General features: G+C 44.0%; 4 protein-coding genes across 4 annotated transcripts; all 4 read right to left on the bottom strand.

The window, feature by feature from the left end:
• Positions 1-3586: 3586 nt before the first annotated feature.
• Positions 3587-4522, bottom strand: LOC309552387 (olfactory receptor 5AR1-like; the record flags this gene model as incomplete). The annotated part of the gene is made up of 1 exon (XM_082253330.1): positions 3587-4522. One exon carries the CDS (start codon positions 4520-4522, stop codon positions 3587-3589), a length of 936 nt encoding a protein of 311 aa, XP_082109456.1.
• Positions 4523-27207: 22685 nt separating this feature from the next.
• On the bottom strand, positions 27208-118673 carry LOC309553017 (olfactory receptor 5AR1-like; the record flags this gene model as incomplete). The annotated part of the gene is made up of 2 exons (XM_082253919.1): positions 27208-27689; positions 118178-118673. 2 exons carry the CDS (start codon positions 118671-118673, stop codon positions 27208-27210), a joined length of 978 nt encoding a protein of 325 aa, XP_082110045.1.
• LOC309554778 (olfactory receptor 5G9-like) lies at positions 46238-47167 on the bottom strand (the record flags this gene model as incomplete). The annotated part of the gene is made up of 1 exon (XM_082256478.1): positions 46238-47167. The coding sequence occupies one exon, from the start codon at positions 47165-47167 to the stop codon at positions 46238-46240; it is 930 nt and encodes a 309-aa protein (XP_082112604.1).
• On the bottom strand, positions 75761-76690 carry LOC309554775 (olfactory receptor 5F1-like; the record flags this gene model as incomplete). Its single annotated transcript, XM_082256476.1, has 1 exon — positions 75761-76690. The coding sequence occupies one exon, from the start codon at positions 76688-76690 to the stop codon at positions 75761-75763; it is 930 nt and encodes a 309-aa protein (XP_082112602.1).
• Positions 118674-131542: the final 12869 nt, after the last annotated feature.

The following is a 131542-nucleotide window of genomic DNA, read 5'->3' as shown; positions in this document are numbered from 1 at the left end:
AGAATATCAATAAGGTGATTAAGGTGCAAAGTGCCCGGAAATTCAATAATAAATTCAGGTGAAATCAATGGGTGAGATCAAGCTTCCAATCACAGCAAGGTGGATGTGCACCGGTGAGCTCGCAATCCAACGCTAAGTGAAATGGCCGCTCACCTCTGTTAATTTCATGTTAGGTTCAAATGTTAAGTTTGAGCCATGAAATAATCTACGCCAATCAGGTTTGCATCTGTTCAGGTAAGCTTTACTGAGATTACATGCGCACGGACCACATCTCATACAGAAATAGAGAATGTGATGCCATATACATTTTTGATACATCCTTTTATAGAGAGTTTATCACATTAAAGCCAATGGCGGGCATAGACCCAAAGACATAGTCATACAAGATTACACAATATTTCAATAACAGCCATAATACAGCCTTTGTTGATCATTTAGCAAAGTCTTGGTCATCTTGCTCCAGGAGCATGACAATTAAAAATGATGGATAATATGCAATTAATGGCCGGTTACTGGAACTATCATTATCTAAGCTAATATATATTTGTTTATCTGTTATTCCGGAAAGTTAGGGAAGTTCTCTTGGCCGGACATCTCATGTTAAGGTTGACACATATTCATAATAAAGACAACATAACAAACAGACTCAGACTGAAATCCTAAAACGTATTATTTTGAAAGTATATTCAAGGATTAAGAGGGGACTCTAGACTGCCATACTGAATATGGATATATAAACATATAATATAAAAGTCTTTAAGAGTCCTCAATATATTTTCATCTTGACACCTCCATAACACTCAAAAAGAGCGTTTAACCCTGTGATCCAAGCTCTTCTCAGACCTCTCAATCTTCGGAAATAAGCTTGTTTTGTTTCCGCTGATTATGGCTTGGTAGTTCAGGATAAAGACTGGTCCCAATATGGATATGTGTAGATCTCCCTCAATCCGTCTATCAGATACTCAGACAAGAGAGGCTCTCTTGGTGCAGTACATCAGGGTATATGTTTATTATATATAAGAAACAAATTACTTACTAGAAGGAAGTTAATACAGCGCAGTTCAATCTCCAATACAACCGCCGATGCGATGAGCTCCGAGGCTTTCGGTCTCGGCCGGAGACCGGAAGTGACGTCAATACGGCTTGTCTCTGACGCGTTGCGCTACAAACACACGTAGCTTTTTCAAAGGGGTAAGCCGTCAGTTGATCGTCTCCGGATATATATCAGGTATTGGTTGCCGAGGAAACCAAATAGGACGCTGTCAGTGCTTAACCCATCACAATTACTTCCGGTATAGCGGGGTTTTCTGCTTGTTAACTTTTGTGCTTCCTCATAGTGATTATCAATAAAATCTAAGGCTAAAAATAACGGTTAACCCACTGCCCTCAAAGTCCGGGGCCTTCATAAGAATATATGATAAAACTATTTAAAAATGATAATGAATAAAACGGAGGGGTTAAAACAAAGACAGTGTGCTAAGTCCTGAAGCTCTCTTATAGAGAGTATGAGAATATCCGTCCATGGAAGGACACTCTCTGACATTTAATACAATGTAGCATGTATTCAATTAAAATCAGTATAAAAATGCAATATAAAAGCGTGTGGTTAAAACAATATAGAATGTGTCGGCAGATAAGAACCATTTGGCCCATCTAGTCTGCCCAATATATCTGAATCCTATGAATAGTCCCTGGCCCTATCTTATATGAAGGATAGCCTTATGCCTATCCCATGCATGCTTAAACTCCTTCACTGTATTTGCAGCTACCACTTCTGCAGGAAGGTTATTCCATGCATCCACTACTCTCTCAGTAAAGTAATACTTCCTCATATTACTTTTAAACCTTTGACCCTCTAATTTAAAACTGTGTCCTCTTGTGGTAGTTTTTCTTCTTTTTAAATATGCTCTCCTCCTTTACCGAGTTGATTCCCTTTATGTATTTAAAAGTTTCTATCATATCCCCTCTGTCTCTTCTTTCTTCCAAGCTATACATGTTAAGGTCCTTTAACCTTTCCTGGTAAGTTTTTTCCTGCAATCCATGTACTAGTTTAGTAGCTCTTCTCTGAACTCTCTCTAGAGTATCTATATCCTTCTGGAGATATGGCCTCCAGTACTGCGCACAATACTCCAAGTGAGGTCTCACCAGTGTTCTGTACAGCGGCATAAGCACTTCTCTCTTTCTACTGCTTATACCTCTCCCTATACATAGATGGGAGAAGAAGACCTGAAAATTTCCCAAACAGACGCTGGAGAATAAAATACCCAAGGTGGACATGAGTAATAATTCAAAACCAAATCCAATGCATGAGAGAGGGAATGATCCATGATATGTTAAAAACACTCAATCCGTCAAACAACGATATCAGCTAAAATCAACTAAAAAAAATAAAAAAAAGAGGCCTACTTTGTCTGCAGGAATCTATATGCTAACATGATCCCTCTTCATACAAGATATGGGATTTCACAGGAGGCCTCAAGGTGGCAGTGTATATACTAAGTAAAAAGTGAAGTGAATAGGGATCCTGCCCACAACAATCAGACAACATACAATGTGTAAGATATGTTGGACTATATGGCTTCCCAGAAAACATCAAAGTGGCCGTGCACATCTATATCTTAATCAATATTAAAATGAATGAGGATCCTGCCCAACAACAATAGAAACAGAGATTAAAAAATCCTGTAGGTTGTTATAAACGTAAAAGCAGTAAAGAGATATTAGTAATTAGAAATAAAGCAATTCAGGTCGAACTCTATGTTCAAACCTGACGGCGTGAGGGTCTGGAGTTCAAATATCCAACGGGATTCCGCTTGGCTCAATGTTCTCACTTTGTTACTTCCTCTCCAATGAGGTTTATATTTCTCAATGCCTACAAATTGGAGGGATGAGGGGTCCTTGTGGTGTACCTCAGCAAAATGCCTAGATACACTATGCTTAGGGTACCCCTTTTGAATATTTTGAACATGCTCACGTAATCTTTTCCAAAGTGGTCTTTTAGTTCGTCCCACATGTTGAATGCGGCACGGACATTCTAAAACATAAACGACTCCTTCCGTGTTGCATGTTATGAATTCATTTAATTTATAGCTTTTTCCCGTTTTGGTTGAATAAAAACCTTCCTTTTTCTTTTTACTAAAATTTGTCCTTTTACATGAATAACATCGTTTGCACGGATAAAAACCTTTTAATTGAAAGTAATTAACTTCATTTTTCTTAGGTGGATCAATAATATTTTTTGCGATCAGATTACGTAATGTTGGTGCTCTTCTATATGTAAAATTCGGAAGAGGTGGTAAAAATTCAGCTAAAACCTTATCTGCTAAAATAATTTTCCAATATTTTCTTATAATCATTTCTATTTTTTTATGTTGGACATTAAAATTCAAAATGAGCGAAGAATTTGAATAGGCAGACTCTGTTTTTTTTATTTATTTATTCTGCTTATACAATTATTGTGATACGTGGGGACACTATCAAATCAGCTGCTTGCTCGGAGGGTTTCCACGTTTCATTTTATTTTAGAGATTCCAGGGTGTCGCTTACCTCATTTTAGCGCATAAGTTAACCATTTCAAATATCTATATCAAAAAGATTTTTGGATTGCTTGGACAAGGAGTCTCTTTATTTCTTGGTTCCTCAGGCTGTAGATAAGAGGATTTAGCATTGGAGTCACTGCTGTATAGAAAACAGAGGTCACCTTGTCTTGTATGTTAAAGCTCCCTGAGTAAGGACGCAGATATGTGAAGAAAACAGCTATAATGTAGGTCGAGACACAAATAATATGCGAGGAACATGTACTAAAGGCCTTCTGCCTGCTCTTTGTAGTTGTCATCCTAAAAATTAAAATAAATATGAAAATGTATGAGAGGAAGATTGTTGTCAATGTATATGTTCCAAAAATTGCTATAAGGACACCACTGACCATATCACAATGAAAGGTATGAGAACAAGATAGACTAATAAGTGGTGGGATGTCACAGCAGAAATGGTCGATAAGGTTTGATCCACAGAATGGAAGACTGAACACACAAGCGGTCTGCACAATTGACTGCAAGAAACTAATGGAGGAGGAATAAAGGACCAAGCCAAAACATTTTTTCTTGGTCATTATCAAGTTGTAGTGGAGAGGGTGGCAGATAGCCACATAACGATCATAAGACATGGATGATAGTAGAATAGCCTCAGTGCACCCTAGAGCACAAAAGAAATAAAGTTGGACAGCGCAACCAACAAATGAAATAGACTTCTTAGGGGAAAGGAAGTGAGACAACATATTTGGAGTGGTAACTGAAGAGTACAAAAGGTCCACCATAGAGAGACTACTCAGGAAATAGTACATTGGGGTGTGAAGGCTGGGAAATACACGGATGAGGGCTATGATCCCCACGTTTCCTATAATGGTCATCACATAAACCAAAAACATTAACATGAAAAGAAATGGGGCAAGTTCTTTATTATCAGTTAATCCGGAAAACTCAAACATGGTCACTAGTGTTTTGTTTATGATATCCATTGGCATCTCTTTTTATAATGATGAAATAAAACATCTCATGGATTCAAACATCAGACTGTCTCCAAATCCTGGTAAAACAAGAAATCACTATGTGAACTAAAAAAATTAACAGCTTGCACCAAGGATAGTGCAGATGTTAACATGTAATAAATACCCTTTAAAATGTAATCAGGCTGAAACAATAAATTGTAAATAAAGAGTATCTTCTAGAACCCACTTTTATTAAATAAACTGAAAATTCACATGCACTTTAGTTGTCTACTCATAATCCAAACAATGGAAATGGAGAGCCACCTGGCTCACTTGTTGGCAGCACCCTGCTCCTCTTACCAGTCCCTCTGACTGTGTTGACCAGCTCTCCTGGATCTATTTGGCTCTCTTAGTCTTTAGTCGTGGCATCCTGCTGCTTTGCCCACTCCTGGCCTATAGATTTGAGTTCTCCTAACTCCCTGAAAGAAGCTGACCTGACTCCTGGAATGAGACCTTCTGTCTCTTGGCTTCTGGCTGGGGCCCTCAGAACCCTTGGTGAGACCCTCTGTCTCTTGGCTTCTGGCTGTGGTTCCTCTTACCTCTCGGTAAGACCCTCTGTCTCTAGACTTTTGGGTGGGGCTCCTCTTACCTCTCGGTAAGACCCTCTGTCTCTAGACTTTTGGCTGGGGCCCTCTGACCCCAGTTTGAGACCTTCAATCTTCCACCACACTGGTAGATGCTTCAACTGGGGGCACTGAGCTATCCTTAGACCTGAGTATATAATGACCCTGAAAGAAGCTGACTTGACTCCTGAAATGAGACCTCCTGTCTCTTGGCTTCTGGCTGGGGCCCTCAGAACCCTTGGTGAGACCCTCTGTCTCTTGGCTTCTGGCTGGGACTCCTCTTACCTCTCGGTAAGACGCTCTGTCTCTAGACTTTTGGCTGGGGCCCTCTGACCCCAGTTTGAGACCTTCAATCTTCCACCACACTGGTAGATGCTTCAACTGGGGGCACTGAGCTATCCTTAGACCTGAGTATATAATGACCCTGAAAGAAGCTGACTTGACTCCTGAAATGAGACCTCCTGTCTCTTGGCTTCTGGCTGGGGCCCTCAGAACCCTTGGTGAGACCCTCTGTCTCTTGGCTTCTGGCTGGGACTCCTCTTACCTCTCGGTAAGACGCTCTGTCTCTAGACTTTTGGCTGGGGCCCTCTGACCCCAGTTTGAGACCTTCAATCTTCCACACTGGGAGATGCTTCAACTGGGGGCACTGAGCTATCCTTACACCTGAGTATATAATGACCCTGCACCCTGAAAGAAGCTGACTTGACTCCTGAAATGAGACCTCCTGTCTCTTGGCTTTTGGCTGGGGCCCTCAGACCCTTGGTGAGACTCTCTGTCTCTTGGCTTCTGTCTGGGGCTCCTCTTACCTCTTGGTGAGACCCTCTGGTCTCTAGACTTTTGGCTGGGGCCCTCTGATCCCAGTTTGAGACCTTCAATCTTCCACTCTTGGAGATGCTCCAACTGGGGGCACTGAGCTATCCTTAGACCTGAGTATATCATGACCCTGCACCCTGAAAGAAGCTGACTTGACTCCTGAAATGAGACCTCCTGTCTCTTGGCTTCTGTCTGGGGCTCCTCTTACCTCTTGGTGAGACCCTCTGTCTCTAGACTTTTGGCTGGGGCCCTCTGACCCCTGGTTGAGACCTTCAGTCTCCCACACTGGGAGATGCTCCAACTGGGAGCTCTGAGCTATCCTTAGACCTGAGTAAATAATGACCTGTATAATCACACAGATTGCTGGCACCTGGTAAAACCCAGACACAAGACTGAAAGTTACGATCCAGAACTACCAAATCCAGAAAGAGACAAACACAGTTTTCTTTGCTCAAAAACCATACTCTGGAACTCTGCATTAACCGTCAACACGAATCTTGTGCCACATTTTCCTTTATTCTTACAGTGACAGGGCCTCTCCTTCCCACATAACACAAAGAATAATCCATCAGGGTATGCAAACCAGCTAACGCATTTCACTTGGTCAGGACTCCTTTGGCATTTCGGCATAGACTGTGCTGATGGCTGGTGATGACTATGAGAACAGGGTCCTGGTGTCGGTGGTAGCCCAAGTTCCTTGTGCCTGTGAGAAACACTTTTTCTTACTGATTGGTTAGTTCTGGGGTTTCTCAGGACCTAAAAATTATTTAACCACTTACCTACTGGGCACTTTCACCACCTTCCTGCCCAGGCCAATTTTCAGCTTCCATTGCTGTTGCACTTTGAATGACATTTGCACGGTCATGCAACACTTTACCCAAACTAAATTTTGAAAAATGTTTAATTTTGAGACAGATAGAGATTTATTTTGGTGGTATTTAATCACCACTGGGTTTTTTGTTAAACAAACCAAAAAAAAAAAAGACTGAAAATTTTGAAAAAAAAAAAGTTTTTCTTAGTTTGTTATAACATTTTGTAAATAAGTTAATTTTCTCCTTCACTGATGTAATGTGTGCTGATAGGCTGCACTGATGGGCGCTGATAGGTGCCACTGATGGGCACTGATGGGGCTGCACTGATGGGCACTGATAGGTGGCACTGATGGGCACTGATGGGCACTTATAGGCAGCACTGATGGGCATTGATGAGGCAACACTGATGGGCACTGGTGGTGAGGCACTAATGGATACTGATAGGCGGCACTGATGGGCACTGATAGGCAGCAATGATAGGCGGCACTAATAGGCATCACTGATGGGCACTGATTGGCAGCAGTGGTGGGCATTGTTGGGGCTGCACTGATAATCAGGACACTGATGATCAATGCCCTGATTATCAGTGCAGATGTCCCACGTGAGGATTTGCCAGTTTTTTCGGCTCTCTTCTCCTCACGTGCTGTCCTCACGGGGAGGGATTGCAGATAACCAGCAATACCTGTTTACATTGTTATCGCTATGATTGGACAAAAGTGATCATGTGGTAAGGAGCCTCCATTATTGGCTCTTTACCCTGATCTGTGATCACTGCCGATGTGCTTCGCAGGCATGGGAAGACCTCATATGATGGCCTCCTGACAAAGTTTATTTTGTTATTCAGCTATAGCGAGGTCGTGAAGGGGTTAAGGGCTCCTCTGTGGTAATAAGGTTGAGAAAGACTTCTTTAGATGCGGGTAGTGTATTTCTAATTCCAAGAACAGAAATGTAATCAATTGCAACTTAACCCTACTTACATGTGGTAGCTGCATTATGATTTTTGTTCCATAGATTTAGTGAGCTAACTTACTAGTAATGAAGGATGTTCCATGTCATGCAGGCAACTGGATATTGGAGAAATCACTGCCGTGCTGCCCTGTCCTCTTCCTGTGGCTGAACTTCTGGCAGGCAGCATGGTAATAGCTTCAGGTCGAGCTGCTGAATTAGACCTGGATCTGCCCCGTCCTACCTCCTCTTCCATTGAGAACAGTCCATTAATTGCCTTTACTTCTTCTACCATGATCTCTGAATGATGAAGAGAAGTTCAACCACAGGAGGAGGACCAGACATCCCTGGAGATAGGATTTCTACAGGAGCAAGTTTCTTACACAACGTGGGGCATTGTTCATTACTGGTGGAGCAAAAAAAAAAAAAAAAAATAGCTAATCTTCAACTTTCAGTTTCATAACATTTTCTGCAAGTACAGTAAATATCTGTTGATCCTGCTGAAAATCCCGTGTCTTTATAACTTCCTGTACAATGAACTGAAATATCAAATGGAGAGTGCAGTCAGGGCAACAACACTGCTCCTCCATAGATAAGTAAAACGGTAGCTCAGACGCCTGTTTTTACTACCCCCCAGGCCGCCCATGTGAAATAGCCCTAAGAAAATTAATTCAGCCACCAGTGATGGGACAAGGTCATCAAGAGCCCAAGCCAAACATGCCAAATTGTGCCCCTCCCCCCCAAACATGTATGAGCATTATGTGTCAACAAAACCCCACCCCCAAAAAATAAAATGAGCAATAATCTACATGCTTAGCTCAAATACTGTCACGGTTCTGGCCGTGCCATACAGACGCCCAGGCATAGCCACCATTGAGTACCTAACAGGGGATTTGAATCTGGGTACTTTGATGTTCTGTCCTGTTGTCCTGCCTCTGAGCCACACTTCATTGTGTATGGATCCAGTCTTGTTTATCTGGCATTGCCTGCAGCACTAGGGGGCTGGACTTTACCTAAGTATGCTCCTGTCTCTCATTGTCCACCTGAAGCTAATTGCTCATTTAAGTAAGGTATAAAACGCTGCCTCTCCCTGAGAGCAGTGTCAGTTCATTGTTCCTGCTTGACAGATTTTGTTCCTGTGTTCTTTTCTCCTGAGCTTGTTTTCCAGACTGACTCCGGCTTCAGACCTTACCTCCGCTCCACGTTTATCCTGACTTGTGGCATCCATTGACTATGGTTATTCCTGGACTATATTCCTGCCGGTACTGCTAATTGGAGTATTTTTCCTGCCAAGCCCCCCATGCACAGATTCACAGCCCAGGTGGCTTCCTTACCTGGTCACCTTGGACTGTGGATATCTGCAAGGGCGAGAGTACATCTCTACGCTACAGACTCCAACCAAGGTAAACCCTGACAAATACTCTCATTCTCCATATGCTCCCAGCCAAATTCCCCCCCCCCCAATAAAAAAATTCCCCTTTCCTAGCAAAAATCCTCTACCTCTCAAATTTCCCCTTCGAGCACCAAAACTCCAATCCCCCACTCCAAATCTACCATCCCAGCACAAATACCCCCTCCCAGTTTCCCCTCCTAGCACAAATGTTCCTCAATAATCCGTACTAGCAGAAATCCCCTTCCCAAGAAAACAAAAATACCCCCCAAATCACCACTCCTGGCACACCTGGAGTGTTTTTGTATGGACATATCTTCAGCTGCAGATTTACACATAAAAACATCTCAACAAGTTATAACTGAGCTTTAAAACAATATCAATCTCTCATTTGCTGCAGAATATATTTGTTTTATCTCAATAAAGCAATCTCCCTTTTATACTAAACCCAGAGATCGCAGAGAGCAATTATGTGCACTCCGGGGTAATCAATATGATCAGAGAGGGCCCAACCAGGGAATTTTTCCATGTGATGTAATCCACTGAAAATAGATTGATGAATATTGTTGTTTAATATAATTAAAATTAATATATACCACGTATAATATAATGAATAATCAGTAATATTTATTATAAAATAATATATAATTACTAGAAAGAGAGACACTTCCTAGTTTCCTATAAGCAGCAGTGGAGGGTTCTGGCACACATCTAGTGGGCATGCTATATATTATTATATATTAAAATTATCATATAATACATTTAATAAAATGAATAATCAATACTATTTAATATAAACTAATATACAATTACTAGAAAGAGAGACACTTCCTAGTTTCATGTGAGCAGCACTGGAGGGTTCTGGCACACACCTAGTGGGTATGTTATATAATATACATATATATAATATATTTTGAGATTCCCAGAAGATCTGAAAGAATTTTGCAGCAAGTTGAGCCTATCACCTCCATCCCTCCCGGGATGGTAAGAGATCTTAGATACAGCAATGTTAAGGGATAAACGATGGTCTCCGGTTGAGGGAGGAAGGGGAGGTGGGATGGAAGAGTAGAAAAGTGAGGGAGAGGTGAGGGGAGGGGAGGAGAGGAAGAGGGAGGGGGAGGGGGAAGAGAAAGGAGGAGAGAGAAGGAGAAAGAAAGGAAGAAAAGGAAAAAGAAAAGAAAGAGGGAATACAATGACATTTGGTATTAAGAGACTCCTGCAGATCCCCCTCTTTGCCTTCTCGTTAACCTTCTTTCCTCTACAGGTGGGGTCTGGAGGGGGGCTGGTATAGTGGGAGATGAGATAGGTTGCGGTTAAAAAGAAAGGAACTGTGATGGTGGTGGTGGGGGGGATTGGAAGGTTTGTTGTTCCAGTGGTTGGGGATGGGTCAAAGTGTCAGCATGGTTGCCCCCTGAGAAGGGATGGACAGGAGGTGGCATCTGGACAATTGTTGAGCCCTCCGAGGGGCTAACTTCCTTGGGAAGGGTGATGGGATGGGGCCTTTTTTTTCTTTTCCCTTTTCTCCTCTGGCAGTACTTCACATATACAAAAACATATGACAGCTGTTCCTTTGGTCATCCATGGCCCTGATAAATCTAGTGTCATATAACGTTAGAGGCTTGAAAACCCCCAGCAAAAGATATAAGGTAAATAAAGAACTATGTACACCACTATGGGGCTGGTGTGGTATGTTTAGAAGAGATACATATCACACATTCCTCAGGGGTCAGATTGTCATCTCACCTTTTCCCTACGTGGTTTTATGGGGACTCAACCTCGAGTCACTCATAGGGAGTGGGTATTGAATTTGGCAGTAGCACTGTGTTTATACTAAAGGAGCAGCTGGCAGATCCTAAAGGGGAGGTTTTTGTTTATTAAGGGTAGACTATTTAACCACTTAAGCCCCGGAAGATTTTACCCCCATTCCGACCAGGGGGTATTTTGCGATTCGGCACTGCGTGACTTTAACGGAGAATTGCGCGGTCGTGCGACGCTGTACCTAAACGAATTTGGCATCCTTTTTTTCCCACAAACAGAGCTTTCTTTTGGCGGTATTTGATCACCTGTGCGATTTTTTGATCACGCGCTATAAACAAAAAAAGAGCGTCCATTTTGCAAAAATAGCAATATTTTTCCCTTTTTTTTATATGAAATTCCCCCAAAAAAAAATGTAAAAATCAAAATTTTTTAAAATTTTCGGCCAATTTGTTTTATGCTACCTATGTTTGGTAAAAAAAATCGCAAAAAGCGTATTTTGATTGGTTTGCGCAAAAGTTATTGCGTTTACTAACTAAGGGAAAGATTTTTGTCATTTTTGTTGTTTTTTTTTTTAACGCGTAATGGCGGCGATCTGCGATTTTTTTTGCGGTACTGCGACATTGCGGCGGACAGATCGGACCCTTGACTGACATTTTTGACACTTTTGGGGTTACCAGTGACATTTCTACAGTAATCAGTGCTATACATATGCACTGTTACTGTAAAAATACACTGGTAGTGAAGGGGTTAACTTTATTTGAGAGGGAGGGGCTGTGTGTGTCCCTAGGGGCGTGATTCTAACTGTGATTGGCTGGGGCTTCAGCTGTATGCAGAGTGATCAACGGATCTACATAGTAGATCCAGATGATCAGCTCTCATACAGCGAGGAGAATGACAGGCAGCTTGTTTACACAAGCTGCCTGACTTTCTCCCTCTCCCCCGCCGATCGCAGAGTGGCCGGCGGACATCGGGTCCGCCGGTCACACGCGCGGGGGGGTCCGTGACCACTCGGGAGCGGGAGCGCGCCTCCGGGGGCGCGCGCTCGCTCCCTAGACCCTCACAAGCTAGTGACGTAGACCTACGTCACTTTGCCTGTGAGGGGCTGACCGCCGACGTAGATAGTCGTGCGGCGGTCGGCAAGTGGTTAACATTGAGTGTACCTTTGCAAACATTTACTCCCCAAATAGAGAGCCAAATAAGTTCTTGAGGAAAAGCTTGAAAAGACTGATGACATTTAAAGAAGGCAGGCTTTTAATAGCGGGAGACTTTAATGTGGGTGGATTCATTGAGGGGCTCTTCCCGTCTCCCACTACAGAACGAAATTAAGAGGCTACTGGGAGAGTATCAGCTAGTGGATGTTGGAGGATTAGACATCCGGAGATTTGAGACTATACCTGTTACTCCTCAGTACTTGGGTTTTATTCAAGGATTGATTATATCTTAATAGAACATCAACTACTAGCCTCCCTTAAAGACGCGACTGTTAAGACCATTACACTTTTTGACTATGCTCCAGTAGCAGTTCAATTAGAATAAGTGTCAGTGGCACCCAGGGAAATGGCCTGGAACCTGAATGACTCACTCATTCAGGACCCCAAGGTAGACGCGAAGGTTGAACAGGAGCTGGAGAGTTTTTTTCTATTAATGATACACCATAGATCTTGTGAGCTACCCTGTGGGAGTCGCATAAGGCCTATGTTAGGGGGATAATAATATCCATAGGGACACAAAAAAATAGGGAAAAGGAGAGAATGATTTAATCACTTAGGGAGATCCACACGCTGGAACAACGGACTAGACCCAAAGGTATCCCAGAGAAGCGAGAGCTAATTGAGAAGAGAGCTAATGGCGCTAATGGAACAAGAGATAAAAAGTGAGTTCCACATAGTCATGAAAGAAATATCAATGGGGTAACAAATCCGGGAAATGGCTGGCAAAAGCAGTGAGGGGAAAAATGCATCTTTTATCCCCAAAATTCAAAACGAGTAAGGGGAAATAGTGCATTCATCCTCAAAATTGTTGCGGTATTCCACTCATTCCACGCCAGCTTTTTAATGTTAGACAGAAAAGAGGCTAGGGAGAGAGGAAAGGAGGACCTTGCCATGCAGGAATACCTGTGGGGACTCAACCTCCCAAGGAAACCCAGAGATGAGTTAGAAGATTTGGAGGCACTGATCACACATGAAGAGGTGTGGAGAGCAAAAAAGAATATGGCCCTGGGGAAGAACCCGGGTCCTGATGGTTACTAGATTCTGTATTGAAAAAGGTTCCAAAAAATTTTAGTTCCCAAATTATGCAAATATTTCAACACACTTGGAGAAGGGGAGAATTTAAGAGGGCTTGTCTACATAACCCTTATTTTGAAGGAAGGGAAGGACCCTACAGCATGACGAGTTATAGACCGATTTCTCTTTTAAATAAAGATATAAAAATCTTCGCTAAAATATTAGCAGAAAGATTAAAACCTTTACTGCCAAGATGGATCCATAATGATCAGGTAGGTTTCGTAACTGGTCGGGAGGGGAGGAACAACTGCCTTAAGTCCTTACTCTTGATTCACGAAGTGAAAAAGAAGGGAGCCCCAATCGTATTACTTTTGATAGATGCCAAAAAGGCCTTTGACAGGGTGGATTGGGGCTTCGTGTTAGAAACTTTGAGACACCTAGGTATTGGCGATAAGGGGTTGGGACTTTAAATGAGGCAATGGTTAGCAGCTAATGAAATGTGTAAAAATAATATTTAATTAATAATCTGATAAAGACAAGAAAACCATAGCGTTTACAGAAGAAAACTACATGTTGAAAAAATAAGCCAGTGTAAATAAAATACATGAACAGCAGAACAGCAGGTAAATACAAAACATCATTCCAAAAAATGACACCATATCATACATAGAAACAAAGTACTTCATGTAGTAGTAGGGCTGCATCAATGGACACTCGACGCGTTTCATGCGTTAAATGCATTTCCTCAGGAGTGGATGCAGGACATAGGTCTGCAAAAAAGTGTATGCATGAGTTTCTATTGAAATTATCCCAAAACTCTGGGAAGACAGGAAAAAAATATAATGTCTTATAATGTCCCCCTCCCCCCCCCTATATAGTGCACTGCACAGCAATACCAAAAAAATGGCAGCCCTTTAAAGGACTTTTGTGGACATTAACAGAGCGATTTGTGTCACTGCTGCTGATCTCTAACTGCCCCTAAAGCACAGACTGGATACCTGTCCCTAACCTGAGAAGATACTAGTAGACGTATACCAAAATACCAGCCCTGAAAAGGACTTTTGTGGATCTTCACAGAGCTATTTGTGTCTGGCAATCTCTCCCTCGTGAACACAGCAGACCTCTCCCTATGCTGGCAGAAAGCGGAATGTGAAATGGCCGACAGCTCAGGTCTATTTATAGGGTAGGGGACTGTCCATGTGCTGGAATGTTTCAATTGGCTGTCCCGTTCCACCTGACGGCTGTGTCATGGGTCAAAGTTCTTCTGAATGAAAAAGAAAATGGCGGCGTGGACATATTCGCGAACAAGCAAAAGTCTGACTTTTTGCGAATTTGCGAACAAGCAAAATTCGCCGCAAACCGACCGCTAGGCGAACTGCAAGGCCATCTCTACCAAAGAGAGAACAGCAGGCAATACAGCCTAAATTCCCATTCATATGGTGTAAAGAGGAATTGGGATTCTTGGGAATAAAATTAACTACTAGGACCAATTTATATTTCAATTCTCTATAGGGTTAAGGAACAGCTGAACTCCCTGAGACATAAAATTGACTATACTACCCAAGCTTATATATATATATTACAAATTATTCCAAATACCCTTCCCCAGGCTTATTTTAGGAAATTGAGAGCTATGGTATTAAAATATACCGTATATGGGTACATAAACATCCCAGAATTTCTTATGCAGTATTGGCAAAGGGAAAAAGAGTAGGGGGTTAGCTGCATGGGATTTTAAAAAATGATTTGATACCAAGCCCGATACCAAGACTCTGGCGATCAACAGATGTCCCGACTTGTAAAGGTGGAATGGGTGAGATCCATGGAGGAAACAATGTTTACAGTAGAGGACTCCCTTGGGAAATATTTTGATATCTGGGGGGACTGGTTTTCTCCACACATACCGCTTAGAATTAAGGCCAAAAAGTTCTATTTTGGTCTCATCAGACCAGAGAATCTTATTTCTCACCATCTTGGAGTCCTTCAGGTGTTTTTTTAGCAAACTTCATGCGGGCTTTCATGTGTCTTACACTGAGGAGAGGCTTCCGTCGGGCCACTCTGCCATAAAGCTCCGACTGGTGGAGGGCTGCAGCGATGGTTGACTTTCTACAACTTTCTCCCATCTCCTGACTGCATCTCTGGAGCTCAGCCACAGTGATCTTTGGGTTCTTCTTTACCTCTCTCACCAAGGCTCTTCTCCCCTGATAGCTCAGTTTGGCCGGACGGCCAGCCCTAGGAAGGGTTCTGGTCGTCCCAAACGTCTTCCATTTGAGGATTATGGAGGCCACTGTGCTCTTAGGAACCTTAAGTGCAGCAGAAATCTTTTTGTAACCTTGGCCAGATCTGTGCCTTGAGCTCTTCAGGCAGTTCCTTTGACCTCATGATTCTCATTTGCTCTGACATGCATTGTGATCTGGAAGGTCTTATATAGACAGGTGTGTGGCTTTCCTAATCAAGTCCAATCAGTATAATCAAACACAGCTGGACTCAAATGAAGGTGTAGAACCATCTCAAGGATGATCAGAAGAAATGGAAAGCACCTGAGTTAAATATATGAGTGTCACAGCAAAGGGTCTGAATACTTAGGACCATGTGATATTTCAGTTTTTCTTTTTTAATAAATCTGCAACAATGTCAACAATTCTGTGTTTTTATGTCAGTATGGGGTGCTATGTGTACATTCATGAGGAAGAAGAATGAACTTAAATGATTTTAGCAAATGGCTGCAATATAACAAAGAGTGAAAAATGTAAGGAAGGGGGTCTGAATACTTTCCGTACCCACTGTATATATATATATATATATATATATATATATATATATATGTATATATATAATTTAGTTTGATATAATGAATTATCAATACTATTTAATAAAAAATAATATATAATTACTAGAAAGAGACATTTCCTAGTTTCCTGTAAACAGCACTGGAGAGTTCTGGCACACATCTAGTGGGCATGCTATATATTATTATACATTAGAATGAAAATACAATACATTTGATAAAATAAATAATCAATAATATTTATTATAAAATAAGACACTTCATAGTTTCCTGTGAACAGTACTGGAGGGTAGAGATGAGTACAAAGGAAAAATATATTTAACTTTGTTTTGTTATATTCGTAATGTTAGAATGATTCCTTTTCGGAATTTGTTCTGTATATTCCAATTTGTTCCGTATAGTTGTTCTGAATCAATTACCATTTTCGTAAGTTCTGTTATTTTTTGGGCTATGTCCCTGCAAGTCCAACCCACAAAGAGAAATTAAATAAGCTGATTGGACGATATCGACTAGAGTCACATACATTTGAAAGTAACGAATGGAACAAAATACATTTTGGATTCAAACGTTATGCTATGATTCGGAGATTCAGATGGATCCGCCACCATCCAACCCAAACACAGTAAGTAGGAATCACTTTTTTACCTTAAAAAGGGGGGGGGGTATGGATATGGCCTTTTGGCTTGGTTCACCCACCTAGTACTTTGCCAGTGTAAGTACACCAGTCCCTGTCAGCAGCCTTGCGCCCCGGGGGATCAGGGTCAGGGTCCTTCCTCTTTCGGGAGGAGGACCATGTGTACACCCTGTGTACTTTTTTATGCACCCCCCGGGTGATAGTCTGAGTGTGTTCACACACCACGGGCTTATAAAAAAAAAACGGCTGGTGGTCCTGGTTTTTGTGGCGTGCCGACAAACCTTTTCCACATTTCATACATGCTAACCCTGCTCTCTGAGGTGCCGGCGGTGCCCTGGGTGCGTTGGGGACCTACTCCTCCTCCTCCTCTGCCTTTGCCTTGTGCTTTCAATGTGCTCCTGCTGTCATGTGGGAATGTCACCAGCATCGCTTCTCAACCTTTTGGCTAAGATCAAGTGTAGTATCAGTTATTATAAGTTATACAGTGGGGGCGCTGTATATTCTGCCTGACCATGATTGGGTGGCGGCTATGGAAACCTGCTGGAGTGATGGGGGCTTGGAAGGTTTGATGTGTGGCCCTCAGGTTCCTTCCTCCTGGGAGCACCCCTGACCTAGTATTCGAGGTGGCTTCAGCTACCATGAAGAACGGGGTTCTGCCAGGCCTTCTGGCTAGGTAGATCATGGAAACCCTATGTCCCCGTCAGGAGACTTGCCAACCAGTAATCAGCACAAGTTAGAATGTGGGCAACTTGGCGGTCGTTGCGCAGACATTGCAGCATGTAATCGCTCATGTGTGCCAGGCTGCCCAGAGGCAACAAAAGGCTGCCCTCTGTGGAAGGTGTATCGTTTGTGTCCTCTGTATCCCCCCAGCCACGCACCAGTGATGGCCACGAGCTGGCCTGGGTGCCACCCTGCTGTGAACATGGTTCCTCCTCCTCATCCTCATCCATCATCCAGCAATTTTTCAAAAAGATATACAAGTGGGATAGTAACACTGAGAACTGCGCCATAGGCACTGTCCATGTTGGTGGAGTACTCAAAACAGCGCAACAAGGCACACAGGTCTCGCATAGAAGCCCAGTTATTGGTGAAGTGGTGCTGTTCTGCAGAGCGACTCACGTGTGTGTGCTGCAGCTGAACCTCCGCTATGGCCTGCTGCTGCTCGCACAGTCTTGCCAGCATGTGCAGGGTGGAGTTCCACCTTGTGGGCACGTCACATATGAGGCGGTGAGCGGGAAGGCCGAAGTTACGCTGCAGCGCTGACAGGCGAGCAGAAGCAGGGTGAGAACGCCAAAAGTGCGCACAGATGGCCCGCACTTTCTGCAGCAGCTCTGACATATCGGGGTAATTTTTAAGGAACCTCTGCACCACCAAATTCATCACATGCGCCAGGCAAGGGATGTGCGTCAAACCAGCTAGGGCCAGAGCTGCTATGAGATTTCGCCCATTATCGCACACCACCAGGCCAGGCTTGAGGCTCGCTGGCACCAACAACTCATCGGTCTGCTGTTCCATGCTCCTCCACAACTCCTGCGCGGTGTGGGATTTTTCACCCAAACAGGCAAGTTTTAAAACTGCCTGCTGTCGTTTACCCCTGGCTGTGCTGAAGTTTGTGGTGAAGGTGTAACGCTGACCGGATGAGGAGGCGGTAGAGGATGAGGAAGAGGAATAGGAGGAGTTAGGAACAGGAGGCAAACTGAAGCACCCTGCAATCCTCGGCGGTGAAAGGAGATGCGCCAAACAAATTTAAAAGGTGTATCTCACACGTACTGATACAGACTATGCCACAATTTAATTTTTTTCACCCCAAAAGGGTGTATATTGAATAGCAGAATAGAAAAAAATATATAAAACGGTGTATCTCACACGTACAAACACAGACTAGGCCCCCGATTACAATTTTTTGTACCCTAAAGGGAGGATGAGGATGAGGAAGAGGAGTAGGAGGAGTTTGGAACAGGAGGCAAACTGAAGCGCCCTGCAATCATCGGCGGTGGAAGGAGATGCGCCAAACAAATTTAAAAGGTGTATCTCACACATACCGATACATGCCGCAATTACATTTTTTTCACCCCCAAAAGGGTGTATATTGAATAGCGGAATAGAAAAAAGTATATAAAATTGGTGATTTTTCAATAGCAGATATGAACACAGCAGTGTCTTATGTTTTATGTCACGGTCAGCAGCAGGCTATGAAGGAAAAAAAAAAATTCCCCTTTAAATTTGTAATTTTTAAATAGCAGATTACAACAGCACTGTTTAGTAAAATATAGCTGAACGTTGCACACAACAGACTGATAAAAATATATTTTTTTCTCCCTCCTCCTCCTCAGTGGGCTCAAGTGAGGGTAAAAAGATTGTTCACTGCACCACCCCCCACACAGCAAAATCGATGTAGATCGCTAACGGACGATTGTTCTGTCCTGTGTCTCCTAATCTTTCCCTGCCTACTCTCTCCAGCCTGTCCCTAAAATGCTTTTCTATCTTTCCCTGCCTACACTCCGACCTGTCCCTACATTCTTTTCAGCCACAATGTTTTTTTTCCTGTCTCTGTCCCTAATCAGCAGCAGCCAGCACCGTTATGTGTGCTCTCTCCCTACACTACAGCAGACTGACGCACACCGTGCTGTGTCTCTAGCTTATAAAGACCTGGGTCACATGCTTCAGCTGGCCAATCACAGCCATGCCATTAGTATGCACACCAGTTAAACGCTTGTTGATTGGCTGTTGAAACCGCGCCATTAAAACCGCGCCATTACATACAAAACAGGAAATAAAATTACCGAACACTGATTTTAAACCCGAATATACAGTAAAGTTTTCGGGTCCGTGTTCGGGTAACAAAAATCCAATTATCCGGTACGGACCCGAATAATACAGTCCGTGTTCGCTCAACCCTAATTACAATATGTTTCCATTTCATACATAGTGCATTTTTTATAACACCGAAAAATGTTAATGCAAAAATAATTGGCTGATTATCCAAGAGTCAGAGACCAAATTATTAAGTTTTCATTTATTATGTTATTAGGTTTAATCCAGTCCCCCTTTTCCTCTTTGCTGGGCCGCTCACATATAAACTAAATGAATGGTCTCTCAAGTTCAACCCCAATACAAAAAGAATCCTATTAGAATATCCATGCTATTCTCACTAGAATAAAATCAAATTGATCCAAATCAATTCTGATCATTATTTCGGAGGCTTCAAACATTAACAAAAGGTTCAAATGATTGCATCATGTCATCCGAATGGAAATTAATGAATACAAATGAATTCATAGCTTTCAATATTATAATTTATTTTGAATAATTTAAATTCATTACTATTGTGATTTGGATACATCCGAATCTTTTTATAATGCAAATTCCATCCGAATTTCGATTTGTAAGGAAGGGAATCGTAAAAATTTGCTGGAGGGCTCTTGCAAACACCTAGTGAGCATGCTCCATCTCCCTCTCTACTTTCTTCTCAGCATTGCACATCCCAGTCGTTCTCTAAGGAAGAGGGTACATCCTCGAAATGCGTCAACATCTGCAGGCCCTTGTGCTATCTTCCTAGCCCATCTGGAGGGAACGTACAGTGTTTCTTGTCATTTCTTCCTTGATATTTCTAATAAGCCTTTTTTAACCACTTCAACCCTGGAAGGTTTTTTTCCCCCTTAATGACCAAGCCATTTTTTGCAATGCGGCACTGCGTTACTTTAACTGACAATTGCGCGGTCGTACGACACTGTACCCAAATAAATGTATGTCCTTTTTTCCCCATACATAGAACTTTCTTTTGGTGGTACTTGATCATGTCTGTGGTTTTTATTTTTTGAGCTATATACAAAAAAAGCCTAACTGTTTTGCAAAAAAAAAAAAAACAATATTTTTTACTTTCTGCTGTAAAACATCCAAATAAAAAATGTAAAAAATCAAATGTCTTTATCAATTTTTGCCAATATGTATTCTTCTTTACATTTGTTTGGAAAAAAAAAAAAATCCCAATAAGTGTATATTGATGGGTTTGCTCAAAAGTTATAGCGTCTAAAAACTATGGGGTATATTTATGGAGTTTTTTTTTTTTACTAGTAGTGGTGGCGATCAGTGATTTTTAGCAAGACTGCAACAAATCTGACACTAAATTACACTTTTTGGGGACTAGTGACATCAATATACAGTAGTGAACAGTGCTAGAAAATGCACTGTCACTGTACTAATAATACTGGCAGGGAAGGGCTTAACATCAGGGGCAATCAAAGTGTTAAGTGTGCTCCTAGGGAGTGCTTTCTAACTGTGTGGGGATGGCCTAATTGGAGGAAAACAGAGATTTGTGTTCCTGCATGCACTGTCACTGTACTAATAACACTGGCAGAGAATGGGTTAACATCAGGGGCAATCAAAGGGTTAAGTGTGCTCCTAGGGAGTGCTTTCTAACTGTGTGGGGGATGGCCTAATTGGAGGAAAACAGACATTCGTGTTCCTGCATGCACTGTCACTGTACTAATAACACTGGCAGGGAAGGGGTTAACATCAGGGGCAATCAAAGTGTTAAGCATGCGCCTAGGGAGTGCTTTCTAACTGTTTGAGGGATGGCCTAATTGGAGGAAAACCGAGATCCGTGTTCCTGCTCCTCCATCTTCCTCTGTGACAGAACGTCAGTCTGCCTTGTTTACATAGGCAGACCGCCGTTCTGCCTCTCTTCCAAACGATCGGCGGGTCCCGGCGGACATCCCATCCGCCGTACCCGCTGATTGGCTCCTGCTGTGTCCAGTCACAGCGGGAGCGGGTCGCCCCACTATGGATACATCGGTTCCTGCAGGAGGGCCGCCCTGCGGCAGTTAATCTGCGTGGGGCGGTCCTCAAGTGGTTAATGTCTGTTTGTGGGTATAGCCACCAACTTTTATCTTTTGAATAAATGGTGCCTTGGGGAACACAGTAGGCTGGTGCGCCCTTTTTTGTCTTCCTGAATGCAGGACCTTTGGATTGCCCCTATCCAGGTCCGCTGATAAGGGGGCAGCACCAATCCTCCTGTATGACGCCCAGGCCAGCTCTGATGGTGTATCTGTGTGGCCTTCAGGGATTTTTTCAAGGTGATTTTTGAAGAACCTTAGTTCGTTTGGTGTGAGTTGTTGATATTTTATTGATAACAATATTAACTATTGACAATATTACATATTTTTTGTTGTATAGTCTTTTCTCTTTTTGCTGTAGGTACCCCTACTACTATATACCAATCGGAATGGGTTAGGGAGATGTGGCAAAGAAAGTGCTTAGAATGTTTTTTTGTACAGTGAGTTGTTATTACATGCCTAGAAATTAGGGGTATGCATTCTTTGGATGCCCATCATTAAACCAGAGAACCCATGTGAATATGTTTTTATTGAGTGATTTTATAAATATAATGTTTGTACAGTAAAAAGTAATTTCTTTATACATATGGTTGCGATTTTGGCTGTACTAACCACTTGCCGACCACCTTGACTGCGGAATGTCGGCTCCCCTGCGTAAAATCCTGTACCTTTAGGCTACGCTCACATGTTAGCGTAGCGGACCGCGGGCAGAATCTCCGTGGTTCTGCCCGCGATCCGGAAATCATTGCAAATCGCGGGACGCCTGTGCGTTGCCATTGATTTGCAATATCACCCCAAACGCTGTGCGATGTTGCCGCGGTTTCCACCTGCCGAATTGCGGTAACATCGCGCAAACAAAATTGCGGGTCGAATGACGCCCAAAAAAGGTACAAGAGCTTCTTTGGGGCGTCATGCGACCCGCGATTTTGTTTTGCGCGATGTAACCGCGATTCGGCAGGCGGAAATCGCGGCAACATCGCACAGCGTTTGGGGTGCCATTGCAAATCAATGGCAACGCACGGGCGTCCCGCAATTTGCAATGATTTCCGGATCGCAGGCAGAATCGCGGGGATTCTGCCTGTGGTCCGCTACGCTAACATGTGAACGTAGCCTTATGTAATTTCGTGCAGAGGCTCCAGGGGGCATGCGCCCGCCGTCGTAGAAGCGATCACACATTGATTGGCTAGAGGGGGAGCCAATCAGCGGGTTTGGTGGACCCGATGTCCACCGACCACCTGCGACCACTCCCGAGAGACACGGAACAGTGGTCTGCCTATGTCAACAAGGCAGATCGCCGTTCTGACAGGGAGGAAGACAGAAATCTTGTGTTTTTGCTAAGCAAAAATGTCAAAATTGACCCTGCTTTTTTGTTTATAGTGCAAAAAATAAAAACTGCAGAGGTGATCAAATACCACCAAAAGAAAGCTCTATTTGTGGGGAAAAAAAGAACATACATCTTATTTGGGTACAGTGTACAGCGCAAAATTGCAAGTTAAGTAACCCAGTGCCGTTTCGCAAAAAATGACCTGGTCAATAAAACCTTCCGGGGCTGGGGTAGTTAAAGACCCATTGGAGACAATTTCCTTTATGAAGAGAGTAGATGGAGTTTTATTGGACCATCTGACTATGTTCAAGCTTTATAAACTGCATGATCCAATGTCAGATATTTATATAGCAATAACTTTTTTAAAGAGTACAATTTTGTGACACTACAAAAAAAGTACAAGCAAATGTAGTGAAACCGTATCAAGATAAGAAAGAAACAACATATATCTATAATTAGAGCACATTGACAAAAGATCGATCTTAAAGGCAGTGGATTGTAATCAATATGAGTGACAGGCTCAAGTGACCGCTTGAACGGTATCAACAAGGAAGTTGAAATCAGCGTGGTCACACCAATAGTGACATATATTTTAGGTTGGTCTCTTAAAAATTTTCCAGAACTATGTATTGTAAAGTATAATGGCCATGGAACATTATTCTAGGCCTGAATCAATGACGATTGGAGGCCACTTTTTTCATTATTAATATTTTAAAGGCGTAGGAAAAGAGAAAGAAAGACAAAAGAGGGAAAACAGAAAAATTTGGATAGGAGGGGAGGGCGAAGTATAAAGGTGAGGTGTACGGCAGAGAGAGGGCGCTCGAGTAAGGTAAAATAAACTAATGCTGAGTATCAAAATTTTAGGCGATGTAGAGAATTCCATCCATATATACTACAGTTCGTTAATTTTGGTGGAGTTGTCATTAGCAAGTAGCTCCTCCATTCTCATAAGGTGGTTTAATTCAGTGACCCATTCTCTAATTGAAGGGACTTTAGAAGTTTTCCAAAATCTGGGAATCAAGGTTTGGTCAGCTAAAATGAAAAATCGGAAGAGACCCTTTTAATATGTTTGAGAGACTCAGGTATCATGGAGAGAAGAGCTACCTCTGGTTGTCCAGGCCATTGTTCACTTTGTAATAAGGTGGATTAATTTAAAGTGGTTGTAAAGGCTGAAGCTGTTTTACCTTCATGCGTTCATTGTATGAAGGTAAAAACCTTTTGTGTGCAGCAGTGCCACCAGCCTCCCATCTTGATCCAGCGATGTGCACGAGAGCCTCGGCTCTCCCAGGGCTCTCCCTCCCCATTTGCTGAGATGGCAACAGTAGCCATTGGCTCCCACTATTGTCATTCACAGCTAGTCAGCCAATGAGGAGATAGTAGGTGCAGGGCCTGAGCCACACACAGAGCAGTGGCTTGGAAGCGAGCCGGCTTGGATGTCCCTATAGCAATCTGCTTGCTATGGGGGCACTAGGCAAGAGGGAGGGGCCAGGAGTTCCGGTGGGGGGACCCATGAAGTGGAGAATCGGGGCTGCTCTGTGCAAAACCATTACACAGAGCAGATAAGTATGACATGTTTGTTATTTAAAATAAATAAATAAATAGAAACCACCTGGATCTCTGCATCATTTCCAGCATTGGTAAGGGATGGAGGGATCTATTTTATGAAGGAGTGATGGGGCTCACTACCACCTAGTTAATAACTTGTAGTTTCTCTCCTGAGTGTGGGAAGCTATAGACAATCTAAATGTAAGTAGGAAGGCTTTATTCCAGTCATTAGCAGAAGGTGTATGTCCCAGTTCCCTCTCCCAGTCTCAGTTATAAAAATGGCCCTCACACCATTGGATCTAAATATTGAGTTTGATCTCAATTGTTTTATTTCAGATTATTAATTTTTCCCTTTTTTATTATTTTAAAATATGACATTTTTTATTTTAATTTTTTTTTGAGAATTTTAAATATTCCTTGCAAGATCGGCTGTTTTAGATATGTTTATCATTTGATTCTTATTTATTTTGGATAATATTTTATTATTTCATATTATAATATTTATGTTAACTTTTTATTTGAAAGAATTCATAATTATTGCATTTTATTAAGTACTCTTTGAGTTATCACATTGGTGAGATGATCTTTATAATGAGTTTCCCATTGTATTGCATCGGTGTGATGATCTCTATATTGAGTCCCCCATTATATTGCCGCTGGTTTGTTAATGTTCATTGTTTTAATGGTTAACTGGGGGAGTATTGGTCTTCATTATGCAGTTCCTATGGTAACCGCTGTGTTATTTATTCCCGGTGAGCATCACCTAGTCTCCAACCCTTGAGAAAGTCATGTGTTTGAGACGCAACGCGCCGGGAGGAGTCGGGTGACGTTTGGAAATTCTCTACGCTGTGTTATCCGGGGACCCTTCGTTCCTATCTTGAAATTCCACCTGCATTCATGTGCCACTTTGTAAGTCACTACCTTTTGTTAATAAACCTTGTTTTTTTTATATGCTACACTATGGAGATGCCTATTTGTTTTTCATGAGCTGGTCACTATTTGACATGCAGGAAATTCTTACAACTGGATTGCCTTATATGAATGCGCATATTACCTTGTTATTAAGGTGAGCGGCCATTGCACCCATTGGTGGATAGTGCTTGTTTGGGACTCTGCACTGGTGACACCCTTATCACTGGATACTACTACCCATTATTAGTGGACATATATATATATATATATATATATATATATATATATATATATATATTTATTTATTTATTTATTGATTCATTTTTTTATTTATTTTTTATTCACTTTGCTACACATTTTTACACATTTTATATGGACTATTTATTCTATAATATTTTATTTCCATTATTGTTCTTTTCACTTGTATTAATTGCATGACTACACGTGGACTTAATTATTCACTTTTGCTTTTAATTAATATCTTATACACTCTATATATATTGGTTATGCACTTTATATATACTTGAATATTTGTGCTGATTTGATGGTCCTCATTTGGTGCATGTTATATGTTGCTTAATGCGTTAATGCCGATTTGATCTTATATGATTATTATAAAATTGGGGCGTTCACGGAAAGTGGTCAAAAGCAATGTATTGTTAACGCAAAATATCCATGCTAGATATGTATACAAAGAAGCAATCACAAATGATAAGTAGGCTGTTAGCATGGGCTGATAGGCAAACCACCCAAAACAATCAATATATACATGGTGCAGTGCTATCAAAAAATGATTAAATGTAACATAAATGAATGTGACAATATATAAGTGACATAATATAAGCTCCAGTTAATCAAATAAGTCCACAGGAATTCAAAAATAAAGTGAAAAAACAAAACAAAAAAACAAATATAAATTAGGAATAAATTCCAGCGTAGAATGTATTGGCTTTCAAATGAATGAAAAAGCCAAATGCGCTGTAGGGAAAAACCTTCCCAAACACAACCATAAAGGTACTGGCAATCCTGGCATGCTCCAAATCAGGGTCTCTACTAGGATGTCATGTGGCATGGAAGTCACATTTGGATCTTACAGTTTTAGAAAATAATCGCAGCTGCATATTGAAATGGAGAGACTCTGATTCGGAGCAACACGACCTTTATGGTTGTGTTTGGGAATTTTTTTCCTACAGCACATTTGGCTTTTCCATTATATAGTTACATAGTTACATAGTAGTTGAGGTTGACAATAGTCCATCCGGTGCAACCTGTGTTGGTGTGTGTGGACGCATTCATTTCCCATGCCCCTGAATGTTTTGATCTTTGAGATGTAAGTCCAAGAGTCTTCTAAAAGTAGCCATACTCCCCGCAGCTACCACCATTTGTGGTAGAGAATTCCACAGTCTTGTAGCCCTTACTGTAAAAAAAACCCCTGCGCAGCCTGAGGTTAAAACGCTTCTCCTCTAATCGCATTGTATGGCCTCGTGTCCTCATCCATTCCTTGCGACTGAACAGTTTTTTGTTTTCTATGTTGAGTTCACCATTGAGATATTTGTAAATCACTATCATGTCCCCTTTCAGGCATCTCCTCTCCAGGGAGAATAAATCGAGCGCTTGTAAGCGCTCTTCATAATTAAGGTCCTCCAATCCCATAAATTAATTTGGAAGCCAACGCATTCTGGTAAGCTGCTATCTTTTACATTGCTGGTGTCCCACATGAAGGATCTGGGGAAGCTGGCTCTTCTATGCATGCATTCATCTGTTTTTTTCTTTTTTGTGGAATACACTCTTCTGGGACACTGGAATTTATTCCAAATTTCTATTTGTTTTTTGTTTTTTTGTTCACTTTATTTTTGGATTCCTATTGACTTTTATTTGATGAATTGGAGCTTAAATGATGTCTCTTACTGTATATGTTGTCACATTCATTTATGTTACATTTATCATTTTTTGATAGTGCTCCACCATGTATATATTGAAAAACAATGTATCATAAACTTTCGAGATGGCATGGGTACTGCCAGAACCAGGGAGACATAGTCTTTATACCCATAATCTATACCTTACCGCAATTGTCTAATGTTCGCTCCTTACACAGGAGATGTGTTATCTATATATCAGAAGTATTTTAGCATTGCTTGGGAAAGAACCCGCTTCACCTCCTGGTTCCTCAGGCTGTAGATAAGAGGATTCAGCATCGGAGTCATTATTGTATAGAAGACAGAGGCTGCCTTGTCTTGTTTGTCAAAGGTCCCTGAATGAGGACGCAGATAGACAAAGAAAACAGCCGTCATAAAGATGGAGACACAAATAATATGTGAGGAGCACGTACTGAAGGCCTTCTGCCTGCCCTTATTGGATGTTATCTTAAAGATTGAAAAAAATATAAAAGTGTATGAGAGGAAGATTGTAACTAGTGTATACATTCCACAGACTGCTACAAGGATGCCAGTTACCACATTACAGTGGAAAGTGCTGGAACAGGACAATTTGAGCAATGGTGGGATGTCACAGTAGAAATGGTCAATAAGGTTCGATCCACAAAATGGAAGGCTGAACACACAACTGGTCTGCGCAACCGACTGTAAGAAGCTAGCAACTGAAGAATAAAAGACCAAATTAAAACATTTCTTCTTGGTCATTATTAAAGTGTAGTGTAGAGGGTGGCAGATAGCCACATAGCGGTCATAGGACATGGAGGAGAGAAGAAGAGTCTCAGTGCTTACCAATGAGCAAAAGAAGTAAAACTGGAGGGTGCAACCAAGAAATGAGATTGACTTCCCTGAGGAAAGCAAGTGAGATAACATATTTGGAGTGATAACTGAGGAGTACAAAATATCCACCATGGATAGACTACTCAGCAAGAAGTACATTGGGGTGTGAAGGCTGGAGAAGACACAGACAAGGGCCATCATCCCAACATTTCCTACTAGGGTCACCATGTAAACCAGAAAAAAGAAGATGAAGAGAACTGGAACTAGTTCTTTGCTATCAGTTAGTCCAGAAAACTCAAACATGGTTACTTGTGACTTGTTTATTATATCCATTAGCTTCTTTAATAATGTTTAAATTACGGTTTCAAATATAAAGCAGATGAAATTTTCCTTGTGAAACAACTAATTAATACGTGAAATAAAAGTAAACAAAAATAATCCATGAATTGTGGGTAGTAGGGATATTTTACGAGCATTGCACGTCCCAACTCTCAAATATGTCAAGCAGAAAGTAGGATTTCAGAGTTTCTGCATTTTTCTTAAGACTCTAACATGACTTTCCCAGCATGACCCTGAAGTATGATTGTAGGAAGAATGCCGACCAACAGTATCATGCTTTTTCTTGTCTTCGTAACTGATAAATGTAATCACATTGAAAAAAAAATGTATAAGTAACTTATAAAAAAAGTTTGTAAAGCATGCAGCTCACTGAATGTCACCTCCAAAAGTGTATAATGAATTTGGGAAGGCAGGAAGCTTATCTGAGAGTGACAGGTGGTGGGCAGGCACATTGGGTGGTGACAGATAGTTAGTAGGCACATTAGGCGGTGACAGGTGGTAGATAGGCTCATCGGGTTGTGACAGGTGGTGGGTAGGTACATTGGGTGGTGACAGATGGTTAGTAGGCACAATGGGTGGTGACAGGTGGTGGGTAGGCACATTGCGTGGTGACAGGGATGGGTAGGCACATTGGGTGGTGACAGGTGGTGCGTGAGTACAACAGTCTATAATTCTTTAATGCTGTAATAGCTTACGGCTATTGTGAGTATGCACGCATTACTTTTCCTTTTCCAATAAAGTTGTATCTGGCAATGCAGTAGGCCTTTGTGCCCTTTCTCCTTTGTAGGTTTGCTTTCAAGATTTCCAGGTGTCAAGAGCAGCACTGGCACAGCTTACCAGGATGTGATTTGAAGTTGAATTTGAATGGTTTACACTACAGCTCTATGGTGATATTTGGAGATACATGTAGGCAGGTAGTGATCTTTGCTGCTCAGCAGGAAGTCAGAGGTTAACTGCACTCCCGGGTTTTTCTTGCATGTGGCCCTCCAGTCCTGTGTGCTATAAAAGGGACAAAGGCTCAGATACAGGAGGGAGGATCTCTCCCTACAGAGAGAGAGAGAGAGGGGAGACTTACATGCACATCTGTATGGAAGGAAAGACACAGACAGCCAGCAAGAGACACAGACAGCCAGCAAGATGTAGGGTGGCTGGAACCCGCCGTCCTTCCTGAAGATACCTTTCCTGGACTCTGTCAAGTATGGACTCTGCCAAAGATGGACTCTTTTCTTGTGCAGGTATGCTGGGGCAGCCACAAGTGTGAAGTTAGGGACTAGGGATGATAGGGAAATGCCTTCACTTTATTCCAAACTCTCTTCCTTGGGATTTCCATCATGTTAAATTATTCCTTAAGTAAAGCTACAAAGAGTTAATACTGTGTGAAGCTCGAAGTTGTTATCAAGGGTAACAAAGTTTTCTCTAGCAGTCTGTCATTAAGCGTGTGCATGTGACAGGTGAGATGGCCTTTTGCAGCAAGGGAGATGTTGTCTACACTCCTTTGCCTGCGATCTATCTCCCATAGTAATGGGAGCAGATCTGCAAGGCAGGACCCCATACTGTTACTAGTAATGAGGTAGCGTGTCCCTTCTAAATGCACAAGTAACCGTTGTGATTCTTATTATCGCAAGAGAGTTTACTAGAGTTTGTTCATGTTTGTCATCTACCGGTTCATGAGCATGGCTCAAGTAAAGGTACCCCATGTGAATGTATGTATTATACCCTGTACAAACTGCCTAGCATAGCCCAGAAGAACCCACACTGGGGTAGGCCTCTTATGTGACCCTTGCTTGACGCCCAATGAGAAGGGAAACATGGAAGACCTGACTACTACCCCACGACATTACCCCCCTTCCATACATTTATGTTGGAGAATTACCAGGTAGTGATCAACAGGTAGTGGATGGGTAGGATAATCCCCATGTCACCTTCTCTAGAGTGATGTTAGCTAGATTGAGCTTTTCCATGCAACGCAGCATGAAGCTGTGTCAGCTTAGCCTTTTCACTCTTGCCATTTATATGAATGTGGTTGGGTGAACAGGAAGTGGTATGTTTTGAGCAGTGAACTTCTTCTGCTGAAGAAGGGGATGGCAATAAGTATAGCCCAAAAGTTGTGGTAGGCAGTGAATTTCAGCTAAGGTGAAGAAGGTAGTGAAATTAAGTTTAATAAGGTGAAGGCCAATGAATTTGAGCTGAAGAATGTGAACCTATGCTGAAAAATGTGGTGGGTAGAGAATTTTAGCTGAAATAGGTAATTAACACTCAATCTGAGTTAAAGAAAATGATGGAAAGTAAAGAAGGTGTGGAGCTGTAAATTTAACCTGAAGAAGGTGGCAGGGAGTGAAATTAAGTTTGAATATGGTAAATGGCAGTGCATTTGAGCTGAAGAAGGTGGTTGATAGTGAAATTGAGTTGAACAAGATGAAGGGCAGTGAATTTGAGCTGAAAAAGGTGGTTGATAGTGAAATCGAGTTGAACCAGTTGAAGGGCAGTGAATTTGAGCTGAAGAAGGTGGTTGATAGTGAAATTGAGTTGAACAAGGTGAAGGGCAGTGAATTTGACCTGAAATAGGTAATTTACAGTCAATCTGAGTTAAAGAAAATGATAGGATGTAAATTTGAGCTGAAAACGGTGGTGACCAGTACATTTGTGCTGTAGAAGGTATCGAGCAGTGATTTTGTGCTAAGGAAGGTGTTGAGCTGTAAATTTAAGCTGAAGAAGGTGATTGGTAGTGAAACAGAGTTTAATAAGGTGAATGTTAATGAATTTAGGCTAAAGATGGTGATTGATAGTGAAATTGAGTTGAACAAGGTGAAGGGCGGTGAATTTGAGCTGAAGAAGGTGGTTGATAGTGAAATTGAGTTGAACGAGGTGAAGGGCAGTAGATTTGAGCTGAAGAAGGTGGTGGGTAGTGAAATTTAATTGAAGAAGGTGAAGGGCTTGGAATTTAGGCTAAAGAAGGTGGTTGATAGTAAAATTGAGTTGAGCAAGTTGAAGGGCAGTGAATTTAAGCTGAAGAAGGTGGTGGGTAGTGAAATTGAGTTGAAAAAAATGAAGGGCAGTGGATTTGAGCTGAAGAAGGTGATGGGTAGTGAAATTTAGTTGAACAAGGTGAAGGGCAGTGAATTTAAGCTAAAGAGGCTGGTTTGTAGTAAAATTGAGTTGAACCAGTTGAAGGGCAGTGAATTTGACCTGAAGAAAGTGGTTGATAGTGAAATGTAGTTGAGCAAGGGAAAGGGCAGTGAATTAGAGGTGAAGAAGGTGGTTGGTAGTGAAATTGAGTTGAAAAAGGTGAAGGGCAGTGGATTTGAGCTGAAGAAGGTGGTGGGTTGTGAAATTTAGTTGAACAAGGTGAAGGGCAGGGAATTTAGGCTAAAGAAGGTAGTTGGTAGAAAAATTGAGTTGAACAAGTTGAAGGGCAGTACATTTGAGCTGAAGAAGATGGTTGGTGGTGAATTTTAGCCAAAATTAGGTAGTAGACACTGAATCTGAGCTGTAGAAAATAATGGGCAGGAAATTTGAGCTGAAGAAGGCGGTGAACAGTAAATTTGAGCTGAAGAAGGTATCGGGCAGTGATTTTGTGCTGAAGAAAGTGTTGAGCTGTGAATTTAGGCTGAAGAAGGTGGTAGGGAGTGAACAATGTTATTTTCAGTGTTCCTAAATTAAAATAATAGTTAGTAAAAATGATTACCTAAAATATTACCATTTATACTGTATAAAAGTTTGGCCCGCAGATAAAGGTGAGAATACATTTGTAACCTGTTTCTAGACTTGAATTTGACATGGCTATCCTAGAACAAATTTGGAACAATATTACAGGAACCAAAATAATTAAGATTGTGTATCCTGATGTTCCTATGGTGTTACAAACCATAAGATCAAATAATAAAATCTACCTTACCACAAGCAATTCACACAAACTATTTTTTTATCCTTGTGTGCATCACAATGTGGTCTCGAATGGAGACTAAAGCTTTTATAAAGTAAAATGCAAACCCTTACTTTGAGCTTTACCATTCCACTGTGTTACATGATAATCACACTTACACAATATCATTTTAATTAGCCAACTTTGTCAGTTATATTTTTGTGCTAAATATCAGTGGTTTTCAAATTATGCAAATGTTACATTGAGGAAATTTAGAGGAAAATAAAATTTTTTCATATTTTTTAATATTTTTTATTTCTTCCCAACAAAAGCCAAATAAATAAAAATTTCAGTATATACAATTCTATCTATCTATCTATCTATCTATCTATCTATCTATCTATCTATCTATCTATCTATCTATCTATCTATCTATCTATCTATCTGAAAAAAAAATGCTGGGGGACTCAAGGAATTAAGGTAGAAAAAGGTCCTGAGAATCAAGTGGTTAACTTAATAACAGAGTGGCTTTTACTCTGATTTAATTACGGTATATAGTAAAGCTTAAATCTCTGACTGTCTTCCATACACCACTGGGTTTCTTCTTCTCTCGGAAGCACACCTGTTGTTATCGTAGAGGGGATTTACATTCAAGGGTGAAATCTATTGTTTAACATTGAAAAGAGATTTTAATGTCATGGTTAAAATATTTCTTCGACCCAACTAGCCATAGAAGCTTGTATACAAACAATAAAAAAAGTCCTTCCCTAAAAGCCGACCGGCCAGGCAGAAAATTTGCTGCCTGGGATAACATTTCAGTATGAGAATCAAGAGTCTTAGGAGTAAAATTCTGTAAGTAAAAAAATAAATAAAACAAATAAAAATATCACTAAACACATAATTGGTCATTTCTTTTTGTTCCTGACTTATTTGTTTGATACAGAAAAATTATTGTAGGGATCGGTCTTCAGCTGTAAAATTATAAAAAATTAAGAAATATGACAATTGTGTCTTGTAAAGCAATATTATTCTCTTACCTGCTGGAAGCATAATTGGTCTATGTTTGTAAAGTAACATCAGCTTTATAATAAAGCCAAAGATCTTGAAGAGTATTTCTGGGCACCCCAGGGATTAAAACATCATTTAAATTTAGAACCAAATCAGCCAGGGAATTATTCCCGGTAATGTATTTCTGCTAAGAGAGTTTAACAGCAAACAATCCACATCAATATCTGCTCTAGAGGAGCTTACACACTATTTTTTATTATTATACATGTATATACATATTTATAGCTCTGACATATACCGCAGTGCTGTACAGAAAACACTAAACCACTCACATCAGTCTGCACCAGAGGAGCTTATACTCTAATACCCCACCACAGTCACACTCCGCTCCAAAGAAGTCCTTTCAGATGTGGAAAGTGTTAAAATGTTTACTTATATAGCACCCTCCTAGTGTAGTTTAGGCTGCCTCCTCTGTAATTAGTCGAGCAGCGGTAGATTTGTTAGCGTTTCATAGGCTGCTGCTCTGTTGCTTCCCCCAGTCTTCTAGATGATTCTAGAACTATAGTGGGAGGAAGAACAGAGTAGGCAGCTTAAATATTTATGGGACTACAGCCAGTCCCGGGGGTTGGTGTGTACAGTAGGTGTTGGGAGAGCCCATAAGTAAAGTCTGAGGCCTGAGGCAGAAGTGTTCCTGGGTCCAGCCCTACCGGAGAAGAACCACGTGGAAGGGGCTCTGACCCTGGGGCAGGAGTGCTATGGAAGCCCTTGTGAAGACATTGAGGTCCAAGCTAAGCTTACTGGGGAGGGGGGGGGCTATTCGCAAGTTCAAGTCCAGAGATCAATTCGGGTCTTGGGAAGCTCAATGGAGAGAGCTGGGAGGTTGCTGGGAAAGAGTCCGGCTGTTCTATGATGGTGTGAGTCTGAGTTCTATCTTTGATACAATTTATTTACGAATCAGTATACTATTGTTCCCAATTGAAGCAATATTATTTTATGGTTAAGTGGACACTCTGAACTCCGCAAATGTTTTTTTTAAAGACAAAACTACTCGTTCTTATCCTGTGAAATCACCAGGTTCATGTACAATTGAATACAATGACCTGGATATAGAATTTGTACAAGCAAATAAGCTCCTGAAGAAGCAAAATTCACGAAACATGTAGAGCTACTAGTCAATTTACTTCATATTCCACTCTGTGACAGGATATGTTTCAGGATTTATTATGTTACTGTCTCTGACTTTATTGTCAGAACTCGGTGACTCCACATATCTCTATGTTGTATACATTGTAATCGTATCATGTATACAAAGTGTTTATCCAAATTGTTATCAATAAAATGTGAATCTTTTTAATAATTGTGCTTTTAAAGTTCATGTTTCCCAACTTCTACGTATATACCTAATCATTAGGACGTGGCACGGGTTCCTACCTTCTATACACCCACAGCACCACCCTGTGTTGGTGTACATTTTTTTTTTACTCTACATAAGACCACATGAGCCATTTTTATATTGTTACAATAAGGTACTCATAGGAAGTTAATACCAAGCCACAACATTTAGGTTTCTTCTCTATTTTTATGTGTTTTGTTGGAAATTTAGGCTAGATTTTTAAACCATATCTTCGCCATTTTGAGTTCAAATATTTAACTTTTCAATGATTTCAAATGTTTAAGGGATTCAAAATATACAGTATATGCATTGTTGTTCTATCCTTTACCCATGAACAAGGAGATGCACTAGACATCTGGAATGTATTGGCATTTTTTTTCCATGAGCATCATTATTTATTAAAAAATTAAGTCTTATGATTTTTTGTACAATGTGCTCCTTACCCACCACATACCGAGTCAACATTATTGGTGAACCAGCACTCCAGCTGGCTCTGCCAGTAGTTGAGAAAGCTAAGTCCAACTAATGGACCCTACACACGTAAAAACAGAAAACAGGGAGGGGGGAGAGAGAGCACTACTGTCTAAGCTTCATAGTATTATGAAAATCAATTAAAAAAACTGGATGATGAGTATTACACTCACATACACATGGATAAAACACAGCATATCAATATGTGCGGTGGATATATCATGTCCTCCATGTTTCCTTCCTTGTTGGGTGCCAAGCAAGGGTCACATGAGAGGCCTACCCCACGTGGGTTTTTCTGGGCAACGTTAGACACTTTTACAGGGTTGCTTTACCACACATACATGGGGTACCTTTGTTTTGTGTCATATTCATTAATTCCCTGGGACAAGGCTAAGGTTGCATGGGGAAATACTCAACCTTAAGGTGGACTTCTACTCTTAGAGATGAATGCACACCATGTAGACTTTCACTGCAACTGTTCCCAAGTTAATTCTCAGTTCTCTTTGACAGTGTACACCCTCTCTACAGTGTTTATTTAGGAAGGGCATGCTGAGCTAATGTCCACATCCACCTGTCTATCATTTTCCACTACTACTCCCCAGTGGCAGAGTGGGCCCCGTAGTACACTCTGCATGGGCTCCACACGTGCACTTACGTAACTCTTGAATCTCCTTACCTCTGTACAGGATGGGAACCTCTGCTGTGAAATCCGCCCCCATTTCAATGGGAGACAGACCGTTAGCAGAAGGAATGCCAACAACATCTCCCTCGCTGCTGGAGGCCGTTCCTCCTAAAACAGGTACACGCTATTGATAGGCTGCTTGTTAAACTTCCGTAACTCTTGGCAGCTACTTGTGTCGTCACATTACTTCATTCCACCCCAATGTCTTCATACCCCAATGTGTTAAGACCCACTCGGTGAACTATGTGTGCTGGGTTATCTGCAATGCGCCTCTTTATTAACTTGAGACCAGGGCAAAGTTTCAATACTTTACTTAAAGCGGAGTTCCACCCAAAAGTGGAACTTCCGCTTTAGGGAGTCCTGACCCCCCGACATGCCACATTTGGCATGTCATTTTTTTGGGGGGGGAGCGGGTACCTAGTTTTGACAGGTACCCGCTCCCACTTCCGCTCGGAGCGCCGCGGCGCCCTGAGCGGAAGTTCTCCTCTCCCCCTCCCTCCCTGCAATCTTCTGGGACACGTCAGAGGTCCCAGAAGATTGCCGGCCAATCACGGCGCGCAGCGCAACTCGCGCATGCGCAGTGGGTACCCGGCTGTGAAGCCGCAAACTGTAACAGCCGGGTGCCCACAGCAGTGATGCCGGCGCCGAGGGAGAGGATCGAGGCTTCCGGCGGCCGCATCGCTGGACCGTTGGACAGGTGAGTAAATGGCTGGAACTCCGCTTTAAGAAAGGTACAAAACAGATACTTCATAGTCCAACAGGCAAGGCATTATTCATTCCTTATTCCCTAACCATAACTACAGGCTGAGTGCTGTCCCGGCATACCTGCTAAAGTGTAATCCAGGAATTACAGTCCTTCAGAGGCACTCAAACATGGGTGCAGATCCTTCAGAGGCATGCTCCAGTACTGGTATCTTCAGGACAATCCCCAAATTATATGTCTGTACATGCTGGCAGTTGTGAAGGACATCCTTCTGCTGCCCCATGTCTCATCCTCCGTCTCAATCCCCTACGGGTCTCAGAACCCATCCCTGTGCTAGAACTCTCTCCCACTGCTCTGCTCTGTGGGAGGAATCTGTCCTTGTGTCCTTGAACTGAACTTCCTAAGCATTCTCTTTCCCCCAATTAACTCTGGAGGCTGACTCTAGCACCAGACCCATTTTTAACAAACCAATGACAGCGTCCTAATGTAGCACTGCCCCCGTAGAGGTCGCTGAGTATAAATTTCCCTGGGTTTCCCTATGATTATCCTGCAGCCAGGTGCTTGGGTATTTTCACTCGTCCAGGTATACACTCATCCACTAGTTATCCAATGACCAGCCTAGGGGATTTTTTTTATTTTTTTATTGGTAGAACTTGGATAGGAGAAGGGATTAGTGGGATACTCCATCTTAAACTATGCACAGAGGAGGATGACTCTCACTTGATTGAACTGAATAGCAGACCCTCTGCCGAACCATACTGCATTTGTATGGAAGAATAAGTCCTTTGCTCGCTCTGGCAGCAGACTCAATGAACACTGACTCATCAGGACACTAACCAGTACCTTCTTTAGCTGCCACCTGTCCACTGACTTCACTAGCTTGAAGGGATGGCCCTCAACTGAACAGGCCCCTAGACATAGAGCTGTACTCACAGTAAACATCCTTCCAGGTATATCCCCCCTCTGTCAGCTCTGCAGGACATCTGGGTTGCAGCTTCTGTAACTCTAGCCCTCAGGTCGACCACCTGAGGTCACATGGCAGCCTGTACAAAGGAGGGGCAGCAACAACCCTTCTTTTTGTTCTCCTCCTTCTTTTGGTTCTCCTTCAGGACCCTGCTCTCATGCCAAAGATCCTTACTTAAATTCAAATGTGTATAAGTAACTGTGCACAAGGAATACCTGTGTAATATAATACAATAAATTCCTGGTGCTCTGCAAAAGTGTTTGTGATGTAACATTAACGGAAAAAAATGCAGCAATATCTGTGCTAAATGCTCCAATAAATATAAAGTGCAGACAATTAACGGAAAAATGCAACAATATCTGTGCTAGATACTGCAATATATAAATTGCAGACAATCACTGTCTGTGCTATTATGCTCAAATAAATGTAAAGTGCACCTGTGTTATATACTAAATTAAATACAATGACAACAATTATATGCAACAGTGAATAAATTACATAATCATCAAATCCAGTGAATACAAAAATAAAGTGCCAAGTGCTGGTGCAGATCATTAGTTAATTGCTCCTCCTCCTGTTAAATAGTCCTTTAGTGATACAGTTCATGGATATAGTGACCAGTGTCCCCTGTGCAAACAAGCCACACTCGTGATCTCTCACTGTGCCCAAAACCGTGCTCCCCTCTCTCCTCCCTACTCACCAGAGGTAGGTAGGGTATGAGCCTTACAAATCCCCACTAGCGGTTTGCACTGCACCAGGGATGTCGGTCACTCCACTGTATCTTCCTATACTTCTGGGTTATCTCCTCCTCATATCCATATCCCAGCCGCCATATGAAAAGAAAATACTCCCATAGTGTAGTATATTTGTAAACTTTTATTAAATAAAAAAATAATAAGGTTGAAACTACAGATTATCCGTACAACAAAGCGTTACTTCCTAGTGTGGTGGACGCCGTAACCAGCATGCGGTCCAACCACCGGAAACGGATAGGACGTCAGACGCACAGCTCGAAGATTGACCAGTTTCGCCCCTCCCACAGGGCGTCCTCTGAAGCTCCTGACTAAATTGATATTGGTGCTTATATACTGTGCTGCTCAGAAAAAAACAGCTTTATTAGAAAATGATATTGCACATGCTCACTGTGCTAAATAAAATAAATTAAGTACTATGTTGCTTAAATTAGTAAACACCAGTGCTGTGTGATACCCCACTTCCCGGGGGGGGGGGGGGTATTGTGATAAATTATAATGAGTGCAAATAGTGCATACCAAGTATTAGCATAGAGAAATGATGGCAAAATCTCTAGTGCTTAGTGCTAGACAGTGGGGTGTCCAGTTACTCCCAGTGATAAAACAACCGGGTACTGTGCAGGTGTTCCAGTGTGTTTACCCGTGGCCCCCGACTAGGTATTGCACTCACTACACGGAACTCCCCTTTCAAAAGGGGTGCATATATATACTCAGTTTCTGGTCCCGCATGCAAAGGGTCCCTTCTTGGATGTCCGGGGTGTCTTTTGCCTCAGTAGCTATAAGTCCCCCTCCTGGGCATCCGCTGGGTCTGCCAGGCTCTAAATCATCAGCATTGCTCAGACTGCCCAGTAAAGTCCTTCCTCCAGTATATGTTGTTGAGGATTTGGGCCCTGAGCACTATTTGCACCATTTTGACATCCAATCGCTGTCCAAATCTTGCCACCTTAACTTCTGCAACATCTCCAAAATACGCCCCTTTCTAACCAAAGACACAACAAAGCTCCTAGTTCACTCCCTGGTCATCTCGACTACTGCAATTCCCTGCTCTTTGGCTTACCTCTACACAGGCTATCCCCACTTCAATCCATCATTGATCATTATCATGAATGCTGCCGCCAGACTCATTCACCTTACCAATCGCTCAGTGTCCGCCGCCCCTCTCTGTCAAGCCCTCCACTGGCTCCCTCTCACCCAACAAATTAAATTCAAAATACTAACAACATCTTACAAAGCCATCCACAGCTTAGCCCCCAACTACATCACTAGCCTAGTTTCAAAGTACCAACCTAATCGCTCTTCTTGTTCCTCTCAAAACCTCCTGCTCTCTAGCTCCCTTGTCACCTCCTCCCATGCTCGCCTCCAGGACTTTACCAGAGCCTCTCCAATCCTGTGGAACTCCTTACCCTTATCTGTCCGATTATCTCCTACTCTATTAGCTTTTAGGCAATCTCTGAAAACCCTCCTTTTCAGAGAAGCCTATCCTACCCACACCTAACAACTGTACCTCCATTTTCTCCATCTGCCCATCCCCCCATTTACCACGTGATCGGACCGTGCAATGAGAGATGATCTCATATGTAAACATATGAGATCATCTCTCATCGCCAGCTCTCCTTCCTCACACAGAGACTGCGTGTGAGGAAGGAGCAGAGCCGATCAGCGCTTAGGGGACAAAGAAAAATGTAATTAGGGCACTGATCACCAGTGCCTTGATTACAAAAGAGGTAAATAAAATAACACAAGTGCCCACCATCAGTGCCCACAGTGCCCGCCATCAGTGCCCCCTATCAGTGCCCACAATCAGTGCCCATAGTGCTGCCAGTCAGTGCCCATCAGTGCCTGCTTATCTAGGCACTGATGGGCACTGACTAGCAGCACTATGGGCACTGAATGTGGGCACTGATGGTGCTGCCCATCAGTGCTCATCAGTGCCACCCGTCAGTTTCCATCAGTGCCACCCATCAGTGTCCAGCAGTGCCGCCTCTCAGTGCCCATCAGTGCCGCCTCTCAGTGCCCAGCAGTGCCACCTCTCAGTGCCCATCAGTGCCGACTATTAGTGTTCATCAGTGCCGCCTATCAGTGCTCATCAGTGCCGCCTATCAGTGCCACCTATCAGTGCTCATCAGTGCCGCCTATCAGTGCCACCTATCAGTGCTCATCAGTGCGGCATATTAGTACCTCCTCATCAGTGCCACCTCATCAGTGCCCATAAGTGCCACCTCATCAGTGACCATCAGTGCAGCCTATCAGTGCCCATCAGTGCCGCCTCATCAGCGCACATCAGTGAAGGAGAAAAATGTATTTATTTTCAAAATTTACTCGCAGAAAATAAGAAAAACTTTTTTTTCTAAATTTTCTGTCTTTTTTCTTTTTTTTTGTAAGAAATAAAAAACCCAGAGATGATTAAATACCACCAAAAGAAAGCTCTATTTGTGTGAAAAAAATTATAAAAATTTAATATGGGTACAGTGTAGCATAGTTACATAGTTACATACATAGTAGGTGAGGTTGAATAAAGACAATAGTCCATCCAGTTCAACCTGTGTAGGCATGTGTGGCTGTAATCATCTCCCATACCCCTGAATGTTCTGATCCTTGAGATGTAAGTCTAAGAGTCTTTTGAAAGCCACCATACTACCCGCAGAAACCACCTCTTGTGGTAGAGAATTCCACAATCTTGTTGCCCTAACAGTAAAGAACCCCCCGCGTTGCCTGAGGTTAAAACGCTTCTCCTCTAATCGCATTGTATGCCCTCGAGTCCTCATGCAATCCCTTCGAATGAACAGCTTTTTTTCTAAGCTGGGATCCCCATTAAGATATTTATAAATTGCTATCATGTCCCCCCTCAGACGTCTCTTCTCCAGGGAGAATAAATCGAGCGATTGTAGACGCTCTTCATAGTCAAGGTCCTCCAATCCCCTAATTAGTTTAGTTGCCCTTCTCATGACCGCGCAATTGTCATTCAAAGCGTGAGAGCACTGGAAGCTGAAAATTGGCCTGGGCAGGAAGGGGGTGAAAGTGCCCGGTAGGCAAGTGGATAATAATAATAATTATAATTTATCACAATACCCCCCGGGAAGTGGGGTATCACCCAGCATTGGTGTTTACTAATTTAAGCAACAGAGTATTTAATTTATTTAAGCACAGTGAGCACGTGCAATATAATTTTCTAATAAAGCTGTTTTTCTGAGCAGCACAGTATATGAGCACCAATATCAATTTTGTTATAAGTTGAGCAGCAGCACTTGCACAAAGCACGAAGCACTTTCATAGGGGTGTAAACAGACACCCAGCAAGCTAACACTTACTCTTCACTTAGCACGGTGCACTTTTATACAATTTTATATAATTTTGTATTAATGCTTATGTTTACTACAATATGGTGATTGTGTTTTGTGGACAATTACGTTTTTAAACAATCTCAGCTTATACATACACACAATCTGTGCACCAAGTCCCTTTACTCCTATTCCCCTTAAGCAGGTAGCGCCACATACCAACACCTCATTGCATTGAGCTGCATTTTTGCCACCCCCAAACCACTCTCTTTTAACCGCTTGCCGACTGCCGCATGACTATTTACTGCAGCGGTCAGCCCCTCGCAGGCAGAGCGACATAGTACTACATCGCTAGCCTGTGAGGGTCTAGGGAGCGAGCGCACACCCCCGGAGGCGCGCTCCCGCACGGTCACGGACCCCCCCCCGCTCGTGTGACCGGTGGACCCGATGTCCACCGGTCACTCTGCGATCGTCGGTGCAGAGGGAGAAAGGCAGGCGGCTTATGTAAACAAGCCGCCTGTCATTCTCCCCTGTGTAGGAATAGTGATTATACGGTTCTACTATGTAGGACCGTTGATCACTGTTCCTACACCTCAAGCCACAGCCAATCACAATTAGAATCACGCCCCTAGGGACACACATAACCCCTCCCTCTCAAATAAAGTTAACCCCTTCACTGCCAGTGTCATTTTACAGTAACAGTGCATATGTATAGCACTGATTACTGTAGAAATGTCACTGGTAACCCCAAAAGTGTCAAAAATGTCAGTCAAGGGTCCGATCTGTCCGCCGCAATGTCGCAGTCCCGAAAAAAAAAACGCAGATCGCCGCCATTACGCGTTAAAAAAAAAACAACAAAAATGACAAAAATCTTTCCCTTTGTTAGTAAACACGATAACTTTTGCGCAAACCAATCAAAATACGCTTTTTGCGATTTTTTTTACCAAACATATGTAGCATAAAACAAATTGGCTAAAAATGTTAAAAAAATTAGATTTTTACATTTTTTTTGGGGGGAATTTCATATAAAAAAATGTGAAAAATATTGTTATTTTTTGCAAAATTGGCGCTCTTTCTTTGTTTATAGCGCATGATCAAAAAATCGCACAGGTGATCAAATACCACCAAAAGAAAGCTCTGTTTGTGAGGAAAAAAGGACGTCAAATTGGTTTAGGTACAGCGTCGCACGACCGCGCAATTGTCTGTTAAAATCACGCAGTGCCGAATCGCAAAAAAACCCTGGTCGTAATGGGGGTAAAATCTTCCGGGGCTTAAGTGGTTAAGAAACTTTAACCCCAGCCTTCCAATTAAGTCCGTCTGTTTTTCCTGTGGACTTGATGGAAAGCTCCGTTTAGTTCTGGGGAGTCCAGATGTAAATGGGCTTGAGTCTGTATACACCCACCTACCTCTGTGTCCATTCAGGTCCAAAAATGTTTTTCAAAGGTCTGTGTCCTAAATGCGACATATCAGAGTTAGCCTGATACAAATGGACACAAGACCATTAACATCTTGCCACCCATAAAGCCACCACAAGTCCGTGCTGTATGCGGACACACACTGACCATGGAATGGACATCAAAACACTGACATCTGTCCCATTCAGCTCCAATTATTATTGGTGGGGCGATGTGACAGCTTACTGCCAGGATAGTTACGGGGGGTTCAGACTAGGGTCCGAACACACCTGAGCGCATCCCATCTAATTAGTTGTTGTAAAAAAGTTCTAAAATAAGACATCTCTGCTGCTTTATATTACAGTGGTGATCGAAAGTTTGGGCACCCCAGGTAAAAATATGTATTAATGTGCATAAAGAAGCTAAGGAAAGATGGAAAAAAATCTCCAAAAGGCACCAAATTACAGATTAGACATTCTTATAATATGTCAACAAAAGTTAGATTTTATTTGCTGTCTGAAAACGCTTTGCTATCTTCTTATAGCCTTCTCCAGCTTTGTGAGCGTCAACTATTTTCAGTTTCAGTTTTTCTAGACAACTGCTTAGAAGAGCCCATGGTGCTGATTGTTGGGGCGAGGTCAGATGAGTCTGGGCATTTAAAACCTTTGAGATTGACATCACCTGGTCTTCCCAGACGATGATTGAGAACAATCCATGACACTGGCAGGTCTCAGCCTTGCAAAGGGGGCAGTGCATGCTATAAATTCTGCAGGGTGCCCAAACTTTTGCAGACGCCATTTTTTTGTTTTCTGTTATTTTGAAAGTGTAAATTATGGGAATAAAATCTAACTTTTGTTGACATACTATAAGAATGTCTAATCTGTAATTTGATGCTTTTTGGAGATTTTTCCATCTTTCCTTGGTTTCTTTATGCACATTAATACAAATTTTTACCTGGGGTGTCCAAACTTTTGATCACCACTGTATGTGTAATACGTTTAGAATAAAAATTATTATCAAACGATAAGTTCACCATTTGGAGCATGTTACATTGTTTGGGATATGTACAGTAACATGCCCCAGCCATCAGTTTCCTGGATGTACCCCCCCCCCCCCCCCGGTGACAGCATGGGGTCACGGGTGGGGTCGAGTGCGGGATGGAGGGGGGCCCCTGTCAGGTAGGCTGTACAGGACCCCATGATTTCTAACAGCAGCCCCCCCCCCCCCTGTAATCATTACAAGTTGGCTATTTTCAACTTTTATGTCTGCTGCTTTTAACATACTACACCATGAGGATACCTTCTGTTGCATGAGTTTACCCACAATGTCGAGACCGCGGATTTAAAGGGCCATACACCCTGACCTGCGAAATAGCCTGTGACATCTAGGAGTAAAACGGAGGAGTGCAGAGAAGCCTGTTTTTTGCACCCCAGGATGGGGAAAGCGTGATTTGACCAGGGCTTGACAGGTCAAACGCGGAGGTGAGCGCAACTTTTAAATTATGGTGGAAGTCACTGATATCACTTTTTAAAGATTGGCACAAAGTGCGGAATATACCAGTATATGAACTATATCATTGTTTGTAGTGAAAAGGATATTTGAAAAGTGTTTTTTTTTTTTTGTTTTGAAGTGATTATTATAAAATCATATAGAGTATCTCACAAAAGTGAGTACACCCCTCACATTTTTGTAAATATCTTATATATTTTCATGTGACAACACTGAAGAAATGACACTTTGCTACAGTGTAAAGTAGTGAGTGTACAGCTTGTATAACAGTGTAAATTTGCTGTCCTTTCAAAGTAACTCAACACACAGACATTAATGTCTAAACCACTGGCAACAAAAGTGAGTACACCCCTAAGTGAAAATGTCTAAATTGGGCCCAATTAGCCATTTTCCCTTCCCGGTGTCATGTGACTCGTTAGTGTTACAAGGTCTCAGGTGTGAATGGGGAGCAGGTATGTTAAATTTGGTGTTATCGCTCTCACTCTCTCATACTGGTCAATGGAAGTTCAACATGGCACCTCATGGCAAAGAACTCCCTGAAGATCTGAAAAAAGAATTGTTGCTCTACATAAAGATGGCCTAGGCTATAAGAAGAATGCCAAGACCCTGAAACTGAGCTGCAGCACCGTGGCAATGACCATACAGCAGTTTAACAGGACATTTTCCACTCAGAACAGGCCTCGCCATGGTCGACCAAAGAAGTTGAGTGCACTTGTTCAGCATCATATCCAGAGGTTGTCTTTGGGAAATAGATGCATGAGTGCTGCCAGCATTACTGCAGAGGTTGACGGTGTGGGGGACCAGCCTGTCAGTGCTCAGACCATACACTGCACACTGCATCAAATTGGTCTGCATGGCTGTCGTCCCAGAAGGAAGCCTCTTCTAAAGATGATGCACAAGAAAACCCACAAACAGTTTGCTGAAGACAAGCAGACTATGGACATGGATTACTGGAACCATGTTCTGTGGTCTGATGAGACCAAGATAAACTTACTTGGTTCAGATGGTGTCAAGCGTGTGTGTGGCAGCAACCAGGTGAGGAGTACAAAGACAAGTGTGTCTTGCCTACAGTCAAGCATGGTGGTGGGAGTGTAATGGTCTGGGGCTGCTTGAGAGCTGCTGGTACTGGGGAGCTACAGTTCATCAAGGGAACCATGAATGCCAACATGTACTGTGACATACTGAAGCAGAGCATGATCCCCTCCCTTTAGAGACTGGGCCGCAGGGCAGTATTCCAACATGATAAAGACCCCAAACACACCTCCAAGACGACCACTGCCTTGCTAAAGAAGCTGTGGGTAATGGTGATGGATTGGCCAAGCATGTCCCTAGACCTAAACCCTATTAAGCATCTGTGGGACATCCTCAAATGGAAGGTGGAGGAGCGCAAGGTCTCCAACATCCACCAGCTCTGTGATGTCATCATGGAGGAGTGGAAGAGAACTCCAGTGAAAACCTGTGAAGCTCTGGTGAACTCCATGCCCAAGAGGGTTAAGGCAGTGCTGGAAAATAATGTTGGCCACACAAAATATTGACACTTTGGGCCCAATTTGGACATTCACACTTAGGGGTGTACTCACTTTTGTTGCCAGCGGTTTAGACATTAATGGCTGTGTGTTGAGTTATTTTGAGAGGGCAGCAAATTGACACTGTTATACAAGCTGTACACTCACTACTTTACATTGTAGCAAAGTGTCATTTCTTCAGTGTTGTCACATGAAAAGATAAAATAAAATATTTACAAAAATATGAGGGGTGCACTCATATTTATGAGATACAGTATATATATTGTAAAGGACACAAAGAAGGATTGGAACATTTTATTTGAGGTACTTTATGCTAATAGATGGGTATTTATTTATATCACAGAAAGATTTCATATAGATGCACATATAAAGGGGTAGGCGCAGTAATATTTATTTGTTTATTTAATATACAATAGCCAAACACATAACATTAAAAAATAACACACACCAATAAGGAGTTAATATGAGTAGTCCATTCTTAGGATTTGCATATACTTTAATTTGCAGAAAGGTGTTATAAGAACTTTGCAGGGGAGATACATATTATCTTCATCAACTTGATTTTCGCATTGATCGGACAAGAACTTGCTTCACCTCTTGGTTCCTCAGGCTGTAAATAAGAGGATTCAGCATTGGAGTCAATATTGTACAGAACACAGATATCACTTTGTCTTGTATCTCAAAGGCTCCTGAATGAGGGCAGAGGTAGATAAAGAACACAGCTGTGAAGAAGGTGGAGACACAAATAATATGTGAGGAACACGTTCTGAAAGCCTTCTGCCTGCCCTTAGTGGATGTCATTTTTAAAATGGAAAAAATTATACAAGTGTAGGAAAGAATGATTGTAAGCACTGTATATGTTCCAAAGGCTGCTACAAAGACAGCAGTTACCATATCACAATGAAGAATATCAGAACAGGATAGACTGATCAGTGGTGGGATGTCGCAGTAGAAATGGTCAATAAGGTTCGATCCACAGAATGGAAGACTGAACACACAACTGGTCTGCACAACCGACTGCAAGAAACTAACAGAGGAAGAATAAACGACCAAACTGAAACATTTCTTCTTGGTCATTATCATGGTGTAATGGAGAGGGTGGCAGATCGCCACATAGCGGTCATAGGACATGGTGGAGAGAAGGATAGCCTCAGTGCTTACCAGCGAGCAAAAGAAGTAAAACTGGAGGGCACAACCAAGAAATGAAATTGACTTCTTTGTGAAAAGGAAGTGAGACAACATATTTGGAGTAATAACTGAGGAGTACAAAATATCCACCAGAGAGAGACTACTCAGGAAGAAGTACATTGGGGTGTGAAGAATGGAGGAAGTATAGACAAGGACTATCATCCCCATATTTCCAACTAGGGTCACCATGTAGACCAGAAAAAAGAAGACGAAGAGGAATGGGAAAAGTTCTTTGTCATCAGTCAGTCCAGAAAACTCAAACATGGTCACTCGTGTCTCATTCTCCATACCCATTGACCTCTCTATTTGAAGTTATGAAATTACACATCCCATGGTTTCAAATGTCAGGCCCCAATTTGCTAGTGAAGCTAGAAATCACCACCTGAAAAAAAAAAAAAATAGTGAGAACCAGAACAAGAGGTGAGGGTAAGTCTCCCAATGGGGACACCAATTCTCTTAACTTTGTAGAGATTTTCTTCCTGATCTGTCTCGAGGGCAGGGAGTAAAGGGTTTTGTGTAGTAGTTGAGCGCAACTGCTCTTGAACCCATTCTTGCCTGGACTCAAAGGACTTAAAGGTATAGAAGATTTATGCTCCTGCGCTTAAAGTGGAGTTCCGGCCACAAAAAAATGTTTTCAATGAAAATACCCCCGGGACAGTCAGGGCTAGTACATTCCACAATGGCTAGCCTCTGATCTGTCCCGGGTTCGCACTTACCTGCAAGAAGAAATACTCACTTTTAAAATTTCTTCTCCAGCGTTGCCATCTCTGTTGTGGGCAGATGAAGCCAGCGCGATCCTCTTCTGTGTCCTCTTCCGTGTCTTCTTCTCCCAGAATGCGCCTGCACCGGTCCCTCTCGTCACTTCGGTGCGGCGCCGCATTCCTCCACAGCTTCTGGGCATGCCCAGAAGCTGTTTAGCAGGGAATGTGGCGTCGCATCGGAAGTGACGAGCGGGGCCGGTGCCGTCGCATTGATTCCTGGGAGAGATGACGTTCAGCTCCCAGGAATCATTGCAAACCGGAAGTGACGGCGCCGGCCGCCGAGGGAGGAAGTGGAAGAAAGGTGAGTATTTCTTTCTACAATAACAAGGTAAGTAAAAAAAATAAAAAATCGCAACTATCCATTTCCTTTTCAGGTGAAGATAAGCAAGCAGATGGCCACAAAATCGATGATGTCGATTTTGTGGCCGGAAATCCGCTTTAATGTGACTTGATCTTTTAGAAATATGACTCCGCTGGTTTAGTCGCCATTTTGGCTGTGCTGAGACACCCAACAGGTCAGGGAAACCCAGATAGAACTCTAAAGGAAAAAATACAGAGGGCGCACCAGCCTAACGCATTACCTTTGCAACAATTTATTTTTATAAAAGCATATACATCATACTCACAAAGGAGATGAAATAACAGGCAAAATAAAAGTGTAAGTCCATCGGAGGTCTCCACTTAGCATAGTCCGCTAGTACAAACAGTAGCCGGATATAAACCTCCAAATGCAGCTCCATTTGGAGTTTTACATACCATTACTGTTTGTACTAGAGGACTATGCTAAGTGGTGAATCCGGGTGGTCTTTAAAGTATAACCTGGGCATACAATAGGCATAGGCACCTTTTCTAAAAAGTGTACCATGGGCATGGGGCTCCCTAGGAAAACTATCCTGTTCTCCCTTGCATGTGAGAACATCTGTGGGTAGGCCCTTCGTCGCCTAACTAGTACCTCTTGACAGTCCTCTGCACACCTACTTTAGGTTTTACACCAACTGACCCCACTTTCCTCCTTGGGCACAGGATTTGTTTTGAGGAGACATCCCCATGTAGAGGTTAGGAGAAAGAGGATTCCACTTTAGGAATGCAATTCAATGCCAACCCCAGAGGGATATGAGTAGTCCCAGAAAATGCTTACAGCTTCATGCTGCACCAGGCTTTCCCCTAATGGGAAGCTAAGTGAACGATGCCCAGCTGTCCACATGTGGATCTGATATGGTTCATCCCAAAAAACAAAACACAAATCATTCCCCTTGTGGAAGCCAATCCAGGAAGCTCTCTGCCTTCCTAATATACCCTTACACAGGATGCACCTCTCTAAGCCGGGGCATAGCTGGAGCTTATGCAAAACAAAACCAGAGAAACTCCCTTCCCAAATTAACGACCAGCCAACAGACAACCGAATTATCCTGCCTAACAGTATGCGTTAAAAAACAGGGGCTTAGTCCGCACACATTTGCAAATATATGCGTAAACTACAGAATCTCGTCAATGCACCCCAGAATTTTCTGTAGCCCCCAACTCAAAAATTTGAGAGCCTCCACAGTGGATGCACATGCACTATAATAGGTAGAGGGCAGGTGATCCTGGAGGGAGATCACCCCCCCCCCCCCTTAATGGCACAGGAACGCACTGGGCACCCAGCACATGGAACAGTACAATGGCAGCAAAGGTGTACAGTGCATCCCCATGTACTACTATTGTAGAGACTCTCAAAATTTAGAGTCTACAGAATATGCTGGGGTGCCTTGATGGGGCTCTGTAGCTTATGCATGTATTTGCAAATATGTGCTGCAAATGTTGTGTTTTTAACATAAACTGTTAGACAGGATAATTCGGATATTTGAAGGCTGGTCAGTAATTTAAGCTGAGAATGTCTCTGATTTTGTTTTGCATGCGCTGCCCTTCCATGTGCTCCTTGCTGCAAAGGCCAGTTATAGGTGAGGGCAGTGGGCAATTGTTTGTATAGCTGGAACCTAACCCAAGCAGCTCATGAGTCTTTGATGATTGAGTGTGTTAAATGGAAGCCCTTTATTGCTCTATCCAAATACAAAAACCAACATTGGGCTCTACCTAAGCCTACAGCCACTAGGCAGGTCTCTTTTATATATACTGTTTTTTATTTACTGTGTGTATATATATATATATATATATATATATATATATATATATATATATATATATATATATATATGTATGTATATGTATATGTATATATAAATCATTGATAAGGACTGGGCAGAGTTTACATATTTGGCAAATGGTACTCTGTCCTCCATCTCCCAAGTCCATGGGCTTAGCTTTTAATTTGTATGCAGTCAGGCATTCTCTTGTACGACATAGTTGAAGGTGAATCTAAAAGAAATTGTACAAGAAAATTGTATAATGTATGGCCAGCTTTAGGTGTGCCAATGCCTCAATCATTTGCACGTCCATCAGGAATCATCCCTTTGTTCTGTCTAATATGTTTATTTCTATGATTTTGAGCACCATCTAGTGGCCATAAAAATACAAAATATGGGGAAAAATTATTTTTGTAAGAAAAAAAGATATTACAGTCCTGTTTTACTTATATTTCTTTGCAAAACTAAAGGGGCCTCTTTAACCACTTGCCTACAGCGCAATTTCACCCCCTTCCTGCCCAGACTGATTTTCAGCTTTCAGCGCTCTCACACTTTGAATGACAATTACTCAGTCATGCAACACTGTACCCATAAAAAATTTGCGTCCTTTTTTTCACACAAATAGAGCTTTCTTTTGATGGTATTTAATCACTACTGGGTTTTTTATTTTTTGTGCTTTAAATAAAAAAAGACTGAAAATATTGTGAAAAAACACATTTTTCTTTGTTTCTGTCATAAAATCTAGCAAATGAGTAATTTTTCTTCACAAATTTTGGCCAAAATTTATACTGCTACTTATCTTTGGTAAAAATAACCCAAATAAGTGTATATTATTTGGTCTTTGTGAAAGTTATAGAGTCCACAAGTTATGGTGCTAATCATTGAAAATTGATCACACTTGACCACACCTGATGTACTGAAGGCCTATCTCATTTCTTGAGACACTAAAAAGTGTACAAATACCCCCCAAATGACCCCTTTTTGGAAAGTAGACATTCCAAGGTATTTAATAAGGGGCATGGTGAGTTTTTTGAAGTTGTCATTTTTTCCCACAACTCTTTGCAAAATGAAGATTTTTTTTTTTTTTTTTTTACAAATTGACGTATTAACAGGTTATTTCTCTCACACAGCATATGTATACTTGCAACTACACCCCAAAACACATTCTACTACTCCTCCTAAGTATGGCGATACCACATGTGTGAGACTTTTTCACAGCCTGGCCACATACAGAGGCCTAACATCCAAGTAGTACCGTCCGGCATTCTAGGAGCACAAATTACACATATCATTTCCTGACAACCTATCGTACTTTTGAAGGCCCTGGAGCACCAGGACAATGGAAACCCCCATAAAATGACCCCATTTTGGAAAGCAAACAGCCCAACGTATAATTTTTGAGGCATAATGAGTCTTTTGAATATGTCATTTTTTTCCACAAGTTTTTGGAAAATGTGGAAAGAAAATGAAAACACATTTTTTTTACACAAAGCTGTTCATTTATGCAATATTTCTAACACATAGCATGTACATAGCAAAAATTGCACCTCAAAATACATTCTGCTATTCCTCCTGAGTATGGCGATACCACGTGTAACACTTTTTCACAGCCTGGCCACATACATAGGCCTAACATCCAAGTAGCGCTTTACACAAAGTTGTCCATTTATCCACTTTAAGACTGGGCCTATTTTTGACACTTGGTGTTTACAAGCTAAAATCATTTTTTTTGCTAGAAAACTACTTGGAACCCCCAAACATTATATATATTTTTTTTTTAGCAGGGACCCTAGAGAATAAAATGGAGATCGTTGCAATATTTTTTATCACACCATATTTGCGCAGCAGTCTTCCAAATGCGATTTTTTTGAAAAAAATTCACTTTTTTAACTAAAAAATAAGAAAACAGTAAATTTAGCCCAATTTTTTTCCATAGTGTGAAAGATAATGTTACGCCGAGTAATTAGATACCCAACATGTCATGCTTCAAAATTGCGCATGCTCACAGAATGGCGCCAAACATTGGTACTTAAAAATCCCCATAGGCAACATTTTAAAAATTTCTGCAGGTTACTAGCTTAGAGTTACAGAGGAGGTCTAGGGCTCAAATTATTGCTCTCACTCTAATGATCGCGGCGATACCTCACATGTATGGTTTGAACACCGTTTACATATGTGGGCGGGACTTGCGTATGCGTTTGCTTCTGCGCGCGAGCTAACGGGGACAGGGCGCTTTAATTTTTTTTTTCCTATTTATTTTATTTATTATTTTTTTATTTTTACACAGATTAAAAAAAAAATGTTTTGATCACTTTTAATTCCTATTGCAAGGAATGTAAACATCCCTTGTAATAGAAATAGTCATGACAGGTCCTCTTTATTGTGAGATCTGGGGTCAAAAAGACCTCACACCTCACAACTACACTAAAAAAGAAAAAAAAAAATTGTTGAAAGAGGAAAAAAAAAAAAAGAAAAAAAAAAAAGCGGCCCTTTAAACCGGTTGCTAGGCAACGTCTTTTGACGTAGCTCCGGTACTCCAAGACCATAGAGTCGAGTGAGGGTCATCTTGCCCTCACTCGACTTCCTGTCTCTGAGGATCCGGGACCGGATAGTTTTCCCCGCTGCCGGCGGGTCCGGTAAGCTGGGAAAACGTCTGGGACGTGGCAGGATGATTGATGAGGTGACAAGTGACGATGATTGATGGGGTGACAGATGACAATCACTGACGGGGTGACATGTGACGATGATTGATGGGGTGACAAGTGACGATGATTGATAGGGTGACAGATGACAATGACTGATGGGGTGACAGGTGACGGTGATTGATGGGGTGACAGGTGACGGGCGATGGTCACTGATGGGTGACAGGTGACGGGCGATGGTGCACGGCGGTACTGATGGCAGTCTCTGGTGACCGGTGAACTTTAGGCTACGTTCACATGTGAGCGTAGCGATCGCGGGCAGATTCACTGCTATTCCGCCCGCGATCCAGAAATCATTGCAAATCGCGGAACGCCTGTGCGTTGCCCGTGATTTGCAATAGCACCCCAAACGCTGTGCGATGTTGCTGCGATTTCCGCCTGCCGAATCGAGGTAACATCACGCAAACAACGCATGACGCCCCAAAGAAGCTCTTGTACCTTTTTTGGGCGTCATGCGTTGTTTGCGCGATGTTACCGCGATTCGGCAGGCGGAAATCGCAGCAACATCGCACAGCGTTTGGGGTGCTATTTCAAATCACGGGCAACGCACAGGCGTCCCGCAATTTGCAATGATTTCCGGATCGCGGCAGAATCGCTGTGATTCTGCCTGCGATCGCTGCGCTCACATGTGAACGTTATGGGTGTCAATTTCTGGGCACTGATGAGGTGACTGTTGGGTGACAGGTGACATTGGGGGGGCTGAGGACTGTGTGGGGACCTTTATTAGTGTGATTTTACATTTGACATGTGTACAGAGCAGTAACTCACTATTTCTAGCTCTTCTCCCCTCATACTGAAAACTGTGTGAGGAGAGAAGAGCTAGTAACAGTCAGTTACTGCTCTTTGTTTACATTTTGTGATCGGCTGTGAATGGATTCACAGCCGATCACATAGTAAACAGTCACTGTCAGTGACTGTTTACTACCGCTGGTGACAGCTGTGTTCCTACGGAACACAGTGCCACCGACATGACAGTGCTGTGCGCTCCCGATCGCGCATGCGCGGTCTTCTGCCGGCATCTACTGTTGTGATCGGCTATGTCATTGCAACATAGCCGATCACGTGGGAAACAGCCATGCCTATTGGCTGTTTCCCCCCTGCCGGTGACCGGCTGTGTCCCGGGGACACGCCGACACCGGCAGTGCACGGCGGCGCGCCCGCGATCGCGCGCCTACCCTGCATTTCCTGCGGACGTCATATGACGTCCACCCAGGATAATAGCCGCACCGTCCCGCTGTCATATGGCGGGCGGTAAGTGGTTAAAAAAAAATGCAGAACTATTTATTCTGTGAAACTGATTGTACATTCTGTTCTGTTCTAATGGGTTCAAAAATGAATGTTACTAGGTTATTTTCTCTCCTGGTCAAATGTTATTCATTCATACAGAAAAGAGTGAATCAGGAAAATACCATAATATGGCCACTTGGTGAAGCTGAAATCACACAAAATAAATATTTAATTACATATTTTATTTGTGAATAATAATAGCACATTTATTATGATAAATAATACCACATTATAATTAATTAATACCACATTATGACCAGTAGATTGAGCTGATAATCATAGGAAAAAGTTTTTCTTTGTTTTATTTGGGACAAATAATGACACATTTATTGTGATATATATAATACCACATCATGGCCACTAGATGGAACCGATATACAGTCAGGTCCATTAATATTGGGACATCAACAAAATTTGAATCTTTTTGGCTCTATACACCACCAAAATGGATTTGAAATGAAACAAACAAGATGTGCTTTAACTGCAGACTTTCAGCTTTAATTTGAGGGTATTTACATCCAAATCAGGTGAAAGGTGTAGGAATTACAACAGTTTGTATATTTGCCTCCCACTTTTTAAGGGACCCAAAGTAATGGGACAGATTAACAATCATAAATCAAACTTTCACTTTTTAATACTTGGTTGCAAATCCTTTGCAGACAATTACAGCCTGAAGTCTGGAATGATTAGACATCCCCAGACGCTGGGTTTCATCCCTGGTGATGCTCTGCCAGGCCTCTACTGCAACTGTCTTCAGTTCCTGCTTGTTCTTGGGGCATTTTCCCTTCAGTTTTGTCTTCAGCAAGTGAAATGGATGCTCAATCAGATTCAGGTCAGGTGATTGACTTGGCCATTGCATAACATTCCACTTCTTCCCCTTAAAAAACTCTTTGGTTGCTTTCGCAGTATGCTTCGGGTCATTGTCCATCTGCACTGTGAAGCGCCGTCCAATGAGTTCTGAATTATTTGGCTGAATATGAGCAGATAATATTGCCCGAAACACTTCAGAATTCATCCTGCTGCTTTTGTCAGCAGTCACATCATCAATAAATACAAGAGAACCAGTTCCATTGGCAGCCATACATGCCCACGCCATGACACTACCACCACCATGCTTCACTGATGAGGTGGTATGCTTTGGATCATGAGCAGTTCCTTTCCTTCTCCATACTCTTCTCTTCCCATCACTCTGGTACAAGTTGATCTTGGTCTCATCTGTCCATAGGATGTTGTTCCAGAACTGTGAAGGCTTTTTTAGATGTTGTTTGGCAAACTCTAATCTGGCCTTCCTGTTTTTGAGACTCACCAATGGTTTACATCTTGTGGTGAACCCTCTGTATTCACTCTGGTGAAGTCTTCTCTTGATTGTTGACTTTGACACACATACACCTACCTCCTGGAGAGTGATCTTGATCTGGCACACATACACCTACCTCCTGGAGAGTGTTCTTGATCTGGCCAACTGTTGTGAAGGGTGTTTTCTTCACCAGGGAAAGAATTATTTGGTCATCCACCACAGTTGTTTTCCGTGGTCTTCTGGGTCTTTTGGTGTTGCTGAGCTCACCGGTGCGTTCTTTCTTTTTAAGGATGTTCCAAACAGTTGATTTGGCCACACCTAATGTTTTTGCTATCTCTCTGATGGGTTTGTTTTGTTTTTCAGCCTAATGATTGCTTGCTTCACTGATAGTGACAGCTCCTTGGATCTCATATTGAGAGTTGACAGCAAGAGATTCCAAATGTAAATAGCACACTTGAAATTAACTCTGGACCTTTTATCTGCTCCTTGTAAATGGGATAATGAGGGAATAACACACACCTGGCCATGGAACAGCTGAGCAGCCAACTGTCCCATTACTTTTGGTCCCTTAAAAAGTGGGAGGCACATATACAAACTGTTGTAATTCCTACACCGTTCACCTGATTTGGATGTAAATACCCTCAAATAAAGCTGAAAGTCTGCAGTTAAAGCACAGCTTGTTTGTCTCATTTTAAATCCATTGCGGTGGTGTATAGAGCCAGAAAGATTAGAATTGTGTCAATGTCCCAATATTTATAGACCTGACTGTACATAGGACATTAATACTTATTTGCCTCTTTTATTTGTGATAAATGATATCCCATGTATTATGATAAATAATACCACATTAAAATTAATACCACATTATGCTCATTAGATGTAACTGATAACCATGGGAAAAATATGTATTTATTTTATTTGTGACAAATAATACCACATTTATTATAAATAATGCCACATTATGGCCACTAGATGAAACTGATTATTATAGGAAATAAATATGTATTTACTTGTTATATTTGTGATAAAGAATACCACATTTCTTTTGATAAATAATACCACTTTGGAATTCATTTCACATTATAACCATTAGCTGGTGCTGACATTTATTTGAAACTAATACTTTATTTACCTATTTTATGTATTTACTTGTTTTATTTTGATTGCGTGTCTTACTTTGTGAGAGTTTAGTTCTACTTTGAGGGGAGTCAATGGTAATTTACATATTTATTCTTTATTGTTTTTGTTCAGGACTAAAATAATATATTTTTTTAACTGTCTTTTAGCTAAATAGGAAATATATACTAAATAATTATATATAATTCATATTTACTGCACAGACCAGTAGGTGGAGCTGCTGACTGCAGGTTTTCTGCACTGTTTACAGCTATGCAGTGAAGATTCTAAATAATCCGATTTCTTTTGTCCTTCAACTATTGGGACTTCTAAAAAAACACAGATTTACGAATGCATCTGAGAAGGGACACACCTGCATATATGACCGAAAATGGATTTGTAATTTGGATAGAGAAATATAGAATGAATGAGACCTAATGTTGTGCTTTCTTCCAGCATGCTGTGCAATAATAATAATCATATTATAGTTATTATTATTATTATTATTATTATTATTATTAATAATAATAATAATAATACTAATAATAATAGTAATATAAATAGTTGTAGTAATATTAATAACAATAATAATAATAATAATAATAATAATAATAATAATAATAATAATATAAATAGTTGTAGTAATATTAATAATAATAATAATAATAATAATAATAATAATAATAATAATTTTTACAAAAACAAAAAAGCTAAAAAAAAAAAAAAAAATAGGATCTATTTGTGAACATTAAAAAATAAATAAATAAATGGAACTAAGTCAGAAAATTATGGAAAATTCAAAATTTTAGAGGAATCACCACAACAAGAGAGGAGTTGAATACTTCTACTGGGGAGATCTTTTCCGGTGGCAACTGTCTAAGAGCTTTCACTTTGTAGAGATGCCCTCTCACCTGTTGCATTGCTGGGACAGGAACTGAAGGGAAATGTTGCCAGTGGGGCACAGACAGGTGGATTTAACAGTTTTATGCTGTATTATTTAAAAAAATATATATATTGACTATATACTTTAAAGGACTACGTCTCCTCTGGTGAGGTTTGGCTCTAATAAATCCCTTCCACCTTCCTCAGTGTAGTCTGGCCAGAAATCCTCCAGCCAGCTCCCCTTTTTGTTTTTTATTTTTTCCCTGCAATTATTTGTATTCGTTTTTAGATATTTCCTTTACAATACCAACAATCTCCCAGTTACAAATAAATGTCAATATAATTATAAGCCCCCATTCACACTGGGGCGACGCTACTTCGCACCGCGACCTCCGAGGTCGCGGTGCGAGCAGCGCGCCGCTACCTCGGAGCGGCCGCCACGGACTTCGTAACATTGAAGTCTATGGCGGTCGCCTCCTGGTCGCCCCAAAGAAGCTCCGGACCCTTTTTCTGAGTCGGAGCGACTTGTGTCGCTCCTATCAGAACGGGTCCGCAGCTTCCCTATGGGAGGCGACGTGCGGCGACCTGTGAGGCGACCAGGTCGCCTCACAGGTCGCCCCAGTGTGAACCGAGGCTTAACCTTTCAGAAATGTAATTATCCAAAAAACAACCAAATAACATCTTAAATCATTCTTATACAAGAAGAAAAAAAAATCCAGTATTAAATATAATAAACACTTCCATCTCCTCTTAACATGGCGCATACCTGGCATGGCTACATTTATTGCTTTTGGATGGCTGTACTCCAAAGGTGTCTGAAAATGTTCTTTAAAGATAATTGTTGGGTTGACCCGCTTACGAAAATGCTAGTTGCTTGACTGTTGATACTTTCGGAGACACTGACCCAGAACAAGCATGAAGATTCAAAATTTCAGAGTAAAGTAATCAATTCCAATCTGCAAAGGCAAGACGACATTTATGCTTTATAAAGGGATATTTTTCTCTTACCTGTTAGACATATAACTATATAACACACTCTATGTTCTCTCTTTATAAAGCAGAATTGATTTTATAATCAATCCAGAGATCCCAGAGAGTCATTCTGAGCACTCCAAGGATTATATCATTATTTCCATTTAGAGCCAAACCAGTCGGGGGAATTGTTCAGTGGGATTTAATTGTGTTAAAATAGATTATTATGAGCTTAAATTCTGACACTAAACTGTTCACATTGTTATCTATAGCATTTATATCGCTCTGACATATTCTGCAGTGCTGTAAAGAGAACACCAAGCCAGTGACATCAGTCTCTGTTCCAGAGGAGCTTCTCCACTAGGTGGTGCTGTTCTGCAAGGTGCTACTGGCTCACTATGCTTTGGTCTCAGCTGGGAGAAATATCAAGCCTGGGGGCTGTCCTACAGGCTTCTTCTCATGAAGCAGGCTGGAGAAGACAAAGGTGGAGGCTCTCCAGAGGAACTGAGGCCTACACCACATGCTCAAGCTGCAATGGATCCTAGGCTTGTCCCTATGCAAGGATAGACCTTACCTGCCTTCCAGGACAGAGTGGTAAATAGACTTTGCTGCATAACTAAGGAGGAACAGGAGCCCCGGTCTCAGATTGGAGAAACATCAAGCCTGGGGGCTGTCCTACAGGCTTCTTCTCATGAAGCAGATCAAAAAAACGAAGAGATTTCCAGTTACAACTTACCAACCAGCCAGCGACCAACCGAATTGACCTGTCTAACAGTATGCTTTAAAAACATGAAGCAGGCTGGGGAAGACGAAGGTGGAGGCTCTCCAGAGGAACTGAGGCCTACACCACATGCTCAAGCTGCAATGGATCCTAAGCTTGCCCCTATGCAAGGGGAGTCCTTACCTGCCTTCCAGGACAGAGTGGTAAATAGACTTTGCCGTATAACTAAGGAGGAACAGAAGCCTACCGTCCTGAAAGCAGATTTCAGGAAAAGTCATCTCTGCATGGCAAGACCAGGAGCAGTAAGAGGGAAGACTCCAAGCTGAAGTCTCTGGAGGAAGCATTGAAAAAAAAAGGAGAAGTTGGTCGCCTCTTTAAAGGAAAGCAGCAGTATGTTCAAGAAAAAATATGAGAATGAGTAAAGATTCACACAGATGAAGGAAAGTGTCTGTTCGAGTACCAGCCAGAGGGTAGATGCTGGAGCAAAGGCGATAGTACGGATGAGGTGTAAGGAAGTGGTTTCATGTGGTTGCCCCAGTACTACCCCTGACTCAGGATATGTCACATCTGAGTCAGTATCTGCCCCCTCCCTCCCCAGCATCCTGGGTCATCTCAGGAGGAGGTTAGGGAAAATGGCAGATTGCTGCAGGCCATTTCGGAAATGGAATATCCCTTTATCTTCAGATGAAGATGACGAGGAGGATATTTCCCTCAGCCTGTAAGGGAGAAAGTTGTGCAGAAGTTTTTGTTTGTGAAGTCTGATCAAGATGGCGGCAGTGCTACAGTGTCTGCTGATGGAGGACATGCTGGAACTGTTTCAGTTCAGGAAAATTCTGGTAAAGAAGTGCCTATGGAGAATCTCTCTCAGTGTGTAGAAGCCTTTCTTGTGATTGCTACTACAGAGAAAGAGATGAATCTGCCAACAGATGCAATTGGCAAGGAATGCAGGAGGAGATGGTGGGAAGCCAGAAGTTCCTGCTGACTGTGAGAACAAGAAGCAGGAGTCCCACGTGGACACTAAGACTGCAAAGCAGGAGTGCCACATGGACACTAAGAGTGTGGAGCAGGATTTCCCGCATGGACACTAAGACAGCTGATGTTTTTTCTAAACAGAAGACTTTAATTAATAACGAGACTGTTGGTAATTGTGGTCCTTCTGGGTGGGACTGCTGTTCTGGAGGGGAGGTAATTTGCCAAACCTGATATCAGAGGTTCCTATGCAGCTAGTAAATGTGCCTATATGTATAAATTCTGTGTCATCTGCACTGGGTAGGAGCTATTCTAGAGGTGTGTCGGGACAAAGTCATGCTGCTGGTGGAAGGGAGCCAGTTGTGGGACTTTCACCTAATGCATCCTCTTCTTTAAACGCAGGAATGTGGTACAGCTCAGGTGGGAAGGAGGAGGTAGTTCAGCTATCAGGAGGGTGATTGTGGATAGGATTCTAGCCATGGGATTTAGGTGGGGGGATATTTTAGCTCTTATCAGTCTGGCAGGTTCCTATAAATATGATTTGTCTTTTGTGTGTCCAGAAGCACTGGATCTGCTTTGGGGACAGTATAAGCACTTGTATAGGGGCCACCTGGACTGAAAAGGGCTTGTCCCCAAGCTTATCTCACGACAACCCTTGATAAAAATGTGACTTTCCTGAATAGGAGTTAGTCTATACCCCCAGGGGATTTATGGATCTGGCTAAGGAGGTTTGGTGAAACGTTGTGCCCCCTCAAAAAGACGGACGATGAGAAGGTGAGTCAATCTTTTGGGGATTTTTTTTTAAGGCACAGGTATTGATCATGGACTTTTGCAGCAGTAAGTTGGAGTGGTGGAAGCTTACAAAACAAAGGATCATTGGATTTTTCAATCCCATAGGAAGAAATAAACAGCTGGATAAGTATGTCACCTATCAGCATCCGTGGAGGATGCTTGATAGGCTTATCTTGAATAATAGAGATCAAGGGATGATCTCTGAGGTGAAATTCTTGCTCAGGAAGTGTCAATATGACAGGCATGCCTCTTTGTTTCTGGAGAGGGATTATGGGAAATATCACTTGCCCAACCCTTACCAGAATTACAAACAAGGTAGAGCAGTTAAGTCAGTTGTAGGCCTGGTTGACAGTATGGGTTCCTTGACAAAGTCCAAGTCAGGGATCCTGGAAACCGCCAGGGACATTGATTGAGTAGGCATGTCAAGTTTTCTGGATTCTACTCTGAGACTGGGAAATTGCAGCTCTCTGGTGAGTTTTTTTTTACAGAAACTCAAAACCTCGAATACATCAAGCAAACAATCAAACATTGTCCGTAAATGCATTAATAAGTCAAGCGGGTAATACCAACGTAGAGGGAAGGTATTGAGGGAGATGGGGTTGGGGGGGGGGGGGTAGGATAGTCATATGAATATACTAGTACATCCTTGTGATTGTCTGATTGCCAGTGAACACGCCCCCTCACGATGTGGGAATTGGAAATTTTCCGGGCTGGAACCACGAAAGAGTATAAGTAGAGACAGAGGAGCAAGTCGGGGGGGGGGGGTGAGTAGGCGGGAGAAGGAGCGGTGGGGAAAGAGAAAAGGGGGGGGGTAAAGTCCGAGTGAGCAAAGACTGAAGGAAATAAAGACAAAAACAAATCTTTAAATGCAAGATGAGTACATGTCATAGCACAATTTTTCATAGAGTAGATCGCTATTGCTAGAGGGAGTAATTAGTTAGGTGGAACGAGGAAGGGGGGGATTTTTCTCCCGACCGTGTTGTCTGGGCAATTTCCATTTGGGCTACGGGAGAGATGAGTATTGTAGAGTTCCGCATATGCAGTCCATTTCCTCCAAAACGTAGCCAAGCCGGCTTTGTTCAAGGCCAGGTCCAATTGCTCTTTAAGTAGGAGGGCAGTGAGGTCAGATTTGACTTCCCCCACCTTGGGCGGGGTGGGGGACACCCAATGGCGGAGGATAACTCTCCTAGAGACCATGAAGCAAGTGACCAGCCAGGGTTTGTGTTTCCGTCAAATATCGCTGCTTGATGTCCAACCCTGGATCAGGCTTAGGTTTCCCATCCAAGTAGCCAAACAAAAGGGGGAGAGGATCCCTGGTGGGTTGGAGGGTGGTGACCCTAAGGGTCAAAAGTTCTATTTGGTTCTATTTGGTCCCAGAACTTTGATATATGTGGGCATGGCCACAGCTTATGCAGCAGTGTGGGACGAGGGGATAGACACCAGGAACAAGCCTGGTAGGGGAAGTCCAGCCGGGAGGAGGAGAAGGGAGCATAGACATGATGAAGTATCTTGAGTTGTTGCTCTCTCCAGAAGGCATTGCAGACGTATGTGCAGGTGGTGTTGAATCCCGCCAACAGGAGAGGTTTTATGGCTGTGAGTGAAAGAGCCTTGTCCAAGGAGGAAGTGTTATAGTTTTTAGATTTGGATTCGAGTTCAGATTGGAGGGGGTGGTAGAGCTGTGATAGCTTCAATGGGGGTCGCAGGTTAAGAGAGTCCAGTGGATCAAGGGCAAAACGTCCATTTGGTTTAGAACAAAGAGAGTTCACAAAAGCATGTAATTGGTGCACGTAGAGGTATTGAATTGAGGGTATTCCAAAGGATGACCGAAGGGTATTGAAAGAGAGTAGAGATCCGGAGACAGGGTCGTAGAGTTGAAACAGAAATTTTAAACCACGGGTTGCCCAGAGGGGATAAATCTGTTCCAGATTGAGATGTAAGTCTGGTGAGTTTAACATAAGACTTCACAGCAGATGAAGTGGTTAAGGCTATTGATAAGCTTGTCATTAAGAGGTTTTTATTAGCTGTCTGAGAGAGGGTTCACTCTCTCCCTCCATGCGACAATCTGTGGTGATTCTTCTGTCAAAGGGTAAAGATTCTTTGAGAATTGGTGGCCAATGTTGATAGGAAGATACTGGCAAAAATTGTTTTGTAGCGTTTATCATCTGTAGCGGGCAATGTCATTTCTTACCACCAGCACTGTTCAGTTCAGGGCAGAAGCACTTTTTCAGCAGTGTTAGCTGTCCAGGAGGCCCTGGAACGTTGCAGGGCTAAAGGCTGGTGAAAGTACCCGCTGGCATTGGATCAGGATATAGCTTTAGATCAGGTCAATCATCAGTACCTATGGCTGCTTCTTGGCAAGTATAGCCTGGGGTTGGGCTTTATCGATGAAAACTTCATGCTTGTGAATGATTGGATCGGACAGCCTTTTGTTGTTTTTTCAGGTGTGCATCAGGGGTGTCCTTTGAGTCCTCTGCTATATGCATTCGCAATTGATCCCTTCACCAGGAGATTAGAGAGCGTACCATTATGTGGAGTGCCTCTGGGCATTGCTGGTTAGCTTCCTCTGAGGGTTGTGGCCTATGCTGATGATGCATCTGTTTTCATCTCTGGGACAGAGGAGGTGGAGGAGGTGGTCTCAATGATGAGGCAGTATGCTGAGGCATCTGGCTCAAAGATCAATCAGGATAAGAGTAAGGTTTTCTGCATGGGAAAGGAAGGCAAAGGCTTTGAGCTTCTGGACGCCTACCCAGATCCCCAGCAGGAAATTAAAGTTTGAGCCATCAAATCTGGTAATGGTGATTATGGCCTTGCAAATTAGGTAACCAGGCTACAAGATGCCCATGCCAAGGTTGCCAGCTGGAAGGATTGGAAACTCTTTCAGGGAAAGGATTGACCTGATTAAAACGTACCTGATCCTGGTATTTCTGTATGTCAGCTTTATCTGTGTTTTGCACATTTTAATATTCCCTCACAGTCAGAGCAGCAAATGGTGGCTTCATCACTGGCCCAGTGGTTCTTCTATAGGTTTCACTGCTAGTCCTGAGGCCTCTTCTGGGTCCTGTTGTTTCCTGTTTTGTTTTACCTGGATGACATACCTGGCATACCTGCAGGCTATTTACATAGTTAAATAGTTACATGGCATACCTGCAGGCTATTTATGCCCTTGGGAGCACTGTGGGCTAGGGGAGTGTACACAGTCCTTGACCTGCAGGTCTTGGAGGACACAGAGAGCATAGACTCCAGAACAACATTTTAAAATAGGCGCTGGGCACTTTTGGACTTGTATGTGTAGTCAGATGAAAGAAAAATTAAAACAAGCACAATAGGTCTGACAAGGTGGCTCCCACACTGCAAGGCTTCCTTTGTTGGGCACCCATCTGTAACTTAAGACATTGAAACACAGGCAGGAATTCCAAACAAATACTAGATAAAACAGTACAAAATAACTTTTAATTGTTGGTAAAAAAAAGTCAAAATAAAAACAGCCAACACATTTCAGGGGCTCCCTCCCTAAACCTACCTATTGGTATAAATGGCTACCTGTGTTCCTATTTGGTGGGGTGTCTGGCAGCAAGGAGGTGCTCTAAAAGCCACTAAATAATTTTATGTATATGGTGTCCTTTCAGAACATGAGGCAGCTCTGATGTGAGATAAAGCTCTTAGCAGTTTGGGAAGTGGTATTTAGGCTTGTGTATAAGGAATAGACCACCCCAAGCCAACTCCCTTTGCAATATGACCCCTCAAGGACTTGACCAGTTAACAATAACATTCCTTTGGTATATGGTAAAGCTATGCTTAACTCCTTATATCGCTCCTTGGCCAGGATTTGGAGGCCTAGAATGCATTAGTGAGACACTTTATTAAAAAGGAAATATGTAATATTCAATTTCACCAACAATCCCTTTTGCTTTTCACTTACCCCATTTTCACGACCATATTTAGGGATTTAAGGCAGTGGAAAGTGACACTATTTCCTCCCCCAAACTTACTCATCCATGTCTTTTTGGATCTTGCTTTGTTCAATGGTGCGGGGTCATGTTCGAATAGGAGGGGCCATCCCCAAACTGTTCCCACAAAGTTGGGAACATGAAATTGTCGAAAATGTCTTGGTAAACTGACGCCTTAAGGGTTCCCTTCACTGGAACTAAGAGGCCAAATTCAACCCCTGAAATACAACCCCACACTATAAGCCCCCCTCCACCAAATGATTTGGACCAGTGCAAAGCAAGGCCCATAAAGACATGGATGAGCGAGTTTGAGGTTGAGGAACTCGACTGGCCTTCACAGAGCCCTGACCCCAACACGATAGAACACCTTTGGAATGAATCAGAGCAACTTTAGTACCTGTCCTCACAATTGTGCTTCTGGAAGAATGGTCAAGCATTCCCATATACACACTCTTAAACCTTGTGGACAGCCTTCCCAGAAGAGTTGAAGATTTTATAGCTGCAAAGCCCTACAGGCAAAGACTATGAAACCATTAAAGTTCATGTGCGTGTAAAGGCAGGCATCAATACTTTTGGTAATATAGTATTATACTATCATATATGTATAGTTTCTTTTTTAGCAATCACCCATAGCTCCCACATCCCGCAAACCCCTGAGGAAGCTAGAACATCAAAACCCTTTGGGATTGAGACATTCCTCCCCCCTCTTCTTTATGATACGGTATATGTGATGATGTTTTTTGTATATGTTATTATTTCGGGGAGGACCTCTTTTCTCGGGGGTTGCACTAGCTAATAGGATGTGCTTAATTTTCTGTATTACTTTTTAGGGGATGATTACTCCATGTTAATCATTTTAATGGATTTATAACAAAAATATGTTTTTATATAGAGTACATTCTGTGGTGAATTATTTTAAATGAAGGTCTCAACATCTTTTAAAGTCCTGTTTTTCTTTCTAAAATGTTTTAGTTCATGTTAATTAGGATGTGGTGTTGACTCTACAAATGTAACAAATTTTTGGTATTCTTACATTTCGGAGGCAATACCACTCTCCCTTCATCAGGGAGTAGCAAAAAATAGTCATAATAATAAAAAATTATGTCCAGATATGCATATTTTGACATAATTTTTCATAATTATTACTATGTTTTTGTTTATCCCGCAGCCCTGATGAAGGGGAGTAGTGTTGCCCCCGAAACACGGCTGATTTTATATGATTTTCTTTTTTTTACTAACAATCAAGGGTCCTTTCCCACGGGCTTTACAATCAGGTCAGCCTGTCAGTTTTTCAGGTGGACCTGATCGGACCCTGTAGTCCTCTATGGAGCGGCCACTGACACCCGCCGCCATCCCATTCGATCCTGCCCACTAAAACCAGACAGATAATGGTCCTATTTTCCATATGTCTGGCGGATCAGATAAGATCAGATGGAAACGAACAGACAGTCTGTTTCCATACGATTTCCCCATAGAGAAGAGCGAAACTGTGCCCATGTCTGCTCTGCAGTGAGCAGACACAGACCTGTCATCTGCCTGCTCAGCAGGGGTCATTGAAGTGATTCCCCGCAAAGCAAGCAGAACCCACAAGACAGACAGAGGTGCCCGTGTGAAAGGGGCCTAAAACTATCTTGGGTTTTTTAATCCGATTATGGTCTGGCACACCTTACTGAGATCATAGAGTCCATCTGCATGTTGTAACATTTGTTAATCTTGTTAGTGTGAAGTTGTTATGAGTGTCTGAGAAGCTCTTATTGTGCACCTTGCTTTAACTGATTTTACTTTCAACTTCTACTCTGATATTACATTTGGTTTTGATTTACCAACTACTAATTATGGTGGTTTAGGTCAGCCTTTTTCAACCAGGGTGCCCAGGCACCCTGGGGTGCCTTAAGGGTTCTTCAGGGGTACCTTGGCAAAATGCCTAAAAATGGCCCAAAAATTGTATACAAGCCGGCGTGTGGATGAAGACTTAAGTTACACTAAGAGTCGGTTCACACTAATCCGACTTGTCAAGCGACTTGGTTGCCTGACAAGTAGCGTTCCATGCTGTGCAATGGAACCGTTCTAATCAGAGCGACTCAAGTCGCTCAGACTTAGAAAAAGGTTTCTGCACTATTTTTTGGCGAAGATGGAGAGACTTGCATTGACTTATATAATGAGAAGTCGTTTGCAAGCCGCGATTAAGTCGTGCTGCACGGGCGACTTCAAAGTCGCCCAAAGTCGGGGTGACTTTGAGTCAGATTAGTGGTAACCGGCTCTTAGACACGTTTTCATTGTGCAGCATTACAAGCTTATAGTTGCCAGTGTCCTAACAACTTAAGGCAGTGATGGTGAACCTTGGCACGGTGGCACCCCAGATGTTTTGGAACTACATTTCCCATGAAGCTCAACTACACTGCAGAGTGCATGAGCATCATGGGAAATGTAGTTCAAAAACATCTGGGGTGCCAAGGTTCACCATCACTGACCTAAGGCATCATCAGTTGATAAGGAGAATGTCAGTCGTCTGCATAGCACCCTTGTTTGACCCTCCCCTGCCCTTCTCTATTGGGGTCACATTAGCTGAGTGATGGAGAAAAGCTGAGGGAGAAGGGAAACATTGGAATACTAGTCAGAACCAGGTTGCAAAAGTGTATTTGCTTTGGAATAATAAATCACCTATAATGTGGGGTGTTCTACTTGGACTTGGACTTGAATAGTTTTTACATTTTAGAATGAGGTGCCTCAAGACTGTCCATAATTTTGAAAGGGTGCGTCGAGATTGTCAATAATTCTTAAAGGGTGCCTCAAGACTGTCCATCATCTTTAAAGGGTGCCTTGACTGAAAAAAGGTTGCGAAACACTGCTTTAGATAAAAGAAAAAGATTAACTGGTTGATTAGGGATAAGCGGACCTGGCTGGGTTCAGTTTGAGCCAAGTTTGCTAAAACCAATGGGAAGTCCACAAACCCTGAACTTAGTCCCAAACCTCACTGAAATCTATAAAAGGTGAAACATGCTATTTTTCTGGACATTATTGAATTTACTATGTAAGATATTGTTCAAAGGAGAATGGGGAACCAATGGAAGAAAAAAATACTTTCCTGACAGACTCCATGGCAGCATACGTTTGGGTAGTCCCGCCTCCACTCCTACCCTATAGGACCCCACTCCCATAAATCCTTGCTCCCTTTCAGCATTCGTGTTCTTTTTTTGTCCTCCTCCATGCACCTGTTTGGTGCCGAATTCCTACAAGTATGGTCGTTTTAAATGACGCAGGGTCATTGAGAGTCGGCAGGACCTGGTTTCCCAATAAGCCCTTGCTGCTGCGGGGTATGGGATGGGCAAGTTGAAGAGGAGCCGAGAAAATGCCTGGCAAAGCAGGCTAATTAAGGCATGGCCGATGACCCAGCTGCGGTAGGGGGCCTCATTGTATTGCCCCAACGCTGGATTGGATGTCCTAGTGTCTGGCTCTAAATGTGTCCCTGGTGTCTAGTGGGAAGGGTAAGTGCGTTTTTCCTTTCCTTATTGTTCTTTTATGTACCTGGTGGTCTAGCGTTCCATGGTGGTCCAGTGTGCGGCTCTCCGTTGCGTCCATACTCTTCCTGGTGGTCCGGGAGGCTCTGTGGACGCAGTGGAACGCTCTGCGTTCCATCTTCGGCGTCCTCGGTCGCTCTGCGCATGCGCGCCGGCTGACCGAGAACGAGGCTTGGCTCGCGCATGCGCAGTAGCGGCGATTGCCGATACTCGCGCATGCGCGGTACGCCGCGGCCGTGACGTCACGGCCGGCGCCGAATTTAAACGGCTGTCAGTTCCACAGGCGGTGGAACTGACTGTAGTATATGGCGGTCCCAAGAGCTGGCACTTCTTTCACAAGGTATGTGGGTCTCCTTCTTGGGGGCTTTCTCCTAATGCATTACTGCTTGCTGTACCTATTCTAAGCACTGTATTGCCTTTTCTAGTGGTCATTGCTGCTTCCCTATGGATGCGTCACCGCTCCCCTGTGACCAGCCCCCCTCTCTTAGCTAAGTGTAGGGCTGCATTGAAGGGGGGGAGCGGGACGTACGGATGGGGGTCCGCATTACTTTATTGCTTATGTGTTTCCTTTGCAGCTCCTCCTCTAGGTCAGAACAGCCTAAGGGCACGCGGGAAGACCACCATGCTAACCCCCAGCATCACCGTTCTTCCTCCAAACACGGCTCTTCATCTAAGTCCAGATACCGTAGTAAAGACCGGTCACCTCCCAGGTCTTCACGCCAATCCAGCGAGACTAAGTGCTGGGGCTGTGGTATCCGTCTACTGGATGGTAGATCGCTGTGCGACTCCTGTTATTCCCGGGCAGCGGGTGAAAGGGGAAGCTCTGACCAACATCTTGAGTCCATGGTCAAACGCATAGTCAAGGACTCCCTGGCTGATTTCAATAGACGGCAATCCCCAGCGCCAGAGCCATCTGTATCTCCAGTTAGAGAGACCACTAGCGGAAGAGCCCTTGAATCCTCTGAGCCTAGCCATCCCTCGGTATTCGAGTCTGATAGCGATTCGGATCAGGATGAACCAAGTTTAGGATTCTCTTTCAATTTGGTTCCACCTTTAGTAAAGGCCGTCAGAGAAACTTTGAACTGGGAAGATCCAGTAGTCTCGGCTCCAAAGCAGAGGAAACTCTTTAAACAGCTGAGCAAGGAGCGGCTGAATTTCCCGTTTATTCCTGAATTAGGAGAAATTATAACGGAAGAATGGAGTAAGGTGGAGAAAAAGAATTCTATGATCTCAAAATTGGCCAAGCTCTATCCATTCAAGGAAGAGGAAGTCAGACATCTGGAAACTCCTCCTCTGGTAGATGCGGCTGTCATGAGACTAGTGAAGCATGTAACTTTACCTCTTGAGGATACTGTTTCCTTCAAAGACCCGCTTGACAGGAAAATCGACACGGATTTGAAGCGTGTCTATCTTTCGGTGGGTGCTGCCTGTAAACCGGTTTTGGCCCTGGCTTCTCTGTCCAAAGCCATGGAAGTGTGGGTGGACAACGTGGATGATTCCCTCAGAAGCTTCTCCGAGGATGCAGCTAAGAATTCTCCTATCCAGGAGTTGAAACTGGCCTCAGCTTTTCTGGGGGAGGCGTCTATTGACGTTATTCGCCTGTTAGCCCGGGGAATGCTATCATCCGTTACGGCGAAGCGTGCACTTTGGTTGCGCCCTTGGTTGGCTGATCCTGCTTCTAAGCAGGTGTGGTGCCGTATTCCCTTTGAGGGTTCGTCCCTCTTTGGGAATAAGTTAGATAGCGCCATTTCCAAGGCTACTGGCGGTAAGTCAGGCTTTCTCCCCCAGGATAGGCGTCTTCTGGGTCAAAAAAGGCCACCTCTTAGAAGACAAAATTCTGATCGTGCCAGGGAGGCACGCAGTTATAGGCCAGGGAGGGAGTTTGGAAGAAACTGGAAATCCAGGCAGTCTTCCTTTCGGAAAGGCCCCAAGACCAATTCGTCTGGGGATAGAGACACGACAAAGTCCTTTTGAGATTGGGCCCGCTCAGGCCGGTCGGGTGGGAGGTCGTCTCCTTCACTTTCGGCAGGTCTGGGCGGCCTCAATCCGGGATACTTGGGTCGTCAACACGGTCTCTGCAGGTCATTCTTGGACCTTCACCAGTATTCCCGGAGACAGATTTTTTCCTACCTCCCTTCCTCGGTCAGGCGACAAAAGAGAGATTCTCTTGTCCTACGTAGACTCGCTAGTCACTCAAGGAGCAGTGGTTCCAGTGCCAGAGTCCGAAAGAAGACTCGGAGTGTACTCTCCTCTGTTCATGGTGCGCAAGAAGAGCGGCGCCTGGAGACCAGTGATAGATCTGACGCATCTGAATCGCTTCATCAAAGGCGAAAAATTCAAGATGGAGACTCTATTCTCCATTCAGCAAGCCGTTCAACCAGGAGATTGGATGGTCTCGGTAGACCTGAAGGATGCATACTTCCACGTACCAGTGTCAACAGAGTTTCAACGATATCTGAGATTCTCGGTCGGCCAGCGTCATCTACAATTTGTATGTCTCCCCTTCGGGCTTTCCACGTCGCCTCGTACCTTTTCGAAGGTCTTATTAGCGGTGGTAGCCTTGATAAGACTGAGAGAGGTCCGTCTTTATCACTACCTGGACGACCTCCTTCTTCTGGCCCAAGACAAGTCTGTCATCCTGGAACATCTAGCTCTGGTCATCTCGTCTCTAGAGAGGTTTGGCTGGATCCTGAACAGGGAGAAGAGCCATCTGATTCCCACTCAGTCCCTGGTCTTTTTGGGTGCGCTGTTCAACACCAAGAACAGTACCATCTCTCTGCCAGAAGAAAAGATTCCGGTAATCAGGGACAGAGTGTCTCTAGCTTTGTCAGCATCCCGTCTCACAGCAAAACAATGCCTAAGGGTAATTGGCACCATGGTGTCGGCAGCCCCTATGGTGAAGTGGGCTCTCTGGAGGATGAGACCTTTTCAGAGGGGTTTCCTTCAGCAGTGGAACGGAGTCAGCAATTCCCAATGAATTGTGATAACCACAACAATGAAGAGTTGGCTTCCGTGGTGGCTACAGCTGAAGAATTTGAGCAATTGTCACTCCATAACCCCCATATCTTGGGTGTTAGTGACATCAGACGCCAGCAACACCGGATGGGGCGGTCATTGCGGAACAGAGATGGCACAAGGGAAATGGGACTTTCGGTCTCGCCAGACAGTGTCCAACATCTTGGAACTACGAGCGGCCTTTCAAGTGCTACTAGCCTTCAGCCACCTCATTCGGGGCACCTCAGTCATGCTGAGGTTAGACAACACGACTGCAGTAGCCTATGTGAGGAAACAAGGTGGAACTCGCAGTGCATCCCTGCTTCGGGAAGTAGAGCCAATAATGACCTGGGCTCAGGAAAACCTGGTCAATCTGTCGGCAGTTTACATACCAGGGGCTCAGAACACTCAAGCAGATTTCCTCTCGAGAACACAACTCAGCAACAACGAGTGGTCCCTCCACGAGGATGTCTTCAGCTGGATCCTGTCCTTGGAGTTCATCCCAGAGGTGGATCTATTTGCCTCCTTCAACAACAGGAAGTTGCAGAAGTTTTACTCGAGGGACAGAGATCCCAGAGCATTCGGGGTGGATGCCCTGACAGATTGCTGGAGGTTTCACAAGGCCTATGCCTTTCCCCCAGTACCAGTCATCTTTCAATTCCTGCGGAGAGTACAGATGGAATTAGTCAAAGTGGTTGCAGTAATCCCGTTCTGGCCCAACAGACCGTGGTTTCCCCTACTGTTTCAACTGAGCTACAGCGACCCAGTCCCTCTTCCTCTCAGGACGGATCTGCTGTCCCAGGGCTCCATCCTTCACCCATGCCCAGCCCGTCTGCACCTTCGGGTCTGGTTTTTGAAAGGGGAAGGCTGGAAGCGTTAGGATGTCCGGAAGTAGCCATACCAACGCTTTTGAGTGCTAGAAGACAAAGCACGAATAAGACCTATGAAAGGATTTGGGCTAGGTTTACTTCTTTCCTAGAGTCCAAAGGAAAGTCCTGGTCATCTCCGTCCGTGCAAGATATCCTTTCTTTTCTTCAGTCGGGATTGGAGTTGCCTCTTTCAGTGAGCGCTTTGCGAGTCCAAGTATCAGCCATGTCCGCCTTCACAGGCATTTCCTGGGCTGCACATCCTTTGATCAGGCAATTTTTCAAAGGGGCAGTAAGACTAAGGCCACAGAAGAAGTTGAGATTCCCCAAGTGGGACATGCCTTTGGTCCTGGATTTCTTATCCTCAGTTGGCTCAAGTCTTGAAGATTCTATATCTATGAAACCTCTCACCCTCAAGACGGTCTTTCTGGTGGCCATCACATCTGCAAAAAGGGTGTCAGAGATCCAAAGTCTAGGAAGTAAGGAACCCTTTCTGACTTTTTTCCCGGACAGAGTTGTCCTCATTCCAATGCTGGGAGCAAGGCCTAAAGTCACGTCGGTTTTTCATGAGAACCAGGAAATTGTTCTTCCTACTTTCAATTCGTCGGCCGAACCTCCGGAAGTCCATCCTCTGGATGTGGGCAACACTCTCAAACAGTACTTGGAAGCTACAGCATCTTTCCGGAAGACGGATTATCTATTTGTCTTGTTGTCTGGGAAGAACAAAGGTATGCGTGCCTCTTCAAGATCAATTGCCTCCTGGATAGTAGAGACGATTCAGTGGGCTTATAGAGAGAAGGGCTTGGTTCCTCCTAAAGCGGTGACTGCGCATTCTACTCGTGGTGTCGCTACTTCATGGGCAGCTTCAAGACATGTCGCTCTGGATGTGGTCTGCAGAGCAGCGTCTTGGTCGTCCATTCACACATTTATGTCACATTATTGTGTTGAGCCGGCGGCTCTTTCTTCTGTTGGTTTTGGTACTCAAGTGTTATCTGTTGCAGGTGTTAATTAAATTTATCAGCATCTGCCCACCCAATTGTGTTTTGGCGAGTTATTTCCCAAACGTATGCTGCCATGGAGTCTGTCAGGAAAACGGAAAATTTATATCAAATACTTACCGTAATTTTCCTTTCCTGATGGACTCCATGGCAGCAGGAGTCCCCTCCCAGTTCCTGAGTAGGCTAGTTACAGAACACGAATGCTGAAAGGGAGCAAGGATTTATGGGAGTGGGGTCCTATAGGGTAGGAGTGGAGGCGGGACTACCCAAACGTATGCTGCCATGGAGTCCATCAGGAAAGGAAAATTACGGTAAGTATTTGATATAAATTTTCCGTTATTCTGCGAGAAGAGGGTCTTCGAAGCCTAAAGAGAAACACTGAAACTACAAAAATCATGGTGTTAGGAAACTGAATATGAGTGGGAGCCAGTGTTGGAAACCCAGAAGGAAGGAAAGACACACAGAGAGCTGAGATTGCAATGTAGTGTAAACCACTAAAGGACCCAGCTTTTTTCTGACATTTTATGTTTACAAGTAAAAATCAGTATTAAAATGACTTAGAACCCCCAAACATTACATATTTTTTTTTTAGCAGAGACCCTAAAGAATAAAATGTCACACATTTTTTTGCGCAACTGTTTTTCAAACGCAATTTTTTTTTGGGAAAAATACACTTTAATGAATAAAAAAAAAAACATAATATACACTCCTTTTTTTTTGTATAATATGAAAAATGATGTTACGCTGAGTATATAGATAACTAACATGTCATGTTTTAAAATTGCGCGTGCTCGTGGAATGGCGCCAAACTACGGTACTTAAAAATCTCTATAAGCGATGCTTTAAAAAAGTCTACAGGTTACCAGTTTAGAGTTACAGCGGAGTGCTAGAATTATTGCTCTTGCTCAGACGTTCGTAGAAATACCTCACATGTGTGGTGCAAACACCGTTTACATATGTGGGCGTGCTAGGCATGCGGGGACAGGGGCACTTTACATTTTTATTTATTTATTTATTACATTTTTTACATTTTCACACAGTCCCTCTAAAAAATGTTTTTTTTTTTTTTATATCACTGTTATTGCTATTGCAAGGAATGTAATCCCTTGCGATAACAATACAGCATGACAGGTCCTCTTTATGGAGAGATGTGGGGTCTAAAAGACTCCAAATCTCTCCATATCCCTTAAAAGCAAAAGATTAAAAAAAAAAATCATCCTTTGCTTTAAGAAAGAAAAAAAACATGGCCTGAGAGCCAGAAGTGACATATGAGGTCGCTCCCGTCCTCCAAGGGCATAGAAAAACACTGCCAACACCAGATGGTTCCCGGGATCACTGATCAGTATTGTAAGCCCGGGAACCACCGGAAAGTGGCGGGGGGGGGTGGTTTGGGGGGTAAACCTCTCCTGCCGTTTCTAAAAGTGGTCCCTTAATCATTTTTAAGGGAGAAAATTATACCAGGGCTATGGCATCTAGCCGCAGCCATAACTCCGGTAACTTCAAATTCATGGTGTAAATTTCCAGTTAGGCGGTCAGCAAGTGAAGATTCCAACAACACAGTACAGAGTATAGGTGGAACATTAACAGTGAGCTATGCAGCCCTTACGGAGAGCAACCTTTGCATGCTGACAGCACCTGGCAGAGGAGAAGACTTGCCGGCAGTACAAGGAGAAGGGTTCCATACTGATGAACTGGAACCTTTTTCTATGCCAGGCAAACTCTCCCTGACCAGTGGGTTCCTGTCCCAACCACAACCATTTAAAACTCCCATCTTGCTGCTAGCTTCTAGGAGAGTTAAATGAACGTCCTGTGTGGGGCTTTATCTAGGAAAGCCTAATTTGTTGGTGTATAACCTCTTTAACCACTTAAGCCCCGGAAGATTTTACCCCCTTCCTGACCAGGGTTTTTTTTGCGATTTTTTACTGCGTGATTTTAACGGACAATTGCGCGGTCGTGCGACACTGTACCTAAACGAATTTCACGTCCTTTTTTTCCCACAAACAGAGCTTTCTTTTGGTGGTATTTGATCACCTGTGCGATTTTTTGATCATGTGCTATAAACAAAAAAAGAGCGTAATTTTTGCAAAAATAACAATATTTTTCACTTTTTTTTATATGAAATTCCCCCCAAAAAAATGTAAAAATCTAAATTTTTTAACATTTTCGGCCAAATTGTTTTATGCTACATATGTTTGGTTAAAAAAATCGCAAAAAGCGTATTTTGATTGGTTTGCGCAAAAGTTATCGCGTTTACTAACAAAGGGAAAGATTTTTGTAATTTTTGGTGTTTTTTTTTTTAACGAGTTATGGCGGCGATCTGCGATTTTTTATGCGGTACTGCAACATTGCGGCGGACAGATCGGACCCTTGACTGACATTTTTTACACTTTTGGGGGTACCAGTGACATTACTGCAGTAATCAGTGCTATATATATGCACTGTTACTGCAAAAATGACACTGGCAGGGAAGGGGTTAACTGTATTGGACAGGGAGGGGTTAAGTGTGTCCTAGGGGCGTGATTCTAACTGTAGTGGGACAATGCTATTGGTGTAAAAACAAAGATCAACGGTTCTACATAGTAGAACCGTCTGATCTTTATTTTTACACAGGGGAGAATGACAGGCGGCTTGTTCACATAAGCGGCTCTGGCTTTCTCCCGCTGTACCGACGATCGCCGAGTGACCGGCGGACATCGGGTCCACCGGTCACACGCCCGCACTCCTCCCTGAACGAGCCGAGGCAGGCGCGTGCCTTAGCGGGCGCGCGGGCGCCCGCTATTGGCTCCAATCCCAGCGACAGGCGAGTAACGTAGATCTACGTCACTCTGCCTGGCTGGGGCTGACTGCCACAGTAAATATACTGTGCGCAGTCGGCAACCGGTTAAACACACCAACTTATGGAAGCCTACATCTACCCCTTAGAATTTATAAGGTTTTCAACATCAGAAACATTTTTCTATTGCTCCTTTAATGACCCTTTTGACCTCTTGGTTCCTCAGGCTGTAGATAAGTGGATTTAACATTGGAGTCATTATGGAATAAAATACAGAGGCCACCTTGTCTTGAGTCTTGAGGATACCGGAAGATGGATGCAGGTAAGTGAAGAATATTGCCATGTAGAAGATGGTGGAACATGTCAGATGGGACGAACAGGTGCTAAAAGCTTTCCTCCTGCTCAATGATGATTTCATTCCTACAATAGAATGAAGAATGAGCACGTAGGAGATCAAAATTGTCATGAGTGAACAAACACCAAAAACAGATACAAGCACAATAGTTAATAGGTCGCAGCGGAGAGTGTCGGAGCAGGAGAGTTTGAGCAGTGGGGGGATCTCACAGTAGAAATGGTCAATGATGTTAGACTTGCAGTATCGTAGACTGAACACACAGCTGGTCTGAGCTGAAGACTGAAAGAAACCTATGGAAAATGAAAAAAAGGCCATGCAAAAACATTTCCTTCTGGTCATTGTTGAGACGTAGTTGAGTGGTCGGCAGATCGCCAGATATCGGTCGTAAGACATGCATGAAAGAAGTAGGACTTCAGTACTTGCTAGAGCCGAGTAAAAATATATTTGAAGGACACAGCCAAGAAAGTAGATTGACTTCTTGAAGGACAGAAGATCAGCCAGCATTTTAGGTGTTGTAACTGATGAGTAGAAAAGGTCCACCAGAGATAGGCAAGTCAGAAAATAGTACATCGGAGTGTGGAGCCTGGAAGAGGCATAGATAAGAGCTATCATCCCAATATTTCCCACTATTGTGATCAAGTAAACAAGGAAGAAGAATGTGAAGAGGAATGGGGCAAGCTCTTTTTCTTGAGTAAGACCAGACAACTCAAATTTGATCATTTGTGTCTTGTTTACATCCTCCATTTTCTTCTGCCCCTGTAATGGTAAAGAAAAAAAAAAGCATCTCATAGTTTCAGAGAACAAACTATTTGTAGCTACATAGTTTGTTAGCAGGGCTACTAAGGTGTCGGGGATGTTTTGTTCTTTCTCAGCTCCAGTGTGCAATGCAGACCCACATTGCCTGCCCCATTCATATGAATGGTGGGTTTTAAACTCCATTATGCCATCCCACTGGTCTGCCAGTCCCTGATTGCCCATCACACTATCACAGTTGCTGATCACCACCATTACTAGTATAGTGTCTGTCCAGATCAGAATCCTGGTCACTGCCAGAACTATACTAGTGTCCCCAATAGTATAGTGTTCCCAAAAATGTCGGCAATTTTTTTCACCAAAGACATGTTTCAAAATACATTTTGGCCTACATTTGTTAGGAAATTTGGATTTTATTGGATATGTTTTATAACAGAAAGTGGAAAATATATACAGTCACTCACATAAGTGAGTACACCCTTCACATTTTTGAAAATATTTTATTATATCTTTTCATGTAACAACACTGAAGAAATGACACTTTGCTACAATGTAAAGTAGTGAGTGTACAGCTTGTATAACAGTGTACATTTGCTGTCCACTCAAAATAACTCAACACACAGCCCTTAATGTCTAAACCGCTGGCAACAAAAGTGAGTACACCCCTAAGTGAAAAAGTCCAAATTGGGCCCAAAGTGTCAATATTTTGTGTGGCCACCATTATTGTCCAGCACTGCCTTAACCCTCTTGGGCATGGAGTTCACCAGAGCTTCACAGGTTGCCACTGCAGTCCTCTTCCACACGTCCATGACGACATCACAGAGCTGGTGGATGTTAGAGACATTGCGCCCCTCCACCTTCCATTTGAGAATGCCCCACAGATGCTCTATAGGATTTAGGTCTGGAGACATGCTTGGCCAGTCCATCACCTTTACCCTCAACTTCTTTAGCAAGGCAGTGGTCGTCTTGGAGTCATTACCATATTGGAATACTGCCCTGCGGCCAAGTCTCTGAAGAGAGGGGATCATGCTCTACTTCAGTATGTCACAGTACATGTTGGCATTCATGGTCCCCTCAATGAACTGTAGCTCCCCAGTGCCAGTAGCACTCATGCAGCCCCAGATCAACAACATTGACACAGTCACACAGTCCCAAGGCATTAAACAGCAAACCGTCACTAGGCTGCTACTCCCGGGCCTCTACTCACAGTGTCCCTGGATACTTCGATACCTCCCACCCAATATGGGCCAAACACCTCTTCTGTGAATCTCCAGCCCAGATCCTCAGTAAACCCCCTTTGACTTGGCTCCGAATGCTTCTAGAAAATAGGCCCCCCAGCTCCCACTGAGCTGGGACCTCGATGAGCTTTTGACAACCCCCCCCCCCCAGCTTCCAATAAGCTGGGACCTTAATGGACTCCTAAATATAGGCCCCCCAGCTCCCACTGAGCTGGGACCTCGATGAGCTTTTGACAACCCCCCCCCCAGCTCCCACTAAGCTGGGACCTTAATGTACTCCTGACAATAGGCCCCCCAGCTCCTAATAAGCTGGGACCTTGATGAACCCCTGACAATAGGCCCCCAGCTCCCAATGAGCTGGGACCTTGATGAACTCCTGACAATAGGTCCCCGGCTCCCACTGAGCTGGGACCTCGATTAGCTTTGACAACCCCCCCCCCAGCTCCCACTAAGCTGGGACCTTAATTAACTCCTAACAATACCCCCCCCCCCGCCCCCCAATAAGCTGGGACTTTGATGAACTCCTGACAATAGGCCCCCAGCTCCCAATGAGCTGGGACCTTGATGAACTCCTGACAGTAGGCCCCCCGGGCTCCCACTGAGCTGGGACCTTGATGAACTCCTGACAATAGGCCCCCCCAGCTCCCACTAAGATGGAACTTCTATAAACTCCTGACAGTAGGTCCCTCAGCTCCCACTGAGCTGGGACCTTGATCAACTCCTGACATTAGGCTCCCCAGCTCCCACTGAGCTGGGACCTTGCTCAAATCCTGACAGTAGGCACCCCAGCTCCCACTGAGCTGGGACTTCGATGAACTTCAGCAAGCTTCAACTAACCTGCTCTGAAGGCCAGCAGCCCTTCAGCCTGGCATCTTCTCCTCATGGACAAGAACCCTGCTGCTCCAGGCCCCAAACTATTTATACCCTCCTAAACCACCTTCTGGGCTTTCCTTCCTCCTAGGCATTGGCTGAGACTGCATAAATATTCAGGCCTAGGGTTTGCCTCTTCTAACCCACTACATTCTAGAACCTACTAGAAGGCAGGGAAAAGTAGTTGAGCCTGCAGCCACTGAGACCCAGAGCAGCCGAAATAATCACACCCTACTCCAATATTTACAGAGGAGCTAAAAAGCCTCAAGCAAAGTATTCTAGGAGGGTTCTACATTTGTAAACGCTTGAAGACATAAAACTGCTGGAGAAAAGATGTTCACATGGCATTATTTATTGCTGAGAGATTGTGTTAAAGGCCCTCACCTCCTGGTTAAGGTTCTCAGTTTGACATCCTTCCTGTCTTTAAGGAACCATCTGTCTTCTCTGTCCAAAATGTGTACCCTGCTGCCCTCAAAGTTGGGTCCTTCATCCTCTCAGTGTAAGTAATTTTCTGAACCTGGACTCAAGGAGAGATTGATATGATTATTGTCTTAGAACTTCTTTTCTGTAGAACAACAAAAATGTACATTTTATCGGGGGCCCCTTACCTCTAATGGCAGCCGTTCATGCTTTGATAAATGATCAACTTCTTTTCTGATCGATTTCTTCTTAAAGTATAATCAATCTAAAGTTGACAACCAATGCAATCAATCAATCAATTAATCAATATGTCACAAATAGGTAAGTGGTGGAACTACCAGGGCCGCAACAGTTGCACTTGCGACCGGGCCCTGGCATTCTGCTGCTGTCAGGGGGCCCCAGCGGGGTTGCTAGTCGCAGGACTCTGAGCTGAGAGCGCCTCTCTCATATAGCTCAGAGCCGGTATTGTCAGTTCCCCCTCCTCCTTCATTCAGATGGGAGAGGAGACAGCATCTCTCCTGCTGTGTGCACCACGGGAAGTTGGAGCTCATTAGATCAGGGCTTGACAAATTTGCCTGAAATCTAGGAGCCAGCTAAAAAAGTTAGGAGCCATTTTTTTTTTCTTTAAACTAACAACCAAGCTTTATTTAATAAAACGGATACTAAATTTACACATAAATACGACTAGAACCCCACTCTCCTCTCTAGCGCAATTGGACGGAAACAGACCGTCTGTCTCTTTCCATCCGATGCCATCTGATCCGATCCACGGGATGTATAGAAAATAGAACCACCATCCGTCTGTTTTTGGCGGACAGGATCAGATGGCGGCAGATTACCGCTCCATAGAGGAGAATGAAGGGTCCGATCAGGCTCTGCCTGAAAAACTGACAGGCGGACCTGATCAGACAGCCCGTGTGAAAGGGGCCTTCGGCTGTGGCACGGCAATGAGGAAAAAAAAAATTATATATATATATATATATATATATATATATATATATATATATATATATAATTTTTTTTTAATAATAAGAATTGAAAAAAAAAAGAAATTTTTTTTATTTTTTTTTAATAATTAAAAAAAAGGAAAAAAATATTATTATTTATTTTTTTTAAATGTAAAAAATAAATTAATAATAATAACCACACTCCCTGTCCACTTACCTTTAAGCAAAGATAACTGGACAGAGATATGAAGCCTGCAAAAACTTCCCTCTCATCTGCTCTTTGGAAGGAGATGGGAAGGCATTGAGAACAGGCATTACTCCCGGCCACCACAAGAGGGCGCCAGTTCCCCAGCCTCTCATCTCACAGAAGAAGGCCGAAAAGCCGGGGCCTCAATTTTTGGACGGAGTGGAAGTTTGTGCACTCTGGGAGGAGGTGGGGGTGCAAAAGGCACAGGACACCTCCTGCAGGGCACCCCAGGCGCCAGGTCGCTAATTCTAGTCGCAAATGCGACCTGGCGCCCGGGGTTTGTCGAGCCCTGCATTAGAGTTACACTTCATAAAGTGCACATAGGAAGAGAGAGGCTGTCTCCTCTCCCATCTGTATGAGGGAGGAGGGGGAACTGTCAATGCCGGATCTGAGCTATATGAAAGAGACACTCTCATCTCGGAGCCCTGCTGAGGAGACAGGCGGCATTTATTGGTACTGATAGGCAGAGCTGATAGTAAGCACTAATGGACACTGATAGCTGAGATTGATGAGCACTGATAGGCTGCACTGATGGGCATTATTAGGCAGCATTAATGAGCACTGACAGACGGCATTGATGAGCACAGATAGGCTGCACTGATAGGTGGCATTGATGGACACTCTAAGGCAGCACTGATGAGCACTGATAGGTGGCACTGATTATCAGTGTAAACAATGCACTGACATTCTTGCAGTTTAATGGCTCACCTTTCCTCAGACAGACACAGCGTGGGAGGAAAGAGCTGCTGATAAACTGCAAGCCTGTTTACACACGATCAGCTGATCACATAGTAAAGGGCTGCTGTGATTGACCCTTTACTGCGATCTGTGATCATCCAAACAACACAGCAGTCACAGAGTGCGCTGGATGCACCCCCCAGGGGGCACGCTGGAGGCAGGGTTCTGGGAGGATGCCCATGGATGCCATCCCAAAATTGGAAGCCCTTGGGGTTAAATGGAAGGGGGGGGGGTGTCAAGGGGCCAATCATGGTCTCTTGCTCAGAGTTCTAGTTATGCCTCTGACATGGGTAAGTAGATTTTGGTTGATGTTTTAAATGATCGGAAGTCACCATTACAAGGAATTGATCACATCTTTGTTTCCGCCATGTAGTTTTGTGATCTGGCCAATTGAGATATGGTTGTATTTATGAACTAAGTATCTTAGTGCTGGTGATCAATTCAAAGCAATCAATAATTTTCCTCCTTGGCCAATCAACTCTACTTAATTAAATTAAAATTATTCAGAAGGCAGGTTATGGATAGTTGACTGTGTTTTCTATCAATTTGTTCAAATCAATCGGATAAAAAAAAATGGAAGCATATATGGTTTTTATAAGAGTTAGGAGCACAAAAACAAGCTTGAAATTTTGAGCAGCACACTGATCCTGATAACCTGTAAAATATAAGCTCCAGGCTTCTAGATTGCATCTCTTTAACTGCTTTCACCCGTACGTCCTCGAATAGGAGTGGTGATATTTGGGTCATGGCTGCAGCCATAATCCTGTTATCATTTTGTTCAGCCAGAAATTTCCTAGTATATATTGTATAAGTGATCAAGTGGCAATTATGTAAGGCCTCAGATGGGGGGGGGGGGGCTTCTTCTCTTGCTATCGCCCTCCGCCTTTAGAGGGCTCTCCTGTCCCACCGGGAGAGTCCAGTAGCAATGCTACCTGTCACATCAGAAACCCTAGACAGAGTGGGAGGAACTTGCATTGTTCCTCCCCCTCTAAGATGTCAGAAACCGAAAACGACAATAATTTTGTTACTTTTGGTTTGTCATTTACATGTCACTACCAGCTTGTATAGCAGCCAAACCAATTGGGACATGTTGGGTATCTATTTACTTGGCGTAACATCATCTTTTATTTTTTACTCTAATGGCGCTTTTCCACTGCATGGAACCGAACGGTTCGGCTTGCTTTTGTGCTTTTCCACTGCTGGTACCGCATGGTATAGTTTAGGAATGGTACGGTTCGGTACGGCGACGCTTTTCCACTGCATGGAACCGAACGGTACGGCTCTGAAAAAACAGTACCTACTCGATTGTGGTTCCAACAGGTACCATAACCGGTACCATATCCCACAATCCTTTGCATGCAGTCACTACTAGCCACTGATTGGTCAGAGAATCCCACCCACCCCGTTGTTATCCCACCCACTTAACTTTAGTACTACTTTAGTGGAAAAGCAAACCATACCGTACCGTACCGAACTGTTCCAACACCGTACCATGCGGTGCCAGCAGTGGAAAAGCAAACCGGGCCAAGCAGGGCCGAGTACAGCTGAGCCGGTACTTGTAGTGGAAAAGTGCCATAAGATTGGGTATTATATTGTGTTTACGTGCTCTAAAATTCATTTAAGTGCATTATTTCCTGAAAATTAGCATTTCATAAACCACTGCGCTAATGTATCTAAACAGATATTTTAAAGAAAAATTATAGGGGGAGGGAAGGAATTAGGGGGGAGAGCAGTGGCGGCTGGTGCTCCATGGGCTGGGGGGGGGCGGCATACGGACCGCACCATACCCCCCCGGACCAGTGTGCACACCATACCCCCCCCCCCCCCCCCCCGCAGGACCACAGCAGGACCCTCGGCTCACTTACCCTGCCTGGACATCTGCGTCAGCAGCGTTGGCTTCTGCTTTTTCCCCCTCCTCTTCTGCGTCTCCTCCCTCCTCCTCCATGCCCAATGGCATGGCTTCTCCTTTCGGCCAATCAGGAAATGGGTCTCAGGACCCGCTTCCTGATTGGCCAGGAGGAGGAGCCATGTGATGATAGCGAATTGTCATTCGCTATTGTCACACAACTGGGTGGGCTCAGGGCACAGTGCCTATTAGAGCCTCTGGCTCAAATCACATGGCTAAAAAAATAAAAAGCCACATTGAACTCCATGCGTCCGTCGCCCCTGCATTCGTTTAGGGGGCCGGATGCATAGATAGGGGGGGATCCCAATGCACCAGGGTGTAGGGTGTCCATGGAGGAGAGGAAAGGACGTAGGATGGTAAGGAGGTGGAACTCAGGAAGGGTGGAGAGGAGGGGAAGTGATGAACAGAATGGGGCAGGGATGGAGAAAGGTCAGTTGTTGAGTTGTGTTCCACAACCTAGCATAGTAATTTATTTAATAATATATCATTAAAGAATATGTAAACCCAACATGTTGTATTCCTGATATGTGTCTGCTGTACCATGTACTTGTATGAAAATGTATCCTGTTCTCTTTGTATTGCTTCATTTATGTGAAATCCCTGGTGATCCTGCCAGTCCCTCTGCTTTCCTATCAAAAACTGATCAAGCTAGGCATGGGAGCACAGCGTGGCCCGTTTTCTAGCTGTGCTGAGAGCTTAGCATGCTCTCCTCCAATGGTCTGACTTGTGCTAAAACCAACCCCCCCACAGCCATTCGCTGGGGAGATTAGTGTGCTGCTGTTTCTCCTCCTCCAGCTCCCTAAGCTCCCTATGCAGCTGAGAACAGAGGGAATGTGATCACATATAAGAAGGCATACAATATTTATAAGATATACAGTATCTCACAAAATTGAGTGTTCCCAAAACTTTTGGCAATTTGTTTTACCAAAGACATCTTTCAAAATACATTTTGGGCTACATTTGTTAGGAAATTTGGATTTTATTGGATATGTTTTATAACAGAAAGTGGAAAATATATATGTCACATTATATACAGTCACTCACATAAGTGAGTACACCCTTCACATTTTTGTAAATATTTTATTATATATTTTCATGTGACAACACTGAAGAAATGACACTTTGCTACAATGTAAAGTAGTGAGTGTACAGCTTGTATAACAGTGTAAATTTGCTGTCCCCTCAAAATAACTCAACACACAACCATTAATGTCGAAACAGCTGGCAACAAAAGTGAGTACACCCCTAAGTTAAAAGGTTCAAATTAGGCCCAAAGTGTCAATATTTTGTGTGGCCACCATTATTTTCCAGCACTGCCTTAACCCTCTTTAGCATGGAGTTCACCAGAGCTTCACAGGTTGCCACTGGAGTCCTCTTCCACTCCTCCATGATGACATCACAGAGCTGGTGGATGTTAGAGACTTTGCGCTCCTCCACCTTCTGTTTTCGGATGCCCCACAAATGCTTAATAGGGTTTAGGTCTGGAGACATGCTTGGCCAGTCCATCACCTTTACCCTCAGCTTCTTTAGCAAGGCAGTGGTCTCTTGCAATGCCTATAATTACTGTATGCCTATCAGAAAAATTATAGGTAAGTGAGTAAGGGATATGAAATGAAATATTCCCATACCATACCATCCATGGAATTTGTACTTCCTATGCTTGGTCATTATTTTTATTTTATCCACCTGCCGACTGCCCGCCATATATATAGTGCAGCAGGCTGGCTCAGCTGCGCAAATCGACGTAGGGGTACGCCGGTTTGCGGGAGTGGTGCTGGGGGGGCAAGCGCGCGCCGCCGGGGACGCGCTCCCTCCCCCACTAGGGAGTGGGAATGCCAATCCTTGGGACTGGCAGCCGCAATTGCCGCCGGGCACCGGTGATCGTTCCGTGCTGAGAGAGAAGGACAGTCTGCTGTTTTAAACACAGCTGACTGTTCTTCTCTCTGAAATGATCACAGAGCGCCTGTGATTCTTCTATATAGGATCACAGGTCTCTATGATCATTTCACAAGTCCCTCCCCCCACAGTTAGAAAACACTCCTAGGATCACAATTAACCCTTTGATCACCACTGTGTTAACCCCTTCTCTGCCAGTGTCATTATTACAGTAACAGAGCATAGTTTTAGCACTGATTACTGTAGTAATGTCACTGGTCCCCCCAAAAGTGTCAAAAATGTCAGTTAGGGGTCCGATCTGTCCGGCAAAATGTCGCAGTCCCGCTAAAAATCGCAGATTACCGACATTACTATTAAAAAATAAACAAATAAATAAAAATGATATACATGTTTCCCCTAGTTTGTAGACGTGATAACTTTTGCACAAACCAATCAAAATCAGCTTTTTGGGATTTTGTTTACCAAAAAATATGTAGCAGAATACAAATTGGCCTAAAATTATGAAAAATTTAGATTTTTACATTTTTTTTTTATTGGGAATGTTATATAGCAGAATGTGAAAAATATTGTTTTTTTTTTTTTTAGAATTGTCGCTTTTTTTGTTTTTTGGTGCAAAAAATAAAAATCTCAGAGGTGATCAAATACCACCAACAGAAAGCTCTATTTGTGGGAAAAAAAGGACATCAATTTTATTTGGGTACAGCGTCGCACAACCGCGCAATTGTCCGTTAAAGTAACGCAGTGCTGAACCGTAAAAAAGGGTCTGGTCCTTAAGGGGGCAAATCCTTCCGGTCCAGAGGTGGTTAATGTATGTTATTTAATTTATTTTTATATTATTATTTGATAAATGTTTTTTTTTGGGTTAATTAAAATATATGTGTTGTTTTTTTTATTTTTTTATGTTTAGCATAACAAGGGGGGGGGGGGGGTAGTATGACTACATTTATTTGTATAATTTCATGTTGCATAATGACAATAAATTCTTTGACATAATTACAGTAGAGTTCAGAGGTGGAAGAAGTTGCACAAGAAGCCATTCAGTTGTGTTATAGTGTTAAAGTGGAACTAAAGGCAGTATTACTTACCTCCATTCCAATGGTTTGATGTCCTTGCGGTCCTCACTGGCACTGGCACCTTCTCCTTGGCCCTGTCTGGGTGCTGGTCTTCAGCCCTCGTGATTGGCCAGGCTGGATGATGTCACTCCCATGCATGGCAGGAGTGCAGTCATCATAGCACACAGACAATGTGCCAGAATACAAACTGAGCTGTGCATGCACAGCTCAATCTACATTCTACAGGAGATTGCCTATAGGTAGGTAGGTGTTTTTTTTTATTTTTTTATTTTAGAAGAGATGTTGCATTTCTCTTCTGCAATAAAGGGATCGCCTGTTTGCAATTTTTTATTTTTCCAAATTCTGCTTGCTAACAAGGGACATCTTGGTGGAAGGATATAGCAGAGTGACAGAGAGACATGCTTATCAGTCTTCTGCTTCTCCTTTCACTGTCCAGTCACAGATGGGATGTTCAAGACCAGTAAGTTTTACTTAACTGCAGCAGAGAAAAATCAGGCCTCCTGCCCTTCGAAACAGGGATGTGCTGTGTGACAGAGCTGTGTAATTTCAAGGACTGTGTGGACAGAAATACAGATAAAGCAATACAGCTACCTTATATGAACTATATTTCATCGGAGTATTTATCTGTTTGCTTAAGTATGAAGAGAAGCAAGAAAAACATCAGCATGTTTGGATTCCTGAATCGGCTCTCTTTTTCTGATACATTGTAAAAGATAAGAGCTCTAGGATCACAAATATAACCTACCTGAGTCATTACATCCCAGAGCTGCAGCTGTAAAGATATAAAGGTGCCCTGGTACAGAAATGAGTCTCTTATCACTTAAATACATATTCTTGCACTGTTTAATCTCTGCTTATCACAGTGTTTCATTTTTATATCAAGCTCCAGTTCTCCAGTGAATTATTCTATCTTGCTCCAGAGAGATTACTTAATCAACAAGCCAATTAAAGGTTACAATAAACAATTCTGTTTTTTTGAGATTAACTCTGCTCTGTGGAATGTACATAGAACCTTCAATAGTTGATACATCTAGTTTATATCTCCAATTTCCAATAGATAATGCATGGAACATCTAGTAGTTAATACATAGAACACAGTGCTGTATTTTGGCCTAGGCCAACAAGGCCCAGGCCTAGGGCAGCACTTTGCAGGTGGGCAGTAAAAAAGTCCCCCCCTCCACCTGAGAATCTTTTTGGCCAGTGGTTGCTAGAGCTGCTCTCGCACCCCCTCCTCTCTTTCTCACCCTCCCTCTTCCTCTCTCTCATTGCCCCTCTCTCTCCCCCTCTCTCCCTCCCACCCCCCCCTCTCTCTCTCCCCCCCCCTCTCTCTCTCCTCCCCAAATCTCACTCTCTCTCATCCCCCCTCTCCCTCTCTCTCTCTCCCTCTCTCTCTCTCTCTCTCTCTCTCGCTCTCATCCCCCCTCTCTCTCTCATCCCCCCTCTCTCTCTCATCCCCCTCTCTCTCTCCCCCACCCCTCTCTTTGCTCTCATCCCCCCTCTCTGTTTCACCCCCCCTCTCTCATCCCCCCTCTCTCATCCCCCCTCTCTCTCTCTCATCATCCCCTCCTCTCTCTCTCTCATCCCCCCTATCTCTCTCCCATCCCCTCCCTCTCTCTCTCATCCCCCCTCTCTCTCTCCCACCCCCCTCTCTCTCGCTCTCCATCCCCCTCTCTCTTTCAGCCCCCTCTCTCATCCCCCCTCTCTCTCTCTCATCCCTCTTCTCTCTCTCTCATCCCCCCTATCTCTCTCCCATCCCCCCTCTCTCTCTCTCTCATCCCCCCTATCTCTCTCCCATCCCCTCTCTCTCTCTCTCATCCCCCCCTCTCTCTCACCCCCCACCTCTCTCTCTCACCCCCCCTCTCTCTCTCCCACCCCCCTCTCTCTCGCTCTCATCCCCCCTCTCTCTTTCACCCCCCCTCTCTCATCCCCCCTCTCTCTCTCTCATCCCTCTTCTCTCTCTCTCATCCCCCCTATCTCTCTCCCATCCCCCCTCTCTCTCTCTCCCTCTCTCTTTCACCCCCCTCTCTCATCCCCCCTCTCTCTCATCCCTCTTCTCTCTCTCTCATCCCCCCTATCTCTCTCCCATCCCCCCCCTCTCTCTCTCTCTCTCTCATCCCCCCTATCTCTCTCCCATCCCCTCTCTCTCTCTCATCCCCCCCTCTCTCTCACCCCCCACCTCTCTCTCTCACCCCCCCTCTCTCTCTCCCACCCCCCTCTCTCTCGCTCTCATCCCCCCTCTCTCTTTCACCCCCTCTCTCATCCCCCCTCTCTCTCTCTCATCCCTCTTCTCTCTCTCTCATCCCCCCTATCTCTCTCCCACCCCCCCTCTCTCTCTCTCTCTCTCTCTCTCTCTCTCTCATCCCCCCTATCTCTCTCCCATCCCCTCTCTCTCTATCTCATCCCCCCTCTTTCTCTCTCTCTCATCCCCCCCTCTCTCTCACCCCCCACCTCTCTCTCTCATCCCCCCTCTCTCTCTCTCACACCTCCCTCCCTTACCCACCCCTCTCTCTCTCCCACCCCTTCTCGTGAGATCTCAGGGGCTCATGCTGGGACTTGTAGTCCACAAATTTTGGAGGGAGTGTCACATCCGTTAAAAAGGAAGGAGTGGAGAAAGTTTACATAGGAGCAGGGGGGGGGGGGGGGCGCCCAATTGTAGTCTTGCCTAGGGCAGCACAAAACCAAAATACACCACTGATAGAACCTCCAGTAGCTAATACATCTAGTTGATACATCCAGTAGTTAATAAATCTAATTGATACATCTAGTAGTGGATACATCCACTGGTAGATTCATACAACATTCAAAAGCCAATTCCAGTTAAAACCTTCAGTAGTTGAATAATAGAACCCCCAGTAGCTGATACATCCAGTAGTTGATCCATAGAACTTCCAGTAGTTGATACATCTAGTTCAGGGGTCTCAAAACTTTGGCCCTCCAGTTGTTCGGGAACTTCAATTCCCATCATGCCTAGTTATGTCTGTGAATGTCAGAGTTTTACAATGCCTCATGGGATCTGTAGTTCCGCAACAGCTTGAGGGTCGTAGTTTGAGGATCCCTGATCTAGTTGATACATCCAGTTTTTACATTGAACCTCCAAAAGATAATACATCTAGTTGATACACCCAGTTGTAGATACATAAAACCTGCAGAAGTCGATACATCTAGCTCAGGCATGTCCAACCTGCGGCCCAAGGGCCACATGCGGCCCGGAACCGCAGGCAATGCGGCCCACTGCCCCCTAACAATTTTTTTTTTTGCTGGGGAGGAAGGGAGTCAGGTTGGGGGCATGGCCACAGCAGCTTCCAACTGGGGGGGGGGGGGGGGGGGGGAACACTCTAACCACCATGACCACTTCAAATCACTGAAGTGGTCATGGTGGTTAGAGTGTTCCTTTATTATATCTCAGAAGAAGTGAACCTCTGTATACTGATTCCATTTCATTTGATCATCCTCTAGTTGTGTTAAATTAGTGTGGGGGGCGCGGCGTCGCGGGAAGGGCGTGGCGGCATTTTCTTACTTATATACATTAACTATAGTATATAGTTTATATGCGGCCCGAGAAAATTTCTCTAGACTCCATGTGGCCCAGAGAAACCAAAAGGTTGGACACCCATGATCTAGCTCAGGCATGTCCAACCCGCGGCCCAGGACCACAGGCAATGCGGCCCACTGCCCCCTGACAATTTTTTTTTTTTTGCTGGGGGGGGGGGGGGAAGGAAGTCGGGTCGGGGGCACGGCCACAGCGGCTTCAAACTAACTGTACACAGAGGCTGCCTCGGAGCCTCTGTCAATGGTAGACAGCACATTGGTGACGTCTATCATAGGAGCCGGTCCAGGAGGCAGGACTTCGCATGACAGCGATCGCCGGGTAAGCGGGAGATCCCTGCTCTGTGTAATCCAGCAGCTCTCCTCTCTCTTCATTGCAGACTGCATTGGATGGGCATGCACTGTTGAGGCTACATTGGAGGGGCACTGATCAGGCTGCATTGGATGGGCATGCACTTGTGAGGTTGCATTGGATGGGCATGCACTGGTGAAGCTGCATTGGATGGGCACGCACTGGTGAAGCTGCATTGGATGGGCACGCACTGGTGAGGCTGCATTGGATGGGCACTGATCTGGCTGCATTGGATGGGCATGCACTTGTGAGGTTGCATTGGATGGGCATGCACTGGTGAAGCTGCATTGGATGGGCACGCACTGGTGAAGCTGCATTGGATGGGCACGCACTGGTGAGGCTACATTGGAGGGGCACTGATCAGGCTGCATTGGATGGGCATGCACTTGTGAGGTTGCATTGGAGGGGCACTGATCAGGCTGCATTGGATGGGCATGCACTTGTGAGGTTGCATTGGAGGGGCACTGATCAGGCTGCATTGGATGGGCATGCACTTGTGAGGTTGCATTGGATGGGCATGCACTGGTGAAGCTGCATTGGATGGGCACGCACTGGTGAAGCTGCATTGGATGGGCACGCACTGGTGAGGCTGCATTGGATAGGCATGCACTGGTGAGGCTGCATTGGATGGGCACTGGTGAGTCTGCATTGGATGGGCACTGGTGAGGCTGCATTGGATGGGCATGCACTGGTGGGGCTGCATTGGATGGGTACTGATCAGGCTGCATTGGATGGGCATGCACTGGTGAGGCTGCACTGGATGGGCACTGGTGGGGCTGCATTGGATGGGTACTGATCAGGCTGCATTGGATGGGCATGCACTGGTGAGGCTGCACTGGATGGGCACTGATCAGGCTGCATTGGATGGGCACTCCTCCTCCGCCTGTGACAGGAGCCATACAGGAAGCAGTGGCTCTACTCACTACTGCAGCCGCTGCTTCCTCCAGCAGTACCCAATGTCATGACCAGCAGTAACCGCACGATCAGCAGTAACCGCCAGCAGTAACCACACCAGCAGTAACCGCCAGCAGTCTGCAGAATAAGTAGAAAAGGTACGTGCATTAGCATGTGTAAATTGTTGCAATATGTTTTTTAATAACTAATTGTGTTATGTCATAATATGTCATGTCCTTGTTCATATATGTAAGAAGCACATGACATTTTCTGGCTGCCTAAGTCATATGTGCTAGGGGTGCAACTCGCCCCAGCACATAACTGTAAATATCCCAGCATGTGCAGTGTTTCTGACTCCTCCCACCATGACCACTTCAAATCACTGAAGTGGTTAGAGTGTTCCTTTAATATCTCTCAGAAGAAGTAAACCTCTGTATACTGATTCCATTTCATTTGATCATCCTCTAGTTGTGTTAAATTAGTGGGGGGGTCGGCGCGGGAAGGGTGCAGCGGCGTTTTATTACTTATATACCTTAACTATAGTATATATTTTATATGCGGCCTGAGAACATTTCTCTACACTCAATGTGGCCCAGAGAAGCCAAAAGGTTGGACACCCATGATCTAGCTGATACATCCAGATGCTGATACATAGAACCTCTAGCAGTTGATACATTTAGTTGACACATCCAGTAAATGATACATATAACCCCCCAGTAGTTGATACATTTAGTAGCTGATACATCCAGTAGTCGATACATAGAACTTCCAGTAGTTGATACATCTATATACAATTAAAAACACAGTGAAAACCCAAATGTAAAGATCAAGCCTAATTTACGTTTAGAGTCGGTTCACACTAAGGCGACACGACTCCTTACTACTTCGGGGGCGACTTGTTCATTACCATGCACTACGACTTCGGAGCGACTTCCAGGGACTTCACATAATGGAAGTCTATGCAAGTCGCTCCGAGGTCGCCCCGAAGTAGTACAGGACCCCTTTTCTAAGTCGGAGCGACTTGTGTCGCTCCTATTAGAACGGGTCCTGTAGCGGTCAATGGACCGCGAGGGAGCGCGACTTGTCAGGCTGACAAGTCGCCTGACAAGTCTCGCTAGTGTGGACTCTAGCTCTTACAAATTCACCAACTGTGCCAAAAACTAAAGCGCTGAAGTGCGTGAATGGATATAATAAATCCACCTTACATTAATTAAATAAAAATCTTAAGCATCCAATGTGCAATGTATAGTCCAAACATAGTAAAACAAACAATTGGGGAAGGGATTGGTGTGGGTCACCAACAAAACCTGCGCATATGAATGTGAAAAATTATATTTGGTATAAATATACATATATATATATATATATGTATGGTGAAATTGCTTTCACTCTGTGAGCTGCAACATAAACGTGATAACGTGATAAACTAAAAATTTAACAAAGTATGGTGCTCAACAGATAAATCACAATAATAATAATAATAATAATAAACCAAATAGTGGAATGTGCTCCAAAATAAATTAGAAATTCAAAAAAAGTCTCTAGTGTTCCAATCATCAAGGGGTTAAGCCAGATAACAGTAATCAATGGAAAATCGCAGACTTGATAGGAGTGAATTTCTCAAAGCCTCCACACGTTCACCCAGTGGTAGTATAAACTGCTTACCAGAAGTACAGGACCCCTTGATTATAGGGGGTCACAAGCGCATATAAAATCCTCACACAGTCCGATTTATCACTTCACCAATGAATCGTGATATTAACCATATACTCTCCCTCCATCATCAGGGGGATTCTCCTGATGACGTCAGCACGGACTGACGAAACGTACGTCGGGAACATGAGACCGTAACTTCCGGGTTGGTGGAGCGCAGCGTGGATAGTGGCATCCCCATGCTCTGAGAAACTGAGATTTCTGCTTACAAAGGGCTTTTACAGGTGGATTGTAGTAAGTGTGATTTTATTCAATAAATGCTTTTTATCATGAATTACTGCACCATGAGAGCCCTTTTGTTTCCTTCCACTTATGACTTGGTCCTATATTGATGCCTGGTCTGGCTATACACTCTTGATGGAGGGAGAGTATATGGTTAACATCACGATTCATTGGTGAAGTGATAAATCGGACTGTGTGAGGATTTTATATGCGCTTGTGACCCCCTATAATCAAGGGGTCCTGTACTTCTGGTAAGCAGTTTATACTACCACTGGGTGAACGTGTGGAGGTGGAGGCTTTGAGAAATTCACTCCTATCAAGTCTGCGATTTTCCATTGATTACTGTTATCTGGCTTAACACCTTGATGATTGGAACACTAGACACTTTTTTTGAATTTCTAATTTATTTTGGAGCACATTCCACCATTTGATTTATTATTATTATTATTGTGATTTATCTGTTGAGCGACATACTTTGTTAAATTTTTATTTTAAAACAAACAATTAACCAGTAAAATGTCCTCAATTGAAAAAGTGCTTGCCTGCATACTCCTGGGATATTGATCTGGTCAGTTAAGTAGCAGAGGGGGTTGTTAATCAGTTTCAGCTGCTTTGGTGTTAATGTGTGTAACAACAGGTGCACTAGATGGGCAACAATGAGGCAAACTCCAAAACAGGAATGGTTTTACAGGGGGAGGCCACTGACAATTCTTTCCCTACTCATCTTTACTGACTGTTTTTCACTAATTTGGCATTTGGCTAGGCTCATGTGTCACTGCTGGTAGCATGAGGGGATACCTGGACCCTATAGAGGTTGCACAGTCAATTCAACTCCTCCAGGATGGCACATGATCTACCACTGCCAGAAGGTGTGCTGTGTCTCCCAGCACAGTCTCAAGAGCATGGAGGAGATTCCAGGAGACAGACAGTTACTCTAGGAGAGCTGGACTGGGCCATAGAAGGTCCATTAACTCATCAGCAGGACCGGTATCTGCTCCTTTGTGCACGGAGGAACAGGATGAGCTCTGCCAGAGCCCTACAAAATGACCTCCAGCAGGCCACTGGTGTGAATGCCTCTGACCAAACAATTAGAAACAGACTTCATGAGGCGGCCTGAGGGCCCGATTCCTCTAGTGGGCCCTGTGCTCACTGCCCGGCACAGTGAAGCTTGATTGGCATTTGCCACTGAACACCAGAATTGGCAGGTCCGTCAATTTCACCCTGTGCTTTTCACAGATGAGAGCAGGTTCACCCTGAGCACATGTGACAGACGTGAAAGGGTCTGGAGAAGCCGTGCAGAAAATTATGCTGCCTGGAACATCCTTCAGCATGACCAGCTTGGTGGTGGTGTCAGTGATGGTCTGGGGAGGAATATCCATGGAGGGACGCACAGACCTCTACAGGCTAGACAATGGAACCCTGACTGTCATTAAGTATTGGGATGGACCCATTGTCAGACCCTACACTGGTGCATTGGGTCCTGGGTTCCTCCTGGTGCACTACAATGCCCGGCCTCATGTGGCAAGAGTATGCAGCCAGTTCCTGGAGGATGAAGGATTTGATACCATTGACTGGTCCCCACTATCGCCTGACCTAAATCCAATAGAACACCGCTGGGACATTATGATTTGGTCCATCCGACACCACCAGGTTGCACCTCAGTCTGTTCAGGAGCTCAGTGATACCCTGGTTCAGATCTGGGAGGAAATACCCCAGGACACCATCCATCGTCTCATTAGAAGCATTCCCCGATGTTGTCAGACATGCATACAAGCACATGGGGGCCATACAAACTACTGAGGACCATTTTGAGTGGCTGCAATGAAATTTCAGCAAAATGGACTAGCCTGCTGCATTTTTTCACTTTGATTTTTGGGGTGTCTTTGAATTCAGCCCTGGACATTATCACTTAGGAGTGTACTTACTTTTGTGGTTTAGACATTAATGGCTGTGTGTTGAGTTATTTTGAGGGGACAGCAAATTTACACTGTTATACAAGCTGTACACTCACTACTTTACATTGTAGAAAAGACTCATTTCTTATCATAAAATAGTGAGAGGTGTACTCACTTTTGGGAGATACTGTATATATATATATATATATATATATATATATATATATATATATATATATAATTTTTTTTTTTTTTTTTTTTCAGGAGAAACACTGATTTCTTTTGAAGATCTTGTCTTGAAAAAAATATTTTATTTTCCATAGACCAAAAGCTGTAACAAAACTACAAATATCGGTGTCTTCTAATTGGACCAGTGATAGTATTAAAAAAACTGTTACTATAAATAGAAAGTATACATCTTATTTTCATTTTTGTCCCACTTACAATAACACTAACTAAGATCACGATTCTGGTAAAGCGCAATGGAAAAATATTCATGAATAATAAAAGATTTGTATATTTTTTTTTACATTTTGAGCTTTTGGCGACTGTTCGGTTTCAAATGCTTTATGCATTGACATAATTCCATAGATCCAGTTTGGCAGGACTGTATAGTCATTTGCTGACTTGGCATCATCCACAGGCAGCTTAACTCTTCAAATAGACACAGATGTTGAATCCAACACTATTTTACTTCAGGCAGGTGCAGTACAGAAGACATTTTTCCATTTTTTTGAAATGTAAGAAGACAGCGACTTTCCTAAGCCCCATCTCTGCAAAGAACTAAGAAAGACAGCAGGAAAATGGAAAAAATAAGGAGCGTCTAGCTAGGACTAAAAGGAGATCTATTGTTACAGTATACAATTTTTTTCTATAATATCAGCATTGTAATACCAATACTTATTTTTGAAAATCCAATATAAGCTTACTTGAAAATCACCTTACATATTGTGACAGTTCTGCTTGTCTGCCTATCATCTCTTTATTATGGTATGCTTTGCTCTCCCAACTGCTTGACCACCACTAACCTTTTTTTTTTCAAGAATAACCACACGATGGAGTGCAATGGCAATAGCAGCCTTTTATTAACCAATTATAAATAACTTATAAACATATCAACATATAAACATATGCAACATATGAACATCCAGAACACTCTGCCAAAAATAGGAGTCACAAGGTCCTTGTGGGCATCAATTACTCGTACCTGCGTGACCACTGGAAATTTTTTAGGCCTCCAGCCGCAACAAACACAGACTCAGAGACAAACAACTACACGCAGGTACCACCAACCATAATAATGAGAGCCATACCCAGGACGGCTCCCTACCAATGTACATATTCTTTATACTCAAAAAACCCATAGCAGGACCTTGTACCCCCATCATAGGAGTCACAAGATCCTCGTGGGCATCAACTACTTGTATCTGAGTGATCACTGAAACTTTTTTAGACCTCCAGCCGCAATGAACACCAACTCAGAGACAAACAAATACACACAGGTACTACCAACCATAATAATGGGAGCCATACCCAAGACGGGTCCCTACCAATGTACATTTTCTTCATACTCGAAAAACCAAAGCCCATAGCAGGACCTTGCACCCCATCATAGGAGTCACAAGATCCTTGTGGGCATCAACTATTGTATCTGTGTGACCACTGAAACTTTTTTAGACCTCCAGCCGCAATGAACACCAATTTAGAGACAAACAACTACACACAGGTACTACCAACCATAATAATGGGAGCCATACCCAAGACGGGTCCCTACCAATGTACATATTCTTTATACTCAAAAAACCCATAGCAGGACCTTGTACCCCATCATAGGAGTCACAAGATCCTTGTGGGCATCAATTACTCGTACCTGCGTGACCACGGGAAATTTTTTAGGCCTCCAGCCGCAAAAAAACACAGACTCGGAGACAAACAACTACACGCAGGTACCACCAACCATATTAATGGGAGCCATACCCAGGACGGCTCCCTACCAATGTACATATTCTTTATACTCAAAAAACCCATAGCAGGACCTTGTACCCCATCATAGGAGTCACAAGATCCTTGTGGGCATCAACTACTTGTATCTGTGTGACCACTGAAACTTTTTTAGACCTCCAGCCGCAATGAACACCAACTCAGAGACAAACAAATACACACAGGTACTACCAACCATAATAATGGGAGCCATACCCAAGACGGGTCCCTACCAATGTACATTTTCTTCATACTCAAAAAACCAAAGCCCATAGCAGGACCTTGTACCCCATCATAGGAGTCACAAGATCCTTGTGGGTATTAACTACTTGTATCTGTGTGACCACTGAAAATTTTTTAGACCTCCAGCCGCAATGAACACAACTCAGAGACAAACAACTACATGCAGGTACCACCAACCATAATAATGGGAGCTGTACCCTGGACGGCTCCCTACCAATGTACATATTCTTTATACTCAAAAAACCCATAGCAGGACCTTGTACCCCATCATAGGAGTCACAAGATACTTGTGGGCATCAACTACTTGTATCTGTGTGACCACTGAACATTTTTTAGGCCTTCAGCTGCAGCAAACACCGACTCAGAGACAAACAACTACACACAGGTACTACAAACCATAATAATGGGAGTCATACCCAAGACGGGTCCCTACCAATGTACGTATTCTTTATACTCAAAAAAACCCCATAGCAGGACCTTGTACCAACATCATAGGAGTCACAAGATCCTTGTGGGCATCAACTACTTGTATCTGAGTGACCACTGAAACTTTTATAGGCCTCCAGCTGCAACGAACACCGACTCAGAGACAAACAACTACACACAGGTACTACCAACCATAATAATGGGAGCCATACCCAAGACGGGTCCCTACCAATGAACATTTTCTTCATACTCAAAAAACCAAAGCCCATAGCAGGACCTTGCACCCCATCATAGGAGTCACAAGATCCTTGTGGGCATCAACTACTTGTATCTGTGTGACCACTGAAAATTTTTTAGGCCTTCAGCTGCAGCAAACACTGACTCTGAGACAAACAACTACACGCAGGTACCACCAACCATAATAATGGGAGCCGTACCCAGGATGGCTCCCTACCAATGTACATATTCTTTATACTCAAAAAACCCATAGCAGGACCTTGTACCCCATCATAGGAGTCACAAGATCCTTGTGGGCATCAACTACTTGTATCTGAGTGACCACTGAAACTTTTATAGGCCTCCAGCCGCAACGAACACCAACTCAGAGACAAACAACTACACACAGGTACTACCAACCATAATAATGGGAGTTATACCCAAGACGGGTCACTATCAATGTACATTTTCTTCATACTCAAAAAACAAAAACCCATAACAGGACCTTGTCCCCCGCTGGCTGTCATGACAGAATCTTCAAAAAACCTTAATCCTACCTAGCAATGGAACTCAATTAGAGCAGGAGGGTGGGCTGTTGTCTCAAGCTCTCTCTCCTCTGATTGATGATTTTCAAGACCCTCCTACAGATCCCCTTACTGCAGCCCCCCCTTCTCCAGTTCTCCCCACCAATCACGTAAGTACTTTTAAAAGAATGCTTCTCACTGACCAGAATCCCTTTCCCTATACCAACCCCATTTTAACCCTGTCATGCCGGCCTTCGCCCATGCTTTCTTATTTTACCTCCAGACCTACTGTATCTTTCTAACAACATCCTGGATTCCCTGCATGCTTTGCAGCATCTCCTCCATTTCAAAGGACTACAAGTCCCATGGTGCCTTGCTGCCTGCAAGCAGTAATTCCTTTACTGACTTTGCCCCCCTAAATGCCTTCCTTCAGCACCTCTGTAGGCAAGCTCTGTGAAATATGTGACACAGAGGTGCCCATTCGCAAGCATAGGGAATACATTTCACAAACAGTATCAGGACAGGTTTGGGTTTACTGCCCTGTATACATTTACTTTCCCCTTACTCCGCTGTGTCCAGGGCAGCTTCCCCTCCTGCCCACCCCTTGTCTAGGTCCTGGTCAAAGAATAAAAGAAAATTAATGTGTAGGGATTTTCACAAAATAGGTTTAGAAACTTCAAAATCATTCAAATTAACAGAAATAGGCTTAAAATATTTGAAATTCAATGTGGAAATTAATGTATGGCTTTGACCATGGATAACCGCGAATTAACATACAGTGGGTGGGAAAGACAGGCAGAGATACACATCACATAAGCTAACATATTGTAGTGACCCTAAACCACCACTAGATGTCAGCATACATCAGAACAAAAGTACCCTGATCCAGATCGAAACACATATAGGTGGAACAGAACTGTGACTCACAAAATCATTAACCACTTGCTGACTGGCCGCCATACTTATAATGAGGCAGGTCGGCTCTGTCCCGTGAAACGACATAGCTGTATGCCATTTCTCGGGACCGTTAGTGGGGATGCGCGCACCATCGGAGGGGGGGGGGGTTCACACGCGCCGATTGGGCACAGGGGGTGCCAATCAGCGGGCCCAATGGGGCCCCACAATCGCTCCCAGTGGACCCAGAACGGCGGTCTGCTGTTGTAAACAGGGCAGACCGCTGTTCTGTCAGTAATGCACACAGGAATTCTGTATTCCTCTTATTTAGGAACACAGGTCTCTGTGTGCATTCAGTAAGCCCACCCCCCACAGTTAGAAAGCACCCCCTAGGGACACATTTAACCCTTTGATCTCCCCTGGTGTTACCCCCTTCCCTGCCAGTGTCATTATTACACTAACAGTGCATATTGTTAGCACTGATTACTGTAGTAATGTCACTGGTCCCCCCCCCCCAAAAGTTTCAAAAATGTCAGTATGGTGTCCGACGTAATGTTGCAGTCCCGCTAAAAATCACAGATTGCCGCCATTACTTGTAAAAAATAATAATAAAAAATAAATTACATAAATCTTTCCCCTAGTTTGTAGACGCGATAACTTTTGTGCAAACCAATCAATATACATTTATTGGGATTTTTTATTTTTTTACCAAAAATATGTAGCAGAATACAATTTGGCCTAAAATTCTGAAAAAATTTGATTTTTTATTTATTTTTATTGGGAATGTTATATAGCAGAAAGTAAAAAAAAATATTTTTTTTCAGAATTGTCACTTTTTTTTGTTTATAGCGCAAAAAATAAAAATCACGCAGGAGATCAAATACCACCAAAAGAAAGCTCTGTTTGTGGGAAAAAAAGGACATCAATTTTATTTGGGTACAGCGGCGCACGGCCACGTAATTGTCAGTTACAGCATTGCAGTGCCGTATCGCAAAAAATGGCCTGGTCATTAAGGGGGGGGGGGGTAAAATCTTCCGATCCAGAAGTGGTTAAATAATAAAACAAATGAAAATGAAAAAAAAGGTTAAATATTAAAGCAGAACTTAAGTTGTAAAATAATTTCAATTAAGAAGCCCTTTTTTTTTATTGTATTCTTTATCTCTGCTGTAATAAAAGCTTCCTACCTTCCTGCTTGCAAGTTTCTTTAGAATGTACACTGGGGCAGAGGTTAGCTTAGTTCTGCCTTTAACCTTTATGCTGCCGGGTCCGTAGGTCGGAGCCATGCTTTCCGGGCTCTGCTTGCCCATCGGCGAGCCCGGGAGCTCCGTGGCGGATGCCGGCGGTTGGAGGGGAAGGAGAAGAGCAGTCACACGTCCGCTCTCCTCCCCTTCTTGCTGTGACTCGGAAAGCGACATCTCTGACAGCACTTCCAGGTCACCATCTAGGTGTCCCCGGCTAGCTGAGCCAGGCAATGTTTTGCAATGCGATCTGCATTAGGAGTAGGAACTAGGGATTGACCGATTATCGGCAAAGCCGATATATTGAGGGGCGATCTGCACTTTCCCCGATATATCGGAATCGGCCCCTGAGGTTACCGTTATTGCCGATATTTCGGGAAAGTGCTGTACCGGAGTGATGCCTGCTGCTAGAGGCATCACCCCGATACCGGCGTCCATAGCCGATGGTCGGCTGAGAAGCCACTCGGCTGTCATTACAAGGAGCGGGAGGGGACGCCCCCCCTCCCGCCGCCTTCCGCGGCTTGCCTGGGTCTCCTGTCCCGCCAGGAGACCCAGGCAACCAGCCTGCACGGCCGACGAAGACCCGATCAAAGCCACATTCGGCTCTAAACGGGTCTCCATGCAAAAACCCCGAAGTGATGTGATGATATTACTTCTGGGTACTCGGTGCCAGATTTAAAAATAATGACAGCATTCAAAACAGCCAAACTTGGCATTTTGAATGCTTTTAAGTGCAGAGGAGGGGTTTGGAGTCTTGTAGACCCCCAGATCCCCCCACAAGAGTACTTGTGAAAAAAAAAAAATGTTTTTTAAATGTACAAAAATATCGGCCAATATCGGCCGATACCGATATGCATTGGCCAAAATATCGGCAACGAAAAACCGATATCGGTCGATCACTAGTGGGAACACATTCGAAAAAAGTGCTTTATCTAACATCATATACCGATCCAAGGTCACCCCTTTGATCTGCAGATGGATGAAAGAGTAAATACAATAATGTTTCATTGCGCTGTATTTCTCAATCGCGCCTCTGAACACCATGAACAAACGCTGAAATTCCTTTTTTTGTTCACAGCAGTTATTGAATTTTTTTTGGCCTACGTTACACTTGCAGATGGGGGGCCAGAAAAAAATAGGTGGTTCAGCTGTGTTTTTACCACCCCCAACTGCCCTCCTTAACCACCTGCAGACCGTCTAACTGGGAATGTACGTCATGCCTTTGACGTTAAATACTGGGGTTATGACTGCAGCTAGGTGCCAATAAAAGTGATCCCAGCGACGGATTCACAGCAAGATCACTTTTATAAACAGCGGGAGAGGACCCCCCTCCCCACCCCTTTTTGGTCATTTTTGAGCTTACCGGAGCCATCTGTTAAAGCGGAGTTCCATCCCCCCTCCAATAATTAAAAGTCAGCAGCTACACATACTGTATCTGCTGACTTTTAATATTAGGACACTTACCTGTCCTGGAGTCCAGTGATGTCGGCACAGCAGCCGATGTTTCCATCGGTTGTCAGGTGCTGCCGCCGCCATTGCCGGTAAGGGAATCCGGCAGTGAAGCCTTGCAGCTTCATGGGTGGGTCCCTACTGCGCATGCGTGAAGTGCACTGCGCATACGGATTGGCTCGGCGGCGGGGGGAAGGAGGAGGGGGCCAAACTTCCCAAAGGAAGGCACCACGGCGCCATCTCTCGGAAGTGGGGAAGGGTACCGGTCACAAACCGGTACCCATTCCCCCCTCCACCCTGAAAGCTGCCAAATGTGGCACTGGAGGGGGGAGGAAGCAAATGAGCGGGAATTCCACTTTTGGGTGGAACTCCGCTTTAAGCCCAGAAACGATCCAATGTGGCAGTTTGCTGGGCATAAAGTCGAGTAAGTGCAAGATGGCGCCTACTTGACTCTATGCCCTTGGAGGACTGGAACAACCTCTGACGTCACTTCCGGCCCCTTAGGTATAAACAAAGGATTTATTTTTTCTTAAAGTCAAAATGTAAAAAAAAAGAAAAAAATAATTTCCTGGCAGTCTCCATGGCAGCCTACGTGTGGGTTAACCCCGCCTCCTCTCCAATGGTATAGGACCCCCCTCTATAAATTTCAGCTTGCAGGCACAGCCAGTGTTCCTTTTTTGTCCTCCTCCAAGGACCAACTATTTGGATTATTTCCTGTTGGAATTTGGTCGGCTTACCTCAGAATGAAAAGTCGGTGTCTATGTCCAGGGCCCAGCCACGGGCGGGTGAGTGACATTTCAAAATCCCCTTTGGCTGATAACTGTGCGGTGCTTCGGATGGCCGACGGATATCCTGACAGGGTCTGAAGATTTGTCTCCTCCATGGCAGTGTTTTTGTTATGTTTGTTTGTCTCTAAACTATCTTTTTTTGCTATCCCTGGTGGCCCAATGGCGGCTGGAACGCTCCATGCGTTCCAGCCATCTCCTTCCTGCTTCCCCTCCGATCAGTCCGGCGGACGCATGCGCTGTATGGTAATGGGGCTCCGCTCGCTGTCTGCACATGCGCACTTCGCCGAGATCGGAAGCGAGGCCTGGTCCGCGCATGCGCACTTGCGATCACGGCCGGCCATCGCTGACGTCATCCTGGCGCGAAAATTTAAACGCCTGTCAGCTCCAGAGCATTTGGGAATGCACTGTGGGCATAGCGACGTCTTCCCGGTACCTTGTCCGTTTGTTTACCAGGTATGTGGGGACCGGATGCTGCATACCTTTTTGTGGTATGCAGGGGGGGGGGGAGAGCGGTTGGATGCATATTAGGACAACACCTGAATGTTCCTTATTGCTTTGTAGTGATCCCTGTATGCTCTACTTCCTAGTGAGTTTGTGGTTTTGCCTGAAACATGGATCCTGCTTCACCGCCCTCTTGTGGCCAGCCCTCTCAGAACAGGTGAGTGCTGGTACATTTAGAGGGATTTGAAGGGAGGGATGCTGGCTCATGATTCATGGCTAAATCCTGTGTCTCCCTGGATTTCTCTTTCTCCCAGCTCCTCCAGGTCTGGTCAAGAAAGAGACCCTGTCAGGCCACGAAGAGAATCATCTTCAAGGTCAAGACGCCGTGAGTCTCCATCAGGGAGCAGACATGAGAGGAGACGCTCACATTCCTCCTCCAGACACCGCACACACCGCCACAGTAGCCATACGGCCCAGAGAGCCTGTTGGGGTTGTGGGGCGCATGTCCCGGAGGACAAGTCCCTTTGCGAGCCCTGTTTCGCTCGTGCAGCTGGTGAAAGAGAGTCTGAAGATCAGAGATTGGAATCCCTGGTGAAACGGATTGTCCAACAATCCATGAAAGAGTGGAATGCTAGTCCCACACCTGGATCTGCTACTCCCAGCTCTCCTGCTGATGCTCCTGAAGAGCAAGGTCCCTCTCAGCCAAGCTTCACTTCCGGGAAATCCTCAGAGAGCGATTCGGAAGAAGAGGAAGGTGCAGTTGGGGGTTTTGATTTTGCCCTTGTTGCACCTCTCATAAGAGCAGTCAAAGAGGCTCTGAAATGGGAAGATCCCAGTACCCCACAAGTAAAACAGAGAAGGTTTTTCAAACATTTGGGGAAAGAGCGGCTAAAGTTTCCGCTCCTGTCAGAATTGAAGGATGTCATCCTAGAAGAGTGGAGTAAAGGGGACAGCAAGACCTCCTTATCCTCCAAACTGTCTAAGTTGTATCCTTTTAGATCGGAAGAAGTCAGTCACCTGGAATCAGCTCCTCTGGTTGATGCTGCAGTTTCCAGACTGGCAAAACACGTTACACTCCCGCTGGATAATGCGGTGTCCTTTAAAGACCCTCTGGATAGCAAGATGGACTTGGATTTAAAAAGAATTTATGTCACAGCCGGTGCGGCTTGTAAACCTGTGCTAGCCCTAGCAGCCATGTCTAAGGCCATGGAAACCTGGGTTTCTGATGTTGAACTAAAATTAAGAAGTGTGTCTGAAGATGCAGTAGAGAACTCTCCTGTTCAGGAACTGAAGTTAGCTTCTGTGTTTCTTGGAGAAGCATCCATTGATGTGTTACGTCTCTTATCCAGATCCATGTTGGCTTCTGTCACAGCCAAACGGGCCCTGTGGTTGCGTCCCTGGCTGGCAGACCCAGCCTCTAAACAGGCTTGGTGCAAAATCCCTTTTGAAGGTTCCTCTTTATTTGGAAACAAATTGGATAATGCAATTACTAAAGTGACGGGTGGAAAGTCAGGTCTCCTTCCCCAAGATAGGCGCCTCTTTGGCCCTAAGAAGCAGCAACCAAGAAAGCAGTTTGCAGAGCGATCAAAGGATGCCCGCTCATATAGGCCTGGGCGAGATTACAGGAGAAATTGGAAGGGCAGCCAAGCATCCTCTCGTAAGCCGGTCAGAGGCTCAGCACCTTCCGGTCAAGAAACCTCAAAGTCCTTTTGAGATTGGGCCCGTTCAGACATGCCAGGTGGGGGCACGCCTGCTCCGCTTTCAGCGTGTCTGGGCGGCCTCAATCTCAGACTTCTGGACCATCAGGACAGTGTCCACAGGACACACATGGACTTTCTCAACAGATCCCGTGTCCAGATTTATTCCCACTCGCTTGCCTTCTCAGGACGAGAAAAGAAATGTTTTGCTCGACTATGTAAGCACTTTGGTAGCTCAGGGCGCAATAATTCCGGTGCCCGTGCAGGAAAGATTCCAAGGCGTATATTCGCCCCTCTTTCTAGTACAGAAGAAGAATGGATCCTGGCGCCCTGTGATAGATCTCACCTATCTCAACAGGTTCATCAAGAACGAAAAGTTCAAAATGGAAACCTTATCTACTATCCAGAAAGCAGTACTTCCAGGAGACTGGCTAGTGTCAATAGATCTCAAAGACGCGTATTTCCATGTGCCTATAGCAGTAAACTTCCACAAGTACCTTTGTTTCGCGGTAGAACATCAACACTTCCAGTTCATCTGCCTTCCTTTTGGCCTGTCCACATCCCCAAGGGTGTTTTCCAAGGTCCTTCTAGCTGTGGTAGCTCTAATCAGAACAAAGGGTGTACGTCTACATCACTACTTAGACGATCTTCTACTGTTGTCACAAGACCGGGATCAACTTTTGTTCCACAGGGACCTGGTCATTACAACTCTCATGGAGTTCGGGTGGTTGTTGAATCTTCAAAAAAGTCATCTGGAGCCCTCTCAACATCTGGTCTATCTAGGGGCTCAATTCAACACCGTTCAGAATACACTTTCTCTGCCTCTAGAGAAAGTCCCGGTGGTTCGGGAGAGGATCCTTCCAGCCCTCTCATCCTCTTTTCTGACGGCATCCCAGTGTCTCAAGATCATCGGCACAATGGTCTCGACGGCCCCTATGGTCAAGTGGGCACTGTGGCGAATGCGGCCCTTTCAGAGGGGCTTCCTTCGGCAGTGGAATCCGGAAGATCACGATCAGCGTATCTTTATTTCCCACAGCATGAGGAGCAGCTTATTATGGTGGCTCCAACGCAAGAACCTGCTCAATTGCCATTCTCTAGTCCCCATCACATGGGTCATCATTACAACCGACGCCAGCAACTCTGGCTGGGGAGCCCATTGCATGACAGAGGTGGCTCAAGGGAAATGGCCTCCGCAAGCCCACTCCCTGGTTTCCAACGTCCTGGAGCTTCGTGCGGCTTTTCTAGCCCTTCAAGCTTTCCATCATCTAATAGAAGGCAAATCCGTACTTCTTCGAATAGACAACACCACGGCAGTGGCTTATGTGAAAAGACAGGGCGGTACCAGGAGTCTCTCCCTTCTTCAGGAAGTAGACCCAATCATGACATGGGCCCAAGCCCATCTGTCCAACATCTTGGCGGCCTACATTCCGGGGCCACAGAATGTTCAGGCAGATTTCCTTTCCAGAGTTCAGTTGAATCACAACGAGTGGTCTCTCCACATAGACTCATTCAAGTGGATTCTGTCCCTAGGGGTCTCACCAGAAGTAGACCTGTTTGCATCTCCATGCAACCACAAGCTAGTCCGGTACTTCACACGCAGCAAGTGTCACCAAGCATGCGGAACGGATGCTCTGACCGACAGATGGGAATTCAGCAGGGCATATGCTTTTCCCCCATTTCCCATCATCCTCAGATTTCTTCAGAGACTCCAAGCAGAAGATGTGGAGATCGTCATGGTAGCCCCTCACAGGCCCTGGTTCCCACTTCTCCTGCAACTCAGCTATCGGAGCCCGATTCCCCTGCCCATCAAACCAGACCTTCTCTCGCAGGGAACAACATTACACCCCTGCCCCGCCTTGCTCAGGTTAACGGTCTGGTTCTTGAGAGGGAGAGGTTGGAGTCACTCGGATGCCCTCCTGGGGCAATCCCTACCTTAATGAACTCCAGGAGACCTAGCACAAACAGAGTTTACTGTAGAGTCTGGTCTAGATTCTTGGAATTCACGTACCCGGAGGGAAATCCTTCCCTGAATTTCGGAGTTCAAGAAGTCCTGAAGTTCCTTCAAGCAGGTCTGGATAAGTCCCTATCAGTTGGGACTCTCAGGGTGCAAATATCAGCCTTATGGGTGTTCTCAGGGTTCTCCTGGGCCAAGCATATACTCATACAACAATTCTTCAAAGGTGCGGTCAGACTCAGACCTCAGAGGAAGCCAAGGTTCCCAAAATGGGACCTTCCCCTTGTCCTTAACGTCCTTTCAAGATCTAGTTTGTCGGACTCCATTAGAGATCTTACCATTAAAACAGCCTTTTTAGTAGCAATCACTTCAGCTAAAAGAGTTTCTGAGATCAGTTCTCTTGGTCATAAAGAACCTTTTCTCACGTTCTTCCCGGACCGAGTAGTCCTAATTCCGATGCTCAATTCCAATCCGAAGGTATCATCGGTTTTATATGAGAACCAGGAGATTGTACTTCCTACCTTTCGTTCCTCAGAGGATAATGAACCTCATCCCTTGGATGTAGGGAAAACTCTTATGGAATATCTCCAGTCAACGTCTTCTTTCAGACAATCGGATAATCTCTTCGTCCTTTTCTCAGGCAAGAATAGAGGGAAACGGGCCTCGTCAAGGTCCATTGCGGCCTGGATTGTGTCTGCCATTCAGCGAGCTTACTGTGTAGAGGGTTTGGCTCCTCCGGAGGCGGTGACAGCCCACTCGACGAGAAGCATCTCAACGTCCTGGGCGGCTTCACATCATGTTGCACCAGAAGTAGTCTGCAGAGCAGCTTCCTGGTCTTCTGTAAATACGTTTATGACACATTATTGTGTGGAGCCAGCCTCCTTATCTTCAGTTAATTTTGGCTTGACTGTTTTGTCTGCTAATAATTTGAAGTAAAATTTGATTTGAAACATTCCCACCCGTGTGGTTTGGGCTAGTTATTTCCCACACGTAGGCTGCCATGGAGACTGCCAGGAAAACGGAAAATTCCTATCATACTTACCGTAATTTTCCTTTCCTGGTGGTCTCCATGGCAGCCAGAGTTCCCACCCTCTGGTCTTGGATTCGGCTAAGATATGGAACACTGGCTGTGCCTGCAAGCTGAAATTTATAGAGGGGGGTCCTATACCATTGGAGAGGAGGCGGGGTTAACCCACACGTAGGCTGCCATGGAGACCACCAGGAAAGGAAAATTACGGTAAGTATGATAGGAATTTTCCGTTTTTCTTTTGCTTTTAAAGGTAAATGAGAGATCTGGGTTTTTTTTTTTTTTACCCCAGGTCTCTCAATAAAGAGGGCCTATCATGCCTATATCTATTACAAGGGATGTTTGCATTCCTTGTAATAGGAATAAAAGTGATTAAAAAAAAAATAAAACTAAGGGAAAGTGTAAAAAAAAAAAAAGTAGATGACTATCCCCGGGGAAACCGGGGTTATCTAGGGGGTGCTGTGGGAGTTACACCATGTGTTTGCATATGAGCAGCTATGGGAGTAAAAATGTACTATCAAAGACAGAGGGTAAATAGTTCTCAACCCAAGGGCTCCAGAGTCTCTCATGTTTAGAGATTCTATCCAACAGTACGGCTTCTTTTTGGGCATGAATCAGTGTAATCCTATTTTGGGTTACAGGTATGCAAAAGGTAAGGGTTTTCCAGGCTCTCGCTATTGTTTGTTTGGCTGCTATTTGTAACCTGGAGGCATCATTGGAACCGTCGGTGGTTTCATGTTCAGGAGCGCCGCAGTGGGGTCTGGTGCAATGTGAGTATCAAAAAAGTTTAGAAAGGATGCGGAAAATGTCTGACCAAAAGACCTCTACCATTGGGCATTCTCACCATATATGCAAGTGAGTACCTGCTGAATTGCAGTCCTGAAAACAATAAGGGGGCATTGTGGTAAAAAGTGGGAGATCTTGGCAGGATACCACCTAGCGAGGACTTTACAGTTCGTTTCTAAGGCAACAATGTTTTGTGAGGCTGACTTGTTGACTCCTCATATATGGATCCAGTCAAAGAGTCTTTGGTGAGACCGAGGTCCCTCTCCTATTTAGCAGCGTAAGAGGGGGTGCTAGTGTTTATTGGCTCCAAAATTCATTTTTCTGTTTTTTTTTTTATTTTATTAAATATTTTAGAAGCAGACAAAAGAAAAAAAGGTCAGTGGTATGGCATAGTTATGCCATACCATAGTCAGTGGTATGGCATTTATTGTATTATTGCATATTGCACAGACCTAATGTAGAAAAAAAAAACAGATTGCAATTTAATATAGAGTTGCACATAGTCATCACAAAGCTAGAGCTCATAAAAGAAGAACTGATGCCATCCATAAGTTTCCCTACATAATAAAATATTTCTCAAAGCAGAGATAAAGAACAAACAAAAGGAGAAGATGACTCATGGTCCAGTTCACAGGCAGTATAATATATACCAAAAAGGCCATAAATAGCTACTCCTAGGACAAATATCTGCATGATGTACCCTCTTTTCAGACTGTAAAGTTTATTGAAGAAGATTAGTGATCAGAGAACATTCAAAGGTAAAGGTAATTTCAGGGGATGAAGTCATAGTGGCCACAAAGAACAGAATTTTGATAGTTTCTGATGTTTTTTTTCGTGAACATAAATTCAAAGAATGTGAGTCTTGTTAGGAATGATTAACAGGGTTTGAATTAAAGGAAGGTCTGGAGATTTCCACAGTCTAGTGATACATCATCAAAATCATGTTAAGAGCCGGTTCACACTGGGGCGACTTGTCAGGCGACTTGGTCGCCTGACAAGTCGCCTGCCATAGATTAGCACAGGACCCGTTCTAATAGGAGCGACACAAGTCGCTCCGACTTAGAAAAAGGGTCCTGTACTACTTTGGGGTGACCTGGAGCGACCTGCATTGACTTCAATGATATGAAGTCCATGCATGTCGCTCCGAGGTCGCGGTGCGCGCTGTACACCGCGACTTCACAGGTCGCCCCGGCAAGTCGGATCGCCTCAGTGTGAACCGGCTCTTAACCAAAAGCATAAATACCATGCGAATAACTAAATAGTGTATATAAATACCTAAAAAAATATAAACACATAAAAAAATAGACATCCAATTCATATCATAGAATGTTAAGTCCTCGTGAAAAGAAAAGTCCACATTGTGTACCCAATTTAAATTTCAGAAAAATAATGTGTTCCAACGCCACCACTGCTTCCAGTAAACCCTATAGTTGGACTGGCACCTCAAAGATGCAAGTGCAGGCTTACCAGCATTAAGTGAATCTTCAACTAAAGAGAAGTCAAATAGAAATACAGAGAGGTCGGGACTTTGAGTGAGAAACATAACATGACAAGACTGGTGATAAAATAATGCCTCATTTAATGATCATTGATACATGCAAAAATGTATATAAATATTATGTATACAATACAGACATCATAAGTAAATGGTATAAGACTGGACAGTAAAAATATTAACCCCCCAAACCTAGTTCAGAAGAACCAACATGATGATAATTGGAAATAGTAAAAAGATAAAAAAAATATTATATTTGACATCATAACATTCATAACTGACGCGTTTCATGGACAAAATCTCCACTTTTTCAAGAGGGTGTATGATCCATGTCTATAAAAGATGTATATAAGGACATTGAATTAATAAATGGTTGATGAAAACTGGGAAAGGGGGGGGGGAAAGGGGAGATAATCCCCACATTCCCGGAACTTACACAGTGAGTCTGGCAGTGAACCATTGCTGGCGGACGAGTGAAGGACCGGACGCCTCCCACGGGAGCTGAGGGAGCATGAGGTCCACGGACAGGGCGAAGGACGCCACACCCAGAAAAATAGAATGCATAGTTGTTAGTATGATATAACAGGGGGCCATAAGAGGGGAGGGGGAAGGAGAAGGGAGCTGTGGACGAGGATCGTGGTAGAAGGTCAACAGGACCACCATGGGATATTATCTGGAAATAGTGGGATACATCCTGATGAATCAGCAAAGAAAAAATATTAGTAATAATTAGATTAGAGTAAAAATGGGTAATGAAAATGGGACTAAAGAGAAGTCAAAGAAAGCACATGAGATAGAAATTCATCCAGACTGTGGCACCGCTGAGGGCTCACACCCAAATGTCATCTGCTGGTAGGAATCCATCCGGCTCTCAGAAAGGAATGACAAAGCAGACATTCCACAGTGTGAAATCCTTACTAACAATTTTTTATTAAAAAAAATGCACTTACATATACAGTATAAAAGAAGCTATTGTGCAATAAAGACACCGATTTGGCCAGCAAACAAAGCAATTCCAGCGTTACTTCTGGTGACACGATGATGCCACCACAAGGCTCCGCCCTACGTATTTTGTCAAATGTTACTTCTTCTGGGGCACCAGCATTGGCATCACCAGGGAGTAGAAGACAGTAACAGATTTGTTGTGTTTCTCAAAGGAACCAGAGGATGAACCTAACTAGTTGATGAAGACCATCACATAGAACATGGTGGGACAGATCAAATGGGAGGAGCAGATACTGAAAGCCTTTCAATTGGCTTTTGAAGGTTTTCATCTTAAGAATAGAAGACATAATATGCATGTAGGAGACAAAGATTATTACCATGGAGCTAACGGTACAAAGGCAAACAAAGATGTTAATTAAAATGAAGCAAAGGTGAGGATTAGAGAAGGCCAGCTCAAGCAATGGTGGGACATCACAGTAGTAATGATGTATAAGGTTAGATCCACAGAACTGGAGATTAAAGACACAACTGGTTTGAACCACAGCCTGGCAGAAACCAATACAGAAGGAAAACAGAAAATATATTATTTTAGTAACCTGGATTTCTTCAAATTGACCTACATTTCTCTCAACTTTAAAGCCTTCACACAATTAGCATTATGAGCCTTTTTATCTCTTGATTCCTCAGGCTGTAGATAAGAGGATTCAGCAGAGAGTAGTAGACAGTAACAGACCCAGGGCTTTTCTTCAGTGGGAACGTGGCGGAACGCAGTTCCGGCACCTCCAGCAATGAATGTATGTCACGAATGACAAGGAGTGCTGGGGTGTGCAGGAGGGTCTATTGATGCTGGCTGCTGGGGGGATCTATTGTTGCAATTTTTGTGTGGAGGTCTATTGTTGCTTGGGAGGTCTATTGTTGCTGGTGGGGGGTCCAATGTTTCTGGGATGAATCTAATGTTGAGGCAGAGGTCTATCGTAGCTGGTGAGGGGGTCCAATGATTCTGGGAGGGATCCAATGTTGAGGGAGAGGTCTATTGTTGCTGGCTGCTGGGAGATCTGTTGTTGCTGGGGTAGTATTTTGTTGTGGGTGGTCTATTGTTGCTGGGGAGGGAGTCTGGTGTTGTGTTAGGGATATATTGTTGCTGGGGTGGGGTCTATCAATGCTGGTGGGGGTCTACTGTTGCTTGGGTGGGGTCTATTGTTGCTCACTGTAGGAGATCTATTTTAGTGTCTTTCCTAATATCATTCCAAATTCCATGAAAATCACTTAGTAGCAGAAAATGATACTTGATTCTGTATTCTCTAAAAGGGGCGGTAGTGGGAGGTGCATAGGAGGTGGAACCAAAGGGTGGTGCTCAGAGGTAATTAGGGAGCAGAAAAGAAGGGATGACTCAGAAGGGGGGAGTTCTTGGACCTATTCTTTGTGAAAAAAAGCCCTGAACAGACCTGTCGTGTTTCTCAAAGGAACCAGAAGATGAACTGACATAGTTGATGAAGACCTTCATGTAGAACATGGTTGAACAGGCAGTGTTGGGGTAGTTACTCAAAAAATGTAACTAGTTACTAGTTACTAGTTACTTCTGTAAATTGTAATGAGATTACTTTACTAGTTACTGCATGTGAAAAGTAACTTCACTACTTATTACTTTACTTTACTCTTTCTTAATAGACCTCTCAGAGTGGAGAGTGGGCATGGGTAGAAGTGAGGGAGAATGATCAGAGAGTGGAGAGTGGGTATGGGCAGAAGTGAGGGAGAATGATCAGAGAGTGGAGAGTGGGCATGGGCAGAAGTGAGGGAGAATGATCAGAGAGTGGAGAGTGGGTATGGGCAGAAGTGAGGGAGAATGATCAGAGAGTGGAGAGTGGGCAAGGGAAGAAGTGAGGGAGAATGATCAGAGTGTGGAGAGTGGGCATGGGCAGAAGTGAGGGAGAATGATCAGAGAGTGGATAGTGGGCATGGGTAGAAGTGAGGGAGAATGATCAGAGAGTGGAGAGTGGGCAAGGGCAGAAGTGAGGGAGAATGATCAGAGTGTGGAGAGTGGGCATGGGCAGAAGTGAGGGAGAATGATCAGAGAGTGGATAGTGGGCATGGGTAGAAGTGAGGGAGAATGATCAGAGAGTGGAGAGTGGGGAAGGGCAGAAGTGAGGGAGAATGATCAGAATGTGGAGAGTGGGCATGGGCAGAAGTGAGGGAGAATGATCAGAGAGTGGAGAGTGGGCATGGGCAGAAGTGAGGGAGAATGATCAGACAGTGGAGAGTGGGCATGGGCAGAAGTGAGGGAGAATGATCAGAGAGTGGAGAGTGGGCATGGGCAGAAGTGAGGGAGAATGATCAGAGAGTGGAGAGTGGGCATGGGTAGAAGTAAGGGAGAATGATCAGAGAGTGGAGATTGGGAGCAAGCGCATTGAACACATCACACATGGGTCTTCAATTATGAGGCCGAGTGCTCATTCCTGCGAAACTGGGGGCATGGCTGAGCATCCTTCCATCTAGGAACGAGGGGCTGTCGCGACGCTTACCTAGTAGGGACAGACTCTTGCTCTGTGTGTGTGTCTGTGCTAAAAAATCAGGGCGCCGCCAGCCCGCCACCTCACTTCTTCTCCCTCATTGTCTGTCTCTGTCTCTCTGAGTCCACGCCCACGGCTCCTGCGGTGGGAGAGGAGAATCACTCCGCTGACGAGGAGGGCAGAGCCGCAGAGCATAGGCTAGGCAGGCAGTGGGTGGTCCGGCCGGCACCCAGCCTGAACTTCATGTGCAGTGCAGCGGTTCATGATGCGACGCGGCGCTTCTTCATGTATACCTACGTGCCCGAAAATGGAGAAAAAGTTCACCTCCTAGGAAACTTATTTAAGGTAAAGCCCCTGGGAATAAAGCTGCCCTGATTATTGTTAGTGATGTCGCAAACATAAAATTCGCCGTTCGCGAACGCGAACATCGGCGAATGTTCGCGAACCGGCGAACATTGCGAACCGCCATAGACTTTAATAGGCAGGCAAATTTTAAAACCCACAGGGACTCTTTCTGGCCACAATAGTAATGGAAAAGTTGTTTCAAGGGGACAAACACCTGGACTGTGTCATGCCGGAGGGGGATCCATGGCAAAACTCCCATGGAAAATTACGTAGTTGACGCAGAGTCGGGTTTTATTCCATAAAGGGCATAAATCACCTAACATTCCTAAATTGTTTGGAATACAGTGCTTTAAAACATCCAGTGTGTGCATACGATCAGGTATGATGTTGTATCGATCAGGTAGTGTAAGGGTTACGCCCGCTTCACAGTGACAGACCAAACTCCCCGTTTAACGCACCGCAAACAACCGCAAACAGACCAGAACCGACCAAAATGGGACAGGAACTGGGCTTTAAGGGTTAGGTTTAGTGTTAGGGGCTAGGGTTAGGGTTACGGTGAGATACTTAGGGTTAGAGTTAGTAACCCTACCCCTACGCCTCTAACCCTAACCGTCTAACCCTAAGCACTAAAAATAACCCTAACCCTAGCCCTAACCCTAATTCCAATTTTTTTTCTGGTTCTGGACATGCTACAGAGCTGAAACTTCACAGGTACACTTTTTAGACCCCCAGACACTGAATCACACAAAAAAAGTTCTTAAAAATTGTAATTTTTTGTTAGAGAGCCAATTATTGGAAAAATTAAAAAAAAAAAAAAAATAAAAAATTTCTTTGGATTTAGCATCTGGGGGGGGGGGGGGGGGGTCTAAAAAGTGTACCTGTGAAGTTTCAGCTCTGTAGCATGTCCAGAACAAGAAAAAAATACGAATTATGGTTAGGGCTAGGGTTAGGCTTAGTGCTAGGGTTAGGGCTAGGGTTAGGGTTAGGGTTAGGGTTAGGGCTAGGTTTAGGGTTAGGGTTATTTTTATGGCTAGGCTTAGAGGGTTAGGGTTAAGGTTAGAGGGTTAGGGTTATGGTTAGAGGGTTAGGGTTAGGTTTAGTGTTAGGGGCTAGGGTTAGTGTTATGGTGAGATACTTAGGGTTAGAGTTAGTAGCCCTACCCCTACCCCTCTAACTCTAACCCTCTAACCCTAAGCACTAAAAATAACCCTAACCTTAGCCCTGACCCTAACCCTAGCCCTAACCCTAACCCTAACCCTAATTCTATTTTTTTTTCTGGTTCTGGACATGCTACAGAGCTGAAACTTCACACTTTTTAGACCCCCCCCCCCCCCCAGACACTAAATCACACAAAAAAGTTATTAAAAATTGTCATTTTTGATAGAGTGCCAATGATTGGAAAAATTAAAAAAAAAAAAAAAAAAAAAATTCTTTGGATTTAGCATCTGGGGGGTCTAAAAAGTGTACCTGTGAAGTTTCAGCTCTGTAGCATGTCCAGAACCAGAAAAAAAAGATCATTTTTCAGTAGAGCAGGGATGGTGGGAACCCCTTTTACACCTATATGATCTTTTTTTCTGGTTCTGGACATGCTACAGAGCTGAAACTTTACAGGTACGCCTTTTAGACCCCCCAGACAATAAATACAAAGAAATTTTTTTTTTAAGTTTTTTTTTTTTTTTCCAATAATTGGCTATCAAAAATGACAATTTTTAAGAACTTTTTTGTGTGATTTAGTGTCTAAGGGGTCTAAAAAGTTAAAAAAATAAAACATTTCTTTGGATTTAGCATCTGGGGGGTCTAAAAAAGTGTACCTGTGAAGTTTCAGCTCTGTAGCATGTCCAGAACCAGAAAAAAAGATCATTTTTCAGTAGAGCAGGGATGGTGGGAACCCCTTTTACACCTATATGATCTTTTTTTCTGGTTCTGGACATGCTACAGAGCTGAAACTTCACAGGTACGCTTTTTAGACCCCCCAGACAATAAATACAAAGACATTTTTTTTTTTTTAAGTTTTTTTTTTTAATTTTTCCAATAATTGGCTCTCTATCAAAAATGACAATTTTTAAGAACTTTTTTGTGTGATTTAGTGTCTAGGGGGTCTAAAAAGTGTACCTGTGAAGAGTGTACCTGTGAAGTTTCAGCTCTGTAGCATGTCCAGAACCAGAAAAAAAGATAATTTTTCAGTAGAGCAGGGATGGTGGGAACCCCTTTTACACCTATATGATCTTTTTTCTCTGGTTCTGGACATGCTACAGAGCTGAAACTTCACAGGTACGCTTTTTAGACCCCCCAGACACTAATCCAAAAAAAGTCATGCCTGCCACCGTATATATCAGTGGTGGGTGGGCAGTGGCACTGCAGTGGGCACAGTACACTCTGTGGACCTGACAGTCACTGGCACCCAGGCAACTGCAATTATAAAAAAAATATATATTTTTACTTTGCAAGCTGCTGTGCCACCATATATATCAGTGGTGGGTGGGCACGCAGTGGCACTACAGTGGGCACAGTACACTCTGTGGACCTGACAGTCACTGGCAGCCCAGGCAACTGCAATAATAAAAAATATATTTTTTTTTTCAATTTGCAACAAGATGCTGTGCCACCGTATATATATCAGTGGTGGGCAGTGCACTGCAGTGGGTACAGTGCACTCTGTGGACCTGACACAGCACTCACTGCAATTATGACAGAGGGAAAAAAAAACTATTTTTTAAAAAGCAAGGTACTGTGCCTGTGCCACCCGAAATGAGTCTGGTGTGCACACAGTACAGTCTGTGGTGGGTCTGTGGCCTCTCACACACAGCGGGCAGGCAACTGCAGTGTACAATAGATATATATATATATATATATAAAAAAATACTCAATTACCAGCCCTAAAAAGGGCTTTTGGGGACACTAGATATATATATATATATATATATATATATATATATATATATATATATATAAATAAAAAAAAAATACTCAATTACCAGCCCTTAAAAGGGCTTTTGGGGACACTATATATATATATATATATATATATATATATATATATATATATATATATATATATATATAAATTACACAAATACCAGCCCTTAGAAGGGCTTTTTGGGGTGCTGTCAGGATGCTCTCCTTACAGCAGTAGTGGACCAAGAACACTGACTAGCAAGACCAGGAACACTGACTAACAACTGTCCCTAGCTATTAACAGCAGCAGCAACACTCTCCCTGCTCTCACTAACACACTGCTTCAGAATGATCTAAGATGGATGCTGCCCTTGCTTATTTATAGGAGGTGGGAGGGTGTGGGAGGGAGGTATGCTGATTGGCTGGAAATGTGCCTGCTGACTGTGAAGTTCAGGGTCAAAGTTTGCCTCAATGATGTATTATAGGGGGCGGACCGAACATCGCATATGTTCGCCCGCATCGGCGAACGCGAACATGCTAAGTTCGATGGGAACTGTCCGCCGGCGAACAGTTCGGTACATCTCTAATGATTGTATGATCGCACGGCTTGAGTAACGCAGGAAAGCACGTTCCTCAAACCGTGTAAAGTAATTTAGTTACCAATCTTACCAATGTAACTTGTTACATTACTACGTTACCAAAAAAAGTAACGTAGTTACTGTAATCCGTTACATTGTAACTAGTTACCCCCAACACTGTGAACAGGTCAAATGGGAGGAAAAGGTACTGAATGCCTTTCGCTGGCTTCTGAAGGTTTTCTTCTTTAGAATTGAAGAAATAATATGTATGTAGGAGATCAAGATTATTACCATGGAGCTAACGGTACAAAGACAAATATGTTAATGTAGCAAAGGTGGGGATTTAGGCAGGTTAGCTCAAGCAATGGTGGGAAGGTTTTCATCTTTACAATGGAATAAATAAAATACATGTAGGAGACCAAAATTATCACCATGGAGCTAAAGGTGGGACATCACATTAGGGATGGTTTAAAAAGTTGGATTCACAGAACTGGAGATTAAACACAACTGGTTGGAAAAACAGCCTGGCAGAAACCAATACAGAAGGAAAATAGAAAATAGGTTGATTTTGTTAACATGGACTCCTTCAAATTGACATACTATTTCTCTCAGCTTTGATGCTTTCGTACAATTTGCATTATCACCCGTTTCACCTCTTGATTCCTCAGGCTGTAGATAAGAGGATTCAACATTGGGGTCACCAGGGAGTAGAAGACAGTAACGGATTTGTCGCGTTGCTCAAAAGAACCAGAAGATGAACTGAAATAGTTGATGAAGACCGTCACATAGAACATGGTGGAACAGATTAAATGGGAGGAGCAGGTACTGAAAGCCTTTCGCTGGCTTTTGAAGGTTTTCATCTTTAGAATAGAAGAAATAATATGCATGTAGGAGAGCAAGATTATTACAATGGAGCTAACAGTACAAAGGCAAACACAGAAGTTAATTAAAATGTAGCAAATGTGAGGATTAGAGCAGGCCAGTGCAAGCAATGATGGGATGTCACAGTAGTAATGGTTTATAAGGTTGGATCTACAGAACTGGAGGTTAAACACACAACTGGTTGGAACCACAGCTTGGAAGAAACCAATACAGAAGGAAAACAGAACCAGGCACCAACATTTTTTCTTAGTCATAATTAAAACATAGTGAAGAGGGTGGCAGATAGCAGCATAACGGTCATATGCCATGCAAGAGAGGATGAAGACCTCAGTACTTGCTAGGGCGTCATATGCCATGCAAGAGAGGATGAAGACCTCAGTACTTGCTAGGGCGGCATAGAAGAAGAACTGGAGGGCACAGCCGACCAATGAGATGGACCTTTTCTCAGAAATTAGGTCAGACAACATTTTAGGAGTCACTGTTGATGCATAGAAGAAGTCAACCAAAGACAGGTAGTTGAGGAAGAAGTACATCGGTGTGTGGAGACTGCTGAAAGCATGGACAACAAATACCATGCCAACGTTTCCTAAGACCGTCACAGCGTATACAAGCAGAAAGACGAAAAAGAGGAACGGGGCAAGTTTCTTATTGTCGCTCAGGCCTGCAAACTCGAACATGGTGACTTGAGTCTTGTTCATGACGTCCATTGATTTCTCTCTCTGCTGTGATAAGCAAACATCTATCAAATAGTATTGAGATGTATAGTTGATACATTGTAAAAGTCTGCAGTCCCAGAATCCTGAAATACAGTATCCATATCACTCCTTAATGTAAACTTACCACTTTGCACTTTCAAGCAAATAACAGGTTTGCTTCATAGCAAACCTTCTTTGCTACTAATACCTTCCCTGTACTCCCTTGCCACCCTGTTCACCAGCTAGAGCCTTTGGATTTACTAGGAACTTCTGGGCATGGGGGAGCATGTGATCTTCTTTCCTTTCTTTGACTATCATTTGTATACCTGATCTCCAGGCTTGATTACCGTGGGGTGGTGGTGAGCTACTTATCACTTGTGAAGGCCTTCTGTATAGGACTGCAGAGGTTGAATTAAAAGGCAGGGGAGCATAAAAAAGAACACCTCTGCCATTTACATTTTTTTTTGTCTTGCCCTTTTACTTGTATCGCCAGGTTGTCCAAAAAAAAAAAAAAACCTCATACCTGCCCAGCGAATTTAGCTAATTCTGCTGTAAGCCTCCACTCCATCTCAATACTAACCCCTAACTGACATTTTTGACACTTTTGGGGGGACCAGTGACATTACTACAGTAACCAGTGCTAACAATTTTCACTGTTACTGTACTGATCACGCTGGCAGGGAAGGGGTTAACACCACGGGCAATCAAAGGGTTAAATGTGTCCCTAGGGGGTGATTTCTAACTGTGTGGGGGTTGGGCTTGCTGCATGAACACAGGTTCCTAAATAGGAGGATTACAGGATCCCTGTGTTCATAACTGACAGAACAGCGGTCTGCCGTGTTTACAATGGCAGGCCGCCGTTCTGTCTCCACCCGTTCTGTCTCCATGGTTCTGACTCCACCCGTTCTTACTCCATGGTTCTGACTTCACCCGTTCTGACTCCACCCGTTCTGTCTCCACCCGTTCTGACTCCACCCGTTCTGACTCCACCCGTTCTGTCTCCACCCGTTCTGACTTCACCCGTTCTGTCTCCACCCGTTCTGACTTCACCCGTTCTGACTCCACCCGTTCTGTCTCCACCTGTTCTGTCTCCACCCGTTCTGTCTCCTGCTAGCGGTTCCGCAAACCGACGTACATGTATGTAGTTTCGTGGGACAGAGCTGACCTGGTCGGCAAGCGGTAAAAGTGTTTTGAGCGCAAAATAACCTGTCTATCCTGCCTAAAATCCTACAAGCTGACAGCTCATGTGCTCTCTGCCCTGCTGACTGTTATCAGTTACATTGTTCTCAGTTCTCTCTGTGAACCATAAAACACATTCTCCATGTTATGGGCATAAGAAGAATTCCAACACACTTCCTATTGTAGAAGGTGACAACGATGCCTCTCTATATACAGGGCATCTTATAAAATTAGACTGTCATCAAAAAGTTGATATATTTTGAGTAATTTAATTCAAAAAGTGAAACTCGTATATGTTATATAGATGCGTTACACACAGAGTGATATATTTCAAGCATTTCTTTCTTTTAATTTTGATGATTATTATATACAGCTAGTGACACCCCAAAACTCAGCATCTTAGAAAATTAGAATATTACATAAGACCAATAAAAAAAAAAGGATATTTAATACAGAAATGTTGGCTTAGTGAAAAGTCTGTCCATGTACAGTATAGTATGCACTCAATACTTGGTTGGGGCTCCTTTTGCATGAATTACTGCATTAATGAGGCGTGGCATGGAGGCGATCAATCTCTGGCACTGCTGAGGTGTTATGGAAGCTCAGGTTGCTTTGATAGCGGCCTTCAGCTAATCTGCATTGTTGGGTCTGGTGTCTCTCATCTTCCTCTTGATAATACCCAACAGATTCTCTATTGGGTTTAGATCGGACGAGTTTTCTGGCCAATCAAGCACAGTGATACCATGATCATGTGACCAGGTATTGGTAGTTTTGGCAGTGTGGGCGGTGCCAAGTCCTGCTGGAAAATGAAATCAGCATCTCCATAAAGCTGGTCAGCAGAGGGAAGCATGAAGTGCTCTAGAATGTCCTGGTAGAGGGCTGCGCTGACTTTGTACTTGATAAAACACAGTGGACCAACGCCAGCAGATGACATGGCTCCCTAATTTATCACTGACTATTGAAACTTCACACTGGACTTCATGCAACTTGGATTCTGTGAATCTCCACTCTTCCTCCAGACTCTGTGACCTTGATTTCCAAATGAAATGCTACATTTACCACAGTCAGTGATGATTTAGGGAGCCATGCTGGTGTTGGTCCACTGTGTTTTATCAAGTCTAAAGTCAACCCAGCCCTCTACCAGGAAATTCTATAGCACTTCATGCTTCCCTCTGCGGACCAGCTTTATGGAAATGCTGATTTATTTTTCCAGCAGGACTTGACACCGCCCACACTGCCAAAACTACCATTACCTGGTTTAATGATCATGGTATCACTGTGCGTAATTGGCCAGAAAACTTGCCTGACCTAAACCCCATAGTGAATCTGGGGGGTATTGTCAAGAGGAAGATGATAGACACCAGACCCAACAATGCAGACGAGCTGAAGACTGCTATAAAAGAAACCTGAGCTTCCATAACACCTCAGCAGTACCACAGGCTGATCACCTCCATGCCATGCCGCATCGATGCAGTAATTCAGGCAAAACGAGCCCTGACCAAGAATGGAGTGCATACTATACTGTACATGGACATGCTTTTTAGTAATTCAGTGTCCTTTCCAGACACTGGGAGGTTACCATTTCCTAGACAACGTGTTTCTGAGGCTTCGTTCGGTCAAAGAAGGAGCGGAGGAGAAGGCGGTTGGCTGACTGATGCCTTTTAAACAATTCTTTAGTCCTCAGCGCCCAGGGATGTTAGTTTTAAGCAACCATTGGCAGTGTCTGCATCATATGGTGCAGGATTATCTAGGGGCAAGAGCAGAATTGGAGACCTTTCCAACTGTGCATCCACTGGGTTACTGGGTCTTGAGGATGGACCACTGGCCAGAACTTGCCCAATATGCAAATTAGCTACTGGCCTGTCATGCTTCCAGTGTGCTTTCTGAACGGACATTCAGTGCTGCTGGAGGTTTTGTGATGGATAAAAGAGTGCGTCTGTCCACAGACTCTGATGACATTTATCAAAATGAATGAGTCTTGGATCAACAGCAGCTATCAAGCCCCTGATGCTAATATAACTGATTGCATTTTCTAGGGATCTGGGACCCCCTTGAAGACTGCCTATGCTGCCTATCCTATTCCTGAATCTTGATTATGCTGACTCCCAACAATGTTTTTGGTTTAGGGCACCACCAACACCCAAGGCCCAATTTTTCTGCACCTGTTTGACAGGTGCATGTAATTTCAATTTTTTTTTCTAATTTTATACAGCAGGGCCCGTTCCTGCGCCCAGCAAGAGTAAATGTGAGGTATTCAGGCAATGTTCAGGTCACCCCTCCTGCCTGGAACACAAAACTATATTCAAACAAAGACTACATCTCTGAATGGCGGCAACTGCCCTGAGCTCTCATCAGACCTAGTTTATAATGACCCCACACACCTGTGTTCTCACACAGGAAACAGGCATCCAGCAAAATCCAGACACAGGAATGAAGGCTCCATCCCACCCAAGACACTTTGGAACCTTCACACTCCAGGCCCCGATCTGGGACCACCAAACCTAGAGAAAACATAGAACCAGTGGCGGCTGGTTCATAGGGGGCGCAGGGGCGCTGCCCCCCCCCCAATCTGTGCAAAAGAAAAAAAAATTAACATTTGCACCGGACCTACTACGGTCTAGGTGGGGTGGGGTTTTGCACCCCTCGTGCTGCCACGCAGAGGCACCGATTGGCGGTCTTCTGGGTGTCATTGGGGCGTAGAACAATGCGCCCCGACACTCCCCACTGTAATGCTGTCCTGGCTGTGATTGGTCCAGACTCCAGCCTGGACCAATCATAGAGGACATCCCGGGTGACGTCGCGTGCGTTAGTCACGCACCATTCCGGCGTCACCTTCCCGCCCGCCGTCAGAGAGGAGGGCAGCGGCGTGCCTGGTGGACAGTCCCGGGACCTGGCCAAGGATATCGGAACAGCTCAGGAAGCAGATCAGCACCATGCCGTTGGACAGCAGCGCAGCCACTATCATCAGAACCACCAGGGAGCAGCCGGTGATCCCTCAGAGCTCCATTGCCAGAGCCCTCCCCGGCTAGGCATGCTGAGCTCTGCAGCCCATGGCAAGCCTTCTCCTGGGCACCAAGTTGTAGCGATTCATCCACTGACTGAAGGAGACAGGTGAGCCGCTCGATGGCATCCCCACCAATAATTAGACATGGAGCCTATTGTGTGCACACAAAAACACGGAGAGGGGAGGGAAGGTTCTTCCTCTGAGCACTAAGAATCCCTGTGCCATGGCACACTCCCCCCGACCCTAGGATGGTGGGCAGAGAGGAGGGTATTGAGGGAGGCAATGGGTGCAGGATGGGAGTCACAACCAGGCAGATGGTCCACAGGCGACAGCAACTCTAAAAGGAAACCTGTAAGCAGAAAGGATGGGAGATGACTCTGATTTAGGGAAGTGCATTTTTTTTTTTTTTTTGGCTGTCATATTTTCTTTTCTTCACTTAGAGAGGCACTGATCTGAAACAAGAACTGTATGAGGAATCTTTACACTTCACTGACTGCATGCTTGTTCTGCATTGAAAGAGGGCACGCTGGTCTCTCTGCATTGAAAGGGGGCACGCTGGTCATTCTACATTGAAAGGGGGCAAGCTGGTCTGTCTGCATTGAGAGGGGGCACGCTGGTCATTCTGCATTGAAAGGGGGCAAGCTGGTCTGTCTGCATTGAAAAGGGGGCATACTGGTCTGTCTGCATTGAAAGGGGGCACACTGGGAATTCTGCATTGAAAGGGGGCACGCTGGTCTGTCTGCATTGAAAGGGGACACGCTGGTCATTCTGCATTGAAAGGGGGCAAGCTGGTCTGTCTGCATTGAAAGGGGGCATGCTGGTCTGTCTGCATTGAAGGGGGCACACTATACCTTTATTACTGAAGGCCCCTTTCAACTTTTGTGACCTCAAAGTCACGCAATTTTTTACAGTGTTTTTTGCCGTAAAGCAATGCCTATTACATTTTTCTGTTTGCGCCCCCCCCCCCCCAAAAAAAATTTTGAGCACCAGCCGCCACTGCATAGAACACAGCTTTCCAGAGGCTGTACTGTTGAACCATGTATCAGTACAGTGCTCAATGCAGATCTCCATGTATGTATTACATGCACATAAGGTGGGCCCAAATCCTCCTTCATTTCATTGTCATGATCTGATTCTGCTCTGACCCCTATTAATACCTGCAACACATTCTCACATAGGGCCTTGCATAGTCCATAGTTCAGTCTAGAGGCTCTGAGGTTGGTCCCTATGCCTGGGACCCAGGTCCTGGCATATGACACAAGCTGGGGGGCCTTCAACCACTGCCACAAACGTAAACCTCATGCCAGCTAGACTCCGCCAGTTCCTAGGTTGATCCGGCTTGCAGTCAACACTTTATACTTAAGAATATTATAACATCACTTTACTTATCCTGATTCCACAAAGAAATAAGGTGGTTTTTCAAGTGACAGTCGGACAAAATATGAGGAGGAGACATTGCAATACATGCAGATTCACATATAGATTCTTCACTTCTGTCCTTTTCCCATTTCTAGGGTGGAGGCCCTCAGCACACATCTGGGTTCCTCTCCCTGAAGGGAAGAGCCCGACCCAACCTTTGCTAATTCTTTTTAGGCCTTTCCCTTTATACCCAACTAAGTCCACCAATCTCTTAAAAGCTAAGGCGGGAGTCTCACCAAACCTGTGGGACAGGCATTACAATAAAAGGAAACTAACGCCTTTTTACAAGCCTACATAATTTTGTAATGTTAGGTATACCTAAAGAACTCATTAGGGTAGAAAGTGAAATCTTTGGCGCGTAATAAACGCTATCCAGTAAATACAAAAAAAAATATTCTTCTCTTCCTTAAGATCAATGCATAGATTACATGAAAGGCTAGCACAACTGTTGGACTAACAGTGTCTCTATGGTGATCTTGTTCCTTTGTGTTTTTTTTTTTTCAGTTTCTATAAATTTTTGGAGAAGATACTGTTTTCTTAGGAATCAATAGAGATGCTGTGATATTCAATCAGTCTCTTACCTTTTGGATATATAATATGCATTCACACAGGATCTCCACGCTGTTTAGTCACTGCCAATTAGGGGAATCACTTTTATATAATAGTCTGTTACCCTGGAGAATAATTCCCCCTGGCCCATAGAGAATACTTCATCATTGTAAATTAGAGACAACATAATTAGTGAACTTTTCTGTTTTGATGGTTATTTCATCTACAAAGAATACACTTGAGAAAAATAAACTGGAAGCCACCATTAATAATCTTCCTTTGTTACAATTCTAGTTTCCTGGCCTGTCATGTTGATCTAGTGTCTTCAATACATTTTGACCATTTATCCAGAACATTTATGTAAAAAAGAAAGTTCTGATTTTAGTTTGACTTTTCTGTCCTGGGTCAGTAACTCAGAGAGTATTGAAGGCAGAAACAGACAAGTTATTTAATTTACCTGTCAAACTCCATGGCAGCCTACATGTGGGTTGACCTGGCCTCCAGGCTATAGGACCATACTACCATAAATTTCAGCCCTTGGACTGTGACTGTGTTCCTTTTTTGTCCTCCTTCTGGGGTGCAACTAGACTCAGGCCTCAGAGGAGGCCGAGATTTCCCAAATGGGATCTTCCGCTCGTTCTTGAGGCTCTGGCCAATTCCAGTTCTGGAAGAGAAGATGCACACTGCTCAGGCAATTGGAACTCCACAGCCAACCATAGGTGCAGGATCCCAGATCGCCACCGCAAACAGGAATACAAGAAAAGTGGCCGCACACCAAACGATGGTTTCGCAATGCAAGGCTTTATTGAAAAATTGGATGCAAGGTACAGCAAATGGATGGTAGACGCGTTTCACACGACCCACAGAGTGCTTGTTCTTGATAGTGAAGAAGCACGCGGTGGGTCATGTGAAATGCGTGTACCATCCATTTGCTGTACCTTGCATGCAATTTTTCAATAAAGCCTTTCAGCGTGAAGCCATTTTTTGGTGTGCGGCCACTTTTCTTGTATCCTGATTCAAGTTCTGCCAATTCCTTGTCCGTCAGGGACCTCTCCATCAAAATGGCTTTCCTGTTGGCTGGGCTTCTTCCCGGATTGGGTAGTCCTTATACCTATGCTCAATTCAAATCCAAAGGTCACTTCGGTCTTTCATGAAAACCTGGAGATTGTCCTTCCTAACTTCCAGTCTTCAGAAGCAGCCACGACTCACCCTTGAATGTGGGGGAAACCCTGGGGGTTTATCTTCGGGCTACAGCTTCCTTCAGATTGGTGGAGAATCTCTTCATCCTCTTCTCTGGTAGGAATAGAGGGAAGCATGCCTCGTCTAGAACCATAGCGGCCTGGATCATCCTGGCTGTTCAACAGGCATATAAAGTAAAGGGCTTGGCTCCTCCGGAGATGGTGACAGCTCAATCGACGAGGAGCATCTCAACGTCCTGGGTGGCCTCACCTCATGTGTCACCAGAGGTCATCTGTAAGGTGGCCTCTTGGTCGTCCATGAACACCTTTCTGTCTCACTACTGTGTAGAGTCGGCATCTTTGTCCTCTGTCAATTTTAGCCGAAAAGTTTTGTCTATCGACAGCGTGAATTAAACTTTTTTCTTTGTTCAGCATCCCCACCCATGTGGCATCGGCTAGTTGTTTCCCACATATAGGCTGTCATTGAGTCCGTCAGGAAATCAGAAAATTTCCTATCAAATACTTACCGTAATTTTCCTTTCCTGATTGACTCCATGGCAGTCGAAGTTCCCACCCTCTGGTCTTGGAGTTATGGAACACAGTCACAGTCCAAGGGCTGAAATTAATGGGAGCAGGGTCCTATAGCCTAGGAGTGGAGGCGGGGTTAACCCACACGTATGCTGCCATGGAGTCCATCAGGAAAGGAAAATTATAGTAAGTATTTGATAAGAAATTTTCATTTTTTTCAGAAGCTGGTCAGTAAAAGCAACCCCCATATTTCTCACAGTACAAGTGCAAGTTTTCAATTTGTAGTGGGTTACTTTTCAAGCCCTGGGTTTTCTCTAATTTTAGTGCTAAGCCTCTCCTTTTTGCAATAAACCTTATTTTCCATCAATACAGTGCAAGAGAGGAACCAACAGGCTGCTCCAAAAGACTGAAAGGCTGCAATTAAGTGAAAGAGGGCTACGTTTGGAAAAGTTGCTACAGTATCATTAGTAGAAAAATTTCTATAATCTCAAGTGGAAAAATGAACATTCGTTGTGATTCTCCTGTGAAAACCACTTTGGAATTAGTAACTAGACATGTGCAGGACAAAAAAATTTTGTTTGAATTGGGTATTTAAATAAATTAGTTTAGTTAAATTCATTACATTCGTTTCATTCATTTTTGGAATAAGTTTTGTTAGTTTCGTATTGGAATTTGAAAAATTCAACCGAATTCACAAAAATCTGACCGCATCTGGAAAAAAAACATTGAAAAATTATCGAATCGATATTCGAATTCAAAAAAGCTTTCAAATTCAATTTTTTTCCATTTAAATGCAGCTGTTGTATTAGGTTATTGGTACAATATTAAAAATATATACCATCTTCTGAAACTTGAATTTCGAATATAATGAATTCAAATTTGATTAGAAAGGATTAGAATAAAAATAGAAAATAAGAGAATAGAATAGAAAATAATAGAGAAGAATAGAATAGAACATAAGAGAATAGAATGGAAAATAATAGAATAGAAAATCAATAGAATATAATAAAAGAGAAAGAATATCATGGCTATATTCTTTCTATTTTATGTTATTCTATATTAATTGTTTTTCTATTCTCTTTTTTTCTATTCTAATCTTCTCCATTCAACTTCATTCTATTCAAAATTTGTATTTCTGAAGATGGTTGTATTCTTTATATTTTATTTTATTTTATTCCATTACTTTCTGCTAGTTGTTAGGCAGCTCATGGTAATTAGATCACTGTCAGCTATTAGTTGTTGGATTTAGATTAGCATACTGTTTATGCTGCTCCTTAGCTATGTTAATTATATTCCTGTTTACAGTTTGTATTGTTAGGGTAATGCAATAAAACTCTTATATGATCTTACATGGTATATATTATGTGTGAATTTAAAGGAGTCTGAGTTCCAGTTTGCTCCTAAGCTAGTGTTGTTTTGATTTTGGGTGCTCAGCTATAATACCTGGTTTCTGCATCCAGACTGGAGGAAGCTATATCTTGACGGAGGCACCAAAGCTGGGTGCTGGACATTCCGTCACAAGGTCCTTGTCCTTATCAATATGATAACAAAGAACTTTGCCAGTAGCTCCCCCTTGAAAGACACCCTCCCCATATTAGGGGCATGTAGCCTGGTATGATTTGGGGGAGGGGTGACCCTCACTACCTCTCCCTTTCCTGGCAAGCCAGAGCGCATGCTCAGATAAAAGTCTGCTGTGGATTTTGTGGGGACCTCACACTGTTAAAAAAATTAATGGGAAATCCCTTAAAGTCAATATCACACCTGATTGACCACATGTCATCAATGATGTCACCTGGGGTCCCCAGCCACTTTTTTTTTTTTACAAACCTAAACAGGCTGGAGATTGAAACTGTAATACATTTTTATTTTCAATAAGTTTTTATTGAGTTTAGAGATTGGCAAAAGAAAAGTGAACCATATTGTTACATGTCATAGCAAAAATAGAGTAATCGAATGATGAGTAAACAGAATATTTAACTTATAACCAGTATTCCGTTAGTGATGTCATTTAATTGTAATACATATTCTAAAGAGAGGATCCTCGGAGTTTGCCCTGATGAACATTTAGAGTAACCAGATAGGAGAAAGAAGGAAAAGAGAAGGTACATTTAATAGAGGTGGAATTTGCACCAATTAAGTTTGTTTAGGATTGGAATGGGGTAGGGAAGCGGAAGGGGAGTGAAGCCTGTACCATCTTTTGGGAGTGAATGAATGCATCTTTATTAGGGGGATAATATTGTTTCATAAACACAATGGGTTTGAATCAATTGGACCGTGTCCCCAAGGGATGAAGGATCTGTTGATTTCCAAAGCCTAATGATCGCTAGTTTGGCGGCAGAGGCGGCTCTAGGCTTTGTGAGGCCTTAGGCAGAATTTAGACATGAGGCCCTACTCACCCCCTTCGCAGAGGTTAAGGAAGAACCCCAAGGCCGAGCATCTAATTACTGCTGCTTGTGTGGGTGGGATGTGTACTGTGGAAATCACATGGGATGAATAGGAGAGGGATGGGACTGGGAACCATGGGGTAGGGGAGAAAGAGGAGGGGGTAAAAAGGGGGGAGTGGGGAAATGATGAGGGATGGGTAGAGGAGAACTGGAGTGAAACTGAGGGATCCTGGTCTGTATAGTAATAAAAAAAAGAAGGATTTGTGCTTGCATGAGGGGTAAAGACAGGGGGACAGGGGGGACAGATGGACAGACAGACAGGGGGACAGGGGGACGGACAGATAGGGGGACAGAGGGACAGACAGGGGGACAGACGGGCAGACAGTGGGACAGACAAACGGGGACAGACAGACAGGGGGACAGACAGGGGGACAGACGGATGGACAGACAGGGAGACAGACGGACGGACAGACAGGGAGACAGACGGACGGACAGACAGGGGGACAGACGGACGGACAGACAGGGGGACAGACGGACGGACAGACAGGGGGACAGACGGACGGACAGACAGGGGAACGGGCGGACGGACAGACAGATGGACAGTCAGGGGGATGGACGGACGGACGGTCAGGGGGACAGACGGACAGGGGGACGGACGGACAGGGGGACGGACGGACAGGGGGACGGACGGACAGGGGGACGGACGGACGGACAGACGGACAGGGGGACAGACGGACGGACAGACAGGGGGACAGACGGACGGACGGACAGACAGACAGAGACAGGGGGACAGACAGGGGGACAGACGGACGGACAGGGGGACAGACGGACGGACAGGGGGACAGACGGACGGACAGACAGACAGACAGGGGGACAGATGGACAGACAAACAGGGGGACAGACGGACGGACAGACAGGGGGACAGACGGACGGACAGACAGGGGGACAGACGGACGGACGGACAGGGGGAAAGACGGACGGACGGACAGGGGGACAGACGGACGGACAGACAGACAGGGGGACAGACGGACGGACAGACAGACAGACAGGGGGACAGACGGACAGACAGACAGACAGACAGGGGGACAGACGGACGGACAGACAGACAGGCAGGGGGACAGGGGGACAGACAGACAGACAGACAGGGGGACAGACGGACGGACAGACAGGGGGACAGACGGACGGACAGACAGACAGGGGGACAGACGGACAGACAGGCAGACAGGGGGACAGATGGACGGACAGACAGACAGGGGGACAGACAGACAGGGGGACAGACAGACGGACAGACGGACAGGGGGACAGAGGGACGGACGGACAGACAGGGGGACAGGGGGACAGACGGACGGACGGACAGACAGGGGGACAGATGGACGGACAGACAGGGGAACAGATGGACGGACAGACAGGGGGACAGACGGACGGACAGACAGACAGGGGGACAGACGGATGGACATACAGACAGACAGGGGGACAGGGGGACGGACAGACAGACAGACAGGGGGACAGACGGACGGACAGACAGGGGGACAGACGGACGGACAGGGGGACAGACGGACGGACAGGGGGACAGACGGACGGACAGACAGACAGGGGGACAGACGGACAGACAGGCAGACAGGGGGACAGATGGACGGACAGACAGACAGGGGGACAGACAGACAGACAGACGGACAGACGGACAGGGGGACAGAGGGATGGACGGACAGACAGGGGGACAGGGGGACAGACGGACGGACGGACAGACAGGGGGACAGACGGACGGACAGACAGGGGGACAGATGGACGGACAGACAGGGGAACAGATGGACGGACAGACAGGGGGACAGACGGACGGACAGACAGGGGGACAGACGGACAGATAGGGGGACAGACTGACGGATGGACAGACAGGGGGACAGATGGACAGACAGGGGGACAGATGGACAGACAGAAAAGAAAGAAAGGAGGAGGGAGAAAGAAAGGAATGGAAAGAGATGGAGGAAGGGTGCCCCGTAGATCAGAGTACTCACTGGAAGGGATGGATGGATGGAGGGATCAGGATTCAGGCACCATCTTTCCTCTTCTTGTTCCTGGTCTGAAAATTCTTCCCGCCCATACCTCATCTTCTGAGATGAAAACTGTCGGGGAGTGTGGGCGGGGCAAGCACAGGTGGAGAGATCGGGAGGAGGAGCAGAAGCAGCTCTCTCTCCTCCCCCGTCTGTGGTCTGTGAGGGAGAAGTGTCAGTGCTGCGGCTCCAGTATTTGGCTGTGATCTGGAGATGTCAGTGAGCTCCCATTCCGCGGTGAGCTGCTCCTGATCACAGTCCCGAATCGTAGCAGATTCTCCTGCTTACAGACTGGCCGGGACTCGGAGTCCGGACTGTACTGATGGCAGGGAGATCCCTGCTGCCAGCCTCAGAGGTGGCTCTGTAACTCGGCATATTAGGCGGCCGCGAGGCCCCTGTGAGTGCGAGGCCTTGAGCAACCGCCTAATTTGCCTAATTAGAGAGCCGCCTCTGTTTGGCGGCTAGTAGTATGAAGGTTACCCCTGTGTGTAGGTGTGTTGGAATTGTTTTAGTAGAGAGGTTGATCAAGGCTAGGCTGGGAGATCTAGGTATTGGGGAGTGAGCAACCTCTGAGAGAAGGTTGAAGATATCT

The sequence above is a fragment of the Pelophylax lessonae genome (assembly GCF_965119305.1).
Source record: "Pelophylax lessonae genome assembly, chromosome: 4".
Classification (NCBI taxonomy): domain Eukaryota; kingdom Metazoa; phylum Chordata; class Amphibia; order Anura; family Ranidae; genus Pelophylax; species Pelophylax lessonae.
This window is presented reverse-complemented; position numbering and strand designations above follow the sequence as displayed.